This window comes from Cebidichthys violaceus, unplaced genomic scaffold (genome assembly GCF_023349555.1).
Source record: "Cebidichthys violaceus isolate CVI_PGR_0920_01 unplaced genomic scaffold, fCebVio1.0.p SCAF_12, whole genome shotgun sequence".
NCBI lineage: Eukaryota > Metazoa > Chordata > Actinopteri > Perciformes > Stichaeidae > Cebidichthys > Cebidichthys violaceus.
In genome coordinates this window covers 9,392,914-9,514,809 of record NW_027176285.1, presented here as the reverse complement: position 1 = coordinate 9,514,809, position 121,896 = coordinate 9,392,914, and the positions used below count along the sequence as shown (strand labels likewise).

The window sequence follows — 121,896 nt, the reverse complement described above, 5'->3', positions numbered from 1 at the left end:
GAATTAATTTATTTTTCAACTTAACTACCAATCCTTTGTAAATGTAGGTAGTACTTACTGTGTGACAGAGTTAATAGCATTAAATATCTAATTATGCTAACCTAACCGACGCTATTTTGTGGAATGTACTTTAATATCTTCCCAGTTGACATTTGCATAATGCTGCATTTCAGTTAAGCGACAGGTCTGATGTGTCTTTCACTCCTGACTCTGCTAGCAATGTTGTGCAAATCTCCACTTAGTAAACATATGGCTACTGATTAAGCAGATTACAACGTTTTCCAAACATTAATCACGAGTATTTGATATTATAGATACATATTTAAGATTTTTAATAAAGTTTTCAGAGCCTCTAATAAACTGGCATAAAATCTTTAGAGAGTTAATTTTTTTGTCACTTATATTAGGCTCCAGTTTCAATTCTGATTTATAGGTTTATTCAACAATTGACACGTGTTTTAATGGATAAAAAGGCGAAACATTTAAAGGAGAACTATTAAACCCGTAAATAACATGTTATGTGTTGCAAAAAGACTTGAATATAGGTTTGCCTATATTCATGTGAGTATATGTTCATAGTTTACTGCATCTTGTCCGTTTACATGACAGGAGACTAAATGAAATAGCCACACATTCTTTAACAGAGTCACACACATTAAACACACACACAAATAATCATCCACTCCATCCCGAACAAGACTAAACACATTGTCTAGACAAACACATTATCTTTAATCAGAACAGTAATGCATCTTTTCTCCTCTCACACAGATCAAGTCAGCGGGGGCCTGATGAGGGGAAATATGTGGCATATTGAAATAGATTTTTTCAAACTGATAGCATCTCATCCTATCAGCTCCACACCAAGTGTGCCAAACCGTGTGTGCCAGTCTTTTGAAAGCCTTTAAAGAATGTATTGAACAAAAGGGGGGAAAAAAGTCTCCAAATGAGTTCTGGATCATTCCTGGAGCAACGGGATCAATAACTGCCAGGCTAAGCCCTCGCTCATCCATCTGATTCATATCTTCCTCCCCTGCTTTTCAGATATAAGAGGAATCAGTGGACTAAAGGTTCCCTCTCTGTGGCAATATGTACCATATGCAAGCTGCTTCCTCCCATACATAAAGCTGTAAAAAAGTGATTGTCAGAATTGTGCTTATATCGTAATGGCTTTTATACATCAGTAGGCCTATGGTGATGTTTTCTAGAGATGTATGGCAGCAAAAAGAATCCACAGCTGTCTATAAATAGCTCTCTTAGATTTACACTTAGAGGTAACATCTCTTCCATGTAGAAATTCAGCCTGACTGGCTATAAATTATGAAGCACAAATCAAACTAGTGCCACTATGCAGCCATTTATACACATGATGGTGGGTTGATGTTCAAATGTCTCTGAGAAAATGTGAAACTCCCAATGCTGCAACATAGAAATAAAAATCCTGTGTTATGTATGTACCTGATCAAAGTGGATCTTGTGGTTAAATAATAGTGGTTAAGTCAAATGCCAAGGCTCAGTGGAGAAGCTGGCAGGGAAACAAAACTTCTTGTGTAACTGTTTATAAGTTATTTAAACATGGTCTCAGCTGAGTCTTCATACAGTCACAGTGACATGCAAAATAAATCTCTGGGACAAGAGCCTGATAAAGGGATAATGGGTTAGGTAATTTGGGCATTGAAAAAACCATTGCAATTTCATGACTGCAACGGAAAAAGCCCATTCAATTCAATGTGATGTGTTTTCTTTGAGGGACAATGTGATTTCGGAAATAAAAGCTTATTGACTGAATAAATTCACTATTTGATATCTTAAAGACCTCGTGTGCAGATGTTTCTAGCAATTGGACTATTAATTTTCTTGTTTATTCATGACTAAAATGATATTTGAGATGAAGCAGTCTCCAGAGTTCAGGAAAACATTCAGGTATTGGTCAAATAAAACCAGAAACCAGCAAATCCGGTTAAATTTTTAGTCCAAACATAAAAAAATCCAAGCATATGTTGCCCATATTTATGATAAAATAAATGATTGATAACAACACAAATATTTGATGCACTGACTCCTGGATGGCCTCCTCCTGGTCTTCCTCAGGAAACTAGGGCTGCATTCATAATAATCTTTTGTTCTTCAGCCTCAAAGGGCACCACCTGCAATCTTGGAGAACAGAAAGAACCACTGAAGCTTTTATAGTGTAAACAAAACCTCCAACAATACGTAAATATAACAATGGATAGTAGGAAGTTAGGATATATCAGCACCCTTAGTTTCCATTGAGGATGCTATGGTCAAGTCTCCAGTGAAGCTAGCAACCTTGGGGTGGAGTATTTTTAGTGCATTTAAATTTTATCAACTTTAAACCAACAAAATGAGTAAAGAAGTAAGTTAGTATTCACTAATACATTATTGGCAGGTCTCTGTAATCGGGTGATATAGTTACAGGAAAAGTAGAGACAAAGTTCATATTGAGTTAGACATCAGTTAGATGAGTGCATGTTGAGGAATTTTTCTTGAAAGACCTGCTCCATTTGAACCTGTATTATGTAATATTTTCAGCTAATAATGTTTATATGGCAATTGTGTTAGCACACAGCACACACACAGCAGATATGGAGCAACATTAGTGTTCCTTTGGTGTCATGTTTATGGTCACCTGAGGAATTTAAGTCCAATATTCAGTCTCCTTTGAGCTCTGCTTTTGGTCTGGTTTTCAGCCAACTCCTGAGAAAAATGTCTGGCCCTGTAGCTGCCAAATGCTCCACTACATTTAGTTGCTATAACTTTGTCGGTCTAACTGTTTGGATTTTAGAGTTTTTAGCTGAAAACAGCTGCCTGCTGAGGCTCAAAACGCAGTTGATAAGTGAGAGTGAATTAAAGCTACATAATCACTTTTTCTATTTGTAAAGGTGAAAATACTGATTAGTGCACCTTTAAAAAAACAACAACAACAACAAACAGCTAACCCAACAAATATGAACATGAACAAAACAAATGATTTCATACAAAATCAGAGATTGTGTTTTGGGGGACTTGTGGGGGGGGGGGGACTTCACCGCATCATGACCACAGTATCTCTAAAATCTATATGAATACAACCTGGATTCATGGATAGTTTAGATAACTCACAGGAAAATCAATGCTTTATTTTAAGTATTATTCCTATATGGATTAATTTCAAATAGCTTAATAAAATGCTATTGTGTGGATAATTTGGTGAGACTAACCTACATAGAAGCGTCTTATGAAAGAGTCATTCTGACCTCTATTCTGTCACATCCTCTGTGAACACCGTTACATTATGTAACCAATGCATCACAAAGAGACACCATACAGCGATGAAAAAAACTAAACACATAAAAGAATCTTCCTTAACAGACAGACGAACAGAAACAGCAAAGATTCGTCTAACAACAAAGCGTGTCTCAATAATAAAGGAGGTGCTGACTGTCAGCGCGCGCGACAGGCAGATATCCAGTCTCATATCAAAGATACTAAACAGTACTGTAATCCCAGACTTTGATCACGTGAGCACAAACTTGGCCAAATGGGAAGGCGAGTCTCTGTAGTACGCTTCCGACCGCCATTACATTACAATGCTCGGTGGGCTGGACGATCGTGCGCGGAAAACTGCTACAGCGGCGCTTCGCGCAAAGCAAACAGACACCGAGGGTGAGGATGACACACTCGGGTTACACGCACACTTATTTACCAATATAATAACACGCTCTGAGAGATAAACCACGGGGCAAAGGAGTCGCCGCTGAGGGGAAACCGTGCACACGTCGGAGGATTTAATTCAATCATCATCAAATCATTTCTCGAGAAAGGAGGGAGGATTCGCTTTTAAATGTCGCGGTGGTTTATAAAGAGATCTGCAGCGTGCAACATATTCATCATGTCAATGATCGGCGCCAGACAAGGACTGTCACTTTTGCTTGAACTGTGCATTTAAAAAAAAGGGAAGATTTTTTTTGTGTGTGTGTGCAAGATTGAGGCTGTTGTGGCCGCGAGAGGACGTTTCGTAATGATATAAAACTGAAAGGAAGGAAGGATTTTTTCAAAGCTCGGGTCTACAAAAGCCTGCTTGTCGTTTTCCTGGCGGTGGAGTGTAAGAATAGTTTTTTCTTGTCTGAACGCTTTGACTCATGATTCGAGGTTACTGGGAGCCCGCTCGACTTTGTCCGCCCTGCCACGGAGGAGCACCGGGGGCTTTTTCTTTTTCTTTTCTCTTTTCCTCACCAGCGACCACCTCGTCTGTGGTCCGTTTAATTGAAGAGCAACAGAGGGATTAAAACATTCCAGCTCGCAGCGCCTGTTTGCGTGAGGCGGACTGGGTTACATTGTGAGAGGAACGGTTGTGGTAAGAAAGAAGGCTATAAATAGCTCATGCAATTCTCGAAAACTATCACAAGTGGTGCATCAGCTTGCGGAGCAAGACAGGAATCAGATATCCTGCATGTAACGTCTCGGCTTTTAAGTTCACCGGATCGGTTTGTGCAGAGCTGCGAACGTGTGATATTTTTTTTAAAGAAGTTTTGACTCCTAATTTCGCATTTTTCTTTGGGGTGGGTGGGGGGGGGGGGGGGCGGAGGAAAAGGAGTCGTTTCCTCATGGATTATGCTCATTTAATGATGAAACTATCAGCGGAAAGACTGATATGGAAACAGGCTGATCTTCCTCGGTGCGTGGATTGAGATGGATACATTGCTGTGCTCCCCGCCTTTGACAATGATCACGTTTGGAATCGCCTGACCTGGTTTGTAACAATGTTTTGATCCCCGCACACGCTTGGATTTACATTACAACATTATATCCGCTGGGGGCTTTTCGTGGATGCGTTCTGCACTTCTCTTTTTGAATACGCCCATTCCTCTGCCCGACCATCCCGAGTCTATTATCTGGACCTCTTGTGAGGTTATACGCCTGCTTGTTTTGGCGGACTCGCACGGGAACCGATTTGTCAGCCCTGCTCGGTGTTTATATACCGATGTAGGATTTCGACATGCCCAGCGCTGACGACCCCAACGGCGGACGATTATGACTACAACAGCGAATTGGGTGGCTAACGGGGCAAGCCTTGAGGACTGCCACTCCAACATCTTCTCTCTGGTACGGTACACCCATAAAGCATGCTTGTCACAGACACGCGAGCCAGTTGTGATTGACAAGTCGCAGGACCGCGGGAGGCACGCGTAAGTGTGTGTCTGCTGTGCAAAGGCGAACCAATAGCTGGTGTTGTTATGAGGTAATCATTAACACGGGTTAATGGTCTGAGAAAATGCACCACGTCTTACCTCTTACGTCTTAGAATGAGACGTCTCCGGTTAAAAAGAATAACACTATTATCATGATTCAAAACATATCTCATAGCGCCTGCAATGCAATGTTGAAATGCTACCAAAACAAACGGACCCCTTGTTTTGGCATGGGTTTAGCAGATAAACAATAGATTTAACACTCATTTCTCTCCATTTAGAGCACAGTGTGCTCTGGCCCTTATCCTCACTCCCTTTTAAATAATCATTTCACTGTAAATTTAGCTGGAACTCTGTTGCATTGCCAAGCAACTTACTTGGAAAGAATAGAGACTGGTACCTCTCTTAAATATGTCTAAAGCCAGAGAATTAAAAAACAAAGAAGAGGGTTTTCTGATCTTCAGCGAATAATAGTTTAATGTGCTGATCTAAAAAATTATCTCACCAGGTTTTAATGGGAAGATTAGGGATAATTTTGTGTGAATGTGAACCGAGTAGCACACATAAGCAACCTTTTCAGATCCAAACCGATGCGATAATAACGTCTCCCAGAGAAGGGGAAGGTTAATAAGATTTTGACAGACAGCGGCATGTATCAAGCACACAGCGGAAACAACACTTTCACACTCAGTTTATCTAAAAAAAAGGTGTTTTTTGGACTCCACAGGCAGCATAATTTTCGCGGTAGTCACTGGTTTTGAGGGCGGAGGAGATTGAACAGTGTGTTTTCACAGTTTTCATCCTGCAATCAGCGAGTTAACTGTCTACTACAACAGGCAGCCGAGTGGAAAGGCATGCGGTAGACAGGCACAGGCTGCTGAGAACCACAACAACATAGGGGTCCTGAGGGCTTTTTAGGTGATCGTGCAGGTTGTCCACCAGCTACAGCGGCCGACCCCTGTTGCACTACACAGGTTACACCAAAAGTACAGAAACACATGTCTCATGGTATGAATTTAGATGTTTTGATGCATCAGAGAAGATAAAGAAACTTTGTAGTTATCACACAGCTTGCAGAAATCTCTAACATTTCAAACAACGCACTGGCACATCTTCCTTCTCATGTATTTTAGCAGCTTTTCTGACTGAAAGCAGTGAGCGATGGATTGTAAATATTATCTTGAGCTATTCAAAAGCATCTTGTCTGAATTTCTGTGCACTGGTGCTGAAATAAATGTAACGGCGCTCCAGTGTCAGACGTCTTAAATTCCCCCAGTCTGACATGTTACAGTTGAAAACGTCTCTGTCTCAGTCGAGGTTATTCCCTCGCGGAACAAGCTTTCATTCACTCGCCGTGGCGTTGCTGGCCGTCGTGCTGGCCCCGTGAACATCCCTTTCAAACTGAGGGAGAAAGAGACCATCCATCAGCTGGCTTGTTGAGAATATTTATGACTGGCTAGTGCCACAGCGGTTGTTCACTGGCAGGGCTCCTACAGGGAAGTCCAAGACAGAACAAAACACTAATGACATACCGAGTGTCCTGGTTAGAGGATACGACAGAGACAAAGAGACAGACAGAGGGATGCAGTTTGCATCCTGATGTTGAAAATGAGACGTTTGTGTATGAAGAGCTTAAGAAGTGGAGGCTATCACTGGAATCAGGTGTGAGTATCGATCCAGCGAAAGACGACTCTGAAAAATATGTGTTTTTATATGAACAATTGCTCAGTTAGGATTTTCTGCACGCATTTGTTCCCTTATTACTTGGTTTAGTGTCCAAACAATTAGTTGATTAATTGATTAGTTGTTCAACAGAAGATTGGCTGACAACAATTTTGATAATCTATTAATATTTGGAGCTTTTTAGTCAAGGAAAAAATGCAAAACATTTTATACTTTTCTCTGTAATCATTGAAAATGGAAAATCTTTTGCGCTATTGTTTCAGTGTTTTGAGGATGTTATCGTTGTTTTCAGACATTTTATGAAATAAGGAATAATAGGTAAAACAAAAAAAAGATAATGCTAATATTCATCAGTTGCAAGCATAACTTGGACATTTAGAGTTCCAAAAATGTCAAGAATACAACTTCTAATGTGAGAAATTTCGCAACCTTTCCCCCCAGGTCATGTTGTCTATCTTCTTACATAAAGGCCTCGTGGCTAGCCGCTGGTCTGACAGCCTGTTAAACAGCATTCCAACATGCACTAACCTCGTCCCCCACACACGTTTACCGGCTGTTATTTCAACCCGCATCAATAAAAAGTACCTTTTAGAAAGCATAAGTGCCCATACTGTGGGACTTTATGGAGGCACAGCAGATTACTGTCAGGCGCTCTGTGAGACCGGTGTCACATACTTGAGATCGCTGCCATAACCCACAAAACAACTGTCTTGTGTTGCTGGAGATCATCCATCTGTGACAGCAAGCAAACGAGACCCTTGTAAGTGGGAGAAAAGATCCTAGTGTGTTAAGTTGAAGTGGCGAACGGAGGAGGGAAGGGTGGAGGACGGGAGGAGAAACGGAGGAATGTTTTCAGGCAAAGGAGTGAGTGAGACTGCAGCCGAATCTGTTTTCATTTTAGGAAAGTATTATGACTGATGTGCATTTCCTGACTGCTAGCCTCAGCCTATTTGAGAGAGAAACGGTGAGAGTGAGACAGAGCGAGAGAGAAAATTAAAGAGGGAGGAACGTAATGAGAGAGGGAGAAAGAGAGAGAGAGAGAAAACAGTCATCTTTCTGTGGACTGGGCCAGTTCTTATGACGCCGACACCAGCCAGAGCCCCAGCCTGAATATGAAATGCAAGGAGACAGTCGAGAGCCTCACGATGCAGGAAGCCTGTGTGTGTGTGTGTGTGTGTGTGTGTGTGTGTGTGTGTGTGTGTGTGTGTGTGTGTGTGCGCGTGTGCGCGTGTGTGCGTGTGTGTGTGTGTAAACACTGTAAACCATCTAGACTCGGGAGACAAACTTCAAACACCCATCACATTATGCACACACAGACAAATACACACACACACACACACACACACACACACACACACACACACACACACACACACACACACACACACACACACACACACATGGATACATTCACCAACACGGAGAGGGGGAAAAAAAAATAAACACCCACATGCACACACAAACATATGTATCGCAAATGCAACACACATGCACACACTAAATCTTCCACCCACACTTGCGTGTTTCATCTCCTTTATTTGGGATGCATCCTATATCCCAAGGACGCAGTCCTTGTACAAACAGGTAGAATGCAGCACCCATAATCAAAGGACATGCTCAGTCCCCTCAACGCTGGTAATTAAGTGTCCTCAAGTGGAGGTCTAATGTGATCAACTAAGAGGTGCTCATTAGCCAAACTGTATTCCAATAGAGATCTTGTATGTATAATAATGATGCTACTGTCTGTTATGGAAATAGAGTGCTAAGAGATGAGGCAGGGAGAATAGCAATAACGGCAGTGTCTTGATTTATGGCAGGTGAGTGGCCGTGCCTTGTAAGAAGAGGCAGGTAATCAGGGACGGTGCCTTTTTTAATATAGGCTGTTTGCATATCCTCGTTATAAATGGTGGTGGGTATTGCAGGGATGCTTAGGGATGAGAAAGAGGCGGTGGTTGGATGAAGTGTGGGTCATCCTTTGCTGGGCCATAGAATCAAATCAAGTTGGAGATTATACAGGGCTGGGAATTGTTTTTGCTGATTCCTGAGTGTTGGTATACATACCAAAAACAATGTTATTTTTAACATCTTACTTTGATAAATCACTGCAAAAGAAGCCAAAGTTCTCAAATTAATTTTAAGAGAGACCCTGCCCTCTAAATCAATGGTAAGCTACATGTGATTCTGGCTGATATATTGGCTATATTGCAGATCTATTGATATCAGGGCAAATGTTGATTAGTAACAAGACTCTGCAAAACAGAAATGAAACACACTGTAATTTAGAAACCTTGTTGCCATGACATTTATTTTTCCCAGTAGAGTTTATTCTTTAACTGTGAAATGTCATAATACTTAAATAGAAGACTTTTAATAGACCATTTTAAAATATTCTTATATGTTATTGCTAAGTGTAAAACGTGTAATTGCCCAAATATCCTGATTTGATTTTCTGTTAGGCTACTAAACACAAGCAGTTGTATTGGTATTTTTTTTCAATACAAGTGGTCTGCAATTAGCATCATTTTAATTGAAAAGATAAGACAGACGGTATTCTATATTTTTGTTATTGTCAACAATTGTCGTAAAAAAAAATTGTTAGAAACTTTCATAAAAAATGTATTTAATAATAACATTAAAGGCTAAAATGGCAGAAAACAGTGACGTGACATAAACATCTGTAATGTTCCTATATTTTATTTGGACTACAGGCTCTATGATATGAAGTAGGTTGCTGCTAGCCAGCTAGCTGTAGCTTAGCTACACGCATAAACATCACCAGAAGTCAGGGAAGGTTTCAGTTTTTAAGTTTCGGTACAATCTGTTCACACAATAAAAAGGTAAATGTATATTCTTACATAGAGTATTTTTAAAGAAGCAACTGTCTGTGCAGTTCATATTGAGATATCTAAGCATGACATTAAAGCCATGCCAGTGTCCTCTTACACAAGAAGAGGATGGCATCACCCCCCTATCTTCTGCTGCATGCCCTATGGAGCAGCTCCATCTGGTTGCTTCTCACTCAACGGTCCACCCCCTACGCCCAACCAGTGCTTTTGGCTCCGCTTGCTTGCAATTTTGACAGCTCGCGCTGGCTTCACCTTGAGACCGTTTGTGGCGCCGCCCACTAATCTTCCCCTGTCGCTGCTGTGGGAATCCCTTGTCATCGCTACAGGACTCAACCCGGCAGTGGCCCACCTGTGTGAACATGGCATTCTGTATTTCAGACTCAGACACACAAGCTCCTCAAATAGTTTGCTGCCATAACAGAATGATTTGTGAACAAGGATTGCTCACTTGTGTCTCTGTTTTTACTGCACTATCTCTTTTCTTATTAAATTCTTCCAGAGTGTAGTCATGGGTCTTATCTGAGCAGTAGGCTTGTCAGGGCTCCGCCGCAGAGGTGAAGACCGGTTCAAAGGCAGGACAAGGAGGGAGGGAACCACCGCTGGTCCCGGAGCTGGAAATGGGACGGGATGGGCAGGAGTATTTTGGAGCATGGTGGCTTGAGTGTAAAATATGTAAGCCCTGCAGTGCCAGCTGTGATCTATTCTTAGCACCCGCTGGTGCTCCTGCATGTGTGCAGGGCGACAGAAGGCTGAGTGGGAAAGGAGGATTGGTAGGAATGGGCGGTAGCCGGTGCCTCCAAGTGCTTGTGATTGCTGGAAAGTCAGCTATTTAGCTGGCATATGGACCGGTAGGCTGCTAGATACACATCCTTGTCACAGTGTTGCTGCTACTGTGTTTTTTTTATGCTGAATTTCTGTGGTGGAAGAAGTAGATCCTTAAAACAAGTAAAAGTAACAACACCACATGGGACAGATACTTCATCACAAGTTAAAGTCCTCCACCCAAAAACGTGAATAAGTATTATCACCGAAATGTACTTCGATACAAAAAAATAAAAGCATTCATTATTCAGAATTGTCCCTTCATATATGAGACCTGTGCATTAACTTGTGAGCTGCATTTTATTACTGTAGCAGGTCGAGGTAAAGCTAGTTGTATACTTTGCGTATCCTGTTGGGTGATGATCCATGTTTTGTGCTGCAAAGAGAAGCCATCTTAAACGGAAACATTTATTAGTTAAGTCATTTAATAAGTCAGAATAAGAGAGATAGCTGCTCTTTTAATCAAAGAAAATTACACTTGACTCAGGAAAATGAATGAACTTATTAAACCAGATTAACTGGACTGTTGAAATGATCTCACCAAATTCTTTTTATATTAGTAGCAATATTAGTTATAAAATATTCTTAAGGTATTAAAGCAGCATAACATTGAATACATATTGTTTAGTACATCAGAATTGCTATTAAATACTTTAGTAAATATGTTTCACCACTGCTGAATATAGTTGTTCTGTCTCATGCGGAGAGACACATTTCATCTCCTAAATGCTGGTCTTTCTTCCCAATGGATTAACAGCACTTTTTATCACATTTTGGATGTATGTTGCTGCAGCTACGCTGCCTCTGATATGACCTTGATGCCTGTTGTCTGATTGCTAAATACATTCCAGAATCGGTTAAAGCTTGTGTTCGATGCTGCTGCTGCTCTCGGTGCCATCACATGGTCTGTTTGCAATCTCTTCACCTGACTGCAGACACCTTGACAAAGAGAATTTCTTTAAAGGTAGATACTGACCTGCTTGTAGCTGGGCAAATATTTTCTGCAAGCCAGACAGCTTTGCCAATAACATGGTTGGCTGGGATTCAATTGCAGTTAAAGCACACTTTGGTTAAAGGGGGTCTTTTTAGAGCTGCAAAAACAAGGGAGAGAGAAAACATTAATGTTGGCTGCTGTGCTGTTGCAAATTCTAATTATCATGTGTTCATGTTCCATTGAGAGATTATCTGCGACCAATCAGACCGGTACTTGATGAGAACAAACACATTATGTGTAGACTGTTGATTCACAGCCGTTTGTGGCGCATTGATTCTCCCTGTCCTGCCAAACGGCGCTCTCTCTCTCATCTTGAATTAGGCAGACACCCATGATTTTTCAGATGCTAATGAAAATGTGTACAGCTCAATTTCAGTCCTGGCTTGCCTCATAGAATAAATGGACTTTCCAGTATAGAAGTGAGACACAAAGGGTTTGATAGAGTATTTAGCAGGCATGACTGAGTGAGCATGGAGCCGCAGGGCTAAGTGTTTAGGCAAGGTGGTGGCGGCAAATATATGAACATACCATGGTAGCATTGTATCTGTTGTAAAGAGTGAATGGACAGGAGAGGAGGACTTGAGTGGCATTACATAATGCATGTGTTGAACATGTTAGCAGAAGTGCAGTGGACTTTTAGTGTTAAAGCTCTGATTGGCTTCCACTCCCACATAGTAAGCAAACAGATTACAGACAGCAGCTAGGTGAGTTGCAGGTTGAAACCTGTTCAGGTGTGACCTACGCTGAAGGTAATGGCTTGCCGGTGTACACACACACACACACACACACACACACACACACACACACACACACACACACAGGCAGACAGAGGCATTACTGCTTTCCTGTTTTTCTCCTTTATATTTTGTTTATCTGGTGTGTAATGAAACCAGGAGAAGTCATGCTGATGTATGCAGGCCTGTCATTTTATCTGAAATGGCATCCCTGTGGAAAAAATCAATGCACGAAATTACAAGCCAAATTAGATATTTTTTCATACCGCTTATGCTCCATTTGCCCAATTTCAGGAACAATCAGACTATTAACTACTTGTAGGCATTTCAGAAGCCTCCATGCAGTGCTAATTGTGCAATTACTGTATTGAATTCTCTCATTCTCTCACTAAAGAAACTCAGTGAGTTATCCTATACCGCACTGGTCATATCTTTGCTTCTGGTAATCCCAGGACTTTCCTGACTCATGTATGATGTGCTCGATGATATCTTCAGCCAAATTTGGGCTTATAAATTCCAGCTGTAAGGGAACAAACGGAGGTGTAGTTGTGCTCAGGAGAGATCCTGAGTAGTTCAGTACGCTCCTTTGTGATTTTTAGAGTAAAGTAAACCACAGAAGTGCTTGAAATATATTTCCACTGTAACCCTGGAGACAGAAATCTCTAAAATTGAATACCTTGCTGAATTCCTATAGATGTTGTATGTTGCCTAGCAACTGTTTTTACTTTTTCTCTCGGTCTTGTGTTTTTCCTTCTTCATGATTCTCAGTTTTTCTGTCTTTGTGTCTTTCACTCATTTCTAGCTCCCCGTGGCTTGTCACGGTTGATTAAGTTACACCAGAGACACTAGTAAAGCAGAGACTGGTTTATTTATTTGCACGTTAATAATTTAGGCTAAGCAGGGCCACTGCTTTAGCCTGTCCCATAACGCTTTAAAAGCAGCCTGACGCTGCAGCTTTGTGTTGTTTTATTTGCCAAATGGCTGGGGATCTTGTCAGCTCTTTCGGATGCTGCAGTGCACTGTACACAATGTCTCGCTGTCCTTATTGGTCTTCCGCCCGCTGTCGCCTCCCGCCTCTCTTTGTGTCAGGTGAGAAGTCATGGCTTGATGGAGGCTTTCTGCAGCGTGATTGGCAGGTCTATCCGTCACTCAGCCCTGGGGACTCGCGCTGCTCTAATTAGGTCGCTTGGCTTGCTCACCTCCCAGGGCTGGATGCTACGGCAGAACACAGATCAAATGACGGTCCCTTGTTTTGTAGGGACTTGAAAAGGTGGCGGCAGCAGGCAGAGGAAAAGCATCTGTTTAGTGTCTGCAGCCCCAGAGGCCTTCTTTCTACACCTGTTTGGGGCTTTTGTTTGCTCTCGCTCCCAGACAAGTGCAGTAATGTGCATCGCTCTTCATTTGTGGTGGAAAATGCCAGAGGGGAGCACGACTCCTTGTGGGTTAATTTGATTTCAGCGGGTTAATTGATGAAGGGGGAGTCGTTGCCTGTTCTGATTTCTGCCACTGGCTCTTCTAACTGGTGACTTCTCACTGCTGACTTAGCAGCACAGCCACCTTCATTGTCTTTGTTCATAGGTGTTTTGCCCACTTGATTTTTCATTAAACCTGCCAGCTCTGATGCGTTCAAGAAAAGTTGTTAAAATCCTTAATATTTCAGTCCTGGTTGGAGGTGTCTAGTGGTAACAACAGGTGTGGTTTAGTACTACAGAAAACTCTTTGAGCAGCTACTTTATCTGGAATATAACTGAAGCGCAATCTGTTGTATCTGTTTACAGTGCAGCCAAACAAACTCCTTTTGCTTTAATAAAGAAGTCAGTCAATATCTTGTCTTTTCCATCATGCCGTAAGCAGCCACCATCGGATGTCATGCAGCGAACTGTGAGAGTAACCATAAATAGTATCAAAAACTTGGTTTGATTTTATGAATATTTTAAGGATTGTAACTTTAAACAAAAGTGTTTCTGCTGAAACCACAAATAAGTTGTATTGGGTCAATTCTCTCACAGTGTCTGTTGGAAATAAATCAATTATTGCCTGTTCTTTGACGTTGAACGAAAGAGAGATGGATAGTGTTGCGTGTGTCTGATAAATACTACGAGTCTTATCGGAAGACTCTCAGCTCTCACAAAACCCACCCCAAATATTGGCAGCTTGTCAAGCGTCTAAACTGATTTGACGTTGATGAGAAAGCTATGCCACTCTGACAGAATAAGTGTTTCACTTGTGACAGAGTAGGTAAAACTGCTGATACAAGCTGTCTCTCAATTGCCTAAAGTGCCTCCTTTGTCAGACTATCATACAGCGAGGCTCTTACACCGGTGTGAGATTCCTAAAGAAGCGGAATCTCTCTTAGATGACGCTCTCATACGCTCTCTGTCAGCTTTGATATAGCACTAGACTCCACTTAAATGAAAATGTTCACATCAGCTGCAATTCTAAAAGAAAATTGTCCTTAATAAAGCTCAAATATCTGCATAAACCAGATTAAATACAGTTTTTTCTTAGCATCTTCTGTAAACATTATTTGTGATTTCTCTTTTAGTGAGCTTGACGTATTTATGGAGGCATTATCAAAAAGTAATTTACCATGAAAGTGAAAGGAAGCGCTCTACAAGCACAGAGTCATGTTTAGATGTGCTGTCATTACATGCCTGTCTCTGTCACAGGCAGCTGCTAAGCCTTGTCTGGGTGGAAAAAGTCCAACACAAACATACATTCAGCTGCATGTTGGGAAGTTTAAGAAGTCCGTTTAAAAGGTCCCACAAGTTGTTTTTTTTTGAGAAAGAACAGGAGGAGAGAAAATATTTTCAGTCTGCAGGAGCATTCATGCAAAGTGCATGTCAAGTGTGTTTTCCTCTCGTTTCCTCGTTGCTATCTAAGTAGCGTCGGTTTCCTCGTGCATTGTAAAGCTCCTGGGCTTTAAACAATATGCAGGGTACAGTCTTTTAGACCTGCAGTATGACAAACCTTTTTGATTCTCTTTTCAGTTGAAGTCACATGGTTTATCCTGTGCTTTCTGTTTGAGCAATGTATGCCAGAGATTAAAGCTCTGACTTCCATATTTCCTCTTGATTACAAGCACATGTCTGGTGCACTGAGGCTGACCTCTGGTTTGGATACAGATTATGTTTTTTCCAAGCTGGGGCTAAGTTCACCTTATATACAGGAAATTATTTTTAACTCTCTGGTTTTAAGTTCCCATTTGAAATCAATGTTCAAAGAATGCAAAAGCTTGTAAAGTAATAGAGAATCAGCTTTACTGCCAGAAACTGAAAAAAAGGGGTTTTAATAGAATACTACAAATGGAGCACAAATGTCCACCTCCTCTGTGCTAACACAAAAATATTCAGGAAACATAAGGTTGGCTGTTTATATTTTCTGTTTACTTGACAAAAAGGACATAAAGAGAGGAATAACACAAAGTAAAGAGGGAGAGCGTGAGATACTCCTGGGTGTATTCAATAGTCATCCATGACAGTGAGAGAGTGCTGAGAGATGAGAGGGAGAGTGGAGACAAGAAAGATAATGGAGGTGAGAGTGAGGTCAAAGCTTTGGTCCGTCTTAGCAAAGGGAGGAAAAGCTCTTGTTTTCGGTCCTGCACTCAATCAGAAATTGAACCAGCTAACCAACAGTACAAGGGGCTTGGAGAAGTGCCGGCTTTATTGACAGTGAAACAAAATCCACCTTCTTTTTCCTTGACCTCTTCCCCTTTTTACCCCCGTGGTAGTTTTTAAAAGAGACGGAGACCTCTGCCTACAATAATCGCTGATTTGCTCTTTCACGCTTTGAAGGATTGTAAGGACTTTGCCGCTTTGGGTACACATTTGCTCTCCTTTTTTGTCTGCTTGTTCAACGAACATATACCAAACGCACATCACCACCGCTCGTGACACAAAAATATATATTTCTTCACAGATTAATGAGACTAAAATCACAGTTGCCTAACCCTCTCCACTATGCTATTACAATATTGCTGCATTTACACCACTTATAAGCCCAGTGCTTGGTATATTTTATCGTCCGATTGGCAGACACTTGCACACAAAATGTATTACACCTTAATAATCTAAGCAGCACTTCAGCAACATTCACCCCCTGTTTCTTTCATGAATAATATTGAAAGAACTAAAAACAAATAATAAAGGTTCTTTTTATTTGTGGGACAGGAACTGTCACCGAAGTTGCAGAGATGATAACGACATGCTTGACAGATTTTTTTCTTCTTGCTTTCTCTCGTGTTACAAGTGATAATTTATTCATACAAATGTAAGATTTAGCTGATTGTTATCACTTGTATTACTGCGACGCCACAGTCTCCATACATGTGGTTGCATGTAGGCAGATTTTAGCTGTCATCAATGACAAATAACTGGACATCAGCCGGAAAATCTGTATGCCTCCTGATGCATGTCAGTATCTTTGAGCACTTCTGGTCTGCGCATCATCACAGCTGTCGTGTGTGTGTGTGTGTGTGTGTGTGTGTGTGTGTGTGTGTGTGTGTGGATCTGCTTGGAAGTATGTGACTGTAGCCCTGCTCCTCTTCCTGCAACTATACCACATCTAATCCTCCCCAGGAGTTCAGCAGGGTGTTAGGTTAGTGGTTTACACATGGCCAACAAATACACAGCCCGTGTTTGAAAGTCATAGTGCGGCCTGTGGCCATTTAGCACAATGCGTCACCTGAAAATACAACTTGTTATTGGAGGAATAACAGGCCTGTAGGCCATATTTCTGCACTAGAAAGTGAACAGGTTTTGCCTTAAAGCCATCCTCCACTCAAAAATGTGTTTTGGTTATTGTTACTGCATATGAATGTTTGACCTTCACTGTGAAGAATAATGTATGTGCATTGTGACACTAGAAGGCTGATATCAGTTTCTCTGTGCTCACCTTACATCTCTGACATTACAGTTAGTTTGATATTGATTTGGTATGTAACGTACGTGTGATGCAGCACACACACACACACACACACACACACACACACACACACACACACACACACACACACACACACACACACACACACTAAGAATGGACTTTTTATTGAAGGGGTAGGAGACATAAAAGTCAAGCAGTTAAACACTTACAAACAACAATATTTGTGTACGGTATACATAGATTCTGGGTTTTTCAATGAGGGAGAAAGAGGAGATGTAATTGAATGGATTTTGCTTGCGGCATGGCTACAAAAAGGATGGTAATGTCGGTTGGTTTGTAAGCCTTTGGTCCAAGACTGAAATAACTTTGATTGCTGTAAAATTGTGTACAGACATTTATGGTCCCCAGAAGATGCACCTTACTGAATTTGTGGATGCCCTGACTTTTTCTCTTGCACATTGGTGGCATTATTGGATGAATTGCCATGAAATTTGGTGCCCACCACATTCATGTCACCCTCGGGAGGAATTGTAATAACACTGGTGATCTCTTAATAGCGGCATCATCTAGTCAAAATTTCAATTTGTCCAAAATCCAAAAAAGTTTATGACTAAATACCTGCAAAATCAATGACATTCCCATCAACCTTAGCTGTACTATGTGTTAAGTTAGTGTTAATTGGCTAACGTGCTACAATCAGATGGTAAGCATTGTAAACATTACACCTGCTATACAGCAGCATTGTCATTCATGTTAGCATTTAGCTGAAAGCATCAATGTGCCTGAGTACAGCTTAACAGAGCTGATGAAACCAAGCAAGCAGTGTGTTTTTATGTTAAAAACATGTCTAGAGGGGATCTTTAACAACCACTTCAGCAGAGAGCATGTGTTGCCCTATAAAACCAACAACTGGTACGCCTTTATTGTGAATATATTTTTTTGACATTTCACTTCTCCTCGCCTCCTCGTCTCCGCTCCTGATTCAGTAGCAGCAGACAGCTGTGTCAAACAGCGGAGGAACTTTTGACATTGACTGGGAGTGACGAGGCAGTGCAAGCAGATGTCTTCCTCTTTTGCTTTGGGAGAAACAGCATCCTTGACCTTGTCATGGCTAATTTTAGGGCTTGGCTTATCACAGCGCCAATGTTTATATCTCCCATTACACACACTGTCATTACATGAGGGACATGCTTGTAATTATGGGTCCATTCTGCAGTCAGGAGGGTGTTCCTGGGGTCATGTGCATACCTTGGTGTACACTCACTGATAAGATGCTGCGGTGTGTGTTTTCAGTACATGCACCGGCTTCCTCGATAGCATGGTTTTGGCTGGATTCTTGACTCGGACACAACCCTGCGACCCTTGCGTACAAACACTGAAAACACACACAAGCGTAGTAAGTCTCTCTCTCTCTCTCTACGATCATCAAAGCTATGGAGCCTCCTTTTCTTCACCCACTCAAAGACACTGCAGGCTTTAATTATCTTTGAGCTGCTCCTTGTTACCTGTCCCCGTGTTAAAAATGAGTCAGTATTTTTTCCGTCTCACAGCCGATCTTGGGTGTCTTGGCGCCAGAGCCAGTATGCCAAACATGATCCTCACAGCTGGGTGAACACAGGAGAGGAGGGCAGCGCGACGCACCGAGAGATTTCCCCCCCTGCCTGCCAAATCTCTGTCCTGTTCAACAATGCCTTTTGTGCGCTCCACTCATTCATGCAGAAATACAAACACAAGGACACAAACAAACATGAAAAAGAGTTTCCAAAGCACACATGAGCATCACAAGGGCACTGGTGTGTGTGTGTGTGTGTGTGTGTGTGTGTGTGTGTGTGTGTGTGTGTGTGTGTGTGTGTGTGTGTGTGTGTGTGTGTGTGTGCGTGTGTGCGCACACATATGTATGCTCATTTACAAAATGTAATATGGAAGTAGAAGTTTGGCTCATCACTAAATGTGTCATGGCAAAGCGCCTCCATGACCAAGTCTGCAATAGTCAACATGAACACCTATCATCCCATGAGATTAAATGGAGAAGATGTCAGTTGTTGGGCCGGGCTCCAGTCATTGACCCCAACTTCTTTTCCTCTCCTCACGTCTCACTCTCTGTAGCGCCCTTCTATATTTCAACGCTCTCCCTCCTGTAGCAGTTCATTCCCTGCATTTCACTCAAGGCCACCTTTTTATGTCTCGCCGTCACTCTCCACCTCTTCTCTCCACACACTTTATCGTATCTTTACAGCATCAACAGCAGTGAGTGAAGGATTCAGTTAAATAACAACACAACAGGGAGATGTTAAATATGTTGAAACATTTACACAGGGATCATAGCCGTGTAAACAGGGAGCCCGTGAAAATATAACATAATTGGACAGAGTCAGTACAGCTATTGATTGAATCAGCATTGTCTGCTGCTCTCTTTCATGTGAGAGAAATCCGTGTTTACTGAAGTGCAGTACTTCAAGGTTAGCACCGCACTAATAAGGCTGCTTTCACATTATGGATTTATGCGTAACGGTTGTTTTTCTTTTCTTTTCCATCTACTGGATGTGAAATGTTTGATAGTGAAGTGAAAACATGCTTCTTGAAGTTCTTGATTAACAATAATGAATTACAATTATATATGACATTTATGGTTGCAGCTAACGATTACGTTCAGTATGAAAATATATACAGTTTATTTTCTTGTTTCAATTATTTGGTTTGTAAAATGTCACAAAATAAAATAAAAATGCCCAAGATGATGACTTAAATATTAGACAATACAAAACCAAAAGATATTCAATTTACAATTATATAAAACAGAGAAAAGCAGTACATTGGAGAGGCATAAATGAGAGAATATTCGGTGTTTTTGCTTGAAACATTACTCAAGATAATTGCTTATTATCAATGAATCAACTAATTGTTTCAACATTTACATTACACTTAACAATGATTGGAGTAAAGGCAGTGAAATGACTTTATTAGTCACTGCAAATAAAAACAATGCTGTATTATATATTAAGGTTGTTAAAGGACTGTTCACAGCTTGAATCATTTCTCTCTCTCCTCCCATAGGCGGAGTTGACGGGCATTAAATGGCGTTGCTACAGCTTCCGTGGCAGCGGGGAGTACGGGCCGGTGATCTCAGCCCCGGCCCAGGACGACCCCGTCCTGCGCAGCTTCATGCGCTGCGTGCAGGCCAACCTGCTGTGTGTGTGGCGACGCAAAATCAAGCCCGACGCCAAGGAGCTGTGGATCTTCTGGTGGGGCGAAGAGCCCAACCTCTCGGACGTCATTCATCATGAGCTGGAAGGTGAGAAAGAGAATGAAAGAGCTTTTCTATCCATCTCAGTTATTTCTCCTCCCATCCGTCTTCTCTTCAACTTCTATTTATGATCTGAAAGTTTAGGTTAGAGGCTTGTACAGACTGTTTGATTTTATGGTTGCTTTTTACTATGCTGCGTTGGATATATAGACTGAGTGATTACGCGGAATACAGTCGCCCTGCAGTTTTAGCAGGTTGTTGATTTTGTGAAACTGACTGAAGTAGTGAAATATGTGTTGTGTGAAGATGTCCAACATGAGTTTGAGTTGTATGAGTGGCAAATATATTTTGTGTTTTATAGTGTAACAAAGCGCCTGCATGTTATACAGGAGCTGTATTGTCTAACACAGAACAGTGTTCAGTATTATGTAGATTCAAGCTGTTTAGCCTGCTGCAGATTCAAGCTGCGTGCTGTTTGTTTAAGATGTGTAGGGTGCATTGATCTAGTCCTATATTTGAGCCTCATATAGCACATATCTAAATTGTGTTTGCTTTGCAACTCAAGTGTTTATTTGCTGCTTCAGGACTATCACTATGATGAAGCACACAGCAATAGGAGGAGATTTTCAGCACCGGTATTTACAGTGTGTGTGTGTGTGTGTGTGTGTGTGAGTGAAAATTACACTGAGATATCTCACTTGAGAGAGTGCTACTGTCAGCACTATTGTCCCTATTTATAGAAACATTTTCATTATCTCACTGCGCACGTGTGTAGAAGTCTAACATATCGACTAAGCCTCTGGAAGACAGGGAGAGGAGGAAATGGGAGAGGGATTATATTGGGTTTGGTTTAGCAGAACAACAGTCAGGAGGGGACAAAAAGCAGGAATATTGGATGGAGAGGTTGAAGCAATAGTGAGAATTTCAGTCCTTACCTCTTAAAGCTGACTTGATGTGAAAAGGCCTCACAGGCACTGCAGCAGATATTTGACAGATGTTCTTACTGCTGTTGGGGAGAGCCCGTTACTCAGACTGCACCAGGATGTCTAATAGAGAAAGATACGGTGTACATTTCAATTGAGCTTTCTTTGCATCAATAACAGACGCTAGTCTAACATATTTCTTTGCTTCCCCAAAACCGCCAAACATCCAAACTATGTCTCTAATCATGTAAAAGCAAACGTCATCTGACTCTGGTATGAAATGTCCTTTTTGATCATTTTATTCTGTAATGCTCACTGATCTTAAAAGAACCACAGAGGATGATAGCGATCACAAAACACACAGAGTCAGTGTGATGAGCACAGAGTGGCAGGAATTGGGCATCCAGAGTCAAAAATGTATCGCAAGAAGCCACATAACAAGTATGTAGCGGTATGAGATTTTAGCATTACCTCACCAATTTGTAAACTGTCACAGCTGGCAGCCTAAACTGTCAAATATAACTCCCTTTGAGTAGCACACTGAGATCTAATAAAGTTAATAATAATCTCTGCTTATCTCATTATATTTTACAGCTATTGATAATTTAGGATTGAAGATGTGTCAGTCTGGAGGATTTGTTTTTATATCTATGCAGGTCGTGAAGATGTACTCTGCTAATGCTCAATTTATTACATTTACACAGAAAAACAATATATTACTCTCGGTCAAGTTAAATTATTTTGGGGGAACATGATTTCTAAGAAGAAACAATTCAATTGGAATGTTCTGACATTTTGTCTTCATCACTGCTGCTGGTGTATTTTTGTAATTTGCTGATAACTTTATCGATGAATCGATTTATGAAATATCAGAAAATTGTGAAAGAATGTCCTCCACTATCTCCTTGAGTTTAAGTTGATGTCATCAGATGTCTTGTTTTGCCAGCTCAACGGTTCAAAACCCCCAAACAATGCAATGCAATTAAATTCTCTATTATTTGTTTGACATTATTGGTTTGAAAAATGGCCGAATGTTTTGAGACCGATGAATCTCAAATTATGACTAATGGCCATTCCAGTCTTTGAATTCAAAGGCTATTACCACTAATTTAACATCACACTGGGCTGCTATGGAGAGCCTATGTTAGTGAGGAGGGACTCTTCAGGAGGATTACTATCAAATACACACACGCACACATGCTGCATACAATTATGATAATAAGACTTCTTTACTTCTAATGTAAAATCTCAGAGGTTTCCCTGTACAGTCCCTATTAAGCAGTGAAAATAGCACTTGGGGTGTGAGAACAAGTTGATAATTGTTAATTAAAGATGGATTTCCTCCAAATTAGAATCAGTTGTAACACAGGGACTATCTGTGTTTTAACGAGTCTTAAGGAGCTACACACCTGAAGTTCTATTCGCTGTGGGAATGTTTTATGTGTTAGATTTCGCTCCCTCATGTCGCCTTGACTTCTTCCTCTTTTGTCTCTCTCTCTCGTGTCAGTCTGTTCCTCCTGTGATTTCTCCCTTTGGTCATTGCATGAAAAAATATATTGACATGAGCTAAGTAACCTTTGCTGCTGTGTATGAAAGCAGACATGCGATATTAGAGCTTCAATCTTCAGTTTGAATGCAGTGTTGGCATAATGTGGAAATCTGTTTTTACATCACAAAGCATTTTTCTCCTATTTTGACAAAAGGTTCAGTTCAAGTGGTATCATGGTATTCAGATTCACTTGGCTCTGGCTCAGTCCTGACAGTCATCTGTGGGGACTGTACTTCTCCTCTACTGGTGTACAATTTTGAGGTGCTTGTTGAATATTATAGACTTGAATATTATAGGAAGAACATTTTATGCAACTTTTACTTCTACTTCTACCTACAGAGAGAAATATGGTACTTTTTACTCCACTACAGTTACTTGACAACCATAGTTACTTTTCAGATCAAGACTTTACTTAAAGACTTTCAAAGTACAATATGCTATTAAAGATTAAACTAGTGGTTCTTTGACTAAAAAGCAGTGTCTTACTTTCCTTGTCACATTTTAGATGTCTGTGATTTGTTAACAGCTCAACCAAGGAGACATTTCCCCTCTAAACTTCTCAAATGGTTTGATTCAAATACTTACCTGAATTTAAATGCAGGACTTTCGCTTAAACGTAATTATGTTTTTTTTACGTTGTTGTATTGTCACTTTTACAGGGTCTGAGTACTTCTTCTGCCACTGGTTGCTCTTCAGCTTTGCCTAAAAATTATTCTGAGTTTACATTGGTCTGTCACATTCTGATCCAAAATGCTTGTTAAATACAGTCGTCGACTCACCATAATGTAAAATATTCCCTTTCTCCTTCTCTTTAAGACAAAAAGTACTCACAGTCACTGTTTTCATTGTTGTCTGTTGATCATATCAAAAGTAGAAGCCAGTTGTAACAAAGGAACAACTATTATTGCTAATACATGTCATATTCATATAAGAAATTGTCGTGTTTTTATTCTTACTCATCCAATCAGAAATGCTGATTTACACACATTTGCCTGAACAGCTAAAGCTGTCAGCTTGTCAGGCACATTTAGTGTGAATGATCAGCAGGTTAACAATGTTTCCAATCAAATAGAAAATATTAAAGCAGTGTAAATTGGCATGTTTTAAATTAGCTGGCTGAGTCTCGTCTGACAGCCGAGCAGTGAATGGGGCAATTGTCAGAGGTGTATTTGCCATGCAATTGTAAAGGCGAGGATGTTGCCTAACATCCCCAAACAAGAATCCCAAAAAAACAGCTCGTACAATTTTACAACCAGCTGAAAAAACAAGCCTCTTAAATTGCTATTTATCATAATCACAACACACATTAAAAGTGTCAAAATTGTTGAACTAAAGAAGTACACCAACTCAGGAAAGTCCCCTCCTGCTGTTTGTTTTTTTAGTAATTCAATGTAGAAAAATACAACCTCATTATATTTAAAGTGCATTCATTAGTTTTCAGTATGCCCGCCAGCAGCTATTAGACAGATATAAATAATATAAATATTGTGTTGTGACCTGTGAAACTGAGAGGAGTCTCACATTCACAAACGGGCTGCACTCCAACAGGTGGGATTAGGATACATTTAGTTGATGTGGTAGAGAGAGGGTGCAGAGAGATGTGAGGTCAATTTAGAAATAATCTGAATGGAAGTTAAGAGGACAAATATACCTGCTGACAGGTAACAGGAACACAGAGTAAGGCCTTCACAGTATTATGCCTTTATTTAGAAATGATAGAGTTTATGTTGTTTTGTAGCTGAGAACTCTTTAGCTGTCACACAAAAGCTTGTTGGACATCCACAAGTGCTGTGAGTGAAAACTGTCATTCAAATTTTTAGATATTATTTAAATCAGCTCCAATTAGGTCCCTCATTAAAGTCGGGATTAAATGAAAAATGCCCTTTAACCATTTTTGGTCATATTACTGGTCATATTGTGCACCTATTAAACATAATATGCAAATTTACAAAAATAAATTTCTTCGTGTTTTTATATCAAAGTCCTGTCATCTTTTCTTCCTGTACAATATGACGCTTGCTTACGTTAATTAGCACCGACCGATTTCAACCTACAATATGACATGCTTCAATCAATCGATCTGCAACTTTTAGCGACAAGGGAGTTGTGTATGGAGCCACAGTACTCTGTAGCTCCATAACAAGCTACATTCGAAACCCGCCCACTTTTTTTAGCCGTCCAATCAAATGCATCGCTAAACTACTCTGTTTCAATGGCTTGGCAGCTGCTGGCCATTACTAAAAGCTCATCCTTCTAGAGACAGAGCCTTGATCTGGAAGTCCTGCAAACTACCCGCTTTTCATTGGCACCAAGTGGGCCGTTTGATTTTTGGCTGACTCCCCTGAGTTAATTTGATTTCATCACAAACACTGCTGCAAATAGAGGAAATAACCACAATAAAATTTAATCAAAAACCTTCTGACTATGGTGGCTGTCGTGATGGAGAAGCCATGAATCCTACAGTGTGACAGCCGTGTAGAACTGTTCTAGTCTAAATAAATCATGCCATTGAGATCGTGCCAGCAGTGCGAGCAGCTATGATCTAGTGTTACTTCACTGCTCCTCTCTCACTGTACTCAAGCACTCTCTGATATTGTCTTTGGTTCAGTGATAAGTGTTTCGACACACTGTGGCTTGCTGTCTTGAAATCAGATGGCAGTGTGTGTGGGTTAAGTACAGTTTGAGAGGAACCAGGATTAATGTGTTGAATCGGCTGAGTCGTCAGCATGTTGCCAGCACAGCCAGACACAAAGTGACATATTTTGGACATGAGACATAAATATAAATGCGCACGCACGCACGCACGCTTGTATGCAGCCTGGCATGCACAGACACACATACATGTAGTACTCATACATGCACACAATGGTTAATGTAAGAATGTACATACAATCTTAGCCTTGCCTATCCAGCAGAAGTGTATCGGCTATACTGAAAACACAACATTGTTGTTTTGTCAAAGTACATTAGGTGTGTGAGCCTTTTTCTAGGCGGATATTTTGACTTGTCACATTACAACATTGATAATACCATTGATGATGGCTTCGTTCTATGGAAATTAAGCTGTGAGCCATGACAATGAGCCAAACACATCTTATACCAAAGGTCTGGCATTAATATTATTATTTACATCTGTGCTTTTCATGCTATGATATGCCAAACTATCTGCCATGAAAAAAAGACTGCTTTAAAGGGCTAGTCAGTAGGCTTTCAATGACACATTTAAACTTGAAATCAAGAGGAACCTGGTTAGAATTAAGGTGTTTCTGATCTGAGAGACGAATGACTAAGGATGGGCACAAATGATAGCTCACTATAGCCTTCAAAGTGCAGATGTAATTCATCCCCTTTAAAATAAATACAGTGTGGTGCTCATATATGGCCAACATTTAGGTGTGTTTTTTCTTTGTGTATTTTATCTGTTGTACCAACTGGAAATTTAATGACAAAGCTGTAGCATTTGTACGATCAGATCACACAACATTCAGAGTCTGATACAGGGAGTGTAGTTGCTAACAAATCCATAGCCTTGATGTTATCTATCAATAATTACAACAATTACTTTGAAAGAAACAAAGAAAGCTTAGTAGGATGTACTGGTAGAAGATATTCCATCTCGAATGCATGAAGGTGTCATATGGGATTAACATGAGGGTTTTCTGTTTTTTATTAATTGTTTAGTTAATTTTCTCAAATTTCTGTATTATATAAAACAGTCATCTGTTAATAATTGTTGTATTTCCAAATCATTGAACTTAGACTGCAGACTATTTTCAATGCTCATCACCTTCACTGGAGTTCCCCAGGGTTCACTCCTGGGCCTCCACCTCTTCTCTTTCTAGTCTCTAGTCTTTGGCTCTTGCTTCATATCACATAACTTTTCCTGCTGCTCTGAGACCAGCAACACTCTACCTTTTACTTGCTATCCTCTGACAGCTGGGAGTGTGACACATGGGGACTGGTAAAGTTTCATCTAAGCCGAGCAGTGTTCGTCTGTTCCTGCCTCCCTGACATCTCCAGTCGGATGCTTGTCCACCACCTTTAGCTCAACCTTGACAAGACTGTGCTGCTGTTTTTCTTTGGCAAAACCTATGCAAGCCTTCCCTGTCAATAGTGACAGCACTGCAGTGACTTGGATAACACACTGCTCTGCGAGTCCAACATCATAGCCATGATCTGAACCAAACATATCTCCCAAATGAGACTATCCACAACCACATTATATAATTCTTAAGTCCCTGTATCTCATCCAGCTGCAGCCAGACTTGTCCTCAGTGTCCCTACGTTTCCCTTGTCGCATTGCTCCTGCTGTGCTGACTTTAAAAACAAAACTCATACTGTACTTTCAGGCCATGACCTAGACTTCTGTCCACGCTCTCTGTTCTGATACAATTGTCCAATTATTTATCCCTCTCCTTGCAGTGGCCTTGCAGCCTCCTTTCCTCCCTGTGGAGGACTGACTTTCCCACCTGAGTTAGATGAGCATGAGTCATTACCTCGTCTCCATAACAACTTCAAAACCTATTTCTGAGTCATATCTCAGTCTTGCTTACAAAATGGTCTAGTTTTGATAAACCTCTTACCATTGATTCCTGCTGTCCTTCTCCCAGGATTTTAGTTTAAAAGGAAGTAAATAGGCTGTTGTAATGGTTAGAAGCTCAGTTTGATATGCAGTTTTTATTATTTTTCCATTCCCAGTGTACAAAAATGTGTAAAAAAACAATCCTCAAACAAAGCTTTCATTAAATTTTCAGATTGCCTTCATCAAAAATAAAGGCTCAGTCAGTAATGAGTGTTACATATGCTGTGCAGGCATTAAACCCTACAGCAGCCCTTACAGTGGGTTGGTGGCTTAATTTAAGAATTTCAAATAATTCTGCTGTTGCACTTCAGCATTAAAAAAAAGCATCAGCTACATCACTAAAATGAAAATGTCAGTTTTGTTTGTCAATCCACAAATACGCTCAACTCCTAACGAGACAAGAGTACTGTAATTGAATTGATCATGGATTTGCAGAGGAGTGTGTGGGTGTCGCGTTATCTAGTTAGGAATATCTGCAGCGGAAAAACTACGGGCTGATGACTTTGATAACACCATAGGCGGTGCTCCTGTGTGCCACAAAAACAGCGTGTGGTCAAGGTGAATGCAGGAGCAGGAGGAAGCGTTAGAGAGCCATTCACTTAGCACTCCACTGTGTTTATCTATGCTGTATGATCAGAATCATTTCATTTGAGGTTGCTGAAATATATTAATCTTGTGCATCAGACCCATATCACATTAAATTAGTGTTATTATTCATGGGATTTAAGATTTAGGATGCGTTTCCTGCATAGTAAGGCTCCCAGTGGAAATATCTATATGTTTTTTTTGTTGTTTTTTTAAACCAAGAGTCAGCCTTCCACCACCCTGAGTTTTCCTTTTCTTTCTTGAAACTGTAGTAAAGCTGAGAGGAATACAAAGTAGGGGAAATTCAGCAGAAAAAAGATTGTGACTGGAATCAATCCTAGCTGGGGGTGAATGTTGTTCCAGAGACGGGAGTCTTAACCACACTGTCTCAGAGAAATTATGTGCATACTTAATTCAAGAACCCCAAAAAAATTACTAACTAAGAAGCAAGGGGATGCAAGGCAGTGGAGAGATGATTTACAGTAACACCACATCTTTAAATAAACTACTAAATCACTCACCTGCAACGCACTCTTTGACACTATCTTACTTTAAAATGACTCTCAGTATCCTTCGGTGTGTCTCTGCTGTCATCACAGTTACCAGTCAAAATGAGAACAAGCGAGACAGGGCTGATTTAAAAACCCATGTCATGCATAACCATTATCAGCTCAGCGGTTGGCTGGTGCTACAAAGATATGTGACCAACAAGTGGATTAGAGCAGCAATGCTTATGAGAAAATAATCAGAGATAATGGAATTAACAGAACAGAGAGAGGGAGTGAATTGGACATGACTTCAGGCACTGGGTTTAAACAAAACAAAACCAAAACAACTCTGCCAAATATGTACGGGAGCATCTCAGTCTGTCTGTCTTCTGTGTTAGAAAGCTGCAGCTGGGTGCTGTGCCCTTCATAAACAGCGCTGGTTGCCATATTTTGCGGAGCTGGAGGGGTTGTGGAGTGTGTATGCGCACACCATAACAGGTTTCTGTGTGTGTGGCTTGACTGTGACTGTTATCATTCCTTGTGTGTGTCCGTAATTGGCCAAGTGTGTGTGTGTGTGTGTGTGTGTGTGTGTGTGTGTGGGCTGGCAGAGGTCGCAAGGTAATTGTCCTGTGAAAAAACGTTTGCCAAATGTGTGTATGTGAAGCAAAGCGCAGGAAGGAGGGCTAACCTCTGCCTCCATCTGTCCACGTCTGGCTGTGAACTCATAATCTGGCCTGTGGAGACAAACCCTCTTCACTACTTGCCACCTGCTTCAGAAATACAGGTTAGATTGAGGTTATTACTGTTATGGATCTGCTGGCCAAGATGCTCCATTAATAATGTGCCGTACACAATTGTTCCCGTCCATATCCTGTTTATTTTAGGGACTCTTTATTATTCAAAACTGGATCAAAACCAATGTAATTTTACACTCGGAGCTCACCGCTTAAAGTTTCATTCAGGGCACCTTCTGCTGTGCACAAGAGCAGACTGAATTCCTGACATGTGGAGCATTTCATGTATTTTACTGAGAAAGTTTGTTTGTTGTTTACACCAGAGGAGTGTTTGATTTGTTCTAATTATGTGCACCTGACACTGCATGCCTGTTTTTAAAGAGGTTGGACTGTCACAGTCACTTAGAAAGACATGTTCTGCATTACAAAAGAAAAGATGCAGCAGATGGAAACTTCAAAGGACTATTTGTTTGTTTTACCAGTTTACCATCAGAACAACACCAGATATGATACAGTATTCAATTCAAGACAATTATTTAAACATATACATCCTCTTCAAGTAAAGCATTTAAAAGTCTGTCTCCTGTTTGACATTTTGGAAAAGACGCATACTAAAGTGTAAACAAGATTTACGGGGAGTTAAGTGCTGAAATATTTCTTGTCTCCGCTGGTTGTCTGGCAACCTCACGGTTTTAACAAAACTCCAGGAAGTCCCTGCACCCTGTCAAGAAACTGTGTAACATGTCTGCACTTAAGTTTTTCTGCATAATAAACAAACGAGATCTGACTAGAGCCAGACCTATATCTATTAATATATTTATATTTATATATAAATATAAATATATATTTATTTATTTATAAATATTTATATATAAATATATATATTTATATATAAATATATATATTTATATATAAATATATATATATATATATATATATATATTTATATATAAATATATATATATATAAATATATATATAAATATATATATATATATTTATATATAAATATAAATATATATATATATTTATATATAAATATAAATATATATATATATTTATATTGATCAGATCTGAAAAGTGTCAGTCTCGAAAGTCAAATGTGGGTCAGGCTATAGATATAACATCACAAACGGTGAGTTTTAATGATGCTGGTAGGAGGATTCACCTTTGGACAGAGCCAGTTTCACTCTGTCTCTAGTCTTAAGCCAGGCTAACTCTCTGCTGGTTGTAGTTTTAAATGTGAGTGGTAATGATTGTCTCATGTAACTCTCATTAAGAAATGAATTGAAAACATGTTTCAAAATGTCAAACTATTCCTTTAATGTGCTATATTTTTATTTTTCTACTGCAAATTTTTAAAGCTGCAATTTACAGCAGCCTCCTCATACGGCGACAAATATTTGCACCTATCCACCTGAAAGCACTATCATATCCAGTCAGTGCAGTGCTGCCACAATCTTCTACTTACGGCCCACCTTGAATCACTGACGGATTAAGTGTTTTGCTGAAGTGCATCTCAGCAGCAGTTGTTAACTGAATGGAGACCAGTGTCCATTTCACCTCCCTGATTATCTCAGCCAGGATTCAAACCGGTGATCCTAACGTGCCGGCTCCTCTACTGTGAATTGTAACCAACTGATCATTTTGATGGTGACAGTGAGCAGCTGAATATACTGCATACTGTGAAATCCAACCTTTACGGTTATACTGGGGCTGACACAATCTCAGGGCCATCATAATATGTAAAACTTTTAAGATCTGGGAAGTAGTTGAGAGTTATGATGTGTTTTATGATCCCATCTCTCCCCTTTACTTCTCTTTGTTATTTTCCCCCTTCAGTCTTCTTCCGTCTCCACCAACCAGTGTTACTGATATCGTCATAATGGTACTATACGGCGGCAAATTAACAAGCGAAGAAGAAAATCAAGTGAGATTGTCACAGGTGATGCTCCAGAAGCTCTGCAGCATTTGCTCTCCCTGCTTAGCATTGTGCCAGTGTGATCCCTGCATGCACAGCAGAAATGATGAGGTGTGCAAACACGTTGAACCGATCCTCCCAGAATGCATGTTGAATACTGTCAGACAGAACAGGTGCCAGTGAGCAGACAGAGAAGTGTGTATCCGACCTGATAATGTGGGTGAAAGTGGTAATTTCTTTGCACACAGGTTTAGTTAGGAAGCCTTTTAAGGTTATGACTTGTAGTCATAAAGAGGTGAATAGGAAATGAATGAAAGGCGTTAAAGATTAACAAGACAAGGGCCACGCGGGTCAATTAGGGTAAAATAAAGCAGGCGGGAAGTGAATAAAAGAGAGTAAGTGAAACACTCCTGTGATTGTTGAGAGGTATTTTTCTTTGAGTTGTTTCCAAGCGAAATGGGTGAGAATAGCAACCTAACATTTACAAGTACAAAGCAGATATTCACCATCACTGGCCTTTTCCATTGATTCAATGATATAATTTTACTGCATGTTGCTCTGAGATGTATCCCTTTACTGATGAAATAAAAAGCACACCTCAGGTTTATGCCTTTATTGAATCAGTTGAAAATGATTAAACTATTTAAAGAGAGAAAATGTTGGAAGATCTTTCTCTAATAATGTTATTTTGTATTAAAAACAAAGTCCATCCTTGATTTAAAATGATTCTCAAGTCCCTTTTCTGTGTCAACAAGTTTTACTTGGCATTCATTCTTTCCTCTGACACCCGCCTCTTCCAGCCCTCTCTCCATCCTCCCCCTCCTCCTGCTACTCCTCCTCTTTTCAGGCTTTGTTGTGCTTTATTTTTTTTCTCTCCTCCCTTGTTTTTGGGGTTGCTTTCTGTGATGTTAGGGTGGCGAATGTCTGCGAGCACGCTCAGTTCCTTGGCAAATAAAAGGTGGGGGTGTACGGTTGCCAATCAAGGCCTACTCCTTCTTTTTATTCCTTCAGGGTTTGTCTTAGGAACAGCTCTCAGAAGCAAAACTCACACAGCGGGAATGAATAATTAGCCTCCCAATTTTTCCTTGAATCGGGAACTAGGTCGCCCGGCTGACACATGTCTCAATAGCGAACAACCTCACTGAAAGAGGGAGACCTATGGAGGTTATAAGAGCCCCATAAAGGAATGCTGCTTCACCTACTGAGAGGGACACAGAGTCAGAGAGGCAGAGAGAAGACACAAGCATTTCTCTTTTTTTGCCTGTCTGGCTTTGGCTGGTGAAAAAGTGAGTCACATGTGGAAAGTAGCGATTCCATGATAGCAAAAAAAAGAAAAGAAAACATGAGCAAGAAAAAGAGGGGAGGAGGGGCGGGAAGAAGAAGAGAGAGGGGGGAGGGGGAGGGAGAGATGCATGTAGTGAAAGGGAGGGGAGCGTGCGTATGACGGGAATTCATGCTTCAAAAAGAAGAAAAAAAGTGGTTTGTTTGGAGGGAGAGAAGAACATCTGCGATTTCTCTTTGGGCAGTTAGATATGCAGTTGGTTTGTTGTTCTGCTTGCCTCTTTTTGAGGCTCCTTGTTTGCCATCATGTCAGCAAAATACATCATACACTTATTTAGAAAATTGGTCACTTCCAGTTCACATCCTTCTCATCTCAAATCTGTTAGAAAGGATCAGTGTGTTCTTCGGCTGTGCCTACTTTCTGGCTGGATGAACAAATGTCCAGTTTGTGGTCACAGATGTTCTTCCAAATACGAAAAATTTGCTTGTGAGGGGAAAAAACCCTTTCTCCGACTTTTCCTGGATGCACAGAGAGAGGAGGGAAAGTGAGCTAGGAAACAAGGATTGAAGGAAGCAGACTGAGAGCCCAGGAAAAAATTGCCTCAGTCATGTTTACTTGTCTGTAAATTTGTGGGGCAAGGACTGAGAATCTCTGATTTCCTTCCCGCCTCCTCTTTTTCTCTCCACCCCTTGTGGGGTTGTCAGGGCGTGGTGGCCTGTGACCCCCTGACCCTGCACCGTGTGTGTGTGTGTGTGTGTGTGTGTGTGTGTGTGTGTGTGTGTGTGAGAGAGTGTGAGTGTGAGAGAGAGAGAGAGAGAGATGAGACGGTAGGGGTGAAGTTTCCCAGCTGCACCGAGAAGGGGTGGGGGTGTACGTTTTTTTTCCTTCGCAAGCTTTCGGTTTTGAAAGAAAAGCCGCAAACTGAAAGAATGAGAGCTTTGTGTGTGTGTGTGTGTGTGTGTGTGTGTGTGTGTGTGTGTGTGTGTGTGTGTGTGTGTGTCTTAGAGAGAGGGAGAGAGAGAGAGAGTGTGTGACACAGAAAGAGATTGAGGGACTAAAAGAGCAACGGCGAGAGAGTGTAGCAGAAGTAGACGGAAGAGAAGAAGAGAGAGAGGCTGTGAGGGAATTAGGAAGTGAAGGGAATCGGTGTAAGTGTGGTGAAAAAAGTTGAAGGGTGGGCAAACTGAGACGGAGGGAAGACCAAGGGAGGGAGAGTATGACAATTCTGTTTGACATTCAAGAGGATCAACAACCTAGTGCTGATATAGAATACAGGTTTATAAGAATGCCTTAAAACAAACCGACTCTGTTTCTGTACTTTTCTTCCGTTTGCCTTTGCGGCTTCATGTTTAAGTTAGAAAGAAGGAATCCTTCCTCGATCTTTTATGGGGTGAAATGGAACCAAAAGAAAGATAAATGTGCGGCACACGGAAGTCGTTCAACTCAGTCTTTGATATGTCTCCATGCATGGAAGATTAATGTTTGAGATACTGTATAGATCGTGGGGCCAATATTTATTTTGCCTGAGGTTACACATTTCTATTTCACATTTAAATTCCAAGTGCAAGTCATTTTCATTTATTCATGAGCTAACTCTCACCCATAATAATTTATGTGCAATAAAAACTTAAAAGCATACTGATAGTACAGATAGTTCAGAGTGGGTCAGGCCAATGCAACCTTCTGTGCATACAATAAGATAATATACTGTATGTATGGGTAAAAATATACTATATTTGGTTTGAAACATGTCTGCTATATCACTTTAAAGATTTTTTGTGGTGTTTTTTTAAATCAGAATTAAGGGATAGCAGGTGTCATACTGTGTGTTGTAGAGACTGTAAAGCCCTTTGGAGCAAATTTGTTATTTCTTATTCTGGGCTACATAAATATAATTGACATTGATACTATGCAGCTTTAGGTAAAGGGAGGGAGAGTGAATTAATTCTCTGCTCTGGTAAACATTACTCTATTGTATCCTTACAGAGACAATAGTAGCAGATAGTTGTTAAAACGCAAAGTACTTTGAGCTAAGAAACAAACAATGAAACATGTTGTTGTTTATATAGATAGATATGAATAGCCCTCCTGCACATCTTATTTCAGACTTTAACATTTAGCTTCAGGACATAAGTATTTTGATGTGCAGACTAAAACCAAATTTGTTTAACACCGAAGATGACTCTAAAATCTCAGCTATATATACATGTATAATAAATGATGGAGGATTAAATGGAATGAATACTGTTGTTGTTCCCTTTGATCCTTCTTTTTGAAGACGAGCCAGCTGCCTTTGATATCTGCAGTTTGTGAGGCCTCTCAGCCGGCGTCAAGTGACTACAACGGTCAAATTGATTTTCTCCCCTGGCGTTTTTATCAGCAGCATAGAAATGCTGATTTTGTGCTGCACTACCCACACAATCAATGTCTCCACATAGCCAGCTATAGGGACTTCAGCTGTTTGTTAAAACAATTAGCAATCATGAAGATGTATTTGTTTTGATACTGAAAGTCTCTGAACAAATTTCTGCTAGCAAAAGCTACATAACAGAGTCTAAATGTAGTCACGCTCTTCAATATGTACCGTACTTATTAATAGACTGTTCTTAAAGAAAGGCCATAATGGTGAATAAACCAAGCTACAAACTCCGGTGCTAATAACTGAAGCCAACGCACTAGTGCCCAAAACTGCAATTCTTCAAATGGCCACTTGAGGCCGTCTCCAAAAGTAAGTCAATCCTTGTAGTCGTCAAACTTCAGAAAACAGAAAGCTGTTTACAGGCTGGTACAAAGAACGTTTTTGTCTTAAAGTTAGCTACGATTGAGGGCGTGGCCTCTTTGAGTGACAGGTGGGTTCTGCCTCAGGTCTCTCACCGCTAGCAGTCTTCTCTGCTGCTTCACCCGGGCCGCCTCAGCCCCACCACCGATCCACCTCTTTGCCCATTTTTTGATTAGCACTGATTTAGGCTGCGTCGTGACTGCCAAGATGGCATTGAGCGAAACTTTGAGCTTCTCAATGGCTCTACGGGTGACGTCACTGACACCACCTCCATTTTACTGTCTATGGACTTGTAGTTTTTTGGATTATTCAGTAAAGTTTATCTTTTAGTACTTTTTCAGTTCTAGCAGTCCAATGTTGGAACCAGTTGGGATTAAACTAACTGCCTGGTGGTGCCACTGAAATGAATTCCCACACTCTTTTTAAGATGGGCCATCTTTCATCATCAGTGTGTGTTTATGCTTGATCCTCCATAACCACATTTTCTGCTCAGATGCCAGAGAAGTCTGAGGAATTTTGTCATAAAAATCCAGATAATGAGACCTTGTGAGGCCAAAAGCAGAAATGATCATTCCTGAGTTTGAAGCAGGATTCCCTCACAACGCTGTGGAAACTACTTTTAGTTTGTTTGTCTTTTTCCTTTTTGGATAAGACACATTTTCTGCAACAATGCTACGTAAAGTTGAAATTACACAAACATAATTATCTACAAAATGATATATACAAAGTGTTGTTAGGTCAAAATGGATACAACTGAATCAACAATCAATGTTCAAGCATCTGATGTACAACAGTACGCAATTGATCCATAATGCCAGACTCCACTCAAATTTGGCTTGTTTTAATTATGGCCGCAACATGCAGCATGTTTTTAAATTATTGTCTTTTAATTTCTACATCTTTCTGATCAATTAGGCCATATCTGGCTACTAGATATTAAGGACTTGTTTGATGATTTGCTGTTTTATAATTTATGTCTGCAGTGCTTTGCAAGACTCCACTGAAAAATGCATGCTCATACTGTAAGTGCTCCAAGGACCAGACTAGGGGACCAACACAGACACAACCATGAATGAACTGCAGCCTGGAAAGAGAGGAGAGCTCTCAATCTCTCTCTCATCCTTGAGAGAGATGGAGAGAGCCTTGCTGTCAGTCTCTCTCTTTCTCTCTCTCCTTTCTCCCCTCTCCCCTCTAGTGGCAGTTAGGAAGCCCAGTGGAGTCCCGCTAAGCCTCTCAATAGCTGCCCTGCCTCCCACCTCGAGGCCCATTCACTTCTAATGAGGTGCTCAAGTATCTGTGGCTTAACATGAGGGTCAACATCACAGAAATGTGCCCTTTTACACCGCTCTAGCAAAAGTGATTAATGATATTGCGCTCTTATATTTTAATCTGCTAGTGTTTCATTTTAATGTGTATTAGTAAACGTCTAAATGTAATGTTAAAATGTTGTGTTTTTGTGCAGCAGACAATCTGACAATCAGACAAAAATATGAATTATGTTTCTCTGTTGCTTAACACAATGTTACACCTACAATATTCAGAAACTGTACACACATTAAATCCTGAAGTGCTACTTTAAAGTGTTTTTCTTTTAGCGCTGTAATTTGCTAGATATTTGGCATTGTGCATAGCACTAGGTGCTTGACTCTTGACACATTATTTAGCTGAATGAATGGGAATTCATGGGAAGCGTCACTTCACTCTACCTGAACAACACTCAAAATATCAAGGTCCTGAGCGGACTTCATGCACTTGAGATGGTGTTGCAGACTGCAAACACAAGCTGCTTTGAGTCGCAGTCACTCTTAAGTCTCCAACTTCACTAAAGCTTCCAATGGAAAAGACGAGTCGAACGCATCGTTTCTGATCATTCGTCTATAACCTCCCCTGATGTGGTGCTTTGGTGTGAGCTGAGGCTGTGTGGTTACACTGCCAGAGAGAAAATGATGCGAGTCTACCTTCCTTTAAGGACATGGATAGCTTCCCAGTTTGAAGGCACGGCTAGAGTTCAGTCTCATGTCGATGTCATGGTTGTTTAGAAGGAGATAAAACTACTTATACAAAGAAAAAGTGGGAGGAAAAGAGGAGGAGCTGTCAATGTTTCAGGTCTATTCCTTTTTGATGGTTTTTAATCTTTTCTGCCAGCATAAGTTTGTGAAATAGTGTCACTGGCTTTCCTCTGAACAGCCTGAGTATTTGTGTGTTTATTCATCCCTATATTTAACACCTAGTTTATCTTCAGTCAGCATCTAAAGGAAGAAAGATGTTTTGCACTTCAGAGTGCTACTATATGACTCAGCGTTGTGGTTGATCAGTTTTCTGGCTGTAGTTCTCTGATGAGCCAAGTCTTTATTCAAATTTACAGCAAATTTCAAACAAATTTCCAAGAATTCAGCATAAATGTAATTTGCAAAATGTAAATATTAGGAGTTGGGTGCATCGAGATAAGCAGTTGATGTCTTTAATTCTCCAGTCGTGTGCCATTAAGTCATTGCAGAAGAAGAGGGCGCAATGAGGAAAACATGATGTAAATATGGCACGCATTTGAGAAATGTCATGTCTATGGTCCACACGGATGTTTTCACCTGCCACCATGTTTTCATCAATTGAAAAATGTTGTTGCGATATTTTGACTTAATGCACTTATTCCAGTTCCTACGAAAACACGAAGAGGTGGGTGGGAAATACAAGTTCCCAGTGAAAAGCATAAAGTCCAGGTGTAGATGGACCCAGGAATACCGTCATTCAGACCACCACTGTTCAGAAACATCTGCTTACATTAATAGCAAACTGTAAACAAGTCATCCTCACCACATGCAGCTATGTAAACCGAAACAAACAGTTGCTGTTACTTCCTGTCTATTCTTACAAACAGGATTTATTATGAGAGGAAACTGTAGACAAGATAATTAATTCATGGTGCCGTTTGAGAGCCATAACACTTGTCAAACACCTGCACATCAACTTATAGGAATACAATCTTTGTAAATAAGGGTATTTTTTGCCATCTTGATCAATATTTATTCACTCTTGAGAAATGAAAGCTTACAGGGTTTAGTTTCTCTTCTGCTCCCGTTGTGTTCTTCATTTTTACTTTTAATTCTGTGCTGAAATCCAAGAGGCAAGTTGTGATTATGTGAGACCACAGAGACTAAATGTGTTTTCATGACAATGTGTACAAAACAGTCCAGACACCTCGTCCAATTAATTTATTTATTTCCCAGTGACTTGTGGAAAAACAGTTGGTACTTAGCATCCATCCATCATTAGCATCCCAAACATTGTGTGCGTGTGCGTGTGTGTGTGTGCGTGTGTGTGGTTGAATGAGTTGAGTGTCACAGTATGTAAGGTTGTGGGATAATTCTGTTGGCTTTTCTCTGCACAGTTGTCTCTTTTTTTGATTGTCAGGGTTAGTTAGAGGCCAATGCATACGCACCAACACACACATATTTCACTGTCAGCATCATACAGAGCCCATTTTTATTTCCATACCTTTGCTGTCATGACTTTTCAGACCTCTCATCTTCCTTCTTTGTTTCTATTTTTGTTATACTTTGTTTCTATTTCAGTAGTTTTTCCCTCTTTTTCACACTACCTATCCCCTTGTATCCCTCTCTTCATGTAGCTAAACCTCTAAGCACACAATCACACATGCATGCATTTTTACAGCAGGTTATATTACAGAGTACTCTTGCTTTGCACTTGATGTTGGTATTAAAGCCCCAGCTAGATCCTCTCTAGTCACCCTAATTACACCATCGCCTCTGCATTTTTACAGTAAATACCCCGTGAATTATTAATGACACTGTCAACATGCTCTTATTAATGAATCACACACAGTATTACTCCAATTCAGCACTGGACTGACTGGTGAGATGCTAAATAAATGAAAGCGCTTGATGTGTCATTTCTGTTTACCAAATAAAAAATAAATGAGAAGCTGACAAATCTGGGAAATACACAGAAGAAAGTTTTTAATCTCTAAAAAATGGAACACCACATATTGAATTTGGCCTACAGTGATATCTACTGCCTGTCTTGTTGGCTTGAGGAGAAAATTTGAGCCGTGGGCAGCTGGTGTTTTCTTGTGTTAACATGATGCATTCAGTGATTCTTCTTTGTTGCTTCAATTATTTATTTTCCTCTTTATTTCCTGCTTGCCCATGATGATTGCCTCCCTTTCGAATGGTGTGTAAAATGTGCATCTTTGTCTGTGAAATAGATCCCTGTTTGCACACGGAGAAGCTGACTCCTCAGAGAATTACACCTAGTCACTTTATGCTTTATCTTTCTGCCTCTTTGTGTATTCTTTCTTTTCAATCCCCTGTTAATCTTGCTATTTGACACAAGCAGCAGACACACATACAGTACAACTCAGTTTACGTTTCATCTCTCTCTCTCTGTCCTCTTCTCATCAGTATGCCTAATGCATGCCAGCAGCAGAGATGCTTTAGCCTCCTAATATTCACACCAGGTCATCGCTGGCAGCAGTGTGACGCACTGTGTAGCAGAAGCCATGTGAATAAACCACAATGTGTGTCAATTAAAGTTGTGACGTGATATATATTCTGTGCGTATTGTCACGTCCGCAAAATTCAGATTTGTTCTGCAAACCTCAGCGCAATGTAAGCCTTCTACAACATGTGCTCACAAAGTTCCTGTTTGTGCTTTCTCCTTTTTTTTTCTCATTCATGTCAAATTCCCCCATCGTCAGAGCCAGCGATATAAAACTAAGTGCTGTGAATTCAGTGTGCAAAGAAGTAACAAAGGGAAGTTGTGTAAGGGAATATTGAGTGCTGCTGCGTTGACATGGCCTGGGTCGGTGCCAACCACCCGTTCTTACCCTCCACTTTGACCTCAGCTCAGGGGAGGTGGGGCTTTTCTGGCTGCAACTTGACTCCGTTGGTGCTGTCGAAGAGAGGAAGAGAAGATCAAAAACATGTAGATTGAGTCAGTGCTCACACGTAAAATGTCGTCACATACTTGATGAGTGGGCATATCCTGTTGCTTTCCTGTGCTTGTGTTTATATGAATACATACGCTCATGGCACAACATTCACACCCTGGTCCCTTCTCTTGCCTCTCTGCCTGACTCACTCCCACAACTATGCAAGCAACTATAGCTCAGTCACCTAATTGATTCCAGACTTTCCCCTCATCCCTTCACTCTCCGTGAGCCTCCCCCTCCTCCTCCTCCTCCTCCTCCTCCTCCTCCTCGCTGTCACTGCTCCTTGTTCTGTCCATTTTTCTGGGGTTTCTGGGTCTTAGTGTCTGCCTTGTGTGCATTCAACTTATTTGCTTTTACATACATTTACTCATGAAGGATTGTATGAGTTTTAAAGTACGATTGTGCGTGGGCTCCTCTCATTGTCTAATTTTTTTTCCCTTAACATAATGCCTTTACCTAACAACTCCATTTTCTTTCCTAAAACGAGACTTTCCATCTTTATTGAAATACAATTGCCATCATTAGGTGAGATGACTTGATAAGAGAGCCAGTTAAAGTTCACGTTTGAATGCCTGCACCTGAGGGGTTTAACTGGATTTGGTAAGCAGACTGCCAACATCCCAGACTTTAACCAAAAATTGTCAATCTAATCTGTGTCCGGAGTTGAAATGAAGGCAATGTGAGTCATTTTGCTTCCAGTCTAACGATTGTAAAGATTTGAAATCGGTTCAACTCAAAAGTCTGCAGAGTTTCCACTTCACTGCCATCTGGATTATGTGGTGGTGATGTGTTAGGAGGCATAGCAGAGACAGGTGTCGCAGAAAAGTTTCGGAAACGGTGTCACTAGAGCAAGAGGATGTGTAAGTGACACATGGACCGGGGTGTTTGTTGTTTCATGATCTGAAGAGCAGAGGTGAGACAGTAAGAAAGAAAATATGTCCCATTGTAACTTTTCATCTCAGAGTCTGTTACATATTTCAACAAGCATATTATACACCTTATTTCTTGAGAACATATTCATTACCTCTGTATGTGTAAAGAATACAGACGACGGTGATGCTCAAGTATGTATTTTAGTGTTTCAGTTTATTAGAATGGTCCATTAGTAGACAGTGACTCCTGAACGACACTGATATTCAAAGAGCAACATCCCATAATTAGTTGGCTTAGGGAAGATAGACAATTGGGTATGTGATGGTTTTAGAAATTGTGAATGAAAGAAACTTTTGCAAGATTATCCTCACTCAGCTTTCACCAGAGCTTCATGTGTGCAATGATGTGTCCTCTTTTCACCCAAAAGATTCAAGAGCTGATGAACTTCAAAGTATGTGATTTACAGGAACTACAAAGATTCAAAAATGTTTGCCTGCCACATTTCAAGCAACAACTTCAGCCAAAGAACCCAAATTGGTAGCAGATTTGTCAGGTGGAAATGGAGTCCCTGAATAATAGAGGTTCTCCTACTAACATCCTGATTTCTAGCCAAACTTCCTGCAGTGGAAAACAGGCTGCACTGTCAACATGTTTTTATTCCCTGTCTCTACATGAGTGAATTTAGAATATATACATTTTCTGTTTGGTATTGAGGGCTTTGTGCCTCAGCTGGCCTAGCTGCATTAACTCTGGCTCAGTGCCAGAGGAATACAGCATACTATTGCCGTATTAACAGCCTGAACAAAGACAGTGAACTGCTATAAGTAATATCCTGGGCTTCTTGGGTCCCTCTGCACACTTCTCTTTTTGTTATTCTGATGTCCATGTGAGTGTTGCATGGGGAAATTGGCCCTGTTAGAAGTCAGTTTTGCTCATATTACACAAATACCTGTCCTTGGTGGGAATTTCCCCTTTATGTGGAGAATGCAACTGTGTCTAAAGATACAAAATAATCTCACTGTGGAAGGTGGTGACAATTGAACTGATCTGTAACATTAAATCCTAAAAATCTGCAATTTGATAGCGTTGTTAACTATATATATTAGTTAAAACACATAAGCATACTAAGGCATGTTGCTATGCACCAACACCACATGTACTACACACACACACACACACACACACACACACACACACACACACACACACACACACACGCGCACATATACACACACACAGCTAAGAGAGACCAACCTCTCCTCAGACATGCAGCAGAGTAGCTAATTAGTAAAGTGGCAGTGGGGTTTTGTGTGAAATCACACACACACACACACACACACACACACACACACACACACACACACACACACACACACACACACACACACACGAATTGCCCACTGATAGTTCATAGCCTGCACACTGCAGAGACACCACTGGACGCCAATACTGCTGGTGCTATTGATCCCAGACAAATGAATGAATGAGGGAGGGAGAGAGAGAGAGAGAGAGAGAGAGGGGAGGAAGGAAATGTGTGAAGCGGGGTCATCGTGTTCAAGACGTAGTGTTGTTACACCTCAACTCCCGTCTTCTGTCCCTCTCAGATCAATACCATATTTGTGTTTGTTAGCACAATATTGTAGTGGTGAGTGGTCACTCCCTCTAGTGGTGTGAGCCCAACACAGTCGCCGGACGGAGAAGAGTTGTCAAAGTGAGAGAGAGACGGGGTTGGACACACTGGGAAAAGAGAGAAGGACAAAACAGAGAGCGATGGAAAGATTAGATGGAGAGAAAGAGAGGTGGAAATACAGAAAGTGGTAGTGGTGACCCAGTTCCATCACTGCTTGTTTGTGTTTGGGGTGGCGCAGCAGTTAAGAGCATTGAGGCACAGGGAAGGTTGCGTGAAATAAACATGCATTTGTGAGGACGTTACCTCACTGTACACTCGCATACATAAATGTACATACAGCCCTTGCACATGCAAAGTTAGGCCCAGGGCTTGCATGTGCACTAAGGCACTTTGGGAACCAGTTGTCACACACGCTGCATGCAGTGAGATGCACATAATGGTACAATTTTGATGCCCGATGTGGCTCTCACTCTGACATGTTCAGAGATCTGAGGCAAATGTTCACACACGCTGCAACAGCACGAACACACTGTGACCATACTTAGATGTACATACTCTGGCACATCAGCCCCAGACATTCGTATCTGTTAAGTTTAATATTAGGAGCGCTCCCACATTCAGTGGGCACAATATAGATGACATTTTGCAGTTTAATTAAAGCTCATAATTTTTAAGAATTTTTACATTTGACATTTTTTTATTGTATATTTATTAGTCTATTTTGGAAAGGAAATTAATACAAAAAGGAGGATGGAAATTGTATTTAAAAAATATTTGCAACACACATTGTTGCTTAACTGTTGTTGTTGTTGTTGTTGTTGTTGTTGTTGTTATTATTTATATAATTTTTCATAAAATATGTATTTTTACTTAACGGGAGTCTGATGCATAATCAGTCAGTCCATTTATTTTTTTCTTCACTTTCTATCATTATTTTTAAAATCAGGAAGAAATTATTTTTCTTTTTAACAGCTTTGCTTCTTTAAGAAGAAGAAGAAGAAGAAGAAGCTGGCTTTTTATCAGTGAAAATCAGTAAAAAACAATAATGATGAGCTTTCAGTTTAATCTAATTGAGGCTGATTACATCTAGTCGCCTTTAAGATCTTTGAAGCATGATGCAGTTCCCTGTAGCTCAGACTGTGATGAATGATGGATCGTGATGCTTTAAAGCCCTATTGCACTTAGCTGTGCATTTAGTGTCTACAGCGCACTTTTCCCTTGGGCCATCTGTGTTCCTCCTCCTGATTAACAGGCAGTAAAAACTCAAAACATGATGGTCACTGACTGACTGCTGATGAAACCACAGGTTCACGGTGTTCCTTATGCATCCCCACAGAATATCACTCTTTAATGTGTCAGATCATTGTTTAATTTCACACTCCATTTTCTATATTAATAATGTTTGTGTGAGGTTGTGTGTGCATGCTTGTGTGGATGCCTGACCTTGTTTGCTTGCAAGAGTGATTTGTCACACCTTGTGTTGATATGGTGCAGTGAGCTGGCTCTGTGACAGCTACAATATAAACAGGAGCGTCTAATGTGGATTGCATATTGTCTTAGGCATTTAAGCATGTGCTGCTACAGTACCACTGGTGGGATTTGTAAAACACGTTGTACCTGCTCTGTTAGGAGCTCCAAAACTACATGCAGGAATTAGGGGAGTAAATGTGTAAAAGTTACTTTAAATCCATTTCTCTGCGGTGTGTGGTTCACTTCTGTTGACTTATAGGTGGGAGTGTTGGGAGGATGCGAGGTGTCAGTGACAGTTTTGGAGTCACAGAGGGTCAAGAGCCTGCTGTGAGTCGGCCATGACGAGAGTAAATGAAGATGGGTTGTGGAGGATTGGCAGAGTGGGGGAAGAAGAAAAAAAGTTGTGGGATTTGGAAGCGAGGGAGAGATACAGACACAGTTAGAGCTAATGAGCTGGATTTGCTGGAGACTTGGCATTCTGCTCGTGGTGCTCGCTCTATCTTTCTCCTCTGTAGAGGAGCTGGCTAGAGCGAGCTTCCTGTCTGAGCCCTGAAGCAGGAGTAGATGAGGGGTGGGTGGAGGGGGGAGTGGGGGAGGTAGCGGTGCTGTTGGAGGGGTGTTGGAAGCAATAGAACAGAGGAAGGAGGAGAAGGAGGAGGGTGAGGGGCGGGAGGGACCAGTGTTGAAATTGAATGCCAGGGCGCCATGTTCTCACCGCCAGCGTTTCCATGGTTACAGGGTAATTCTGGCGAGTAAGGAAATTTCATTCACTCTGGTATGAAGAAGAAGAAGAAGAAGAAGAAGAAGAAGAAGAAGAAGAAGAAGAAGAAGAAGAAGAAGAAGACAGGAGCGAAATATCAACAAAGCAACAGAGAAAGGAAGACACACACACACACACACACACACACACACACACACACACACACAACATGAGGGAAGAGAAAGAGGAGGAAAGAGAAAACCTCTACTGGGGTTTATGCCACCCATCCCCCAGGCGATCTGCCTCTGCCTCTGTCTCTCTTTGCTTTTTTCTTGTGTATTTCTGTGATGCTTGGTTTGTTTGCCACCACCCTATAAGCAAACACAACACCCACCCACAATCCTCCAGTTCTTCCAGGAGCCCTGCAGGTATATGGCAAAGAACAAAGAAAAACACTGTTAACCGGCCGCTGTGTGTGTGTGTGTGTGTGTGTGTGTGTGTGTGTGTGTGTGTGTGTGTGTGTGTGTGTGTGTGTGTGTGTGTGTGTGTGTGTGTGTGTGTGTTCTTTTTGGGACAAGGGTAGTGGGGGTTGGTGTCGAGGGGGTTAAAGAAATCAAGAGGGCGCTCAATTGTTCACAACACATCTGACACATGTGAACTGGCTGCTGACATGTCAGAAGCTCGGGCAAAGTGCGGCTGACTTGACCACGTTTTGTCTCCAGCTGTCTATATTTCACCGAAAATAAAGGGGTTGAGTTAAAACTCTGTATGCATGTACAAACCTGAGCACGCAAGCATGTGTGTCAGCCTGCACAGATACAGCCACACTCGCTCTCCAGCTAACTGCTGTTGACAACTGCATGGGGTTTGACTGGGCTGTCGCTGCAGCCAACCTGACAGCTGTACAGCCAAGCACCCTCTGCAAACACACACACACACACACACACACATATATATATATATACACACACACACACACACACACACACACACACACACACACACACACACACACACATACACAGACAACTTCATCTCCAGTGTAATTTCTGATATGATGTGCAGGTTTTCTCATCAGCACATGCAGCATGTTTTGACAGAGTGGGCTATAAACACATGCAGTTAAACGCTGAATCATGTGTTGTTTATTATCCTCAAGCTGGTGCTTGCAGATGTTTCGCTGTCACAGAAAATACCATTACTTTCTTTATTGTCGAGATAATGAAATAGTGAGATTTATAATTTCATGATTGTGTTCTCCTGTTCTTTCAGTGGCTGAGGAGGGACTCTGGGAGTGCGGGCTGTCCTACGAGTGCAGGACCCTCCTGTTCAAGGCTATACACAACCTGCTGGAAAGGTAAAGAATGAAGAACATAAAATATGAATACAAGTTGCATAACTGGCATAGTTATATCGAATGTAAAATATTTTATGGAGTATATAACTTGCAGTATTATGAAGTTTTTGCAGCTCCATTTAGCATTTATAAACAGCATATAATAAATAGTATGTATATACAGTATGTGTATACAACACACTATGATGTATTTGTAAGCCGATATCATTTGTATTAATGTATTAATAAAAGCTACAAGGCCTCCTGTGGGCACCAACAAGTGGAGGCTGCTGCATAAACAGATATTGAGGGACAATATAAGAAAACAGTGTTGTAATGATATGAAACATGTCTAGTAATTATAGTTGTTGACAAATGCTGTACATCAATAAACATGTTAAATGTCTTTATAGCTGCCTATAGCTACATAATAGGGTGATATAATAGTGTTGATAAAGAGTTTATACATGCTAAATAAGGTTAAAAAAATATCAGTTTGGACTAATTTAATAAAATTACAATAGCTGAAGGGTGTAGTTTTTGGTGCAGGAAATGTTTGATTCATAGAGACAATGATAATGTGTAGAAAGTGAGTTTTGCACAATATTATCAATAAGAATAATGAGTCAAATTTATTTAGCACTCTTTCGCATACTCAAAAAGACTTTAGAAACTAGCTAATTATTTATTGAAGTTTCTTGCACTTTTTATATAGCATAATAAACATAAATATTCAACATTAACATCATCAGTAATTCAATTTCTACTCCGAAAGTAACTTTTGTCTCTGAAATGAACAAGAATGTCCTTTTGAATTAAATACAAAAATCACCAAACAAAAGAACTTTGTGTCGTATTGACAGACAGTTTTAGTTTTCTCCCAGCAGCTTCACCTTAATGAAATTATAATCTGAGCGCTGAATCACTTGCTCAAGTACCCAAAGCTCTCCTTTCTGAGTCAGAGCCATCTGTTAAATGAAGCAGCACATATTTGCTCTCTATTAAGTTAAGCATCAGTGATCATCATAGGGGGCAGGTTAAATTAACCTTCCTATTACCTTGAAGCTAACTCCTTTTATAGCTTACTATTTCAACACAGGATGGATCATTTCCACTTTCTCTTTCATATCGTTCAGACAAAATTGACCTCTGTCACTGATTGTTATTATTCATATTTAATTATTTACAGTAACTAAGAACAATTTAGTTTTTCCATTAACAGAGTTTTAAAAAAACAAAGAAAACATGAATAATTCAATAAATCAAGCAGTGAAAAAAAAACCGTACAGAAGACTAATGTTAAGTACATTGAGTACTATGAGGAAAACTTTATGTGCTAACTGGGAAGATTTTGTGTGACGGCTGAATTCAGTCGATGCTCCATGGTCTAGACTTCCTTTTGACATTCATTATTTTTGACATTTTCAGGAAAAGACTGGAAATGACATAATAAATCTCCAACGATTTAGTAAACTCAGAGGTTAGCATGTTGTTGTCAATGTGACGTTTGGAGTGAGACAGAAATAAAAGATATATAGATCAGTCAAATTACCCTAAACTATATACATTGTCAATACATTTTAAAGTGCTATACTATAGGGAATAATGAAATGAGAGAAAAACAAGGGCATGACTTTGCTAATGGGTTTCCAAAAGTGTGCTCTGAAGCTGGAGTTCGACGTCGTTTTTGACTGTGGCCAGAAAATGAACAGCTCAATCAAGTGTGATAGCTTGAGATGCCTGTCAGTCAAGCACACATGCTCCCAAACATATTTCTCTTCAAAGCTGCTCTTAGCAATGTTTGTATTAATACATATAGAATTATCTCCCAATTGTGCAGTTCCTCAGTGTTGTTTAGCTTCTTGTTTTTGGTTGCATGGCACACAACTCTCCTGCTCCTTTGGTTCAGTGTTACTGCTCTCATCAGCTTCATTTCCACACTGCATAGCTGCAAAACACACCGTACACTGCAGACAAAGTTAGCAAGTCGGTGGAGACCAACACAGAGTTATGAAGAGAGGAAACTCCAAATGGATGCAAATGTAGCTTTTTGTCAGCTGGATAAGTAAAGTAAGAAGTATTTGTCCTCCATATCAACTTCATATGGTGGTAATATGTCAATGTTTTGGTAACAGATTTTTGTGAGGCCTCAATGTGGCCTAAACAAAATGAAAGCAGGTTTAAGATAGATGAGTCTACACAACTAGCCATGCAATAAAAGAAGCACAATTTGCCTTTAAGAGCTTAATATCATAATCCTAATATCATATCATCAAGATCATTTTTTAGAGCCAGCATTTGAAGGAGCTGTATCTTGAGGCTTTTCAACATTAGCTTCAGCATTTACTCACGTTAGTTGCTCCATGGAAGTAATGTACTGTTGACCCTCATAGTATATTCTTTGTGAGGGCTCCAGTGAAGTGACCATGCACATTAATCCGATACACCAAATTGATATCAGACACACTGACCTTTATTAGGCGGTTTGGGTATCTGCCATGATGTAACCAATCCAATTTAAGTACAGTTTCTTTGTTAATGTTCTTCTAAAATTAATTGTTTGGGGTCGATAAGACTGTACCAAAGATGGTAGAGCTGCAGGCTAAAAGCTTTGGATAGCTCAGCTCAGCTGAGTGCAGAGAAGTCCATAAAATCATTTTGTAATTCCTTGACGCGGGTCAGAGGATCCAGCAGGGAATTCACTGGCACCTGCACACAGAGACGAGTCAAAGTTCTTAGAGCGCTGAGTTTTGTCTCTGAAAGGAGGCCGACATGAGGTGAAGAAGTGCACAGATGGTGGGATAGCCAAATAGGGAGCAAGACTGAACTGTTTGATGTGATCAAATTTTGATCTGAGAGAGGAAAGGGTTTTGGAAAGCTATGTGTTAAAGTGCACACCACTTTGGGGCAAAGCAGATTAGCAGAAGATTACCTTTCCTTTTCCTCTGCACCAGTATTGTAGCACTGAAGATGGGTCTGGGTCTTGAGAGCACTTTTTGAAGGTCTCTGTCTCAGTCTCGTTTTGGAAACATCCGCATTTTAATTCTGTTTTGTCTCAGACAAAGAGGACTCAGGATTTAGTTTCAAGACCACAACACTAAACTGCCTGTGCATTGCCTGATTTATTTATTAACATCGTTACTGTTATTGCTCATACAAAACGGAAATTCCCACTTTTATCAAGACGTTTCATCACTTATACATACACACATACATACAGTATATATGGCAATAACAGAGGTGAATGAAGAGGAATGTGTTTTCTGTGGGTGTTTTCATGTGAATGTGGATCTTTCAGATCCATTTGAGGAGTGCTTCTGGTTTGCATGTTCCACATTTTATCGTAAGTGTGTCATGAAGTGTGGGACTCGCACTGGTCTGGTCTTGACTCATTTGTGCCTATCTCAATAAAAATGTAAATAATGTTGCTTGAGGCTGCAGGGGTCATACGATAGCTTCATGGTATGAATATGTTGCTTGTTCCTATCACTGTTTGTGTAATATGTGTGGTTGTTATGTGCTTTGGTACATGTTGCTTTTTTTGTCTGTTTCATTTTTACTACTATGGAGGCAGCTATAATGATAAGACGATATGTCGTGTGTCATATCATGTGTGCAGCATTTGAGTCCAAGACAAATTTCTTTATGGGGACAATAAAGTTGATGAAATAGTGTTTGTATGTTGACTTGGTCGCAACCCCTCAAAGGGTTGTCTCGGTCTTCTACACTCAGGTCTTGATCATCACTTGGTCTGGCTTAGGTGGTCTTGACTACAACACTGCTATGCACTGAACTCTAGAGGGACGGTCTGCTGCAGTTTTTGAATAATAAGTGAAATCATAAAACCATTCTAACCATAACAGGCAAAGAGCCAAAGTTAAAGTAAAAATTATTCTGTTTTTGCATGTCTTTGTCTTTTAACTTATCTTAGGTCAACGAAATATAAAACCACGTTAAACAGTTTCTACTCAGCTAAAGCTTTAAGGCCTGATATTGTGGAAGCTGTCATTGATAAATAGTCTGTATTGTAATGAAATCCTATACAACACCACCAGAAGCATAACAAATCACCATTGAGTTGAATCAAAACCTCTCTAAGCCTCTCAAGAATACTACTTGTTGCATGATTCATATGTGGAAGTGCATTATACAAGATGTTAAACCATTTCCCGGCTCTCTTTTTCCTTGTTTGACGAATAACTTTCTTCCTCTCCTCTGTTGGCTTCTCTTTCTTCTTCTTTACTGCTGCAGATGTTTGATGGATAAGGGGTTTGTGAGGATCGGGAAGTGGTTCTTCAAGCCACATGAACTGGAAGAAAAGTCGTTGGGCAACAGGTAAGAACTTTCACTGCACACAAACCTCACTGAGATTTGGTCACTGGACTTCTTCAGCATGTTTTGTGTGCCACAAGGTCTCGCGTATGTTAGTCTGTGAGAAATATACACTACAGAGGTCCATGTGTGTGGCCGGGTGTGACACAGCGAGGCAGCATGAATGGCTTTCATGTGATTCAGTATTTGTTGAGTCCCCTCTCCTTGATGTTCCAGCGGCTGGCTCATGGTGTGAGGCTGTTGAAAAAAAAAAAAAAAAAAGGACAGTGGGAGAGGTGGTGAGAGGTGAGTGCCGAGCTGAGTCGAGCTCTCACAGCTCTCTCTCTCACTCTCTGTCTCTCTGGGTGAAGAGAGGGTGTGTGTGTGTGTGTGTGTGTGTGTGTGTGTGTGTGTGCGTGTGTGTGTCACACTGTGTAAATGTGTAGGCAATGTGGGAGACAGTCAGACAGACTGAAACAGAGTAAAAAAGAGGGGTGGGTGTGATGACAGTTGCTCAGCTTGTTGCTTCAGCCATTATAGTCTGCCCACTTCAACTTCTTCTGCTGGTGAGGATGCAACATTCCTTACATCTCTAACTGCGCGGTGCTTAAATGCATTCAAGCAGGAAACCACTAAGCTGTCAAATTGTTTATTTTAGAAATCTGAAAGTATACCGCTTAGAGGGAGCAAACACAATAAAAACATCCTTTTATTCATAGTTGTAGTTTTTTAACTAGATAGCCGTAAATTGCTTTGTCATTTAGATGTGGTGCTAATTAAGAGATGCACAGAAAACTCTAGCTCTAGAAAGTTGCTGACACAAGTGCAGTCTGCTGTGATGCGCTGTAGCAAACTCGGGTTTAGGTGGAAGTCCCTCAGTGAGGCGCACTGTGTGTCATCTCAAGAGAGTGTGTGTCACTTGTATTGCATATGTATAGAGTTTGCAGAAACCCTGACGTGACTGTGAAATTTGTTGCACCTAAAAGCACTCTTGTGGTAAAAAATATAGCACTTACAGGGGATAAATTATAGCGGAAAAAAAGGAGCTTCCATGCTGGGCACGAGGGCTCGCTGAATGGTTTGTTGACAGTGGAAAGGATGTGAATCAAATGGATATTTTACACTAAAACACTCTACATGGACACCAAACTTCTCACATTGTATCTCTCACCCTCTGGGCACACATGATGATAATCAAATTGAATTATCAGACTGAAAAGGCTTAGACTTTGCTTTGAAGAGAAAGAAGGAAAAACACATTACGACCAGATATAACCAACATTATAAGCTACCAAACGGTAGTGAAGCGTATAGAGTCACTGATCAGTAAATTACATTAGTGTGGTAAGTGGTGGTTGTGTGTGTGCATGCATACTGCATGCAAACAAGCATATGTCTTTTACTGAAATTACACTCAGTGTTTCAGTGCAGAGATTTACATGTAAGTGTGTCTCTTTTGTGCATCATGTAAATCCTCATTTGACAGCTCTATATGATTATGCTGTCAGCTGGTACGCCCCCTGCTGAGCCAATCCTGACTTGTTCTGTCTGTAAATTATTGAGCATCCTGGAAGGAGAGACAGAGAGGGAGAAAGGGAAAATAGCACAAACAAACACAAATCGTATGCAGATGTCTGCAGCACTAGCCATGCTGGTGCATGCTTGCACTCTGCAGGTGTTGGACACTGTAGGTGTTGCATGTATCACATTGTAAGGGATCCATGGCATGTTTTCCTTTCCACTGCTTGGTTTCAGCACACATTGCAAACACACATGCTGTCCTACATGGCCACACACACACACACACACACACATCATCCCTCGTTCCCAGAATAGCAGTGTTGCCCCACAATTGACAGTGTGAGCCTTAAGGACCCCTGCAGATCCCTGGCCGTCAGTATCTTCATGCCATGAGGGAACATTGCTCAGTTAGGCATACACTGACCTCCTGCCTCAGCTGTAGCCAGCTCCTTTGTCTCATTTTCACTCCCACACTGCATCTTTTATCCCCAATAGGGGGCGCTTCAGTGCTAATATCCATGCCTCCTTACCCGTGCCAACTCCTGTGCCTTAGAACCACCACCTTTGTCAGGCTTATCTGGTGTTTATCTCGTATGTGTCCCAGGGGCACGGTGAGGATTGGCACATCCAGGACACATCCTAACCACCCTCCTCCTCCTAGTCCCCCTCCTCCTCTCTCAGCACAACACCAGTGCTCTCTTTGTGTCTGAATGAGAGGAAGGCACTCTGGGTTGGTAACGGATTGCATCAGACGCTGAGGGGAGCAAGAGAGAGAGTTACAGGGATACAGGGAGAGTGTGAAAGAAGAGGCACGAGAGAGAGGAAGAGCAGGGAGGAGGCTCAGTGTGTGTGGTGGGGAGGTGGGGATCAGAGAAGATGGGGGGTCGTAAATTAATCATTACTATAGACGGATGAATGGATGTATTAAAGACCGTCTCTCTCATTAGTTCAGTCAATTCTATGCATGCCAAATACACTACACAGTATATTTGTTAATCTAGGTGCTTTCATTGGCATTAATGACCATATACTCATGCATAAATAATATATTATTATATTTTACTGTGTAATAGAGCTGTCCTCTGGTGCTAGACCATGAAACAGAAGCAAGTTGCTCTACCTATTTAAATTACTAAATTTGAAGAAATAGCTCTGAAATCCTTACTTGACCTGAGAGAATAAGCCTCTCCTCTCCTCTCCTCTCCTCTCCTCTCCTCTCCTCTCCTCTCCTCCCCAGGGACCAATGACATTGAAAAATTAGCCATCTCCTAGGCAACAAAGATTTGCTGTTAGGCCACATCATAAGGTCACATAATCTCCAGAAATATAAACAACAACAACAATATATATATTTTAAAAACATTCTTTTCTCATGCCACTTTCACATTTTACCAACACTCTATGCATCTGTGATTAGACCTGTGCGATATTTTAACTGATGCCAAGATAACTTACTTTTATTCATTTGCACAATTAAAATAGCATAGTGAATAGATATATGCTGGGGAGGAAGGGAGCCAGGAGGATTTGTACAAAGTCCACCCTAATATGAAAATAAATTTAATTTAATCAAGTTTAATCCTAAACAGGCAGGCGAGAACAAACAAATATATATAATTGGTATGTTTGGTTAAATCTTTCCCCTGGTGCTTTCAGGGGCTTAAAAAAAACTTGAACTCCCAGTTGCAATAAGTGAGAGAAAGAAAGTCACATGCTTCTGCCAAAACATGTTGTGTGCAAAATGATGTTAATGCATTAGAAACAGTTTGATAGATTTAAAAACATTTTTTAAATGGAATGCTTTAAGGCTTACTTGAATAAGGGCTGGGGGACAATTCAATTTGATAATTCATCGTCTTTCAATTGAATCATATTGTGATGAAATCATATATCGAGATGTTGTGATACACATTATTTTGTCTCAATTAATAAGCACTACTAATTAAAATGTATCAGGCAATCTAATCATTTTGCACTAAAGTTCTTAATAAAATGAGGAAATAGTCAGTACTTTTCATTTGTCAAGTATTTAGTTCACACAGGAGCAAACAAAACTCAACTTTACCGTGTGGTTATTTCAAAAAGACAATTTATTCATTGAATAATCTGAAAAAAATGCTTCATTTTGATATATATTGTTTATCAAAATGACCTACAAGATAGATATAACTTTTTTCTTCTTTTTTTTTTAAAAACAAACGTTTACTTTCATTACAGAAAAAGATTATCAGTGTAAAAATGTAAAATAGTTGATGAGTAAATGGTGTAAGATCCTAGATGTGTTGTATTGTCTTTAGATTGACTTGACTTGTTTCAAAGGTAACTGACTGAATGAATGGTGGACTGACTAAAATACTCTTACTGAGTATTGACTGGCTTATAAAGACCAGGTGTGAAAAAAGGCTTGAGGTTTGGATTTAGAGCATAAGGATTTAGAGAGTGTTGAGTGAGTCATTTTTTATTTGTTTTTCAATACTTCAGTCAGTAAATACTTGTTAGTAGCACCCTTAAGGAGAAAACATCTCGTTCATTCTACCTCTTGCTCTTTATTATTCCGCCGTCCAGACTTTTGCTTTGCAATCAACTACTTCTGCAAACTTTAGAGCTAGAAACTTCAAGATGTTAATGTTTTTAATGGAAGTCGATGGAACTCTTCCTAGTTTTATAGGTCCTCATTACTTCTGGCTCCTTGGTTTCTGCAGAGCAATAGGAGGCTAACACGCGTTCAGATGGAGGTTCTCTGCAGAAGAAAACTCTCTGTCTTGGCATTTTTTCAAAGAAACCAGCTCAAAGCCAATACTATGTAAATTACACTGAAATATGTGTGTTTCTGTATTTGTGTGTATGGCAAAATATGTGCTTCAGTCAGTAGTAAAACAGCTTTTAGAGAGAGAGATCTATGCAGACTCATTGATTGACTATTTTGCACTGGAGCCATTCAAATGTTAATGTGCCAGAAGACGGAGACAGTATCTGATGACATGTTTACTTCAGTGTTATTTAAGTAATGTATTTGTGCTTTTAAGACGACAGTTCAGGGGTGGCATCCCTTCATTCACCCTTGATAAATATTTGGATTACTGAATAATTAGCATTTTCTCTTTTGAAACATGTTGTTCTACATGTCTCTGGAGTCTCTCTGGAGACGGAAAGCAGGGAACACGTGACACGCTATCCTCCAGATTTCTAATATTACCAGGTAAAACCACTGGGAGGGGGCGAGAGAGAAAAAACACACAGATCAATAGAGAGGATGGTGATGCATCACAGCAACAGCCTTCCAACAGATCCTGTCCCTCTTTTTTTAATTAGGACCACAGACATGAAGGTAAAAGCCAGTATTCACAGTTATTTTTTGCTGTTTTTCAGGACTGACAAGAAATCTAATTTCGACTGCGATAGACAGATTTTTTTTCTTTGCTTCTTGTGCCTACGGAGAGGGCGATGTGTGTTCACAGTTTGTGTCCTTGAGCACCTTTTCATTGTGAATCCATATACATAGTTGGAGCAGTATTTGAGCACAATCATTGTGATAGCAACACTGGCTAAAACCACCCACTGGGAACCACTGAATAATACATCAAGCTAACTGCATCCCCCTTATGCTCGTGTTAATACTGGTGTATAATGGGTGCGTGCAGGCACATACGCACACACCTGCGTGTCTGAGAGTATTGATGTTTTGGTTGGATTTGTTTGTATGGAATAAAGACATTGTGCCGGTGCAGTGGAAGGACTTTTAGAGCATGTGGACAGAGTGTGTGTACATGCTGCTCACAGGAGCTTATAAGAGGGTAAACATCCTCTACATCGGTCCACCAGAGCAGTGTTGACCTTCTTGTGTTTCCAAGAGATCTGTTCAGAATATGTAGGAAAGAGTTAGGCAGCTAGAAAGATGAAGATAACTCATAATAGTGCTGCTGTGGTGGCAGACAGAGCATTTAAAGTACAGATTAAAGAGATTAATCCCCCAGATTTGAGAGTCTAAGAAAATGCTATCATGCCTGCTTAGTGCACATGACTGTTAATGATGTCTAAACAAAGGTATCACATCATAGGCTTTAGATGCCTCTAACAGTGGGGGAAAAAAGCTTTGTGTGCACATTTCTTTTGAACTGTTTATTGCTTTCCAACTCTAATCTAATCTTGTTTTATGTTTTACTCCCACGGGGTTAGACATGAGAGCGTCCCCACAACCGAGATAACCATTCCTATTTTGTGTGCATGTGATTGTACACACAGATGCATGTGCCAAGTCCATGATGCATGTCGGACATTAACCAGCTCCCCTGCTGGCTGCCTGGCTGGCTGGTGGTGCTGTGATGAGGTGCAAAGACACATGTTGTCTCATGAAACCAACACAGTCCCTTTACCTTTTTTTTTTTCAGTGGCATTCATGTGATGCACATATGTCTGTTGTCACATGTAGTTGTCTTCCCTCTACATGCATACCATATATACTCATTCGCACACATATGATATCATATATTTTACTGTTTTTTTTTTTTTGCTGTTAACGCTGGCATACTTGGCTTACCATACATATGGAGCCAAATGAAATAGACACACAGACGTACACTGTGTGTGTGTGTGTGTGTGTGTTCTCCGGATCTACATTCCCTGATTGATTTCACCATAAAATTGTGCTCAGTAGCCACCCATTAAAACTCTGATCTCATCGATATGTGTGCAGCAATTGTAGTGCGTGGCACTGAATTATTCACCTCCTCCTCTTTCTCTCACACTCGTTTTGCTCTCACTCCTCATCTTACACTGTATCTTCTCCTCCTTGTCTTCCTAATTTCCTCTCTATCCTTCTATTTTCCCCTTTTCGTCTCTTGTTCATGCATTTCCTTAATTGCTCTACCTCTAGTGCTCACTCTGTCTCTATCTTCTTCTATTGCTGTCTTTCTTTCTGCCCTGCTCTTCCTCCTCTCACTCTCACTTCTTTTTCTCAATCCCCCACCACACACCCCCTCTTCCTTCCCTCTCTCCCTCTCTCCCTCTCTCTATATCTCTCCAGTACTGTCAGCCCTGAGGCGAGTCTCAGCCATCACTCCTCTTCATTTATTAATACCTGTACTCATGCAGCCCAGCACACACAGCTGCCTCACATCTCTGTCCACTGTACTCACACACATATATACAAAAAAAAACACACTTGCACGCACGCTTGCCGAGTGCACAAATGTCCCCTGAGGATGCAAGAAGCCCTGTGTGTCCACACACTCACACCCGCTTACTGTGCAGAAAAATGCCCTTTGTAAAAGGACAGGGAGCATCAATCTACCAGCTGCGTCAGCCTACAGTTTGATGCTTTTTTTGTAGTTCTGCTTTTCCCTGAATCACATTTAATTGCACTTTATTGCAGCTATAATAGGTCTTCGGTCATAATAGTTGCACATTAGTTAATGAAGACTGATTGCCTCTCTGTACACAATATTCAATTTAAACTTATATCATATTCATCAGTGGCCTTCTTTGGCCTCTGCTTTATAATGTATAAGGTAGATTTAATTGAGAGCACCAAGGTGAACAATTCTTTAGCACACAATAATTCCTGAAATATCAAAAGTGTTGAGCCACTAATTCTTCTGGTTGGCTGTCTGATTTTATGACAGAGAAAGAGACAACGATACAAAGAGACAACAGATGATTTTCAACAGCGATTCCCCGGTATTTGGCAAGGGCTGCCGTTTTTTACGAGGGGTCTTGAGGGAGTCATGTTTTTGTACTCACATCAGTCCCGATCAGTCCTCACACATCTCATAAAAATATATAATAACAGTATAAACAGAATTATCATCACAAGAGGGGAATAAATTCTAATGGATGCTTCATTTCACAGCCTTATTTAATCTGTACCGGGCAGCCAGAGCAGAAAGTGTAACACGGTAAAATACATACAATTTATCAATCAATCAATCACCAATCACCCTATGAAAAAATACATAAAAAGACTTCCTAGCTTATTTGTCTTAAGTGCCATTAGCCGTGTCTATCAATATAAGTAAATTACTTCATGAAGAATCACTGCAAACACAGGAGATAATTGGAGCATTTATCTTTATGCTTTTCAATGGACTCGTTGACTGTTGCATAAGGGCATGTCAGTTAGCTGGACTGGTGGTACTCTTGACTTGCAGCTGTTCCCCTGAGCTTCCCCATGCAGCTATATATAGCTCTTCATATGTGTAATGATGCACTGAGGACAAGGTTGGAGAGCAGCGGCATTGAAAGCATTTTGACTCATGCATTGTACAGATGTGAATTGTGGAAATGATACGCTGTTGTGTGAGAGAAAGAGCGTGTGCCTGTATAGGTGCGAAGGCGACCTGTGCTTGTGTATGTTATGTATGCACTTTAGCTCTGCTCCTCCTCCTGTGATTGTGCATGATTGTGTTTAAACCACCAGATATGAGGGTGTATTTTTCTCCGGGAGCATCAGGAATGTTTATGAAGCAGAGAAATTGGCCTCTTCTTCTCTCTTTGGGTACACTCGGCGCCATCTGGAGGCTGCCACGGCCAACATCAAAAGATATTTGGCTCCCTCAAGACTGCGTTTAGTTCTGCCCATGAGTGACTGTGTGGAACTGGCCATTTTATTGAATTTGATGATCCATTACAGCTCAAATGGAGGTCCAGCTCCCTCAGGGCAAAGGAGATATTGCATAGGCAGCAGGGTAATCACAAGGAGATTACAGTACCTGCTGACTTTATTCTCAGTCTGATGTATAGAAACCAAGGTGGTAAGGAGCTTTATAGATTAAAAATATACATCAGTGAAGCCATCTTGGTTGTTAATGATGTCCAGCCCGCCCACTGGTATGTAGATTGCAATAAGGCCCCAACAATTCCTCCTCTGAGATTAAAAAAAAGGAGCAATGCATGATGAATATGCCTGGGCTGTGTAATAAAGAGAGCGCTGCATATGTAAACATGTAGTCGCCACAATCATTCATAAGCAAATGAGGATTTATACCTGCAATAAGGAGCCCGTGTGGGAAATGATGAAGGTGATCAATGTAGGTAGAGCTTAGTGAGGCTCTTGCAAAGTCACATTCTGAGTGTTGTTCTCTAAATTGCTGTTTGGAGAAAAGCGCTCATCATCTGTCAGGCCACTGCCCGAAAGATCAGCATATCCATGTTGTACGTTTGTGTTACAATAGATGTGATTTATGGGTTAATCTCAAATTTAACATAATTAAATGTGATTTTGATTACATTTAAATCTTGATTTAATTATGTTAACAGTTGTGAAGGGAAATGTTCATGTAATTGGACAACAAGATTCTGTTTTACAGTGCAAACTCATATTGATAATTAATACAATTTTTCATGGTGTGAAAGATATTGTTCACATCTTTCTATGATCAGCTCACTGTACACAGAAGATATACACCACTACCTTCCTGTACTGTTTCTGCCTATCTGTGGTCTCACTGTCTAAACCATTTTCTGTCTTCTGTCTCCAGTGAACACCTATCATGCTCCTTCTCCTTCTTCCTCCACGGGGAGAGCAATGTGTGCACGAGTGTGGAGATCGCCCAGCACCAGCCTGCATACCATGTCACAGAGCACCACATCCATCTCGCACAGACCTCCATCACACCAATACAAGGTAATGACATAAGGCTATTGTTTTTTATTCTTATTATTTACACAGAACAAAACAAAAAGTATGATCAGTAAGCATGCGCTTCAATGAAGTATAACCAGACGTGTTATAATAATACAACGTGCCATAATTTACAAAACCTGATGTGTAATGTTGCAATCAAATTAGTAGTAGTGGAAGTCGTATTCAGATCCATTACTTTAGTGAAAGTGGCATTACCACATTATATAAATACTCCATTACAAGTGAAACATGTTTAAGTATGTAAGTATTATTAACAAAATATATTTAAAGTATCAAAAGAAAAAGTAATCAATTGAGATAAAAGTTATGCTATGATACTAATGAATTAATAATGATGAATTTGGATAAAGTTATAAGTGACTAAAGATAAATGTAGCTGAGTAATCGTAAAACATGTCCTTCTCATTGTTGTGGTGTAGAAGGGTAAGATAGACTGAAATGGAAACACTTAAGTAAAGTATAAGTACCTCTAAATTGTAATTAAGTTCAGGAATGGAGTAAATGTACTCTGACATTCCAGCACTGCAAAACAGTAGTCAAGTTCCTGATTTTATGCAGATTATATGTGTTAATGTTGTACTCGTTATTGCTTAAAACAGAAGTACTGCCAATCATATGATTAAGTGAAATTAAAGAGGTGCTTTTGTGTGATTCGTTGTGGAGAAACTCTGTTTTACAAAATGTCTTTGGTAGAGTTCAGCCCTACACCCTGCTTTCCCTTCTTACAACCTGTTTTATCCACCTGCAGTTATCCTGAGTCCATACGGTCTGAGCGGCACTCTAACAGGTCAGGCCTTCAAGATGAGTGACCCAGCGACACGGAAGCTGATGGAGGAGTGGAGCTACTTCTACCCCGTGGTACTTCCGCAGAAAGAGGGAAGTGGAGAAAAGGAAAAAGAAGAAGCAAGCCAGGCCTATGATCGCAACTGTCACGCGGCAGTGGAGGTCATCGTAGGTATGGAAAAAATCAACACATTTGCTGGATTTAAAAGAGTGCAGACCCTCCGTCTCCATGCTGTCTCCCGAGCAGTTTGAGCTGAGGTATTAGTGGATGGGGTGCTATTGAAGTGTACTTTGGCTGCAATGATCCTCACAGTCTCACATCTCAGAGTGGAAAAAGGGAAATGACTGAAATGGGAGGAGAGTAACTCCCCCCCCCCCCCTTGGGGAGTTACTCTAACAGCTTTGTGTAATCAGTCTGATCCCACAGTGTTGGTTTGACCTGATTATAATCAAACCTCATATGGATACCAATAGCTTTTACATCTAAGACGGAAAGTCTGTCTAGTCTTTGCCGCCTGAAACGATAGTGACGAAGCGAGTGTGACGGGATTTAAGATGATGTGTTTTATATGAGCAGTGACAGTGTGTGATTACATTAATGGATAAGGAGCAAGTAGATTGCATAAAGTATATCGATGCTTATATAATTTTCTTCAGCAGAATATTAATGAATGATTGGTTGCTAAATATATTTTAGGCATAATCAATGTTTAACTGACTCCAACAAATGCTCAATAAACCTTGCCGGTAAAAATGAGTAGCTGCCACCCTTTTGTTTCATAACAGTGAATAATCCCCTTCTTCTTTTCGTCTTCTTAGGAGGAGTAAGGATGACCTACCCAGCTGCTTTAGTGCTGATAGCCCAGGGGGACCTACCACTGGAGCAGTCTCCACCTGTTGCTGCAGCTCAGGGCCTCAGCAGGGAGCCAAACCACTGCAGCGTGCCGCTCACACCGCCAACGTCACCGCAGCAGCCCTGCTCAGGTAAAACACACACAGAAACGCCTTCATACAGGAAATTATATAGAAAATGATCTCATGCTTGTTCCTGCACTTCAACATCTGTTCCACCCTATGCATTTCAGCGGACAGCGGCTTTGTGACCTCCATCTCCAGTGTCCCCACGCCAGACAACAGCATGGGGGTTGCCAGTATCAGCCCAAAGCATTCTGGGAAGAAGCTAACCTGTCAGGTAGTCCATCAGGCCTGGAGGGAGTGCTATCTGAACCAGCCTCAGAATGTGTAAGTTCAACCATCGCTGAGTTTGTTTCCAATGTTTTGTGTGAGTGGAAGTGCATTGATGCGGTTGATCTGGCGCCCTCATGGATCTTTTTCTTCCCTGCAGATTGAATCCGCCAACTGACATATCGCTTAAGAAAGAAGTGCCTAATGGAGTAACCACGTGGGACTTCAACGATCTGGGAGCGAGAGCGTCCTGCAGCTGCTCCAGGTACCACAGAGCAACACCCAAGCTGTTCAATACCAGCATTATACTGTATTTATACCATACTATACAGTGTGACCAAAAACAACAACAAAAACTACAACTAAAATACTGTAATTAATTTGAAAATTGTAATTGTCATATTACTATGACAAATGTATGATCTATTTGTCATAGGCAAAAAATGTATGACAAATGTGATCTGACATAAATTGTCAGATCACAGTATAAACTTTAATAAAACCAAAGAATAATACTGCTCAGCAGAAAAGAGACAGGTGAGGACAATGAATGGGACCTGGTAGTGTTTGAAACTCTCAAAAAGAAGGTAATGAAAGAAATGTTGGAAACTCCAAGCCATTCATTAATTCATTATTGTGACATCAATGCTATATCTCTGTAACAATTAACTTAAAGCAGGTTTTCACTCATTTTTTATTAATTTTAATGACTTTGTTGCAGGTTGAAGCAGCAGAAGTTGAATTTGACCGCCACATCTACTGCCAACCCCCAGAATAGTGCCAACCCCACTCAGTCCTCCGGGCCGTCATTATACCCTCCCTCCCTGCCCAAACACAAGACCAGTGACAAGACAGAAAAGGCTGACAAACAGTCCAAGAGGCCAGCCATGATCCCCTTCCACCATCGTCTATCTGTCACTCAGGAGACCCCTCTGGAACAAGACTCACCAGGAGGGCCTCAGCTTGGGGGTCTTGTGGCTCTGGAGCCTTCCTTGGAACCTATGGCTGCTCTGCCAAGCTGCAAGTATCCCAAACCTCTCTCCAATGGCAGAAAAGCCCCTGATTCCCTTCTCCATTCGCCAATGTCTCCACTTCCGCCCACACTCAGCCCACACCCCCGAGTGCAGGACCCAGAGGTCCTGGATGGGCCTGTGGATATTCCTGTCTGTCAGGATGGGGCTTTAGGGCTGGGGTTGATTACCAGCGAGACAGCAGTGTATACAGCTCTGCTGAGGCAGAGGGAGAACGGGGCCGGCTGGTGGAGAGGCTTCAGGACTCCAAGGACTGATAAGACTGACTGCAGACCCTGTGAACTCCCCACTGATAAATTAGAGGAAGTGAAGACCGAGACAGCCACTGAAGGAGCTCTGCTAAAGAGGTAGGAGAGAGAAACCACAGCAGTGTTTGCAAAACAAAAAGTTGGGAGAGAAAGAGCAAAGATTAGCTTAGAATACAGATGAAGAGATTCTACATTACATTACAGTCATTTAGCAGATGCTTTTATCCAAAGCGACTTACAATAAGTGCATTCAACATTGGTAATCAAAAGAACTACTAGTCACCAGAAGTCATAAGTACATTTCCTTTTCCAAACAAGCATCTAAGAGCATGAAGCAGAGCATAACTCAGAGCCACTTCTAGGCTTCTGGAAACATTGGACAGTGCTACCTGAGCCAGAATCATATTAGACACAAAACATCAACCATAAAGACTGGGGGATTGACATCCAATGAAAGCATTGATTAGATATGAGAACAGTTATTTATGAGATAAGATACAAGGCCAAAAAAGAAACCAAGTAAGACTGAAAGAAGAACGACTACTATACATTGCTTGATTGCATTTGTCTCTTTTTCTCCTCCAGACTATATACACAGACTCACAAGAGATTTAAGATCTCAGATGAGAGGGTGAGGGACCACATCCACACTTTGGGCCTGTTCCAGCAGCCAGGTGTGGAGGCACTGCGGGAGCCTGGAGATGATCCCTACGATTTTAAGGAAGGAGACATTGAGTACACTTTCTCCTCTTCCAAGAGGTTAAAGGGTCAAGGACGAGAACCCAACAAGAAGGCCAAGGTAGGACACAGTTTTAAAAAGTTTAAAAACACAATGCAGTGATTCAGAAGAACTACAGCTGGACTTCATCTGAGAATATTCTTATTTTATTCTATTTTCTTCACAAGGGAGAAGAAATCACCGGCAATGGAGCACTGCCTGATGGGAGTGATGCTATGTCCATTTTTAACTCGGCTCCAAAATCAGGTGGGACATAGTCGCCGCTGCCATCAACATCATATACGTATTCTACATTGCAATTAGTGATGGGCAATTTGGAGCCATTGTCCTAAAGTTGTTTGTGTGTTGTTTTAGATGAATCAGGTCAGGATGATGGAGCTGCCAAAGCCAACCCTTCTCTGACCAGAGAAAAAGATCTGGTGGTCAACATCTCTGATCTCGACAACATATTTGATGAAGATGAGGAAGAGTTGGGGGTGAGGCATTATGTACTATATTCTGACATATATGTATTTTTTCTTTTAACGAACAGCATGTAAGATATTCTGTCTGACTCATCTACAGTTTTTTTTCTAGCAAACATTCTCAAATTGGTGGTTTTTCAGTTATTGGAAACACAGGCACTGATATTATATATCAGCATAATTATGTCATTATATATTATGTTTTATGCTTTATTCTGAGGCTGAAAACATTGTATCAATTGAAGCTGATCCTCCATTATTATGTGTAGTAATTTGTTTTTACACATAACTGTTTACCCCAACCAGCACTCAACCAAGCTACCAGTATCAACAGAAGATCGTCCTCTGGGGAAAGAAGGGAGAGTTGCTGTACCTTATCCATCAAGTGAGTCACTTCAATGAGTATTTAGTGAAATACATTTATCTAACTACAGTTTTTTTTATGTTTTGTCCCATTATACCTTTGTAAAATACTTTCCACCCTCTGCTCCTCCTCCTCCCCTCTCCATCTCTTTTCCATATCTGTCTCCTTTCAGCAGTAGCAGACCTCCAGAGAATGTTTCCCACCCCACCTTCCTTAGAGCAGCACCCAGCCTTCTCTCCCATCACAACGTATCGTGACACTCCAAGCCAAGAGCCCCCGGCACCCAGCGGAGCGGCTGACCACCTGCTGCCTTTAGCCTCCACCCACTTTACTGAATACAGGATGGAGATTGAGGAGGGCATAGCCAGTCCCAGGCAGGAGGATCTCAAGGTGAGGAGAGGTGGATCGATCCCCAATTAAACAGCCCATATAGCAACATCATCAAGTGTGAACAGAGGAAATTACACTTTTGTATGATAATATGGACTTTGACTGGTTCATTACTTTCATTAATTACTTTTATCCGTTTAAAACTCTCATCAAGGGGAAGTCGATACAAGGACTTGTTGACTGACTGAAAGTCAGCTCCTGAGCAGCTGATCAGGCCTCACACATCATGTTTGAATTGTTTCACTGATACCTGTAGCTTGCTAATTATATATCTCTGTGTTGTGAGACAGACATCTGTACTGACTACAGTTAGTATTATGGTAGTGGAGTTGTTGACAGTAAACAAATAGACTCTCCCTTTATGCTCTTTTACTTTTTTGTCTATGTAGCTAATTGGTTAAATTATATTTCCCACTCATATCTTCTCTGTCCAGCCACAGATAGGCTCCTCCATGTTTGCTCCACTCGCCTGCTTACCCAGCCAGAGTCTACCGCAACTCAAGATTACCGAGCAATGCTACTATCGTCCATCCTGGGCCCTCTTGCCCAAAATGGAGCATTTCCCGGTGATGCATTCCCAGAATACCACTTTCATCAGAGATGGATACACGTGAGTAGTCAGCTGTGACAAGCTTTTATGACTAACAGAACTTCAATGTCCATAAATGTAATTGTGCTATTATTGTATAAAAAACAGTGTTGTGCTGGGGTTTATGGTTTCTGAGGGAGGTCTATGTGAGGTTAGCTTTTTATCGTCACTAGAAAAAGTGCTCTCTAAGGATGCTCTGTTTGGATGTAAGGAGCAGCCTCTTAGAGCTGCTGCCCAGACATCTGAAGTAATCATGTTTGTCTTTCCTTCAATGTGTGTGTTTTCCAGAAACATGCCAAGTGTCAACGCCCTCACAGACCAAGAGTACGGCCAGATGAGTGCCACCACTGCCTCTGTGAGCACCACCGCTGGCATCCTCCCATCTCCTGCCACTCCCCGCTTCTCTGTGCCCACTCCGCGAACCCCTCGTACGCCAAGGGGTATTAACGCTGCAAGCTCTGGGCAGGATTCAGTGAAGCAGGATGGTACTGAGCTTAGCTCACCGGTCTCCACGCCCTCCACCAGCCTGCCTCTTAGCTCTGTAGATCCCCTAGCTCGGCCAGGACCCTCCCTGCCTGAGGCCCACAGCCTGTATGCTATCCTCCTGCTCTCAGACTCCGTACTCAACGTCTTCAAGGATCGCAACTTTGACAGCTGCTGTATCTGTGCCTGCAATATGAATGTCAAAGGAGCAGATGTGGGGGTGTATATCCCTGATTCCACTTGTGAAGATCAGTACCGCTGTATGTGTGGCTTCAGTGCCATTGTCAACAGGCGGCTGGCCCATGGCACGGGCCTCTTCCTGGAGGATGAGCTGGATATTTATGGCCGGACTTCTGAGGTAGGCCGGGCGGCCGAGAGGAGGCTGGCTCTTTGCCGGCGCGACCCAACTATGGGTGACCCCAGGGCCAAGCGTGCGCAGGACGCAGCCCCCGCCTCCCCGTTAGTCATGGTCCTTCTGCAGGAGCACTGTTCCCAGCCTATTTCCTCCCTGGCATCACTGCATCTCCCCCTCAGCTGTTCCTGCCATGGCCGCAAGGGAGCACTGCTCCAAAGCTGGATGTCTGAAAAGCAGTGGGCGGATGGGAGTGATGCCTGTGTGGACTGTTACAATGCCTTGGAGCAGGGGTTGCAGTATGTGGATAACCCCACAGGAGGAAAAGTAGATTCAGCTGTTGTCAGAAGTACAGCTCTTCACTCCTGGCCTCATACAAATGGTAAGAAGGGGTTTGAAAAATATACAACATACAAATAATTGAATGCATCCTTAGGATAATATTGTGTGATCAACTCCGTTAAATACAGCCCTACTTCACAGATCTTTAGTGAGATTATTATTTTATGTATGTCCAGCTGCCTTTGTGTTATCTAATCTATGTATTGATGTGTTTTGTGTGTGTTAATTAGTTTTTGTTGTGTATGGATTCATGTTAACTTAACATGTGTGCATCTGTTCATCCTTTTTGTTTGTCTGCCAATCTCCACAGTGGTGGACATGAACATGTTGTCGTCCCAGGACATGGTCCGTATGCTGCTATCTCTGCAGCCTTTCTTGCAGGATGCGATCCAGAAGAAGAGAACAGGACGGACCTGGGAAAACATCCAGCATGTTCAGGGTCCACTCACCTGGCAGCAGTTCCATAAGATGGCCGGGAGAGGCTCCTACGGTGAGTCAACACATTCTTTGATTTTATTCAGAAAAAAAATTCTCTGTCTTAGTTGTTTACTGTATGTTACCTGTAATGCTATAAACCTCTAAAGTGGTAGTCCGGAATGCACAGAAAAGTCATAATTAGACTGTAACTAACTAAAAATGTAACTTTTTCTATTTGTCCAAGGTTCGGAGGAGTCTCCAGAGCCCTTGCCCATTCCTACAGTGTTACTGGGCTATGACAGGGACAGGGACTTCTTGGCATTGTCCCCTCTGGCGTTACCTTTCTGGGAGAAGTTGCTACTGGAGCCATATGGGGGGCAGCGGGATGTGGCCTATGTGGTGCTGTGTCCCAGTAGCCCTTCTCTGCTGGCTGCGGCCCGCGCCTTCTTCCAGGAGCTTAGCGCTGTTTATGAGGTAAGAGATTGAAATCTGAATCAGAAGTATTGTAGAATTTCAACACATATTGTAATATAATGTCATAAGTGTTTCTAATGAGGGAATTAACCGAAGCTTTGACTCCGTTTCCAGACGTGCCGCCTAGGGAAGCACCGTCCTCTCGCCAAGGTGTCCAGGGACGGCCTTGTGCGTGTGGGAGAAGAAGTAGAACCAGAAAAGCTGGAGGAGCTGGATGTGGACCAGTGGGTGACTGGACCCTGGGCTGGACAGCAGCACACCGACAACCTCAGCAAACTTAAACTCTACGCTTATGCCTGCAAGCAGCAGCTTGGTGAGAATATTCAAACGGACTAATCTAATATAATGAATAAAATATCATTCAGGCACTTCTATTGCACTCTATCCTATTTTTTTAAATCAGTTTTTTGAAATTATTATTTCCTTCTTGCAGGTCCCCAGCTGTCAGCCCTTCCATTGGACAGCAGTCTTCTGTTGCCTCCCAAAGTTCAGCCTCCTTTAAACCCCACTTCTTCAACCCAGCCTGCCTCTTCTGGGCAGCCTCAAGCTTGGGGCCCTGAAGGTGAACAAGCTCCAGGGGCTGTCAGTTCAGGAAATGCTTCGACCCCGACTGCAGCAACCTCAAACCAGACAGGGGAGACAGCCCAAGGTGCACCCAGCGACTCTAAAGGGCCTTCCAGTGCCACACCACCAGCCAACACACCAGCAGAAAACCCTGAACTGTAAGTTCCAAATGAATGAGAAAATTACCTCCACTCGATTTTTGCCCAATGCATTTGAACTATTTGAATAAAAGCACAACTTCTTTCTTCTCTTGCTCTCTCAGCACTGCTGAGCAGGCTAGGATCGGCATCCCCACTGTGGCCGACACAATGGACAGCCTCGCAAACCCACCAGCTATTGTTATTTACATAGTGGATGCTTTTCTTAGCTCAAGTGGAGCGAGAAATGAAGGGGGAGAGGAAGAAGAGGGTGACGAAGTGGAGGCCAGTAGCATTTGGTTACTAGGGCTACTTCGCTGCTACACAGAGATGCTACAGACTTTGCCTGAGACAATGAGACCTGCACTGGTGCTCCAGGTAAGACGTCTGAGATTTATGCTGAACAGAATCACATAGAATTCACTCTTGCTCTTGTGATCATCATCTTTTCTTTCCATCTTGCTTAGGTGGTGCCGTGCCAGTACCTTCTCCAGCCAGCCAGTGGGGAGAGCCATTTCTACCTGCAACATCTGCGCTCCCTGTCCTTCTCCTGCTACTCCCAATGCAGACGTCTGCTGCCTCAACTAACACACATCAAGTCTCTGACTGGCTTTGGTCCAGTGTCAACTGTTAACTCTGTACTTAAGAGTCCAGAGGTAGGCATGAGAATTGAGCAACTTCACGTCATATTTACACTGAAAATGAGTGTAATATACTTGCACATGCCTATAGGAATCCTCTTTCCTTTCTTAAAATCTGAATTTCCTCCTCCAGCATCCCAGCCCACTGCAGCTGTACACTCCCCCCTTCATCCTTGGTCCGACCCGTTCCAAGCAGCCAGAACAAGGGGAGATATGGGCAGAGCTCCCTCCCAAATACAATGTGCTCTTTGTTGGATACTGCCTGTCACATGACCAGCGCTGGATCCTTGTGTCCTGCACTGACCAGCAGGGGGAGCTCCTGGAGACCAGTATTATCAACATTGATGTACCCAACAGGTGTGGGGAAGTGGTTTATGGGCCTGATTCTATGCAAAGTTGTCCTTTTTAATTGTTCTTCTTTTGTTACTGTTAGATAGTGCTCTGATCTCTCTTTTCACTTCAGAGCACGACGTCCCAAGGTTTCAGCCAGAAAGATGGGACTGCAGAAGCTGTGGGAATGGTGTATTGGCATCATCCAGATGACCTCATTGCCATGGAGGATTGTGATCGGTCGATTAGGCAGACTGGGGCACGGAGAGCTGAAAGGTGAGTGACGTCCGTGCAGAAGAAACTGGGCTCTGATGAATAAAACTTACTGATGAGTCATGTTCAGAGGATGTTTGTTGCAAAATATTATTCTTTTCTTTTATCCTAATCCTAATTTATTACTTCATAATCACTGTGTTTCCCAGAAATATAAATGAGTAAGTGTTCATTTGAAAACATGCAGTAAGTAGGGCCATTCATTCAGCATAAAATGTATTACATGTTTTATCACTTATGTCCTGGTGTTATAGTTCTCATTTTATTTGTTTTCTCTTTTCTCCTTATCCTTCAAGATTTTGTTAAGAAATTAAATCAATTAAATCTGTCAATCAACCACGTTTTATTTATATAGCACCTTTCAGTGCTTTACAAATGATTAATTAATTATAAATTAAGTTAGGAAATAAATAAATACATACATAAATAAAATACAACACTGAATATATTGACAGTAAAACAGTAAAATAGAAATACAATATGCATAACAACTTATACCATGTCATAAAAACTTGTACGACTAAGAATACTAAGCAATAATAATAAAAAACATAAAATTATAAAACACTACATAAAAGCCATTTTGAATAGTTGGGATAGTAGTTTCTGTGGAAAAATATCAATATTTTCAGCTACTCTCAGATCCTCTGGAAGACTGTTCCAGCGCCTTGGAGCGTAATGCCTAAACGCAGTATCACCACATATTATTGTTCTGCTTTCTGTTATTTGGAGAATGATGTACTAAAACACATTTCATATCTCTAAATATCCCTGCTTTTATCTTTTTCTCATTTGCACATGTTTCTCCCACCTTCTCTCACAACCAGACTGGAGCTCACTCCTTGGGGAGCATTCCCTCCATTCAATAGGGCGCCAGCTGAAGGAGGCTTGTCGAATGTGTGGGATCTCAGCTGCTGACTCCCCCAGTATCCTCAGTGCCTGCCTGGTAGCCATGGAGCCACAGGGTTCCTTTGTGATCATGCCTGGTTAGTAGCCTGTCCACTCTATGAAACTGTGATTTAATAATGAGGATCTTTATGGTTATAAAAAACAATATCAGATATTGCAGTGCACTGGAATTACATTGCTTTGTTTACAAAAAAACCTAAACCCACAAATTAGATACAAAATGTGCTACATATTGTGCAGATAAGAAAAACTGTAAATGAGCTACAGCATGAAATAAAAAAATAGTAGTATATTAAAGCGATATTAGGCTGTTACATCTGTATAATATTTTTTGTTACAGCTGATTTAAAAACATATTTTTAAGACCTTGTACAAATAGACACATCTCCTTTGCTGTGCTTCTCTCTGCCTTCAGATGCAGTCACCATGGGCTCCGTGTTTGGACGCAGCACTGCTCTGAACTTGCAGACGTCACAGCTGAACACACCTCAGGATGCTTCCTGTACACACATCCTAGTCTTCCCAACTTCTGCCACCACCCAGCTGGCACCCAGTTCCTACCCTACTGAGGACAATAATGGTAATGACTACCAAAATAACAGTCATACTGTGTCATATTTGTTTAAAATTATTTAGATATTATTTTATACCAACAGGTGGCATCTTTGTGCTAAAACGTCTCTCCCCACAGTCACAAATGGCTTGTGCAATACATGACGAAGTTCCATTTAGCCTAAAGACATGCCCCTTTGTGGGAATATTAATTGTGTTGGTGTGGAATGACAACAAACTGGAGATGTGTTAATTACCAAAGTTAAAACTCATTGGGGCTGTGCTGACATTGCTTTTATCTCATGTTTTTTTTCCCCTCAGACGACATGTTCGATCTGCCCTTTCCTGATGAACTGGAGAACGACATTGGCCATGACATGATGCTGATCACAGGCAACCTCCACCCGTCCCCCAACACCTCTCCTGTGCCCTCACCAGGCTCTCCGTCTGGGATGGGAATGGGATCACATTTCCAGCACACCAAGGTGAGTCATGAGCCGGTGGAGAGAAATCATCCTAAAGTGACTTGAGCTGTTGCAAATGATCCCTCTTACAAAGGAAAATAAGGACATACTCTGCATGTGGAAAAAAGCATGCTGCTGTATTTACGACTTACAACTTAGCCTTCCTTCCCTCTTCAAAATCAATGTCTGTGTTCTGCTTTGACTTTGCACAGGAAGCATGCAGGGTGTGATCAGACGTACTAAATCTAGCTGGGCAACCTCGAAATACCTAGGCAATGAAAAAACACGGTTGTTCTATATCACCTATAGAGTATATCATATACAATATAATAAGCATTTTGATTGCTATGTACAACTGTTAATTACATAAATGTTTTATTGGAACTATAATGCATACCTCAGGTTCAGATTTGATTTCGTACTTTGAGGCATGGGAGCTTCTTTACTGCAGTCCTTGCTGACTGACACTTAACTCTTTATCAAGCAAGAATCAGAATTATAGTTTTGCCAAGTATAATAGATGCACAGGAATTTGTCTTGGAGGCACAGGAGAAGAGACATGTTGACAACCTGTACTACGGAACAGTTCATTCAGTACTGACAAACTGTGGGAACAGTGTGTAGCTGTACAATAACATGTTATAGGTGAAAGTATCTGGTACGCATACTTATGTTAGCTGTGTATGTCATTACCGCATTGACCTGCCGGCTAAAAATGCAAACATGCAGGTAGTTATTTTGCAAAAAACTTTGACTCCAATAATAAAAAAATATCAGCTAATGAAATATTTGTTGGTTTAAATCAGTATTTTTACTCTTCAAATGGTGATTTAGGAGCTTTATGTTTAACTTAAACTAGACTACATTATACTATATATCTTCTGATCTACAAGGATTGCATGCAGTTCTGCGTTAAAAAAAAACGTATTGTCAGTACTCTTTTCATGTTTTCATGAAAGGAGTTCAAGGAATACAACCCACTCATGCCAGTGCAAAGGCTCAGAATTGTAAGATGTAGATGGAAAAATAAAATGTCCCAGGATTTGAAAGGATCACAATAAAGGTTTGTAATTAATAACTGGCCTTCTCCTGTGTGTACAGAACCAGGGAGAGCGCTTGCTGTCCAGGGACAGTCCACCAGAAGAGCTGAAGCAGCAGCCGCTGGCTCTGGGCTACTACGTCTCCACTGCACAAGCAAATGGACTTCCTCATTGGTTCTGGGCCTCCTGTCCGCAGGCTGAGAGCCAGTGTCCACTCTTCCTCAAGGTACTCAAAACACTGTGTGTGTGTGTGTGTGTGTGTGTGTGTGTGTGTGTGTGTGTGTGTGTGTGCGTGTGCGTGTGTGGGTTAAAGAGACAAAGCCTATTCAATTTGAGAGAAAGACGTAGAGAGAAAAAATAATTTGTGCAGAAATACTTATTATTATGTGATTGAACTTTAAAGATGCACACAGCTGCTCAATACAGTATAGCCAGGAATGCTTCAACATTTTACATTGTGCCCTTTGTTTCTTTATTCAGGCCTCCCTCCACCACCACATCTCCATAGCTCAAACAGATGAGTTGGTGTCCGACAAGACAAAGAGGTCCCCTCACCCCTTAGACTCAAAGACCACCTCGGATGTGCTCAGGTAATACATAACACATGTTGACCCTTTAGATTTCTTTATCACCTGCAGTATAGAAAGCAGATACTAGAGGGTAAGTACAAAGCCTTCAAAGGCGTTAGCCAATGGTCTTATTCTAGTAGTTGATACAAAACTATGTATTAAAAATATCTGTTCTTTATGAGTAAGTGTTACATTTTCATTAAGTAACATGAATTACCTCATTAACAACAAATACTTTTTCTTGACATTGCAATGTGTGCTGAGAACAGATTCATGTGTTAAAGTTGTTTGTTTATCAGTAAAAACATCTTATAATTTGTGTATGTATCATAACTGAAAAAAATGTGATAATAATGGTTTCACACAACATTACAAAAACCTGTATTTATTGTCTCAATGGTCTTGATTAAATTTAAATGTCTCATTAATAATTGATTAATAATAAAGATATTATCAAAATATAATATCCAATACTTGTAAAGGTGCTAAATGTGAAATTGCCTCTCAACGGCTCTCAATATTGCGACGGTTAAGATGGCAACTCACAGCTAACGATGCTAACAGCGCTAACTGTGAACAAAGCACAGAGAAGCTCGGCTTATAACACACACAGAGAGGGTGAGCAACTTAATTTTTTGCTCAGATAGACAGCTCAGATTGTTTGCTACTATATTAATGTTCAGAATGTTGAATGGTGAACCTTTAATATATGTTTAATATCAATATTGGGAGTGTATATAGTGGTATACACAACATTTTTGTGTATACCATTATGATTAAGGAAATCAAGGTGAATTGACGGGTAAACCATTGCAATATATATAGTTTAAATATCTCTAATAAGTCAGAAATTGTTGCTAAAATTGTTTATTTGTCAAACACAGGTTTGTATTGGAGCAGTACAACGCCCTCTCCTGGCTGACGTGTACCCCTGCCACCCAAGACCGCCAGTCCTGCCTGCCTGTCCACTTGGCTGTACTGATCCAAATGTACAACGCCATCCTGAACATGCTTTAACTGTGTGAGACTTCAAGGACGAGTCTAGGGGGCTGATGGTTACCTTCACTTCCTCTGTGCCTACGCTTCCTCCTTCTGGGCACCAGAGAGCACCAGAGCTCTTTTGTTGCGTCGGGTTGACATGGATTTAATGGCTGAATAAAAGACAGGGCAAGTCAGACTCTCCCATGCCTGGAATGTAATTAATAAGAAGAGAGAAATGCTCTGAACAATAACGTAACATGTTAACCACGACACCCTGCAAACCCAGTACAGTTTGTACCTTCACAACTGGTCCTGTGTCAGTTACGGTACTTTCTGAGTGGGAGAACAGATGGATCTATCCAACTATGCCCATTTTATTGACATATCACAATGACAGTTACTTTTTCCTGATCAAAATAGCATTATGTCCCACTCGGGCTACACCTCTCAGTGGCATTTGAAGAAGCATCGGATAACTACAGAGAAGCTATTTACGATTCTCTTTACACCTTCACCTGTGAAAAGGGACGTCTGTGCAGGGCCACATAACTCCATATTGTACAACCAGCAAAGTGGCATGACTACACAAACACATGGCTTTGTTACATCAATGATGCTTTTACATTTTTGTATAGAACTGCACTGTTGAGCTTCTTGGGACTTGCAGTCGGTTGATGAAACTTCTACTTTTACTCTGAAAGGGGCACTTTTTCCTCACCTTCCAAAGTGTTGTGGATATGAACACAATGGAAAACATTTGACCAGTTAAGACAGAAGTGTTGTTTATAATGTAAGACAAACATTTGCAAAGAATTGAGACTTATTTTTAATATTTAAAACAAGAAAAGGAGAAACTTAAACAAGGCCTTTTTCCCAATTGACTGTTAATTGTCTTGGGATCTGAAATAATAAAAAAAAAAAATGTAATTTTAATGCAATTGTAAAGATGCCATATTTATACAAATTATATCATGTCATAGAATTTGATATAAATATATAAATATATATATATGAATATACATATATATATATATTACCTCTTCCAAGCAGGCACTTAATGATAAGGACGATGGAAACAACCATCTCTTTAAAAGTGGACACAGTATGAACATTTATCTTTTTTTTTTACTTTCTACAGATACTGAACATTTTACCTTTTTATTTAATGAGTTTAAATTAAACTAATTGATGCAGGAGATACAGTATACTCTATATTTATAAAGTGTTCCTCCTCTGCTAAAAAACTTGAAATAGGCAGTAGAAGACCATGGTATTTGAACATTGCAAGGTTATTAAATATTTAAGAACGATGCTTTCATTGGCTCTCCTAAATGATGTCAAGCAAACCAATAGAAAGGCCTGTCTCTTCAGTTTCACCGAGTCTGCTCTTTGTTAGATTTCTAGCATGTTTGTATATACACTTTTCAGCTGTGTTTTTTGGAATTTTCTTAAAGCTGTACATTTCATGCTGGTTGGTTTACTTTCAAGTGATTCATATCAAAGTATTTTTTTTTTTTGCTGAGCTTTTTTTGATATACAGTATACAGTACAAAAGTCATTTAATTACAGCCAAGAGGTTGAATTGCCAAGTAAGTGTACACAAATGTACAGACGAGGGCAAGTTTGCAAAAACATGTTACATCTGTCATCACTTTGAATATCAAACAGATCCACTTTAGTGGGAGAGATCTGTTACTTTTACACTCTTTTTTAGTAAATTATTAAAACTCCTGAAAATTATGTTGTGTTCAGTATTCTCTTTTGATCCAAAAAACTGTAAACCACAGAATGTGCTATGGTCTTATTTAATTTTGTTTATCAGTATTTGATTACCCAAATAATCAGTGGTGAAATGAAACAAAATCTATTTACTCTAAAGTAATGCACTTTAGTACAAATGTACTTTTTACTGCACCGCATTTATCTAATGTTCAGGTTAAAATGTCATCCAAATCATATAACATAGATAATATAATATAAATGATCTTATAAAATATGGTGCATTTCTATAAACTAAACATAAAAATATTCAGTTGTTAAAATTGGTTTGACTGCTACATGTTTAATTCCGGGCCTTTCCTCGTAAAAGAGTATTTGTAAAGCGAGGTATACTTTTAGTTAAGTATAGGATCTGAATACTTCGCCCACCACTGCTGATAATCACTTTGCAAAGTACATACTTTTTATTAGCCTTTTAATATACTGTATTAGAAACACACACACACACAAATCAGATGAAATATTTATTTTCAATTCCCTCAAAATTCTCTCTATTTTTCCTTAATTAGATATGTGATAATGTACATCATTTTAGCTGTATATGTTGGAGGTCGACAGCTCAAAGACGAAATGCTGTGAATGCAGTTTGCCTCAGGAATAATCATGATCTATCAAGCCATGTGAAGAGGAAGATAAGCCTTTTATTACTCTGTGCTGTAAAGAGGTGTGAATCATTGTTTTCACACACCTTTCATACCACAACATACAAAGAGATTACATCTAAGGCTGTGACATAACAAGCATTTCTTCTGTCATTGTGAATAAGACTGACCTGACTTTTGAAGGAAAGCGATGCATACGGACTGGTTCTTTGAAGCTAATCAAAACAACGAATGATACTTCTGAGTGACAACTGTATCACCCAGCTGTTATCCTTCCTGTTCAACAAGATAGTCTAGTTTTATAAGATGTGTTGGGCTCACTCGTGCAAACAGGAGTGCCACATTACCGTCCTACTGTAATCACAATGAGGACGTATATGCTGTCATGTCTTTGTTGCACGATTTTGATATTAGCCCAATTAAGGACGGCCTCAAATTTAGGAGAGTCAACTGCCCGTTAAGGTTTTTGTGTGTGTGTGTGTGTGTGTGTGTGTGTGTGTGTGTGTGTGTGTGTGTGTGTGTGTTAAAGGGTAGGGCATTGTGAAGGACTAGACATGAAATATAGTAAATGCATTTGCCAAAGAAATGTTATGGACTAAATTAGTTTATTTTGTGTATGTAATCATTCTAAAGGTTGTCCTCTTGAGGGGAAGTAAGAGCTATGCTGCTTTTGTGTGGTGAAGTGGGGGAGTTAGAATATGTGAGGACAACAGAGATAAAGAGGTAGTGAAGGAGGTTATATTTGACCATCAGGGTCACATAAAATCCTTGAGTGGAAAACTGCATTTTAATAGAACCTAGAAAAGCCTGGTGGACAAGAAAACGAGACAAAAGTCAGTCTTTGAGGGACTGGGCAGTTCGAGGACACCATGAATTAAAAGGACTGGGTAGCTGAAGAGTCACTTGTTGTGGTGGGGCTGTCTAATGGCCATCACAACTGGAGGCAGTGGACCCTTAATTGACTGCAATGTGTTTTCCACAGATGGCCTATTAGGCCATGGCCATTCACCTGTTGCCTCGCATGCCAAGTGCATTGCTGCAGCCAAATGGACTACAGACTGGACGAAGGAGGCCAGGGTCTGGCCTGACATAACATTAGCGCAAACACAATTAGAAGTCAATGACGTTTTATGTCGCTTTTCTGCCAACAGTGCACCCTGCAAGAGACAAGGTTGTTCAAAAAAGCCCCCTTAAGAGAGCGAGATGGTCGACTTAATACTACATTTCCACCTTATTGACATGAAACAGAATGTTTGTGACATGCAATGGACATGTTTTTCAGAGTCCTTTTTATGCAATACCAGATCAACAGATTCTAAAGCATAATGCCAACAACTTTAATTTACAATAACTAAGTCTCAATTATATTAGTAGATTTACTATAAGAGCGAATGTAATCGATACACAAAAAGAGCAGAATTAAAAGCAACATAAAGGCCAGCGCTGACTAGCTGGCACTAGCTGGAAATACTGCAAAATGATTATATTTGACGAGTGGAACACCTCAAATCTCACCAAAAGGGCTGATCATCAGGTATACTTCACAAAACACAGTAACATGTTTGGTGTAATTCAAATGCTGCTGTGAGTGCAGATCTTTACAGACTCAACCATCCCGTCCCCTCGGCCCAAAACAGAGCAGAGGTGTGTGAAGGATCAGGGCCCTTCTGTCACTCCAGATGACCCATGAGAGTGCTCCACTTGCAGGCGTGACTTTGGCAGGGCAGATCCATGTGCTGTTTTGACATGCCCTCTCCCTCTGAAGTGGAGGCAGCTGGGGGCTGTAGCTTCACACTGCTTTGTGGATGGTGGTGAACGCTGCTGGTTTTCTGAACTTCAAAGAGAGAGAGAAAGGGGACATACAGCACACACACACACACTGTCTGGTGTCTGTCATGGTGGCGGTCATATGGGGGGATGGACAACGTGGTAGGTCCTATCTCTGCCTGACCCCTGATATGCCAGCCAGGTCAGCAAGGGTTCAGGAGCTGTGCGAGAGCTGCATGTGGGTGGTACAGGTCAGGGTCATCACCATCTAATGTGAGAGCCGTGAGTTTGGGAGGTTAAAGTACTGATAGCTCCTGCTTCAATTTGACGTGACCTCTAACGTGACTAGTTCATAAATTGCTTTCTCACTAGGTTTGCCATGCTTAATATGTCGATGGGACCGATGCATACAGTAAACACACTGAGAACACACTGTGTGTTAACTGGTTTACTCCACTCAGATATGATATGATTGACATTATAATTTAATATCAAATAGATAAACACATCACAAGCCTATATCCCATTTCTTTTGGCGGTAAAGTACATGTTTTTTTTAAAGGATTCATTACTTATTGTTATTTTGATTTACTCTTATAGTGATTACATTTTGATATAACATTACATTTGCAAGTTTGCATTTGCAGAGAATGTTACTCTTGTGCGATGGAGGTGTGGTGGTTCTGGAGAGGCGGAATGATCCCAATTTGCAGCTCTGCTCCACATGAGCCTCCATCCTTAGGTCAACATCCATAGTGACGTAATAGATCAACTCCCATGCAATTACAACTAAAACAACTCTAGTATTATTGTTGTTTAAGGGGCCGCCTTTATCTTTGTCGCCTATAGACTTTTGCCACCAGCCCAAAGGTAAAAAATAATAATTTAGTTCAAGAACACAAAGTAATACAAAAATTACATTTCCAAAACTTAACATATTGTTTCCGAAAAGACATCACAATTACTGTAGATAATTGGGTGATCAAAAACAGGCTAATCCCCCCCAACTTAAATTTGGTCTAACAGTACCACTATCTGTCTATGTAAATAATAATAATAATAATAATAATAATAATACACAGAGGAGGTCAGTTGCAGTTATGTGGTCATCAGTACTTGTTTCAATCAGTGCCCTCACTTTCCTGGTGCTTCCAGATGGCTCCAAGGAAATGCAGCTCTTGGCGCAGCTTACACTCAATGCAGAGAGCCATCGACAGCTTTTGTTTAAAGGGTCCCTGCTGAAGCGACAGAACATCTGCCAGCTCAGCACGGCAGCCTGGTCGGAAACATCTGATTTTGTCTGGGAGTGCTTTCCATCCACAGCCTCTGCATTTGCATAAATAGTTTTTGTTAGAAGGGGGCCGCCAAAAGGAGCATACAGAGTTTGCGATTCCCCTTCCTGTAAATCTCTCATTGCAGGGTATTACATTCTTCAAGCCAAACGAGAACTCCACTTAACACTTTAGCCAATGTAAATAGAGGAAGATAAAAGCTCTGCGGACTTCAAAGCAGTCGCTGTGTGCCCCTCTTCTGCACACATCTAAACGTAAGAGAGAAAACAATCTTCATTTATGTTGGATATAAAAGTTTGAAGAACATTAATCCCCTTGATGACTTTATGCCTCAAACAAGCAGGAAGGCTGAGTGGGGAACGTAGGCCTAGAAGAAAACCATGGCTGAGGACTGGAATTTGGTGAATCAGGGGAATGTTTCTCAGCGTAGCAAAACATGTTAATGAACCAGAATTATTTAATTGTAATCAGTGACACAGATATGTAATAAGGAGTCTACTGGTCTGAAGTGTACTAGATTCACTGAGTGTCTAATAATATTCTTGTCACATATTAGTGGGCCACATTTGAATCTTTCATGGATTCACATAGTTGTGTTTTTTGAGCGTTAGCTGAAAGTTTCCCATTTTTTGGAAGATCACCTGCTTGCAAACAAAGAATCTCCCACCGATTCTTCACTGACTCATTATAGTATTTGATAAAATTTTACCTCTAATTAGAATTTTAATTTAGGGAGTTTAAAGATCAAATGGGACTTGAAAGTCCTAGTTAGGAAAGTTTTTGATGAAACTGCATATTATATAGTTAGTTTGAAGTTATTTTGGAAATTCTATTGGAGATTTTTCTTTCCACTGCATATTCTGCAAGATGATTTGTTTGGTACATCTGTCTGCTGGAGAGACAATACTTATACTCAGTACTTTTTGAGTTGAATACTTTCCTAATAACTTTCCAATGCAAGATTGTCTTTCTGATATTGATACTATTTTACAACTAATTGAGCAGTAAGCCTGTCCTTAGATGGCGAGGAAACAAGTAGCAAACTGATGTGTGTGGGTGTGGTTTTAACATATTTTGCCATGTGATTTGGCTTAGTCATATCTTCCTCATAAGGCTGTTAGAAGGCTAAAAAAGTAGTAGAAAAAAGTAAAGTAGTAGAAGTTTAAAAAGTAAAGTAGTAGAAGCTTAACTGTAAGCTTGTAACAGCTCTTCATCATTAATCATTACATCGCTTACCCATTAGCACTGCTGTTAATGAAAAGACATAAATATGAATATTCTAAAACAAAATCTCTACATATACAAGCTTGCTATCTATGCATCTTGTATTCAGAATAAAATCTAATTATTGAGTCATAATAAAACACTTTTTGTCATATATATTTTTTGATACTCAAGTGTTTCTGCTGATTCTTGAAACCAATAAGCCATCGCACACGTTCCACCCACGCTTGGCATCATGATGAGGCCTATCAACGCCTCTGAGATGTAAAGCACGGCCTCTCCAGGCTCATTGTTCCATTATTTAATTCATTACTTGACCTAATTATTAAGAGGAGCCAGTCTGCTGCTGTGATTGGCTGAGACATGTTTGCGGCTGTAAAACACCCACCAACGGCACACCTGTGACCTAATCACAGTGAATTTCAATGCAACATACGCCGATGGAAAACTGCCACTCTTGCAGGTAATTATACACTCCTGTTTGTGTTGGCTAGCAACTGCAGTGTTTTGCTAAACAACAACCTATTGTTCAATTGTTTTGCTCGTGATCATAGCTTATTATTTAGTTTAATCATTACAAACATATAATGATGTGAATTTCTTTGCACTTCTCATAGTGTTTTACAGATCTTTCACAGCTTGTTTTCAACTCCGCTGTTGTTTAATATATATATATTTAAATCTAAATTAGGAATGAGTTATTTTTGTTTGCAATTGGAAATGACACATTAAACCAAGAAATGTTGCAATGCTTTATTTTTTAACTTGCACTTTGTGACAAAGTACTTCTGAGGTTGGCTTTACTGTAAATCTGAATGAGTTAATTAACTCTGTGGAAGATACGGAAAAGAGAAACACTAGATCTGTGTGTGAAAACTTTTGTTTTAAAAAAAGGGAGAAGCTGAGATGGAACTTGTGTGGGAGAGAAAGAATGCTGACAAAAGGTGAAGGTGATTTTCAAACTTTTCCTTATTCATGCAATGTTCTCCATGCCCACAAGGGAGAGTTGTTAGTCAACAGATGAACAAGCGTCTATATACTGGAATAGTTCACATGCTATACACTTATGACTGAAGCTTTAATATAACATTAATTTGATCATTTTCCCATAATCTTTTTTAATTAACTTGTGACCAGTCAAATTAATTAATAATCATTGAATTCACTTTGTTCTAAGGAGGCATTTAGGACACACATGTGACATAAACAGTAAGACATATAAATAGGGGTAAATGGTATATAAAACTCCTGATGTCTTTTGGGAAAAACAAATACATAGAAGTGCCATGTTGGTGATTGCCATGTAAAAGTGAATACAGTGACAGTGAAAGAAATCCATCAAATCTTCAAAATATCCAGACAGAAGGCTGTTTGTCTTTTCTTTTTCGTGTTGAAATTAATTTTTATTCTATTTTATTTCTGGGAAATCTGGAGTAAATATAAATACCATCTGTAAGAGGATGAGAATGTATTTCTTCCCATGTCCTGCTATTTAATCACATTTCAAACAATTGAGCGTCATTAAAAAATAGCAGAAATCACAAGTTTGGACTTGTTAATCTGATAGGTGAGGCCAGTTTGGTGGAAGAAACCGAACACGTTCAGTCACCTGCCTGTAAACACCACACTAACTATAAACTTACTGCTTTCAGAGGATCACTAAAGACATTTTAGCAAACTGCTTTTACTATTAATATTTGTTTCGACCTGCATTCCATAGTGGTTTTCATCCTTTAAAACCCAATCAATAACGGATAGAACAACTCTCTTCCTCTTCCCTTCTTGCTCTCTTTCTACTGAACAGGAGAGAGAGATAGAGGAAGTCAAGTGCCATATAAATAAAAAGGTCTTGCCAAAGGCACTTACTCTGCAATCTCCTGAAAATTGTGTCTTAGCTCAGCTAGTCCACTCAAGTCACATTGGAGAATGGGATCCAAATCAAAGCCAGAATCGCAAAGCCCTGCAGTCATTAGAAAGATAGGGGAGTGAGGAACACATAATAATGATCCATTATCTTTCTCCCCTTGCATATTCTCAAAATCTGCCTCTTATGGTAAGATAAATCAGCTTACTGGCATGACTGAAACCGAGAGCATAAGCACACATTCCCCTTTCTCTGCTTTTCAGCTTTCTTTTGTTATTCACATGGAGGATCCACAATTGCATGTAAATCAACACTATTATGGTAGAGAAATTTGCTGAAACATTCTTCGGTCCAATGATGTGCCTGTCTGCCTTTATGATCAGAACAACCGACGGCCTATCAAGGGGCGGTGTGCTTCCTCGTGCCACGAGCACCGTGTATGGTGATTATCATCACAATAACAATGACAACATTCATCTTTTTTGAAGCAAGGGTTTATTGGCTCTGTGTGCATCAATACTAGAAAAGGTAGCAGGCAGAAGTGATCCTCGCTTGGCCGCTCGAGCGGTTTCTGTCTGTCTTTGTGCTGCTTTGCTTTCTCTGGTTCTAATTTAGTTGTCCTAATCATAAAAGCATCAGCGAGCTGCTGTTGCAGAGTAGACCAAGAGGTGAAACGCGCCCCTAAAAATTCCATTTTCACTCAAGTGGACCAACACAACAAGGAACATGCAGTAGACAGAGACAGACTTCTCAGCTGCCAGATCAAATGGCAGAGAGGCTGATTATTAGAGACAGACAACAAACAACCCTGCTGATATGTGTTTTTGTTGTGGTCGTCCCTGCGAGCATGCAAGGTGAGGTACACTTTGACATGTGCGGATCAACTTTGACTGAACCAATACCAGCTTATCTTTTGAACTTTCATCTTTACACACAAACACCCTGATGTGCCAAATCGGTTTTTACCAGCATATAAACAAGGAAAAGTTAGATTTTGTGTGTTTTGAGCCCATACCTTTTGGGCCACGGGGTCAAACGGATGCGGTCTATCCATAGTCTCCACCATTACATTCCCCATCTAAGCTGGCAGACCCTCTGACAGCATATGATTTGAGTCATCAGTCTCTATTTCGACGCAGCAGATGTTTCCCCATGTCAGCAGGCCCCCTGACGAAGCAAGATGGAGAACCCTCCTCTTTTAAAGTGTTGCACATGAGTCTCCCTTCTCCCCTTTCCTTCCCTCTGCCTACACCACCCTTCAGGATCCCATGGGACACCGTACCGTGTCCAATCCTGATGGTGGGAAAACATATTTTAATTGATGCCTGTGTTCTGAAACCAAATGAAAAAATACGCTTGAGTGACACACTAAAAGGCAGTTAGTTATAGTATTTTTGTGGTTGGCTTGATGACTCATTTATCATGAAACATGGACTGCAAGCCCTCTGAAAGCCCAGTAAAAGACACTAATGGAAGGTGATTAATAGGCAACTCGGGTAAATGATTGCTATGATACTGGTATCATCGCTGATGTAATGTGATTGAAATGGCCATGACACCAGTCTATTCCATTTTCTTAGAAATAGCATTTTGTGTGCATGAATATGAAGTGCAAAATACAGCAGGAATCGTGGTTTTATTTATTCTAAGCGATATATAGCTGGTATTGAAATACTGTGTTTTGCTGAGAATTAAGGGATGTTAAATCTGACTGGATATAAATTAGAAAACAGTTTTATAAATGTAGGTTTTACAACTAACATACCTGCTTGTTAAATATTTTTAATTAAAAATATATTTGAATCAATAATAATATTGAATGATATTTTACTGTGAGCAAGCATGGTGTGTGAAATTAATTACATACACGATAGAAATAAAGACAACTTGTTAAATACCTTCAGATGAGGCAGAAATAAGAGCGACGCAACTCTACTCTCTCTCTCTTCTTTTGAATGATCGGCGGGGAAATATTTAATTTAGCTTAGCTCCGTCATTTTTACTCTCATCACTACATGACATTTTAGTTTTTATGGCGTGAAACTTCGTCAAATATTTTAGATTACGTGTATAGAAGATTCAAAATGCATTCAGAAAATGTGTAGCAAGGCGTATAATAATCAAATACACTAATGAAGTATTCAACAACATGTGTTTTTTTAAACCATGCAGGGATAAAGATCAAGCGAAATAAAGAATACAACAATACTAAAATAGACAGGCTTGTAAAATCATGTTAGAAATCGAGTTCAGAAATGATCTTCTCTTTTTAACGGATTCATTTTCCATTTAAAAAAAAGATAATTGTAATACTCTGTTGTCAAACCGGACAAACTGCTGGACACGAGTGTGATGTCTGAAGCGCTAATTAGGGCTGACATGTTTTCAAACTCCCCTCAGGAGCGACCTGCAGAAACGGTTTCAAAGAAAAACCATCCTCACATGGTCCCATGTAATATTTCCTCCCCTTGCCGGCGAACGAGTCGGGGTGAAAGAAAATTGCAGGGGTCATTAGACCAAAAAAAGAGAGAAAAAGAGTGTCACAGTTTTCTTTGGGCATTCTTTGAACTGCGCGAGGGGATGTTATTCTATCAATTTTAGGCTACTTGATAGACCCAATTAGGCTATTAGGCTTTTCCTCCTGAAACGGATTTTGTGCTAAAATGCCTTTGATTCTTGACATCAAAGTTGACTCAAACAAAAGTTTATTTTGTTTTTGACAAGATGCATCTCGAGTCCTTTAAAGTCGGAGGATAATAGCTATATTTTATAACTGTCTAATAATTGAAATTAACAATAGACAAAACTCAAAACAAATTATATGAAATAGAATTGGATGTATTAATATCTTTAGGGCTATCAATTGACTTTAAGTGGGAAAACAAGGAATCCCACAAAGTGAGAGCAGAGGAAAGTATTCCCCCCACCACTGTATGGCGCTAGGGAACTACAGGACACACAGCACTTATAGTTTTTATATAATAATAATAATCATAATAATAATAATAACATTAACAATAATAATAATAATAATAATAATACAATTCGAAAAGAGGTCAAATAATTAAAAAAATATAAATGTCGACATAATATTCAAAATAGATAATTGAGAAAAGTAGGTGAATAATTTTCTTTATTTGAAAATATATGACGTTAATTTACAACAACTTTTAAACACCCATGCATGCAGTTTAAGATTAGGCTAAATATAAAAATGCATTTACTGTATTTCAAATAATAATAATTAAAGTTTAATTAATAGTGAATAACGATAAGCGCGTTTGCAGTCGTATGCATGCAACAATCACTTCTGAATATTCTGAGATAGGCTATAAAATACTATATTTTTGGTAAGTCTTTCAAATCATAAAAATGAAATATAGAATACATGCCTGCTGTCCTGCAAACACCCTTAGGTGCTAAACGGTTAGTTTAGATGTTCTTACTCTATCGGGCTCAGGCCTGCTGTCTGTCTCTGCTCCATGGAAACACAGTGCTGGGTGCGTGCTGCCTTCATGGCGCTGCTGTAGCATGATATACTGTATGGCTGACATGCTCCCACACGCGCGCGCGCACACACACGCACGCACGCACGCACGCACGCACACACACACACACACACACACACACACACACACACACACACACACACACACACACACACACACTAACATTTGCAAATCCAAACACCCGGACAAAATATACAACATCAGAGATCTACTGCGAAAGACAAGAAAATCATCTCAGCAAATTGACGTCCGTTATTGCAAATACACCGGTGTTTTCCACATCGCATTAGCCTGCGGTCCCCCGCCCTCTCTCACTCCGCTGCTACTGCTGCTCTCTCCATCAGAGAGCTGAGTAGTATGGATCAGTTAGAGTCACACAAACAACCGGCCCGTTGACATAATCTGAAAGCCCCCCTCACAGTTTGACGTTGTCACTGTGTTGACAGTGTGTTTGCTTTGTCACAGTATTTATTGGAGGGCTCGTGTCCAGTAAAAATAACAATCACTACAAAGCTATCAGAAGATGAGGTGCAACAGGCTTAAGTTCAACTTTAGCAAAAATAATAACTCCAGGTCAACATACAAGAAAAATAAAAAAAACAAGTGAAGTTCAAAAAGTTGGAGCCTATAATTAACCCAGAAAACATACAAGGTTTTTGAACAAATCAAATTGTAATACTCCCCAAAGTCCAGGTTTAAAATGTTTTATTGGAAATAATTATTTTAGAGAAAAGTGTGAAAACTATTTTGGCATCACTTGTTCATAAGTAAATGGCATCTGTTTTATTTATTCAAGGACATGCATTTGCAGATACTTGATGTAAGTGTGCTTAATGCATGAATCTAATATGTTTTAATCAAGAAAAACAAATGAATCATCATCCATTGTCTTAATGTATAGGTTAATATATTTGGTCTTCTTTTAGGGGAGGGGGTTATCTATTTATTTTCACTGTAGTTGTAGGTTTATTTTCATTGTTTTAAATGCAAATATTTGCTAGTTAATTATGACAGATATTGCATGATAATATGAATGACTTCATTGCATTCAGAGCATATTATGACTGGTGTAACAAACTCTCCTGTCTAAACATGCTCTGCCTGTGATGGATGAATCATGTCCTAAACTGTTACATACCCGTTCAGGACGAATCTCAAGTTTCATTTAGTCTTAACAGATAAATGCATGTCATTGTAAAATGTATGCAAACAGTCAGCAGCTGACCGTGTGATGGCAAGTGTGTGATAAGAGTGCAAATGCAGAGTTTGTAAAATGTAACAACAGCCGAGATGTCTCATGTTCGGCTTGACAGAGAAGAAGCTATGTTGCTGTTGTTTTCAAGCTTCTCTGTCCACGTCTGTGTTAAGTGATGAACAAGGTGATGAAACACCTGCGACAGGCAACACAGACAACACGTTTGTCACCATGATGAACAACCACATACAGAGAACTATTGCCCGCATGTGTTTGCAGGCACACACACACACACACACACACACACACACACACACACACACACACACACACACACACACACACACACACACATACACACACAAATACACTAAGAAACTCCTTGGTTAATTGCTATAATAATGCATGTAAACAAAGGTAGTACAGAGGAAGAACATACATGCACAAACACACATTCAGTTGACCTTGTGGACAAAAAAAGCAAACAAAGAAGCACATAAAACCTTATATAACAAGACCAATTTGTCTGTCAGCCTCTCAATTTCTCTCGCCTTATCTGACCCACAAATCAACAAACGCTTCCTCAACCCTCCACAAAGAACATTGTATCTCCTCTGTGTTTTTTCTTCAAGCTGCTGGGATCACGTCTGGGGACAAGATCCAGTGCCCCCCACAACCCCCACCCCCCGCCCCATTCCCCCCATCAATAGAACAGCCTTGTTTGGGACTGTCAATCAGTCAGAAAAAAGCGCTCCTTGTTCTGTCCGTTCTGCTCATATCATCACCCAACTCTCCCACTTTCCAAGAACTTCCACTACCAAAAAGCGTCTCCAAATCTGATTATTCTTGTGTTTCATCAGGTTGAGAGAATTGGCCGATGGCGTATTGGCATTTGACTTCTGATTTATCCTCTCTCTCCCTCTCAGCTCTAAATGGTGCTCTGCAGCTGGCAGCAATTCCATGAGAGGTATCCGTTTCATTAAATCCAATGCAGAGTATATTGGAGTTTTTTCATCTTGGCAATTTGTTTAGGCACCACCGATAAATTTCACCACTCTTCGGTACTGTTGTCGTTCTATCAGAGTTTGTTTGTTTTACAGGAGCAAACAGCTTTATCTCTCTTACCTCTGCTTCCTACAAAACACTGACAGAAATAATAAAAACCTTGTCACAGCAACTAAACCATTATATAGATGGTTGTCATTTGATGCACAGATATAGCTGTTTACATAAAGTATTCAACAACGTTGCTACATTGTGATCTAAATTGCTACCCTCATTTAAAGATATATATATATATTATTTTTTTTTCACCACCCCAAAGTCCCCTCCTTTACCTGTGATACTGAAAGCCATCACTGGAATTCCTCCATGCTGACGCTATGGCCACCCTGCCTATATGCCATCTTAGTGCCACACGTCCACACCACTTCCATTAGCTGCCAAGAGGAGTAGATGAGTTCTCAGAAGATAAGAAGCAGATCTAAAGTGACAGCCAAATGGAAAGCCTTAGACACTCTTAAAGACATGGACTGCAGCAGGAAAAAAGGGGAAAAAATCCTTCCACCTCCATCCATGAAATTCCACTCTTTGTGTGCTTTTGTGTTTTAAAAAAAAATCATGTCTTTCAAAGTAACTGGTTAACATTGTAAAGTTGTACATTTCTGGATGTACAATGGAGAAGGTACCTTACCTTAGCCATGAAGCTCCTGAATTACATTCATATACGAATAATTTGAATTCACACGTTTTATAGGGATTACATTTAATTGATCATTTGAACAAATCTGTGAACTGGTAACAAATCTTTATACTGAAGTGCTGTATCAATGTCCTAAAGCGTTGGTCATTTGTTCTTCTACAATATCTGCTCATGAATACTAAAGCATGACTAACAATTTATAGTTATGCTTTGGTAACTCATAGCATTTGTTTAAGGTTAGGAAAAGAATGTGGTCTTGGTTGAATATTGAAGAAGTTCACACTAATGCGTTGACGTTTTCAAAATATAACCCAAACCACAATCTCTTCCCAACTTATTAGGATAGTTCAACATTTTGGGAAATTCATTACATTACATTACAGTCATTTAGCAGACGCTTTTATCTATCTACACACCGTAGACGCAGCTACGGGAGCAATTTTGGGGTTAAGTGTCTTGCTCAAGGACACAGTGACATTAGTAGAGCAGGAGCTGGGGATTGAACTGCCGACCCTCTGATTGAAAGGCGGCCCTGCTCTCCACTTAGCCACGGCCACCCCAATTCACTCATTTGCTTTCTGAGTTATGCTATGTTTATGCTACGAGCTACAAAGCAACAGGCAAGCTATTTTCAATTATTCTCTATTTTTTTTCTCCAGCGCTCCAAGGACACGATGACGCATCAACATATGTTTTTGTTTCACCATATCCGATCCCCTTTTCTCTCCCCACAATATCTGTTCCGTTGCTTATGACAAATGGAAGAATCTTATTCTTGCCATTAGCCAGTGTGATTTAAAGACATAACTACGCCAACAAACTCTTCAGCAACACTTCTACGTCGACTCGGTGACAATGTACTTGGCCACACTTTGGCTGGCCTTTTTGTAGCTTTGTTGCTCGTAGTTTGAACATAGCATTAGATGAGAGGATTGATACTCCTCCAATAAATGTGGTATCAATCTTCTCATATATAAATTAGTGTGTTTCTCAAAATGTCAAACTGTTGCTTTAACCAACTGTTTTATTCGTGTAATTCTTCATCTAAAAGTCCTGTGCTTTGGAAACCCAATCGACCTCTGAGCTCCTTGTGTCTTCTCCGGGGTATTGGAATGTTGCTCTTCTGGATTGTGAGAAATGAAAATCAATTTCTTCTCCTAAACACATTTTGAAATGTAAATGAATGTTAAATCAACATATTTAGTATATATTTAAGATTGTTTATTCAATCCATCCACTGTTGGTTCCTGTGTGTGTGTGTGTGTGAATGGGAAAGTGTGTGTGTGTGAGCATCAATGCAGACTCACATTTGCTTTGCCTGAGAAGATTCAACACCCTCACCATTACTTCACACTTCAGTATTCACTCCATCCAATTTGCTTTCCAAAAAGAGCAACAAGCTTTCAAGTGACACGCTGTCTCTCTTCTCCCGTATCTTTTATAAGAAACCTTCACCTCCATCAGCAGTCCCACTGATCAAAGACACTGACATTGCAACTAAATTTAGAACAAGCACCTGCCACCACTGTGTCGAAAGTGTATGCATCATGTTTCTTTCATGATTTGTTTATGTGCAAGTGTGTTCTGCACTAGTATTCTGCACAATACTGATGCTGACTTCTCGGGTTGACAACCTAAACCAATTCATGACTGAACGATCATTTTTATTTGCTATTTGTGCGGACAGCGACGATTTGATACACTGTAGTGCTCAGTGGTTACTTTTACGGCCAGACCCAAATAGCTGTGAATTTTGCGTGCTCTCCCAGTGTTGGCGTGGTTTCTAATCAATGTTCAATGGGTAGATGACATGTAAACTATACATATTTCCTTCCTTAATGAGAATATGTCCAACATGACATATGCATGGGGCTGTCTAGAGCACTGCACTTACATTGTTTTTTTCATTACTACAACTCCAAGTTCAAGTTTTGTGTCATATATTTAGATAACAAAGAAACCCTTGTATTATTTAAAGTGCTTGCTGTTAAGTACTCTAACTGCCTGAGGGTAAAAAAACATATTTTTAGGATGCTCTTCTTAACTCTGATGTGGGAAGGAATGAGAACTGATTGGCTGGTGTCCTCCATACTACTTGCGGCCTCCCATCTGCAGCAGGAGGTTTTTACTGTCCTTTTAAATTTGTATTTAATATTTTTTAAGACATCGCAGAAAGTATAGTCTCTGTTGTGCCTTTTTGATGCCACAATGACACAACTGATGTTTAGAGACCAGGAGAGATCTGAATACCTAAGATTCTGATGTTATCCACAATTTCTACAGGGACACCTTTGATTTAAACTGGTGGCTGTACAGTTTGGCCATCATAAAATCAGAAATGATCTCCTTTGTTTCCACATTTAGGGAGAGATTGTTGTCTTGACGCTATACGGCTAGGTCCGTCACCTCCTCATTGTTGTCATATACCAGTCAAATCACTGTACAAATGTATTTTACCAATGTGCACCAGGAACTAGTGTGGTTAATTTCCAATGCTGCTGTTACCATTAGTCAGGTATTGGCATGACTACATCACACTACATGAGAGAGGAAGTAGGACATGAGGAAATGAGAGTGAAGAAGAGCAGAATAAAAGAAAATAAAGGGGACTAAAAGCATTTTTTGTTTTCCTTTTTTTCCGCCACTCCTTGTCTTCCTACTTAGGTCCTTGGGGAGATAATGATGGCTTTGCCTTTGTAAACATTATTTCTGGCATATTGCAGCTGCCATCAGCTTATTTATGGCCTGAATTCTAATAATCTGGGAACTAATATGCTTCAGAAAAAAAGGAAAACACATAGTAAAGCCTGTGCACAGCCAAACATTGCTTTTCTCCCCTCAGCAAGGAGGCCACTCAACAGGAACATCAAACGCTTGCTCTCCCGTGCCTGGCCCACGTTAATTGTACATCTATTGTTCCCACATAGGTCCCTGGGAACCAAAGAAGAGGAAAATTGGCAGTGAAGAGAGAGAGACACAGAGAGAGAGAGAGAGAGAGAGAGAGAGAGAGAGAGAGAGAGAGAGAGAGAGAGAGAGAGAGAGAGAGAGTGTAATGAAGCTCAAGCTGGATAAATACATTCTAAAACAATATCAGACTGACAAAGGTTTTGATGCCTTCCCCTGGGCTCTCTGTTGCCTGTATCCCCATTACTCACCCTTAATAACAAAAGAGGCCTTATTACAGAGTGCGTGTTCTACACATGCTATACATGTATGCACATACAGTAGTCAGTCCCGTAGCCAGAGGAAACTTCATGGATGGCATCTGATTTCCCCTCTGGACTTAAAATGACATTGATATTTACGAATATCATTCAATAACATACATTCAATATAGCTGGATAGTAATTTTGAGAGTAATTGATTTTGGGAGAAGTTGTTGAATCATGATCATTATACAAGATTAACCAATAGCCAAAAAGCATTTGTAATTTATCCAATAAAACCACGGCACAACAGTAAGACTTAATCACACTTTTGTACAAACAACTTTTATAATGCCCTTGCAATATTGCAAATTACTTACATAAAACACTACCATATGATGTTTTGTGATTGCAAAAACAGCATCAAAAACTGTTGTCTACTTTAGTCAGAAGAGTAATTACACTAACAGCAATACAAATATCATATCTCTGGTTCTGCTGCAGCAATTTTTTAATTTTTAAAACGAAATTGCAAAGCTAAATTGGTGGAGAACCATGTCAGGCACCATAGCCTGACATGGTATTTTTCTCAAAAACTTAAAAATTGTATATCCTCCTGTGGCAATGCATTATTGCCACTGATATAAATTCACCAACATGAGAGGCAGGCAATATGAAGGTTATCCGTAACCATGGAGCAACGTGAGGTGCCAAAAAAACTGCCTAGTAAAAAGACAAGCCAGTAAATACACAGCTGCTTGTCTCCATTCTGCCACGAAGGCTGTGAGAGAACAACCTAACAGCCAGTCAGCAACAAGACCAAGGTGACTGCAAGTTTAAAGGGCAGGGTTCAGAAAAGTAACTGACCCCGTCCTGCCTCACACACTCCCTAGCTGTACATATTTACGAGGTGTAATTTTTATGTGAGCGCCAGGCAACAACAGGTTTAAGAGGGCCAGTGTAACCTTCCTGGGGCCTGGGGTGACCTGCACCCCGGCTACAATAGTTTCCCTGGGCCACAATTAGGGCCAGGGCTTCACTGAGTCACCCCAGCGTCATGCTTCCATGGAACCTCATTCTGGCCCCAACGTTCCCCCTCTCCCACTTACTATAGCTTGCTTTGAAACTGTCATAACTGTCCCTTCTCACTAGGCAAGTGAACAGTTCATACTTATAATAAACCAAATGCCAGCATTCAGCGTTGGACACTTTCCGTATTTTATGAAAAATGATATGAGGAATAATGCAATGAATCATCTTTACTCTTTAGTCGTTTTCCTGCACTTCTTTCACCCCCACATCTTTCCCTTTCCTCCCCTCACTGCCCCTTTCTCTATTTCTATCTCTCTGGCTTGGTGAGCTGTGACAGTTGCCGCAATACCCTGCGACACAGTGAATATGCAGCAGGGCTCACTCGGTCTGGCCACACAGACTTGTCAGCAGAGTTCACCATCAAACCCCAAACTACCAATTAACTCCTGAGCCCACCCCCACCTGCCTGAAGGCACAGTGACCTGCCCCCCTTCAGTCTGCTCCATTCCACACAGCACAAACCCCCACTGCCCCTCAACCCCACTCTATACTCTCTAAACATGCCCTACGAGATGCCTCATGACTCCCTGACATAGCCTACAGATGCTCAGAGATATTCCTCCCCATCTGTGTGTCTGTCAGACCCCTGAACTTTACAAAAGAGGATAAAGTCAATTTGTCTGTGCTCGTTCCAGGCAGAGCCCAATGTGGCTATAACAACTTATCATGTGTAACAGAGAATGACATGCTGGCTTTGGCACCGAGGCTGAAAAAGCAAGCAGTGTCCAGCACAGAGACAAGTAGCGTATGAAAGGGTAAAAATTATTATAGTTTGTGTAGAAAAAGGTGTGACTTATTTGCCAAAATCTCCCTTTCAGTGAAGTTGTGGTAACTGAGAAATTATATGAATGATGAATTAATGGGTATACTGGGGTGGAATGATCTCCTGTCCATCTTTACATGCAAGATGCTCATGGTGCCTGCTAAAGAGCTGTGTTGCAGTAGTCCCACCTAGAACACCAGATAATAGTGTGAGCAGTACAGGTGTCATTTAAAATAATGGCTACACAAGCTGCTGTGTTTGTTTGGCATAATATTTATCAAGCTACCATTATAAAGTTTACATGTTTGAATATTCCGGAATTATCATATTGAAAGTGATGCTTGCATAACAATGTGCATGATGCATACTTGATAATTGATTCCATAAGACCTTACAATAAATAAATAAACAATGTATTTGATGTAAAGATAAAATTCAAATATAATATTATTAAACTGAGTTACATCATGCAGTACAAGGATGTATAAACAGGTAGAAGGGTGGTAGCCACTATTCCATTAATTAATCGTTTGTGCTTTACGCTCCGCCCCGGAACAAATATTGTATGTGTTTAGAACCCATACGACGGAATTTGTTGATGGACTGTAAACAGCCCCACATGAACGAAGAGGAGGACGCCTCTCACAGAGCTCGCACAAGGGAGAAGTTTGTCTTTCTGACAGAAATACCGTGAGGTGTAGGAAACAAACCCACTTGGTTAGGTTTAGGAAAAGATCAAATATGGGTTAAGACAATCACTTTCTGGCAGAAAGCCCTGAAAGCAAACGTCTCCCGCGTGCGCCTCTGCTTCGTACTTCTCACGGCGTGACTAAAGGCGTGGACGCGTCAGAGACACACTCTGTGCGCAAGCAATGAACGCCCGTTTCAAAGAACCGACCTGTGTCTGTGTTGAAGTGACGAGAACTACAGTGAGAACTCGCCTTCTCAACGCCGGTGACTGCAGCGGATAACGGCGCGATGGAGATCCAGCGTATCAGATAAGCATAGCTCATGACGCATTGTGGGCACAGCCACTGTAGTGAGAGAATTAGACTGTGCTGAAAGCCAAGTTTTCAGGCAAGAAATGCTCTACCACAACGTTCATGTTAAAATGGTGTGAGAAGTGCTTCAACAAAAAAGGACATACATTGAAATTAAGATTTGTACAAAGAATGTTTTATGAGGGGTAAATTGGTTTAACGGGCTGTTTTGAAGTGGGGTTGTATGAGGTACTGTATCACCTACAGTGGATTCCAGTTGGCACGTCTCCAGTTTGGATTAAACGGGCAGGAGTACCCATATGAGAGCTAAGCAATATACTGATGTGGACAGTATATATTGGCTATGTTGACTACGGTGATGCAATAGGAACCAAACACAAAATCATCAAATGGCACCTGCTGTGCAGTCATCACTTGAGTCGAGAAGAGAAAGACACTTTGTGTGCAAAACGCAAGTCAGCGAGATCAATTCAACGAACATAATCATGTCTCTGGAATTTCACAGATCACACAACAGCAGTCACTGACTCTTTGCTTCATAACAGAGTTTTTTCTTCATAGAAAATTACAATGTCAGTCATATTTGGTGGATTTCTGTCATTTCTAACAGGAGCGGCATTACGGAGATATGGTGGCACTGTGTTTTTTTATCTGCACAGGGGAAGGCGCTGCTAAAGCTACCAAAGAGGGAAAAAAAGAGCCGACTGGATTTCAGTTAAGGAGGGTCAACATTGTTTCCGCCACAACAAACAGAATCCCTAAAGAAAACAAAACTCTTTTCAAAACAAATTTTATTCCTTTTAGTTTAGTTCTTTTAATTTGCTTCAGATGCCACTGTGAAGCAGCAAGGAAGAGAAATGCAAACTGTTTTATATTCTGTTCTGAGTTTCATATGTATACAACGCTAATAATAATCTATTTTTTTTATCTGTGATGTACTTTAGATTGCCGTTATAGTGTTAGCTGTGGCTCTCGAAACAGTTTCTGTGAAATCTGTGAAGCTTTGACTGCTGGAAGCAGAATATTTGACCTACGGTATCATGAGCAAACCACTCATTCTGTAAGTCTGCAGGGCTCAGTCCCTTTGCGGTCCTACGGGGGACATTCTGCATTAACATGGACACGTCATATGGTGGATGATGACACACTCCAATAGCCGCAGAACTGGCCTCAGCTACTATATCCCTCCATCCCCACCAAGAAGTCACCCCCTCAGCAATCAGCAATCCTTTCACCTTCTGCGTGGCAATAATTACAGGATCACTGGACTCAGAGAAATGCCTCCTCACTGAGCCAAGTTGTAACTTCTGCTCAGTCCAATTCTAATATTTGTTTATGACTAAATCAGAAAGCATGACTGCTTTGCTGTGTGTTCTGCAGATCACATCTGTGAGTGTATATGGATACGGACGACTGTGTGTGTGAAACATGTTTGCAGAGAGTGTGTGCATCCACAGTTTCCATTTATTAAAGGCTTTTTTTTTAGAATAAAGCCTGGTGAAACTAGTGTTAACTGGTTCTGATGGGTCCGTGGAAGACTGGGGCCCCTTGATATCATCCATTAGCCAAGCTTGCAGTGTCCTTTTCTGAAAATATTTCCTCATCAGACAAAAATGCTGCATGCTGTAAACGGATCACAAAGAAGTTGTCTAATTACAGTAATGGTCCAGGATTGAGACGGGTTACACTGTAAACCTTGTTCATTGAAAATGGATGATGACAATACTGAAGCAATAGACCTGACTATTATAGTCTGACTGCTTGTGTTTCTTGCCATGTCCTGTTATTATGAATAAGCTGGAATTATCCTTTACATCTAAGTGTGTTTCTAGACTCCGGCACTAATGGTGACCTTTTCCTGCCAGGTTATTTATTGCCTTTTATCTCCCCTACAAACGTGTCCATCCGATTCATAGGAGACATGTGTTGGGTCAGTTGTTCACAGTACAATGGTGAGACGTGATTTGTTTATCTTTGTGACACAAGGGTCTTCTCAGTGTGCTACACTGCACAGCTTCTTGCGGTAGATAGTTCATCCAAAGTAGTAAATCAATGGAGGTGATATAGATAAGGCAGATTTTTGCAGTTGGCATTACCTCTATGTCATGATGGGGTAAGATTATCAGAGCGCTGTCAAGAGCGCACAACTGCCCATTCTACTCTGCAAAAGCTTATTTTTGGAAGACCGAGGTCACAGTAAACTCACCTGCTCACCCTCTATCATTTACCATCCATGGGAGTTGAAGCAGAGAAAGGCGATGAGGCATTTTATCAAATTTAGACACCTCTGCTGACATTACAACAATGGAATACAGATTTCACCTCCCATCTGTGGACACATGATATCAAGAACGTGATCTTTTACTCAACGCATCTCTTAGAACTCCTAGTTCCACAAATCACCTGTCGGCTCTCTCGCAATCACAGAAAGGGTCAAAGGGCTCCTCGTCATGCTTGTCACTCACAGCAGTGTCCAATTCGATGCCCTGAATCGCCTGTGTAGCTCGGTCCAGGTTGAGAGAGTGAGAAAAAACAACACACAGTAGCTAAAAAGGGAAACAGGAAGTTAGATACAATAGAGGAGACCTTTGATCCATGATGAGGGGGAAGACTTCCCCTCTGGGTGCAAACTATTAATGTGAAAGTGACTCTGCCCATTGCACTTTTGTTAGAGCAAATAATGGATCTAAAATAAGCACACAATGGCAGGCAGGCGGGCGACACTTGCACCCAGCCATGTGCAGGAAGGGAGCGGGAGGTAATTGTATGAAAATGAGTGATTTGTTGGGGTCGGGCTGGTTAGGAGCGCCGGCCGGTCGCCATCTAAGGGCAAAGGAGTAGAGGAAAGATAGAAGTTGAGAGGACAGTGTCTTATGATTGAGCTCCTCCAGCGTTACTTACTGTAACTGTATAACCAGTAAGTATGCAAATCTGTTGCTGCTTCAAGTGTGTTTGTGAACCCCTTAAGGAATTCAGCTGTTGTGGTTAGGTAACAGGTGGAGCCTCACAAGTCAAGCAACAAAATGTGTGTCTTTGCTTGTCCAATGCTGGTATTTTTGTCATGTATATACAGCACACGTCCTGAGAAACCAAACAGATGGTTGTGACTTTAAGGTAGTGGCCATTCTCACAGCAACATTGTGGAAATATTGAATGTTGCTGTGTGTCTTTGCTTCAGCAGATGAACATCTATATTTGATTTTCAAGCCACTGTGCGTGATTTTGTTCCACTCTTTTATAGGACAAATTCAGAACATGCAGGCAACAGAACGGGGGATGAAAGGAAGCAGACAACAATTCAAGTTTGACAAAAGCCTAAGCAGTGAACGGTCAGAAGACCTTGACACTGTAATATTACAGCTGTGGTCACCAATTTCTCAAGAACAGTCAGGAGAGCTGCAAACCTCCTTTGGAAAGCCAGGATTCTGAACAATGTGTTCACCACCAGCAGCCACAGAAACTTTGTCAAGTTAAAAGACAAGCTCTTATAGTGCTCACAACCAGTGTTTCTCTAACGAAAACAACAATTACAAAACCCTGAAGGAAAGCTTATTTGATTTGCAACGGTATTACAAGGCCAAATGGAGAATGATTGTGCGAGAGAGAGAGCGAGAGAAAGCGGCCTGTTATGCATTAACTTTTTTGGACAACAAAGACTTTTTCCCAGGTGCTGAGGGTTTCCAGAGATGCTGATGGGAAAGTGTGTTATTTTGTGCTTGTGTCTGCGTACACTCGTGTTATTCAATCATTTATCACTGTAACCTAGAGAACATTGTTGAAAGAGTGGTCATAATACATGTGAAATGATACAAGTACCTGCTTTTATCACCACTTGTTCCTCCTTTTGGTTTTTAAGAGACCCGGCAGCAGCAAGCATTATAAGATCTCATTTCCAGTGAGCACTGGTTACTGAAAATGTCTATATATGAATGCATGCAAATGTGCATGCATACACAAACACACCAAGTGAATTACCAGCACAAAGATAGGTGAAGATACTGTAAGTTGCTTGTTTATGGTGGTTATAAAACTGTTAAATGATGAAGTTGCAGTGTAGGAAGCCAATAAGCTGCAGTGCCCTGTAAGTTCCAGTCTGCTGTAGCTGAAAAAAAAGCGCTGAGGTAGACAAACCCCTCATGAGGACACTTTTTATGACCTCCTGTAATGAGAACGGCAAAATGTATGTGGCGCAGTCTGGTTGTGGAAGCAGACAATCGGGTCTGCTTGGGATCATAGCCTGTGGTGGACTGATTAGGAAGAAAGCAGATATTCATTGTTACATACTTATGGATGTATCTCTATTAACCGGCTACTATTTATTGGCAGGAGTAGAAAAAGGGGAATTTTTTTTTCCCCACGCAATTTCGGCATCAGCTGATCTTTCTTGTGTTTATTTAATCAGGGTTATATGTTAAAACAAGATTCTGTTGGAATATCGACATCACTTTGTAAACGTCTTCAAGTTAGCCGTAGACAATTGCATTATTTCCAACGAGCACAGTCCGTCTACCACTGTGCCGCTTCACTCAACACGTTCATGAAAGATCTTTTGCGTTTGTAAGTCAGCAGGAACAGCTTGCTCTGTCATGCCGAAAACTGATTGTTTGCCAAAAAGTGATTGCCGAGGGTTTGCAGCCTGTTAAAGTATATTACCCAGTTTATAGTCTACAGCTGCTTTTATCTGGATCGAACAGTCAAGACATGAAAATACACATAACTGTATGTCTGTGGTAATAGCAAAAGTATGTCTATGTGAGACTTTTACGTAACCGAATAATCACATTTGTGGCCAAACAAGTGTTTGCGGTTAGTAATCAGGCATGACATCTACGGGATATAGGCAATATTATTTTTACGATATGTGTTTGGTATATCCTTGTATATATTTGGCAAACTATACTGTAATTATAATGATTTTCAGGTGGGTTATAGAAATGATCTCTTTTGCATTGTGGCTCTGCATTATTAACTTGCTCTGTGGTTTAGATTATAACCAACCCAGTACTTTTTAACCAGTTTAAATATCTTTAAAGCAGTTATAGACCTATAACCCATAAAATACAGATTCCACATACCTTGTGACTGAAATGTTATTTGTACCTCAAAAGACATCAAACCAGCCTACTTACCTTGTAACCCTATGGATAATGTAGATAATGACAGGTTGCGTCTTCTACTTTATTTTAAGTGGACATATGCATTCGGGTATCAATTGGATAAATTTTGGCCTGAGTGTATAATAATATTCTAATAATAGAATTTCGAGAGGGCATCGCAGGACACAGTTGGTCTCCTTAACCAGTCTATTGAGTCTCTTCCTGTCAGCAGTCGAGGTGCTGCTGCCCCAGCAAACCACTCCATAAAAGATTGCTGATGCCACCACAGAGGTGAAAAAAGGTTCCCAGTGCTCCCTGCACTCCAAAAGACCTGAGTCTCCTCAGCTGATAGTCTGCTCTGTCTTTTTTTGTAAAGTGTATTTGTTTTGTCTGTCCAGTCCAGTTTATTGTTTATTGGTTCCACTGGCACCAGCCCACAAAGTCCTGGGTCAGTTCTCTCTATTTCCTGTTATCCCTGTCTGAGATGAGGCCAACGATTGCAGAGTCATCAGAGAACTTTTGTAGGTGGCTGTTAGCAGATTTTTGTGTTAAGTCGGAAGTGTAAAGGGTGAAAAGGAAGGGAGCCAGACTCACACTCACACTTCCTCACATACTGTGGTCGGTTTGTGAGGTAGTCCTGGGTTTTCTGGCTGTGAAGTGGTGGTCCACCCCTGTATGCTCCACAAAAGCGTGGGCTGTATGGCGTTGAAGGCATGTGTTCATTGATGGGCTCACCAGGGGGCAGAGATGGACAAGGACCAACCTCTCAAGGGTCATATCAGGTGCGATGTCAGTGCCACCGGCCTGTAGCTGTTGAGGTCCTTAGGGTGCAGGGTTTTTGGCACTGGTACCATGCAGGATGTTTTCCACAGCTGTGCTACTTTCCCCAGATTATTCAAGCTCAGCAATTCACGCCTTGATCTTGAGTTCCTTCCTCACCTGGTTTGTTGTGAGGAACAGAATTGGGAGGGGGGGCTGTGTGCTGGAGGTTTTAGGTGAGAGGGTGGGGCACTGGACAGGAAATGCAGTGGATGTGCAGGGTGTTCAATATTATGTATAATATTTAATGGCATAGTTTGTCAAAAGTAAAGTATGTTGAAATAAATCATAAAAAAGGCATAGTATAGTTTGTTGAAAATGTCATAAAAAGGCTGATACAACATGATGAAAAAGTTGTATGTCAAAAAAACCTTTAAAAAGCTATTTTAGAATATGTGGAAAAGTAGTCATAGTATAGTATGTCCAAAAAGTCATGACAAAATAACTGTATATATTGTTGAATAAGTCATAAAAAGCCATAATATAGTATGTTGAAAAAAGTCATAGTAAAGTATAATTAAGAAAGTTATAAAAATGTAATAGTCAAAAAAGTCAAAAAAGGTCATAGTATAGTATGTTGACAATATTCATAAAAAGTCATAGTATAGTTTGTTGAAAAAAGTGATGGTATTTAATGTTGAAGAAGTCAGTAAAAATCATAGTATAGTATTTTCAAAAAAGTCATTAAAGAGTTATAGGATATTATGTTGAAAGAAGTCATTAAAAAGTCATTGTATATTATGTAGAAAAAAGTCATGGGACAGTATGTCAAAAAAAGTCATAGCATACTGTGAAGTATTTCTCACTCCACCACAATACCATGTCAGCAAAAGAAATCATGAACTCATTTGTAATATTCCATAAAAATGTGATAATATAGGATACTTTTCCTCGTCAGTATTCTGGCTCCCTAAATTAGCACGCAGTCTTCAAAACGTTGAGAAAGCCTGTGTTAGTAGCTTGTATAGTTGTAGTAGCAGTTTGTGCAGTAGTTGTATTTGACGATGTCGTATTAGTTGTAGAAGTTGCAGTTGTAGTAATTATAGTTGTTGTCATAGTTGTAGGAGCAGAAGCAGATGTACAGTTGTGGTCAAAAGTTTACATACACTTGTAAAGAACATAATGTCATGGCTCTCTTGAGTTTCCCCATTATTTCTACAACTCTGATTTTTCTCTGATAGAGTGATTGGAACAGATACTTCTTTGTCACAAAAAACATTCATGAAGTTTGGTTCTTTCATGACTTTATTATGGGTTAACAGAAAAAGTGATCAAATCTGCTGGGTCAAAAATATACATACAGCAGTGCTAATATTTGGTTACATGTCCCTTGGCCATTTTCACTTCAATTAGGCGCTTTTGGTAGCCATCCACAAGCTTCTGGCAAGCTTCTCGTTGAATCTTTGACCACTCCTCTTGACAGAATTGGTGCAGTTCAGTTAAATTTGATGGCTTTCTGACATGGACTTGTTTCTTCAGCATTGTCCACATGTTCTCAATGGGATTTAAGTCAGGACTTTGGGAAGGCCATTCTAAAACCCTAATTCTAGCCTGATTTAGCCATTCCATTACCACTTTTGATGTGTGTTTGGGGACATTGTCCTGTTGGAACACCCAACTGCGCCCAAGACCCAACCTTCGGGCTGATGATTTTAGGTTATCTTTAAGAATTTGAAGGTAATCCTCCTTCTTCATTATCCCATTTACTCTCTGTAAAGCACCAGTTCCATTGGCAGCAAAACAGCCCCACAGCATAATACTACCACCACCGTGCTTGACGGTAGGCATGGTGTTCTTGGGGTTAAAGGCCTCACCTTTTCTCCTCCAAACATATTGCTGGGCATTGTGGCCAAACAGCTCGATTTTTGTTTCGTCTGACCACAGAACTTTCCTCCAGAAGGTCTTATCTTTGTCCATGTGATCAGCAGCAAACTTCAGTCGAGCCTTAAGGTGCCGCTTTTGGAGCAAGGGCTTCCTTCTTGCACGGCAGCCTCTCAGTCCATGGAGATGCAAAACACGCTTGACTGTGGACACTGACACCTGTGTTCCAGCAGCTTCTAATTCTTGGCAGATCTGCTTTTTGGTGGTTCTCGGTTGACTCTTCACCCTCCTGACCAATTTTCTCTCAGCAGCAGGTGATAGCTTGCGTTTTCTTCCAGATCGTGGCAGTGACAAAACAGTGCCATGCACTTTATACTTACAAACAATTGTTTGCACTGTTGCTCTTGGGACCTGCAGCTGCTTTGAAATGGCTCCAAGTGACTTTCCTGACTTGTTCAAGTCAATGATTCGCTTTTTCAGATCCATGCTGAGCTCCTTTGACTTTCCCATTATAGCGTTTGTGGGCGTTTGTATCCAATGAGCCCTATTTAAATGGCCTCAGAGAAGTCACCAGCTGTAGTCACTCATAATCACTCACAAGAAGTTAAGAGGCCATGCTATGAAGCTCATTTCATTGACACAACTTTCTAAGTCACCAAAATTGCTAATTCATGTTGCTGTATGTATATTTTTGACCCAGCAGATTTGATCACTTTTTCTGTTAACCCATAATAAAGTCATGAAAGAACCAAACTTCATGAATGTTTTTTGTAACAAAGAAGTATCTGTTCCAATCACTCTATCAGAGAAAAATCAGAGTTGTAGAAATAACTGGAAACTCAAGAGAACCATGACATTATGTTCTTTACAAGTGTATGTAAACTTTTGACCACAACTGTATGTGAATATGATGGAAATTCTGATTCCTCCTCTTCTTTTCTCACCCAGATGATTGCAGAGTGTCCAGACCAAAAATGAGGATGAGCGGGTTTCCTCACTCACTTCATCCACGTCTTCTTCTTCCACTGTATGAATGTACTCAACGGAGTCATTTCAGGGTCATGTCTGCCGCATTAAAAAAAACAGTTCATTAAAGTGTTTGGTGTTTCCTGTTCCCTAACCCCTTCCTTCTTTCTCTACGAAACAATGGAAGGTTCATAAACGGGAACTAACCAACTACACCACCAAAACCACACACACTTAGAACTATTCTCTTTGTGTATTTGAATTCTTCATTTTGTGTATTTGACCTAAATGATCTGACCTGACATACTTGCCTGCTGTTTCGTTGCTTATTTTACTTCTTCATTTTGGGTATTGGACCTTAAAATTCACTGCAGCACATAAGTATCAAATCCACTAACTACCTGAGCCACTTGACCATACCACTTCCACTTCCTGATTGGTTAGCTAGACAGAGGCTCCTTTTACTTCAGACTTTTAAGCATTAGTCTATCTTGCTGTTGTTAGAGCCCCCAGACTGTGGAACGCCCTACCTATTGAGATCAGACTGTTGTTTGCACTTTATTCTGTTGTTTTATTGTTGTTCTTGGTTTTATATGCTGTTTTTTTTTCCTGAAAAACACTTTGTAACCTTGTTAAGGAAAGTACTATATATATAAAGTTAATCATGATAATTGATGCAACTTGAGCTTCTAATTGAAATTATAACAAAACACATCTTCTGACTGAAAACACATCTGTTTTGAGTGCACCTTGGCCCATGAAATATAATGAAACAAATCTTCGTATGTCTCTTATACTTGAAGCACTTGCTCTGAAGTTGATGTACTTGCAATTTTTAGGTGGAATCCACATGGTTGTATGTGTTTATAGGAAGTCACTTTGGATAAAAGCAACAAAAATAAATTTAATGGCACTAGATTTCTTCAAAATTCACTTGAGGAATATTATTAAATCCTCAAAAGTAAACAGAAGTTTACTTCACAAAGCACAATCGACCTTATTTTCTCTCCAAACAAACAATATATATATATATATATATATATATATATATATATATATATATATATATATAATAAACATATTAATAAAGACGGAGTAGAATAAGTTATGGTATACTATGTCAAAAAATGTCATAAAAAAGTAATAGTATAGCATGTTCCAAAAAGTGATAAAAAAAGTATGTCGAAAAAAATTATAAATGAGTCATAGTATATTATTTTGAAGAAAGTCATAGTATAGTATTTTGAAAAAAAAGTGATAAAAAAAGTCATGAAAAGTGGAAAATAAATGACCTAAAACGTTTTCGTATAGTACGTCAGAAAAAGTCATTAAAAAGTCATAGTATAGTACGATGAAAAATGTCATAAAAATGTCATGGTATAGTATGTTGAATAATGTCATAAAAAAGCCTTAGTATAGCATGTCAAAAATAGTCATTTTGAAAAAGTCGTTTAAAAGTCATAATACGGCATGTCAGAAAAAGTCATAGAAAAGTCGTGTAGAGCATGTCAAAAATAAAAATAGTATACCATGTTGAAAATAAGTCATAAAAAGTCATAGTATAGCATCTCGAAAAAATATTTAAATAAGTCATGGTAATGCATGTTCAATGCATTATATATTTCAATTCCTCAAAATATTCCATATTGTTATTTTCTCTCCAAACAAATCATTCATACAAAATCCTTCAAAAGAAGCTTCAAAAATACAGACATCCACTTGATTTTGTATCACTTTTATTAAAGTAACACTGGATCACAACAGGAGTCTTATAGCATGAATGAAAAATGTTTCACTTTCTATTTAGTGAGATTTTACATATATGTTTGTAAACTTGAACATCAGTTGACTGTCTGTGGGGACATTTTCAACACTAATAGGAACATAAAACTCTCAGAGTTAAATCCTCAGTACAAAAGTTCAGACACTTTTACTTTAAAAAGACAATGAAATAAATGTGGGTGTCAGCTACAATTTCCAGAGAGCATTGCTATGAAAAACAAAATCAATCATAGAGCTTTGAAGTATAGATTCAAAGTTAAATTAAGCTAGTTAATAATTAAGAAGTTAAGCTTCGTAGTGCCTGCTTGATATATTCACAAATTGGTTCAATCCAGCAACTGTAGTGAGTTTTGTTTCTCATTAAAAGAATGTAGCGTTATATTGTCACTTGTTTGTGTTCAACTATGAAGGACATATCGGTTCAGAAGTATGAACAAATACAATTGTTATTCACAGGATAAATGAAATGTGTTCATTCTTTTGTTTCAGCCAGCGACAGCTGCAAGCTGGACTTCTGCACTGGCCCAAGCACTAGGGTTGTGATTGAGAAGTAGTTCATTGAAAGGTTAGAGAGAAGGTTAGTGGCTCAAGGACACTTCGACATGTAGACTGAGGGGGCCAGGGATAGTGCACACAAAAGAATGCAGCGTATTATTTGGAGAACACAACCAAAATGGGGTTGTTAAGACCTCTGAATTCAAATACTAGTAGAGGTTGGACATGGATGACGTGGAAAACTTCCATCGTCCCGAGTTTTGGTCCGGAACTCTGCATTCATCTGAGTAGAAAAGAAGAGAAAGAAGATATGAGAATTTGCATCATGTTGGCATGTCTGCCTATAAATACTAAAACAAAGAAATTGTAGAGTATGTCTAAAAAAGGCAGAGTCGCTGCCCATCTTTCGGCACAGGCTGAAAACCCACCTCTTCAAGAAGTACTACCCTGAGCCTTCCACTCAGCACTTATTGTATTCATACTAGTTTGTTGCACTTATTGTATTCGTATTGGTTAGTTGCACTTATTGTATTCGTTTGTTTCTGCACTGTACTTTTGCTCTGGTTTATGCTCTGCTTCATGCTCTTGGATGCTTGTGTAAACAAGGAGATGCACTTATGGCTTCTGGTGACTAGTAGTTCTCTTGAATACCTATGTTGAATACACTTATTGTAAGTTGCTTTTGATAAGAGCGTCTGCTAATTGACTGTAATGTAATGTAATGTACAGTAAATAAAAAAGTAGCAGTATTGTTAGTAGAAAAAGTCATAGTATAGCATGTCAAAAAAGTCATAGTATAGCATGTCAAAAAAGTCATAGTATAGCATGTCGAAAAGACAAAGAAAATCATAGTATAGTGCGTTGAACAAAGACAAAAAAAATCATAGTATAGCATGTTGAAAAAAGTCATACTATATAGTGTGTCAGAAAAGTCTTTAAAAAATCATAATATAGTATTATAGAATAATATGTTGAATAAAAAAATAAAACATGTTTTAAAAAAGTTATTTAAAAATAAATAGTATAGTATGTTGAACAAATAAACAGTGATAGTATAGTATATACAAAAATCACAGTCTAGTATATTGAAAGATTTGTCATAAAAAAGTCATAGTGTAGCATGTTGAAAAAAGTTAACGTAAGTAATTAAAAGCCATTTTCTTATATTAAAAAGAAGTATTGGATACTATGTAGAAAAAGTCATAGCGAAGTATGTCGAATATAGTTATGGTATAGTATTTTGAAAAAAGTCATAGTATAGTATGACAAAAAAGGTTTTAAAAAGTCAGAATATGGTGTCATAGAATATTATATAGAGTATTGTAGAAAGTCAAACTACAGCATGTCAAAAAAAATTCAGTCTAGTATATTAAAAAAAATTGTCTTAAAAAAGTCAAATAATAGTATGTTGAAAAAAGTTATACATAATGTATGAAAAAAAAAAAAGAAAAAAAAGAAAGTTGTTGTATACTATGTTGAAAAACATCCAAATTTAGTATGTCGAAAAAAGACATTGTACAGTCTGTCAAAAAAAGTAATATATCATGTTGAAACAAAGTCATATAAAGGGGCACGATTTATCCCATCATGCATTGGTTCGAGTCTGTCGATGAATCAGAGGCTGTGTTGCTGACTTGGCATGTGTGCGTAACACTGCTGATCTCAGAGGCCACAATGGAAGGACATGACATTCACCCCTATAATGTAAACCTGTGCTGGTTGGGCAGCAACTGAATTTCTTTGGTGTAATGACTAATCATCCTTTGCACTGGGTATTGTAAGGCGTGCACCCAGAGCGTACTTAGTTATCCATGGATATATATATATAGTTAATATTACGCTTTCACACATTCTATGTAGCTTCTGTAATGTAAGTAGTTTTTGATCAGTGTTGGCAATAATGTTTATTAATTTTCCCGTCATTACCAAGGAGAACAAATTTCAAAAGCCAACAGTCTTGCTCACTATTGTGCTACTTGTGATTTGAATACATATCAGAGGTTCCATTTCCTTTTTCTTTTGTATTTATGGTAATATAACTATGTATACAGTCATGTGACATCACTGTAGCATACATATTCTGAGCTCAGTTTGTCCTGAAAAAAGTGACAGCAGTCTTGAGATTATACATGCATTATTACAACAGGAGACCAGGCAGCCCCAAAACAGGAACAATGGCTTAGACCTCAGAGGGTTTTAAGATCAACACTTAGTATCTTAGTATGGAGTCAGTCTTGCCTGAGATATAAATAAAAGTCATGGAATTCTGAATGGTGTTTGTATGTTATTTGTATTTACTGTATTAGTCATTATAATTTGTTTTATCTTAGAAGATGTAGAAAGTTGCATAGAGAGATAATGGAGAGTATGGAGATGAAAATAACTTTGGAATTAAAAAGAATACCCAACATCTGTATGAAATATTTAAAGGTGGCACCGGTAGCTATTAAAGTGGAGCTTGGAGTGTTTAGTTTCAACATTGTAATAGGTATCAATATCTTGAGCTCCATAGGTTTTAGTAGATGTAAAATTACATTTTTTATACATATAAAAGTACAAAATCAAAGTATAATATTTGTTTTTGCATAGTTTGTTATGCATTAAAATGAAAAAAATTAATTCACCCCTCACAGTTTGCTTCTCTGTTTTTGTCCAAAGTCTCGTAATAAATGTGATGGCCTGAACTGTTTCAGCATACGATCATAACTTTAAGTAATGGTAACTTTCTTTCAAAAAGTGTCTGTGTGTATCCTTTGTCCGTACTCTGTGTACATTTTGTATTAAAAGGCCTCTAGGCTCTAGTTTTATAATACTTTTTATATCAATTTTGTTTAGAGGTAAAGGGCAGATATTATTGAACTAAATACTGAACTAAATATTGAACTAAATACAAGCAATAGGGGGAAAATTCTCCAGTTCTTTTAATTAGCACTTTTTCACACATGTGGGGAGTGAATATATTGATCAAATTCATAACTTTTTGCTGTATTTTGCAAAAATGTGTACAAAATTGTTTTGTTATGACCATCAACAAAATGATGAAAGATCATGGTTGTCATAGATAGAAATATAGATAGATAGATACATATATATATATATATATATATATATATAGAGGGATAGAGAGACAGGGAGGGAGAGAGAGAGAGAGAGAGAGAGAGAGAGAGAGAGCGAGCGAGCGCGAGAGAGAGAGAGAGAGCGAGGGAGAGAGAGGTGGAGGAAAGTAGTGTCCCCAGCTGGTTTTGGCTATCTAATAAACATGTAAACACTCTGCGTTCTCTACCTCATTAGGTGATTGCAGAGGCCGCTTGCTCTCCATAAATCAGGGCCCAGGTTATCAAGGCCTCTGATCTTAACTGTAGTGGGCGCCCAGCTGTCTACAGCCGCACTGACTAAGAACAGCAGGGTTGGAGGAATCCAATTCCCCACCTCTCCCACCTTTCTCATTTTGCAAATAAAAGAGGAGATATGCTCGTAAGTGCTTGAGTACACACGCTAACCGGTCATCAAATGCAAGGTACGTTGTTTGTTGGACGGGAATGTTTTCGGAAAACTGACAGTATAAGGTCTCCTTCGCAAATTTCAGGTGATAGAGGTTTTACGTCATGGAAATGGTGAGAAAAACATAATCTCCTGAGAGCAAGCTTGACTGAAAGATGAAAAAGTTAAAAGAATGAAAAACGGCTGTGTGAGTTTGACATCAACCGCCTCTCGTACCACCATAAAGGTTACTACTTGCCAGGTTCAAGCACAGTATCACTCTTTTATTTCCTAATGTAAAACACACTCTGGCTGTGTTCTGGACAGCCTACTAAACGTTACAGTGCTTGCTGTCCAGTGATAGGCTTTCTCTAGTCATCTTTAAAACTGTCCACAGCTTGAGTTTCTTCTGAACTTATCTAGTTGGCTGATTGTTCCCTGTTTTAAATCTAACAGGTGTTAATTGAAAACAATATTGACAATAACATAATTAAATCAGTCCAGTACAGCACAGTGGTCACAACTGAAGCTAAACTAATTAGATTTACATTATGGTCTGAAAACTATTCCAAAATGGTTTGCAAATTGCCTTTTATTAAGAGCCGTAAAGCCTTTATCGCCACTATGCAAATAGTCACCATTCTTTTGAGAGCCTTGGCTGAAAATATGCCAAGTGAACAGATACACTAATAACCAACGCAATGTGCAAATAATAAATTACCAAATAAAAGCATTTGTACACAAAAGCAATGATGAAAAGATATGCCATTACGTTCAATTTGGAAATGTTGAGATCAGTTCCAATGGAAAGGATAGGTGGGATAAAAACTTTCTGTTTGTGGCCAGCATGCGTGTTGTTGGAATTTGAATTATCTTCGATTTACCAATCACCTTAAATATATGGAGAAGTCGGGAATGTTGACTGCAAGACAGGCCAGTGGGTAGTGGAAGTGTTAAGGGTTGGCAAGTAAGCTGGGGTCCTCCTCAGAGCTTGAAATCAGTGAGCTGTAGATCCTTTTTGGACCGCTTTGGGTTGAAAGCCTGCCTCTGTGGACTTAAAATTCAGGGCTCGGGTTTCTGGGGTAGGCCTGCGGAATGAACCTTTCCTTAAGTAGAACCCATGGGACCTTGTCATTAGCTGATGCAGTAACAGGTGAATGGGAAAGGTTCCAATGTTAGTGCCATTGCATTGGATGGTTAGTTAGAGGGCACAGGAAGCCTTACTGCTACGTATGAAGCCTGCGTGGTTGTAGCTACAGTGAGGGGTCTTTACTTTGATATAGAATTGAAATGTGATGCCAAATCCCAGCAATCTTTTGATTTATACCACAACAGCAACCAGAGGGAGACTGCTGTGGCAGCAACTTCAGGCTATCGTCCACTACATTTTCTTAAAATTAAAATTACTAAGCCACGATAAGTTTACAGGGATACATTAGTAAATACCTTTTTTAGGTTTTACATGTCTTAAAAAGACAATTGCTGACAAGTGGCAAAAGTAGACTACAAAACATCAACACGCTGACTAGTCCGCAAAAATCCTAAAAGTGGTCTTCATTTGTGAAGATTATCTTGCAAAATAAAAAAATATTTTCTGCATAATTCAAAATCCAATGAAATCTGCATCTGTTGCATCTGTTGATCCCCTAAACAATTCTATCATGAATATGCATGTCATTTCATGGTGCCACTGGCACATATTCACACATGTGATTTGAAAGGGAGGAACCTCAATAAATCACAGTGTGCTGAACATTTCATTCAACATTTAAGCACGTCATACAGCTCTGACAACAGCGAAATCAGTGTTGCCAGTCAGGCTGTTCTAATCCACTGTTTGTACTGAAGAAAAGGTAATGCAGTGTAATTCATAAATAAACCACGTAATTGTAAGCCAGGACTTGAAAGGCGTTCATTTGCAATTCCTATGATGGCGAAGACAAGACCTGGTCTACTCTCCCTCTGATTGACTCTGAGTCTGAACTCGTTGCTTTAGTTAGTTTAGTTGGATTGGTTAAATTTAGGCATGAGGAGTGAGATTGGTTAAGGTTAGGGTAAGAATATCACGGTAAGCTAATCAGAGGTAGAATAGGACAAGTCATGCCATCGTCATCCTAGGATTCACGTGCAGGGCTGTCACTAAGGAAGTCAGGTGACGGAGTACAAAGAGGGACAAAGTCAGCGCAGGGAGGAGATGGACGAGTCAAAAAAACACAGAACTTTCACCTAGCAGACTGCTGTTCATGTCCTGCATCTACATAAGTTAAGTTACAAATGTAGGCATTATACATTACAAATATACTTATTTGAACACAAACCACAATATTTTCCTAAACCTATCCACCTAGTTTTGTTGCCTAGGCACACTGATCGCTTGTGTTGCTGGACAACTTTTTGTAAGATAGCATATGAACCCTTGTATGAGGATACCTTGCGTCAGTGCAGGTGTTTTCCATGGCAGTGCTCCATTTGGTTGTGCTGTTGTGCCACTTTTGTGTCGGCAACCTATGAGGCAGTAGGTTTGACGTTGACGCTCTACGAGCTGACAATCAAACAGCAGCAGGTGACAGAGATACTGTGACAGACTTTAATTTAATCGTTTTGCAGCTTGTTAGTGTGCAAAGGCAAGGCAGAAACTTTTTCTTCTTGAATGGGCAAGTGCAACATGCATGAGTTGGAAAGTACAAAAGTACAATGCAGCAGCAGTTACTTAATTCAGATTTACCATTAAAGTGCACTGAGATTTGTTGTAGATAAGGAATAGCATTCACTCTACTTTCCCTAACAGCATTTCCTATGCAAAAATAAAATGATCATACCACTGACCCTCTGGTCAAAAATCTGGATCTGTTTAATGTTAGAAACAGATACTCTGTCTGCATTAAAGAACATATGCATGCCAAGAATCTAATAGAGAATGGAAAATCCATTATTAAAAACAGGGAAGCACAGATACCAGTATGAAGTATCGGATCCGATACTGCTCATGTACTCGTAAAAATTACTCCGATACAACGCACCAATACCACTACAGCAATTTGACAACAATTGAGCCTAATAAGCTACCCAGCTGCAACAATAACCCGATTCACAAACAGGTTAAATCCATAATTTACCGCCAGCTGCAGTGTAAGCGCAGGGTTAGGGTCAGTCCCGATGTTGCGTACATCGTTGTGGACACATGCGGCCACTTTACTCTCCACTGCATCGATTAGTTGAGCAGCGAGCTAGCCAGCTGTGTGTCTGCCTAGCATACACAGTCAGGGTTTCCGCAGTGTATTGCAATCCTGACGTGACATTAGCGAGTGTCTGGTCGAGACAGAGAGAGTGTGTGTGATGAGTATGAAACATGTAACATTATAGGTGTGAACGTAGCAGTGCAGTGTGTGAACAGTTTATTTGTCAGTGAATAAATGCTACAACTCGTCAAGACCGAAGCCAAACTCCTGTCTTTTGCGAGCCACCTGCTGATTAAAGTGAAGGGGGTTAGCCCTCGAAGGAAGATACAGCTCAGGCACACTTAGAGTTTTGCTCTAATTGTTTTTTTTTCTTTAATATTTCCTTTTATTATTATATTCAATATTTCTTCTTTATAATTGAATGCACGGATAAGCTGTTCATTATTAACTTCCCTACTGCAAACTATGCTCTGTTTGTATCAAGAAAACACAATGTTGAATGTTAAAATATCAGCAACAGCATCATGTTGTATATTTCATTTGTTACAGTCAGAAAGAGAGGAACATCTGATGAAAATAAAACATGTTTTCAAAGTCATTGTTAAAACTGCAATGATATTATTAAGTACCATAACGGTACGAATTCCTTACATTTTGTATCCTATGATATTTGTTATGGGTGATTCTATCAGTGCTGTATAATCTGCTTTAAAACTTATACTGAACTATGCTTTGCTACCTTCTAAATGTATTTATTTATTTATTTGTTTATTTATTTTGCAGGGACAATGCACACCAATCAACAGTGAAACTGTAAGTGAGCCAGAGTTAGCCAGAGAGGCTAGTTTTCATCTGCTGTCCCTGACCAGATGTTTGAAGGCTGCCTAAAAATTACAAACATCAAAAATTACAAAAATCACATTGGAATAAAATAAAATAATGTTCAGACACAGATAAAAAAAAGTTTTTCTAAAAGTTTTAAGTAATTTTGAACAACTGCTATGACTGGAGCAACAGTTCTGATATTGACCAAAATTGTAACATCGTGTCATTATGTGTTTGATGGCGGAACACAGCTGTTGGCCCACCATAAAATGAAAAGTTTGATTGTAATCTGGGCTTCTGTCATTACTCACTTAATGCAGTAAAGTGCTGCGTCAAAGAACTGAAACAAAGCAAAAGAGAGAAAAGAAGAGAAGGGAAGGGAAGAGAAGTGAAGAGAAGAAAAAAGAAGAGTTCACAGTTCAGCAGAGAGCTGGCCAGATGAGCCACTCTTGGTGTGATTAGTCGAGCTGGTGGAGGTGAAGTTAACAGCTATTGACAGGCCAGGCAGGCTCTGGCTACTCTTCACCTCTAATCATCCTTAGCCTTTAATCAAGTCCGATCCTGGGACACAATCTCCAAACTACTGATGAACGACACTATTGGATTACCTCATGACCTGGATATGGGCTGCACTGAAATTTCTGGACTCTGCGTCTCCAACAAAATTCACAAATATGTTCACAAACAGCTACACATGACTTAAACCCACAACCAAACAACATTTGCATGCATTCCTTCAACATTTGTGCAAGCTCCTGCTGTTTTTTAGAAACTCCTATTGCCGCGGCTGGCAATGTGTAATATGTGTAATTTTATGGGAGGCTGCAGAACAAGGAAGCAGGGAATATCCTGGCCACATCTTTAACCTATTGAGGCAAGATGATGTCATGATTAGAAGAGGAAATTGGGATCCCTCCAGAGCCTAAACACCCCAAGGCTGTCGGGCCAGCCATCCAGACGGCTGCAGGGAGGGAGACGGAGCCAGAGAGAGAGAGAGAGAGAGTGAGAGAGAGAGAGGGAGAAAGAGAAAGTGTAAGAGAGACCGAAAAAAAGAAAAGAAATGTAAGAGATGGGGGCTTAGGTTGCCCCACTATGTCAAGATCAAAGCACTCTCCAGGGATAAGTGTGTGTATATGTGTTTGTCTATGCGTGCAATATGCCTTCATCCAGCCTTTACGCCTCTTCACCCAGACCTCATGTCAATTAATGCTGTGCTATTAAAGATATCTAGTCTCATCTCTCTTTTCTTCTTTGACTGATTCATTGTCTCTCACATGTGCGCACGCACACACACACACACACACACACACACACACACTCGCACGCACCACATAGAAGGAGTCGGTACGTTAAACAAATCAGGCTGTGATGCTCTTCATGGCTTCCTTCCCTCACAGTGGTGAGACACTGAGAGGTGATGAGGTGAAGGAGACAGAGAGCAGAGCAGAGACGGGAGGGAAAGAGAGCAACAGAGAGAGTGATTGTACTTCTTTGAGCTCATATTCAGAGAAAAGATTCCCTTGCATGGCCCCAAAACACTCATACATATATTGTATAATCACATGTGTGAAAGCCCTTAACAAGCTGACCACAGGGCTCTCAGTTGAGAGCAGAAGAGGGAACAACTGACTGGGTTGTAAGGATGAGGGTTGTTTTGACATTTGTTGATTCTTAGCAACACTAAATCTCTCTCATACAGTGCTCACTGGAGCAATTATCTCCTCCTTGTCCAAGAACTCAGCTGAGTTGAACTGGAGGGGCGCCAAGATGGGCACAAGGGATTCTGCTTGCACACACACTACAGTCATTTATTTGCCCTTTATCATGTCTCTGGATAATTTTCTTGTTTTTTGACTAGTCTGGCTAATCAGAAGCAGTTTTTGTGTACCTCTGACTGCTGTAGCAGGAAAGCACCAACTGTGCTTTCCCAGACTTCCTAGTTAGGTAATAGTGGTGGTTTATCACTCAGAAGGTCAAGTCCCTAAAATGAACTCTGTAGTAGTAGATACAGAAAGAGAACTATTCAGACTCAGATTCTGGTTGGTACAGATCATCACGTACTTGACAACAGACTTCTGTAGAGGTGAGCTAGGTTTGCTCATACTCAGAATATGATCAGACAGGTGCAGGAGACTGTAGGTGTCTGAGTGTGTAAGTGTGCGTGAGATACAGAAAGAAAGTTCATAAATTTGATGTGTAAGCATGTTTTTACTTCACAATCTTATGACAAGAGAAGAAGGTGCCAACAAAAAGAGTCTCTTGATCATCGTTTGATCTCCTACGATAAGGCTGTGAGAATTTTATACCTCCTTCAGTTTGTGACCATATGCTGCCCCAACAACCCCTCACAAATCAGTACTTGTCAATGTATAGCTTTGGGCCTCGTTCTGTTTGGATGTGTTGCAACAAGTCCGACCTCGCCCCAAGGCCAAGACAGTGAGGGAATCACTTAAAGAGTTTTAAAGGCTTATATTTCCTCTCCTCGCCACATAGAATTTGACTTGCCTTATGACCTACAACACCATGAAATATGTTCTCCCTTCCAACAAAAACAAACAAAACATAATTCTTCATCAGCATCTTCTTCAACAGGCTACATAAGACAGCAAAGAGAGAGGAAGACTCAGCCAGGTGTTTCGCAGGAGGAACAACCCCTGTTTGCAATCGTAGGCTTGTCCAGTGTGAGGGAGGGGAGGGGGGTTGCATGCAGCTTAAAAACAAGTTCAGTCCCTCTTTATGTAAACATGTCAGTCTATTCTGACAAGGGAACAGCTTTTGAGATGATGATTTAGAGAAAAAGACATAGCGGGGTCAATTTGAGTCTTGCTTGCAGGCATACAGTGGGACTGTGTGTTTTTGAGAAATGCTGCAAAAAAACGGAAGCCTTGACACTTCAGAGACGGAAAGCGAACGCTGAATAGTCAATCATCGCACCTTTGGCTGTGTATTCTCTCTGAATTACAGCGAGTTCAGTAGCTAACATTTCAAAGGAGAGCTGGTCATGAGTCTAATGATCAGTTATGGCTTTCTTCACAAGTCACTTCATATGACATTCTAGCAATGTTGAATTAATCATTCATGTGGACAAAAAATAACCACATTTCTAAGTCAATTTACTTTTTTCACTGATATTAATCACAGAAAACTGACGTAATATTTCCCTCAGAGTCTTGGTTGACTTCCCTGCATGATTATCCATGCAATGTGGATGCACTTGAGGAGGATATCCAAGACTATAACTAGCTCTCATCAGAAGTCACCTGATCCCTTGTGGAAGTGTGTTGTAAGACCCACACTCCCTGGCATCCTGAGTTTGTTTAGGCCAGAGCCCTCACTTCCTCTTCTTGTGTAAATTTAAATACATATGATAGCATTAAGGTGCACGGTTATGACTGCACTTATGCTGTCAGAATATCAAAGAATGGTCGGGTGATTGCTCTGATGTGTGTTGGTGTGTCTGTGTGTGTTTTTGAGTATTTGGTGGAAAAATATGTCAGCCCCAGGATGACCCCCGTCCCTCTTTTTCAGCTTGTCTAATTTCACCTGAGCTTGCGCTGGTTTTGGGTGGGAAATAATAGCTTGGCACAGCTCTGGAAGCTATTTGCCATCAGCGTGGATTGATTGGAGCCACAGTCTGGCTCCTGTCAGCCCGGTGGAGGGATAGTGGAGAGAGGTTACTGGTGAGGTTGAAATTAGTAAGGGGTAGCATGAGGGGCCTCTGGTACAGTGTCAGGCCTGATTAGGAGGATCCTGGGCCCCTGACACACTGCAAACATCGTGCAACCAAAAAACGTACACATGTGCTTGAATGGTCAAATGCACACAACATGTACACAGGACATGGTGCCAAGGGCCTCATGGAGAAACAATCTACAGAGAATATGCTCATCTCAGAGCATTGCTTGGAGAAGAGTATCGGCCATTGTGCTGAAAGGATTGGCTCAAAGCAACTGGAAACAAAGGAAGATGATGAATGGAGAGGAAAAAGGAAATTAAGGAATTCTCATTGATTTACCATTGATCCTCTTCCCAGATCAAATTCTCATACATTGGTGTATGAGAATTTGCTCAACTGAAGGCTGTGAAGGCCCCCCTCCCTCTCAGAGGAGGGAAAAGGAAATGGAAGTAAATGTCGTCAGGATCTCAAGACCACCTTTTTGTCAGCAAATCAGGGAAAAGCTTTTACGCGAAAACGTGACAAGGCTGCCAAATGTAATATCACTCCTGACATGTGAGTGGAGAGCACTTCAACAGTTAGCCCATCAAAACCCGCTTGATCTCACACTTGTCGCGATTACATGACACATTAAAGCCATTTCAGCGCGGACATTTTTTTCTCCCCCCTTTTTTACCCACACTCATCGCAGAACTTCACCTGTAAGAATGTTTCCTTTTTAATAATATAAAGTTGCATGAGACTAAAATTAGGTATGGCTCCATCCAGCGCAGCTAGGCGAAGTGAGGGTATGGTAACAACAGACACACTAATGTTAGACAATAAAAATTGTTGGGCTATGGCAATAAATAGTAAAGATAAAAACCAGCAACAGTCTGTACTTGTGGTTGGAAGTTGCTACTTTCAGTATTTTATGCCTTTTCGGCCATCTTATACAGCCACTAATATTCTTTGTTGATGCAATTCAATGGAATCTTTCATTTCTCTTCTGTACAGTATGGGGCATTATAGGCACCTAAGGGTGCAACGTTTTTCACATTATTTTCAGTGAAAAACTGGAAGTACAGGTTGAGATGGGATCAAATTTTAGGAAAAATGACAATGATTAATTTAAACAGTTTGGAACAACAACAAAAATCAAAAGAATCAGTCGAAACACTTCACCCTGACCCCAAAATAGGTCTGTAAACAGTATTGTATGTATGCTTGTCTGAATACTTTTAAATATCCACATTCACATGAATATATAAATAATGCTCCTGCTTTACAAAATATATACAAATAAGTACATTTTAACAAATTCTTCTCTCAAAATTATATATAAAAACAATTAGTTTAAGGAATATAGTAAATCGCCTTTCAAAAGAGACTGGGCCTTTTTCCCTTCTCTGGCAGAAAAGTAAGGAAACAAAAGAAAATTGATCTGAAAGTCAGTGGAATCTCAAGAGCTTTTTGTCTGGAAATCAAAGAAAAGCTTTTTAGGAAAATGTGACACAGCTGCCAAATATAATATCACTCTTGCCACAGTAGTGGAGTGAGCGTCCAACCGTTAGCCCATCAAAAGCCCGCCTGATTGCACTCATCACGATTACAGGAGACATTACTGACATTTCTGCTCAGACGTGTATCAAATATGAATGGGTTTTCTCTCTGAAGGGCACAGGGAGGTAACAGATGTCTCTGGAAGGAATTTGGAGGTGAAACGTTATTTTGAGTTGATTTTAGGGAGATGGTTCTACTGAAAGATGAGAGTCGATGGAGATGCCCCAGTAAAGGCAGAGTGGGGGAAAGTGGTGACATGGAGGAATGGGGGGTTGAAATAAGAGGAGAACACATACTTAACTTCTGACTAAAGGCTATTCATAAAGAAACATTCAGAAGTATATTTTAGACTCTATATCACAGCTCCACCTGTTGTAATACTTCAAGAATTTAACTTTGAAATTCACTCGTCACATATCAAGTCACAAATGCTGAAATATCAATAAGGATATCTGGATATCACAACTCACAATAAAACATTAGGTATCGGACATAAAACATCCTGTGTGTGTGTGTGTGTGTGTGTGTGTGTGTGTGTGTGATAAGAAAGCATTCACTGTCAATTGCGTCTTTCACTGTGCTACATAAATATTTCAACAACATTTACCTGGCATATTTAGTAGTGATATATATGTAGTGCACTCAGATCTACTAATGAGGAAAAATACATGTTACGTTAGTCAGATCTAACAAAGATGTTTCCCTTGTATTTTCCACATTTGGGCCAAAACTTTAGCAATTACAGGTCAATACATCCCGTTATAAATGATCTGACTTAATTATGGTATGAAGGCTATCCCGAAAAAAAATTATTTTGAAAATTGTTATAACTCTGCACTTCATAAAATACGGTGATATCTATCTGCAGCTGTGCACAGGTGAGTGCAGCGATGGAAGAAGAACAGGTACACCACAGAACATCAAGCTGTACGGTCACATTGTAATACTGGACAGGATACTGGCCAATAAGGCCGTGAGTTTTGGTCATTTAATTTAATCTTTTTTAATAATTGTGTGTTAATGAACACATTTTTCACAGAGTGTAGCATTCTTGTTTTGGCAGCATGTATTCTCCAAAGTGATATTGTCAAGCGTGGCCCCAAATATCCAATTATGTGTTGAGTTTATCTCATGAGCCACTTCATTGTCAGCTATTTCTTTAGCCATGGTTCAGAAATAGCTGCACAACTGTGGATTGACTTGACATTCATGGTCCCCAGAGGATGAATCATACCGACTTTGGGGGTCCCCTGGCTTCTCCTTGCCTGCCATGAGGTTGGAATTTTTAGTTTTGAGTTAAATGTATTGACAACTATTTGATGGAATGTCACCACATTTTGTAGAGACATTGACAATTACTCCAGGGTGAGTTGTTATATCTTCCCTTAACTTTTTATCTTAATCTTTTTTTTTGCCTCATCATGAGGCCCAAATTTCAAATTATTTTTTTAGGTTCATGACCTTATATCTGCAAAACAAATGACAATCCCATCAGCCTCAGCTGTACTTTGGTTTTAGTGCAATCAGCAAATGTTGGCATGCTAAAATGCTACACTAAGATGGTGACCATGGTTAACATATGCTTAACATCAACATGTTAGCATTGTCTTTTTTGAATGGTGCCATTAGCATTTAGCCCAAAGCACTGTTCAAGTTCAGCCTTAGTGCCTCAACATCGTGGCTATAGACTCTTAAGGCCAATTTATGCGGCTGTTTCTGCACTTAAGTATGATCATGGCTTTAGTCTTATTTGTCAGATGTTGAATCAGTCATTCATGGCTCAAATTGTTTATGATCGGCTGTCAAACCAGCTGCAGATGTTTGGAGAATGAGATTACTTCTCCATTTAGAAAAAAACTTTCCTTCTGTGCATGCACATGTGCTATGGGTAATCAATACAGTACATTCCTCCTTGTATGTGGGAGTGCTCCAGTTTCTCAGGGTGCTGTAGAGGATGCCATGCTCCTTAGCACCAGAATGAGACTGTCACTCAACAGACAGGCAGGCAATCAGACAGTTATACCATGAAATATTCAGCAGTAGGTGCTTATATCTTCTGGATTCATCACCACTGAATGGGGCAGTATTAACCATGCCTATCATTCACTGCTCTCCCTTTCTTTTTTTTCCAAAGTGAACACATCATGCTGTCCTTAACTGTGTCTGTTTCACTGTTTCTTTTCTTTTTCTAATGTCCAGCTCTCTGTTGCACTAGAAAACTCCCACCACATTTTACTGCTGCAAGGCATGGCTCACAGATTCATGAGTGATGAGTGGGTGTTTAGTGATATCAAAAACAATAAAAGCAATAACAATATAAACAAGGCAGAGATATGACATTATAACGGTAAGAAACAAAACAAAAACATACATAAGTAGCATCACAGGTTAAAAGCAGATTCAAATAGGTGAGTTTTAAAAGAGAGCATGTTGCTTGTTGCACACTCTGCTGTGCAGAATCTCCCTTCCTTTTTGCCTAAACCTTTCTCTTCACTTTTTTTCAAGCCTCCCTTAACTTCCATTTCCTTCCACTACCCATCTTTTTTCACACTCCCTTTCTACAACAGTTAGGCTACCTCACAATTTCTAACTCCCATTCTTGGCATACTATCCCTTCTTCACTTCTTTCTGCCCTTCCTCCACTGGCCATATCTTTGACAGGCAGGGATTACATGGAGGTGCTAATGCTCGCTACTCTACTATAGATAAGCTCCATTTGTCAACACACTGCAATTTCCATACCAGACACTGACAAATGTTTGAGTGAGTAATTTGTTTACAGTTAAACCTAATTAAAGTATGATAATGGCACACTTATTTAACTAAGTGAAGTTAGCTGGAAATGAACTGGTAATTGGACCTTAAGATAAATCTTTCAACTCTAAGTAAACTGTAAACAAACTATTGTATAGATTATTCATATATTGAAATACATTAATATTTTTAACTAATTAAATAGTAATTAAAATTTATTAATGTATAAATGTTTTATTTTCTTATTTCACCCTAAATTACAACCTCGCTGTTTGGATTACACACAATAAAGAATCACATGACAAAATGGTATAATTTCTATGGCCTGGGCTTACTCAAAGTTAGGAAGCTATATTTTTGCTTCAACTTAAATTTTTCTGCCTATGGTCATTTGTCAGCCAACAGTATGTTTATGGAAAATAAATAGTTTGTAACTTTTAGAAAATCATGTGTGTTGGCTTGTCCGTTTCTTTCTGATGAGTCTCAAACAGCCATGCGGTGGTAATGGGGCTATTGAGTTGGTATATGGTAA

The 121,896-nt window shown here is 40.2% G+C and overlaps 1 protein-coding gene across 2 annotated transcripts; it reads left to right on the top strand.

The window, feature by feature from the left end:
• The first annotated feature begins 4,602 nt into the window (after positions 1 to 4,602).
• On the top strand, positions 4,603 to 75,733 carry LOC137869090 (mediator of RNA polymerase II transcription subunit 13-like). 2 transcript variants are annotated; one of them, XM_068706233.1, is made up of 31 exons: positions 4,603 to 5,106; positions 20,210 to 20,447; positions 46,135 to 46,219; positions 50,450 to 50,533; positions 59,506 to 59,651; positions 60,421 to 60,627; positions 61,275 to 61,439; positions 61,541 to 61,697; positions 61,801 to 61,905; positions 62,362 to 63,018; positions 63,505 to 63,718; positions 63,826 to 63,904; positions 64,013 to 64,134; positions 64,429 to 64,507; positions 64,662 to 64,876; positions 65,311 to 65,486; positions 65,754 to 66,682; positions 66,953 to 67,132; positions 67,304 to 67,533; positions 67,648 to 67,846; positions 67,967 to 68,255; positions 68,360 to 68,612; positions 68,702 to 68,890; positions 69,009 to 69,232; positions 69,339 to 69,481; positions 70,306 to 70,464; positions 70,803 to 70,967; positions 71,261 to 71,424; positions 72,505 to 72,669; positions 72,924 to 73,033; positions 73,897 to 75,733. In XM_068706233.1, exons 1-31 carry the CDS (start codon positions 5,035 to 5,037, stop codon positions 74,027 to 74,029), a joined length of 6,333 nt encoding a protein of 2,110 aa, XP_068562334.1. In that variant the 5' UTR covers positions 4,603 to 5,034; the 3' UTR covers positions 74,030 to 75,733. The 2 variants fall into 2 exon arrangements, with proteins under 2 accessions (XP_068562334.1, XP_068562333.1); XM_068706232.1 differs by having other exon boundaries at positions 64,659 to 64,876.
• The last annotated feature ends 46,163 nt before the right edge of the window (positions 75,734 to 121,896 follow it).

Bases quoted from the DNA above. Each gene is read 5' to 3' on its own strand.
- LOC137869090 (XM_068706232.1), top strand. From the start codon at position 5,035: ATGACTACAACAGCGAATTGGGTGGCTAACGGGGCAAGCCTTGAGGAC. The intron at 66,683-66,952 runs GTAAGAAGGGGT...CAATCTCCACAG, and splicing joins CTCCTGGCCTCATACAAATG to TGGTGGACATGAACATGTTG. The intron at 69,233-69,338 runs GTGTGGGGAAGT...TTTTCACTTCAG, and splicing joins AACATTGATGTACCCAACAG to AGCACGACGTCCCAAGGTTT.